The 140950-nt window shown below is 38.0% G+C and overlaps 15 protein-coding genes, 1 non-coding gene and 1 pseudogene across 31 annotated transcripts; 7 read left to right on the top strand and 10 right to left on the bottom strand.

Moving 5' to 3' along the window:
- The first annotated feature begins 25664 nt into the window (after positions 1-25664).
- On the top strand, positions 25665-30729 carry LOC105173089 (uncharacterized). Of its 12 annotated transcripts, none has more exons than XM_088875856.1 (11): positions 25669-25730; positions 26142-26228; positions 27073-27177; positions 27351-27478; positions 27950-28123; positions 28228-28333; positions 28456-28638; positions 28998-29163; positions 29597-29922; positions 30061-30150; positions 30360-30729. In XM_088875856.1, exons 4-11 carry the CDS (start codon positions 27464-27466, stop codon positions 30428-30430), a joined length of 1131 nt encoding a protein of 376 aa, XP_088731982.1. In that variant the 5' UTR covers positions 25669-25730; positions 26142-26228; positions 27073-27177; positions 27351-27463; the 3' UTR covers positions 30431-30729. The 12 variants fall into 12 exon arrangements, with proteins under 12 accessions (XP_088731978.1, XP_088731982.1, XP_088731986.1 ...); XM_088875854.1 differs by lacking the exon at positions 25669-25730 and adding an exon at positions 25755-26009; XM_088875852.1 differs by lacking the exon at positions 27073-27177 and having other exon boundaries at positions 25665-25730.
- Positions 30730-31310: 581 nt separating this feature from the next.
- LOC105173088 (cyclic nucleotide-gated ion channel 1) lies at positions 31311-34971 on the top strand. The gene is made up of 9 exons (XM_088875849.1): positions 31311-31724; positions 31874-31998; positions 32114-32678; positions 32770-32982; positions 33059-33351; positions 33491-33602; positions 33691-33927; positions 34006-34400; positions 34494-34971. The coding sequence occupies exons 2-9, from the start codon at positions 31970-31972 to the stop codon at positions 34801-34803; spliced, it is 2154 nt and encodes a 717-aa protein (XP_088731975.1). The 5' UTR covers positions 31311-31724; positions 31874-31969; the 3' UTR covers positions 34804-34971.
- Positions 34972-36262: 1291 nt separating this feature from the next.
- Positions 36263-39540, bottom strand: LOC105173087 (cyclic nucleotide-gated ion channel 1-like). Its single transcript, XM_011094737.3, has 7 exons — positions 39018-39540; positions 38680-38883; positions 37955-38247; positions 37731-37845; positions 37392-37628; positions 36910-37304; positions 36263-36815 (listed from the first exon to the last, which is right to left on the bottom strand). The coding sequence occupies exons 1-7, from the start codon at positions 39372-39374 to the stop codon at positions 36506-36508; spliced, it is 1911 nt and encodes a 636-aa protein (XP_011093039.3). The 5' UTR covers positions 39375-39540; the 3' UTR covers positions 36263-36505.
- A 9858-nt stretch (positions 39541-49398) lies between these two features.
- On the top strand, positions 49399-52777 carry LOC105173138 (cyclic nucleotide-gated ion channel 1). The gene is made up of 8 exons (XM_020697775.2): positions 49399-49619; positions 49737-50163; positions 50264-50464; positions 50895-51187; positions 51293-51407; positions 51510-51746; positions 51830-52224; positions 52319-52777. The coding sequence occupies exons 1-8, from the start codon at positions 49606-49608 to the stop codon at positions 52626-52628; spliced, it is 1992 nt and encodes a 663-aa protein (XP_020553434.1). The 5' UTR covers positions 49399-49605; the 3' UTR covers positions 52629-52777.
- Positions 52778-53669: 892 nt separating this feature from the next.
- Positions 53670-55837, top strand: LOC105173086 (Ubiquitin-like superfamily protein). Of its 2 annotated transcripts, XM_011094736.3 has the most exons (4): positions 53670-54600; positions 54866-55218; positions 55303-55409; positions 55545-55837. In XM_011094736.3, the coding sequence occupies exons 1-4, from the start codon at positions 53804-53806 to the stop codon at positions 55689-55691; spliced, it is 1404 nt and encodes a 467-aa protein (XP_011093038.1). In that variant the 5' UTR covers positions 53670-53803; the 3' UTR covers positions 55692-55837. The 2 variants fall into 2 exon arrangements, with proteins under 2 accessions (XP_011093038.1, XP_011093037.1); XM_011094735.3 differs by having other exon boundaries at positions 53671-54600; positions 54866-55409.
- A 2781-nt stretch (positions 55838-58618) lies between these two features.
- LOC105173137 (putative RING-H2 finger protein ATL21B) lies at positions 58619-59763 on the bottom strand. The gene is made up of 2 exons (XM_088875628.1): positions 59333-59763; positions 58619-59082 (listed from the first exon to the last, which is right to left on the bottom strand). Exons 1-2 carry the CDS (start codon positions 59688-59690, stop codon positions 58619-58621), a joined length of 822 nt encoding a protein of 273 aa, XP_088731754.1. The 5' UTR covers positions 59691-59763.
- A 919-nt stretch (positions 59764-60682) lies between these two features.
- Positions 60683-62734, bottom strand: LOC105173136 (putative RING-H2 finger protein ATL21A). The gene is made up of 2 exons (XM_020697726.2): positions 61578-62734; positions 60683-61443 (listed from the first exon to the last, which is right to left on the bottom strand). Exons 1-2 carry the CDS (start codon positions 62206-62208, stop codon positions 60962-60964), a joined length of 1113 nt encoding a protein of 370 aa, XP_020553385.1. The 5' UTR covers positions 62209-62734; the 3' UTR covers positions 60683-60961.
- Positions 62735-62880: 146 nt separating this feature from the next.
- On the bottom strand, positions 62881-72357 carry SDG14 (SET domain protein 14). Its single transcript, XM_011094734.3, has 23 exons — positions 70876-72357; positions 70475-70530; positions 70209-70401; positions 69675-69803; positions 69512-69580; positions 69318-69386; positions 69121-69212; positions 68943-69035; positions 68511-68646; positions 68069-68141; positions 67861-67960; positions 67646-67770; positions 67405-67550; positions 66966-67070; positions 65741-65805; positions 64936-65155; positions 64720-64809; positions 64544-64600; positions 64290-64379; positions 64068-64154; positions 63642-63716; positions 63277-63377; positions 62881-63170 (listed from the first exon to the last, which is right to left on the bottom strand). Exons 1-23 carry the CDS (start codon positions 71755-71757, stop codon positions 63080-63082), a joined length of 3144 nt encoding a protein of 1047 aa, XP_011093036.2. The 5' UTR covers positions 71758-72357; the 3' UTR covers positions 62881-63079.
- Positions 72358-77718: 5361 nt separating this feature from the next.
- Positions 77719-80717, bottom strand: LOC105173083 (Cytochrome b561/ferric reductase transmembrane with DOMON related domain-containing protein). 2 transcript variants are annotated; one of them, XM_088875539.1, is made up of 5 exons: positions 80638-80717; positions 79540-79687; positions 79055-79451; positions 78399-78694; positions 77719-78266 (listed from the first exon to the last, which is right to left on the bottom strand). In XM_088875539.1, exons 2-5 carry the CDS (start codon positions 79576-79578, stop codon positions 77973-77975), a joined length of 1026 nt encoding a protein of 341 aa, XP_088731665.1. In that variant the 5' UTR covers positions 79579-79687; positions 80638-80717; the 3' UTR covers positions 77719-77972. The 2 variants fall into 2 exon arrangements, with proteins under 2 accessions (XP_088731665.1, XP_011093035.3); XM_011094733.3 differs by lacking the exon at positions 80638-80717 and having other exon boundaries at positions 79540-80051.
- LOC105173135 (histone-lysine N-methyltransferase ATX3-like) lies at positions 80187-88790 on the bottom strand (annotated as a pseudogene). The gene is made up of 20 exons (XR_016062826.1): positions 87496-88790; positions 87106-87161; positions 86840-87032; positions 86295-86423; positions 86131-86199; positions 85953-86021; positions 85761-85852; positions 85565-85657; positions 85137-85272; positions 84696-84768; positions 84488-84587; positions 84276-84400; positions 84035-84180; positions 83598-83681; positions 82348-82412; positions 81543-81763; positions 81291-81380; positions 81098-81170; positions 80860-80949; positions 80187-80724 (listed from the first exon to the last, which is right to left on the bottom strand). The product of XR_016062826.1 is annotated as a histone-lysine N-methyltransferase ATX3-like (transcript).
- Positions 88791-89871: 1081 nt separating this feature from the next.
- Positions 89872-92774, bottom strand: LOC105173082 (uncharacterized). The gene is made up of 2 exons (XM_011094732.3): positions 92512-92774; positions 89872-91921 (listed from the first exon to the last, which is right to left on the bottom strand). The coding sequence occupies exons 1-2, from the start codon at positions 92563-92565 to the stop codon at positions 91241-91243; spliced, it is 735 nt and encodes a 244-aa protein (XP_011093034.1). The 5' UTR covers positions 92566-92774; the 3' UTR covers positions 89872-91240.
- A 1683-nt stretch (positions 92775-94457) lies between these two features.
- LOC105173081 (dynamin-related protein 5A) lies at positions 94458-101505 on the bottom strand. Its single transcript, XM_011094731.3, has 16 exons — positions 100755-101505; positions 99929-99992; positions 99706-99810; positions 99417-99518; positions 98849-98899; positions 98681-98742; positions 98366-98456; positions 98116-98180; positions 97269-97463; positions 96787-96906; positions 96473-96543; positions 96145-96370; positions 95690-95740; positions 95103-95331; positions 94880-95019; positions 94458-94803 (listed from the first exon to the last, which is right to left on the bottom strand). The coding sequence occupies exons 1-16, from the start codon at positions 100881-100883 to the stop codon at positions 94675-94677; spliced, it is 1830 nt and encodes a 609-aa protein (XP_011093033.1). The 5' UTR covers positions 100884-101505; the 3' UTR covers positions 94458-94674.
- Positions 101506-104668: 3163 nt separating this feature from the next.
- On the top strand, positions 104669-107430 carry LOC105173080 (Acid phosphatase/vanadium-dependent haloperoxidase-related protein). Its single transcript, XM_011094730.3, has 2 exons — positions 104669-105671; positions 107050-107430. Exons 1-2 carry the CDS (start codon positions 104988-104990, stop codon positions 107209-107211), a joined length of 846 nt encoding a protein of 281 aa, XP_011093032.1. The 5' UTR covers positions 104669-104987; the 3' UTR covers positions 107212-107430.
- A 136-nt stretch (positions 107431-107566) lies between these two features.
- LOC105173079 (phosphatidylinositol 4-kinase gamma 4) lies at positions 107567-110757 on the top strand. Its single transcript, XM_011094729.3, has 3 exons — positions 107567-108205; positions 108369-109789; positions 110082-110757. The coding sequence occupies exons 2-3, from the start codon at positions 108425-108427 to the stop codon at positions 110454-110456; spliced, it is 1740 nt and encodes a 579-aa protein (XP_011093031.2). The 5' UTR covers positions 107567-108205; positions 108369-108424; the 3' UTR covers positions 110457-110757.
- A 361-nt stretch (positions 110758-111118) lies between these two features.
- On the bottom strand, positions 111119-113783 carry LOC105173078 (E3 ubiquitin-protein ligase SINAT5). 2 transcript variants are annotated; one of them, XM_020697711.2, is made up of 4 exons: positions 113222-113783; positions 112038-112424; positions 111276-111637; positions 111119-111190 (listed from the first exon to the last, which is right to left on the bottom strand). In XM_020697711.2, the coding sequence occupies exons 1-3, from the start codon at positions 113438-113440 to the stop codon at positions 111278-111280; spliced, it is 966 nt and encodes a 321-aa protein (XP_020553370.1). In that variant the 5' UTR covers positions 113441-113783; the 3' UTR covers positions 111119-111190; positions 111276-111277. The 2 variants fall into 2 exon arrangements, with proteins under 2 accessions (XP_020553370.1, XP_011093030.1); XM_011094728.3 differs by having other exon boundaries at positions 111119-111637; positions 113222-113781.
- A 12672-nt stretch (positions 113784-126455) lies between these two features.
- LOC105173077 (aspartyl protease family protein 2) lies at positions 126456-128199 on the bottom strand. The gene has a single exon (XM_011094726.3). It carries the CDS (start codon positions 128146-128148, stop codon positions 126718-126720), a length of 1431 nt encoding a protein of 476 aa, XP_011093028.1. The 5' UTR covers positions 128149-128199; the 3' UTR covers positions 126456-126717.
- Positions 128200-137105: 8906 nt separating this feature from the next.
- TRNAQ-CUG (transfer RNA glutamine (anticodon CUG)) lies at positions 137106-137177 on the top strand. The gene has a single exon. It is a non-coding gene; the product is annotated as a tRNA-Gln (tRNA).
- Positions 137178-140950: the final 3773 nt, after the last annotated feature.

Here is a 140950-nt window from a genome sequence, read left to right as displayed (position 1 = left end):
CTTTCACACCACATATACCTTCAACCATTAACACTTTTTAGTTCATTGCATGTTATATTTGTTAACGTCGTCACCTATATTTTCGTTCTGTGTTCAGATTTCAAGAATCTTTTCCTTCATTATGCTATTTCGACTATGTTCATACACACCCAATTTCGTGGTGTACTGTATTTCCTAAAAAATTCCGATATTCAATATTAATTTTTTGGTATTTAGGATGAGGTCATTCGAAAGAGTTACGTTGGGTTTAATAATTGTACAAGAAATCATCGACGAGCTTGCCGTTGCTATGACTATATTCTCTTATGTTACCAAATACCTTGCCCGTCGAAACCCTAACCGACGTGTACGGGGTCCCACAAGATACGTGATGAGCACTCGGATACCGGACCAGAATCGCCATCTTCACAAGCTGGTTTCCGTTTCAGACGAATCATGTATTCGCAATCTTCGGATGGACTGAAACGCCTTCGGTCGCTTGTGCTACATGCTTCAGTACTCAGGTGGTGTGACCCCGACCAAACACCTATGCGTACCCGAGCAGGTAGCTATTTTCCTAAGCATTGTGTCCCTCACAAAAAGAATAGTGTGGTGAAGCATGATTTTATCCGTTCCGGCCGCACCATCCACAAACATTTTCACCGTGTGCTGAATTCAGTCATTAAGTTGTACAATGTACTTTTGGTTAGGCCAACTCCCATTACCGACGACTGCGTGGACCCCCGGTGGAAATGGTTCAAGGTACATGAGTTCTTGTTTGTTTGGTCCCCATTGCACACATCATTTTTTACTTCTCTATCCCGCCCCTTTTCTGACTGTTATATGCCTTTCCCCCTTGACGATTGAACTCCGTTGTATAGGGATGTCTGGGGGCCTTGGATGGGACTTTCATTGACGTTCGCGTACCTGAACATGAAACGAACCCGCAAGGGTCATGTTGCTCTGAACATTCTCGGTGTTTGCAATCCAAACATGCAATTTATTCATGTGCTTTCCGGTTGGGAGGGAAGTGCAGCGGATAGCCGTGTTCTACGTGATGCCGTACACAGACCGGGTGGCCTCAGAGTGTAATCAGGTCTGTATCAAGCCTCAACCACTTTCCTATGTCTTCTGTACATCGATCATACTACTCTTGGACGTTGAATTGCAATGAAATAGTACATACCCGCCTGTTGTGCCTTATGTAGGTCAATACTACTTGTGTGACAATGGATATGCAAATGCCGAAGGCTTCTTGACTCCGTACAGAGGTGTTTGGTACCATCTACGCGAGTGGGACACCGGTGTGAGAGGACCCCAGAACTATCGCGAGTTTTTCAACCTTAAGCACGTGTCTGCGTGTAACATGATTGAGCGTACGTTTGGGTTGCTTAAGATGCATTGGGGCATTCTGAGGAGTCAGTCATTCTACCCCATCAAAATCCAAAGCAGGATTATCTTGGCCTGCTGCTTACTACATAACCTTCTAAGACAAGAAATGCCTGATGACCCGCTGGAGCATGATTTACCTACCATCGGACTTGATGAGTGTGACAACGAGCATGAAAATATCTGGAACATAGAGACCAGCTCCATGTGGACCTGTTGGAGGGATACACTGGCCATGTCCATGTACGACGACTGGACAAGCCGCCGTTGATGATCTATTCTTACACAATAATAACGATGATGCTTTCGTTCGTTATAGTGTTTTTTCATAGTGTCTAACATTAAACTTGTTATTTGACATTTGAGCTGTAATCACTGGAGTGTAGTGGCATTGCGTGTAGCGACAGTGGAGACGACATCGTCCCAACGGGCTTTCCACTTCCACGTTGTTTTAAACTGTTTTTTTGTTTGTTTTTCTTTGATGCCTATTCGTTCACATTAAATTTTTGTCCCTTCGTTCCGCAGCCGTCCTATTGAATTTTCGTTGTTTTTTGGGTTTCATGTTTACAATGCATTTCACATTTTATGTTGAGTTGACGTCGTTGACATATATTCCACTGTGTTCATATCGTGTATCTGATTATGCATTGTTCGGTGCAGGTTTACGCACGGTTTGACACTTCATCTTTAATCAAAATATGGACCTTGGTTCTGATGAGGGTAGCAACATGCCGCGCCGTCGTGGTGTGAATAAAGAAAGGTCTGCAGACCGCCGCATGTGGACTATCCTGGAGGAGGAATGTCTCGTTACAGTACTGAGGAATTTGGTGGTTATAGGTTGGAAATGCGATAATGGATTCAGGACTGGGTATCTTGCCCAGTTGGAGTCTTACATCGCGAAGCATTTCCCACAAGCCAATATCAAGGCGGAACCACACATCACCTCAAAACTGCACGTATGGAAAAAATAATATTCGACGCTCACCACTATGCTTACAAAGTCTGGGTTTGGTTGGGACGAAAGCCGGAACATTGTAACCGTTGAAGAAGACGCAGTCTGGGATGATTATGTCAAGGTACGCACCTAAAATGATCGTTTCTTCCCTCCTATAACCAATATGCTACAGTCCGTTACAATTGTTGTTAATGTCCTTCATATTTCTGTTCCAGTTGGATCCATTTGCTAAGGGGATGAGACAAAGGGCATGGCCATTTTTTTCGGCCTGGCGCGAAATTTTTGGGAGAGACCGTGCAACTGGAGAAAGGAGCACGGATCCATTTAAGGAGGCCACCGATGTTAGGAACGAGGAGATTGCAGAGACGCAAGAGTGTAATGTGCGTGAGGATGATGGCATTGCGGAGCCATGTAATGTAGGCCTTGAAGATGAACCGGATTCCTCTTTCAATCCCAACGTTGATCGCACTCAGAGTTCATCCAATGCAGGCAAACGAATTGGAGGATCCTCGTTGAGAAAACGCAGAGCGAGCGATGTGGACGATGGTTTCCCAAGATTGGTTGAGATGGTTACAAATTTGTGAATCAGCCAACGCGCGCTTGGGAAAATTGACCAGGGTCCTAGAAAATGAGTTCGGAGATCCGAAACATCGTTCGCTGATCTTGTAACAAGTTAGAGAGCTAGAAGGCTTCGACGACAACGAACAATTGATTGTGAAAAATAGGTTAGTCAAAGACCCCAAGGAGATGGAGCTTTTTGAAGGCCTAACAAGGGATTCCAGAGTTAAGTTTGTTCATCTCATGCTGGCAGGCAAAATCTAGCGTCTTCTGGGCTGAATGGGTGTGCTAGCTGTAAATGTGACTCTGTTTTTGTACATACCCCATCTGTCGCTAAGCACAAACCAAGTACTGTTGTTTTATTTGCTTGCTAATCATATCTTCGGTTGGGTATGCATTTATATGCTGAACAATGCTTGTAGAATGTGGCACCCGATGTTTATGACTGCAGTCGCTTTTTTCCTACTGCGTTTGTTACGCAGATATGCATATCATTACAGAAACATTCATAATGTTTGGATTCGTTTTTTGAGTGTTTTGTTGTGTTTTGTGGAAATAGAGAGAGAAAAACAAAGATAAATAAGTGTGTGTTAGAGATAGTATGTATGTTTGGATTTGTTTTTGGAGATAATTTAAAATAAGTATTATATATTTAATGTTGTGTTTTGGGAGACAAAAATTACTATTCATTGTCAAATCATGTCTTTGGAGATAATTTAAAATAAGTATTATATGTTTAATGTTGTATTTTGGGAGACAAAAATTACTATTCATTGTCAAATCATGCCTTTTTTATATATATTTATGTATATATGTATGTATGTTTTTATGTTAAAACAGTTAAAAACACCTAAATAAGGTATTTTTGAATGATGGCAAGCAATGGGTATGTTTTGACTTGTCTCGGAAATAAGTTGGAAATGAAAACAAACATAGTGTTTGTTTTTTCTATTTATTCCCGGTTTTTTGCCTTTCCCATATTACAAACTAATATGCAATTTTCAAGCTGAAGTCGTCAAACGCAACATGTGCTACGAAAACAACATCAACTACAAGCGGGGATTAACAAAAACACAACTTCCATATTGTTCACCACGTGATTAACACACATACTTCCGTGTAGATTTTATGGGTTATGAAAGGTGCAGCCTTCGTAAACAATCTTGCATCCTCTTTCTTCCACCTTTGACCTGCCACCGTCATTCCTCCCCCGAACTAGTGACCAGATCAATTACCTCAATCTCCCCTTCATGCTGCAATCTGAACGAATCTGTCCTAGTTCCGCCATGCATACAGTCACCCCCGTCCTCATAGGTGGTTGCGTCAGATGCGGTGACGTCATCGCCGCAGAAAATCTCCTTCATCTCCCACCACCTACGTTCGCCCGCGTAGCGATACGCCCTAGCGAATGGTGTGGCCTTTTCTCGCCGCGATTTGGCATGACAACATCATATTTCACATAGTTATTGCTATGGTACTGAATCGACATACACAATATTAAAGCCTCAATTTTGAACACATACTCGGAATATTCTCCTCCATCCTCCTCATCGCCAATCATCTGATTCGTGTTCTCATCCCATGTTATACTCCGATCCGATAGAACTTTTCGGAAGGTGTCGTACCGCAACCGAATGAGGTGATGCTTCTTTTTTGTAAAAATTAATCGGCCACTGCCGTCCGACGAAATTGTCAACCTGGGTGGCAGCGAAATTCAAGGACGCCAAATTTGTCCGCCGTCTGTCTGACTGCGGCCTTCCCAGTAGAGCTTGGTACGCGAGTGCACCGACGAACACGTTGTCAACCTTCTGCGTCCATCGTGAATTGTAGAAGTGACGGGCCTGTCCCATTCGTTCGCGTCTTGGCATTGTGATTATGTGGATAGCTCTACAAACGGTGAATAATATTTTTCAAAGAGTCCATGAATAGGCGAGGATTAATATTAGAAGGTATGAAATTGCTTCAGTGTTTCAGTACACAATATGGGAGGGAATGCCGTATTTATTGGACGACCGCCCAACTTCCCTTTCTTCCACTCACCCCCGCGCAATTAATACTGTATACGCGCGTCTTCGTGAAAGGTGAATGCTATCATTACTTTTATTGGAAAGTAGCGGTTAATTATTCTTACTCTGCGTCCGCTCTGATTACCGCATTTCCTTACCATCGCCGGTGATTTGTATAGGGACGAGTATCATTAAGGACACAAAAAATATATATGCGATAATGCAATATACGGACATAAAACATAGCACGGTTGGTTGCATGCTATGCTATGAAAACTAGTTTTATTATAAAAGGCAAATACAAGTTAATGTTATCATTGCACTACATTTAAAAATAATAATTATATATGACAAATGTACACCCGTTCCACAAGTACGTGTGCTGCGTCTCAGCCGATCATTTATTATGTAGTGGCCCCGTTCCGCAAGTACGTTGGCTGCGCCTCCGCCGATCCTTTATTATGTACTGGCCCACCTTTTGATGTTCCACTATTTTACCCACATTGTGAACACTACCGTACCCACTTTTGCGATTACCAGTTTCATGACTATAATAACCTAAATTATTGAGTTGCGCGGGCACAAATAAGCTTACGAAATGGTGTCTCTAACTTACTCGTTATTGAGTACTCCCGTTGATGTTGTTGATCGTACCCGTCGAAGTATTTTACCGAAACTGAACTTGCAATGGAGTTTCGAGATGTTTGGGTGTATATGCTTCCATGGATGTACGATCACATAGCCGTAAGGCACCATATTGAATGAGATAGCGGTATATCCACAAAATGGTGCGTGAGATAGTGGTATATCCACTATGATTTGCATGAGATAGTGGGATATCCACCACAAATGTCTTCATTACGGCGGTCATATAACTTTCGAGAATATCATTCGACCTATGTTCGGATTGTGCAGGATATATATCTGTAGCATATGATGTACACACGGCGTGTGCCCATATGGAAACGGAAAATGAATAACTTAATCCCAATGCAAAATATGCCTACAAAATATGGGGATGAATGAAAAGTATTTGAAAGAAAGAAAAATACAATGCTCCGTTGTGAATGCGCACTGAATATGGAATCCCTGATGCCCTCAATTTATATATGGTGCCATGTGAGTAATTAATAATTTCTGTACATCATTCCACATTGATGGGTCACATTGAGTGACCCATCGCTACAGGATCACGAGAAAGAAGAAAAGGCTGTCCATGGTATCGGCCTCACGCAAAGCCTGCTGCATCCCACTTTACTTCTTGTTTGATTCCATTAAAGGCACGTTCTGTAGCAGACGGGCAGCCTTAACATTAAGGCTGGCCGCTGCAGTCTTTACAGTGTAACAGCGCTTTTCCTATGGAAAAAAAAAGCATAAACAAGAATGACTGAAGCTATGGGTTGAAATATGTTTTTGTTGTGTTGCGTCTCTTTCATAACAAACGATGTGTTCTTCTTCTTCTAATTCTATCCTGCGTCCATCGTCTGCAACAAGACCAACTCCAGAAACCCATTAATATGGAGTTGTAACTGCAGCAAGAGCAGGAAGTAAATGCATCGAAACGTCACTTACTGAAGAACCCATCTTCGTCATCAGCAAACCGGAACTAAAGTTGCAGATTGCTTGCTCAAAATCGATGAAGAAACGTGTTTTACCCATCCTACGTTTTCTCTATTTGTTTGCATCTGAGTTTTTTAGTAATTGTTGACTAAGCGTGACGTGGCGCCTAGTTGGAGGTGATGTGTACAGGTTGTTAGTTTGGTCAGGCCATACTCCTCTATAATCGGTGTGAGTGTGAGCATTGAATGAAAGTAGTTTCTATTCTTGCTGCAAAGATGAGTATTGTCTTGCATTTGTACTTGTTTCTTATCAGTGTTTCTTTAGATTAAAATTGTTTTTTCTTGATGAGCATTCGAGCAAATGGCACGCTACAAATGAATAACTTAAACAACAACAGATTAATTCAAAGAAGGTCAACAACGAGTATATTGGAACAAGCATTGGCACAAAAACAAACATGAAGCGAACATCCACTAAACTAATCAAGCGCATAACAGAAGAAAGCTTCTCCGTCCAATTAAGTGAAGACGAGATAAAAAAACAAAACGGTGACCATAACACATAAGACAAATATATCGTTGGCTAACACAGTACCATCCTTCATTTTTCGTCGTCGCTCGACACCAAATCAATCACCTTCGGATCCATACTTTGTTTCTTTCCCAAAAAGACAATATCTGGCTCTACATCGCTGGGCTCGTATTCATCAATGTCCCTGGAATTTCCCTGCAACGGGATCAGCATAATACCACCGAAAATTATCTCCAACTTATCCCACTTCGGCTCCCCGAAGTAGAAGTATGCCTTCACGAACGGATGCTCCTATAAACCAGCTTACTTTCAGTACACAGTATGATACGTATACCAACAACTAACCGAATAGACAACCATACCCGTATGAGCCTCTTCCTCTATGCCATGCCGCTGATCATCCGGTTGCTTTGTTTGTTCCATGTGATGCCCGATTCTTGGAGCACCTTGGTAAACGTCTCGTATCGGAGAAACAACAAGCGGAATTTGTCACGGAAGAAATCGAAATTCCATGAACGCCCAGTAAACTCCCGTACGGCTTGCGCCGCAGTGCACAACGAGCCGTAATCCGGGTTCGAAGGGTCGGAATGGTTCTTGCCCATTACCGAGTGATAATACAAATAGTTGCAGAATGTGTCGTCTATCTCCTTTGTCCACGTCGCAATGTAGAAATACTTGCTCTGACCCATCGAGATTCTCCGCTGCGGCATAGTGGGTTATGGAGATTTGGAATGATGCATTGGTTGTTGTTGTGTTGTAGCAGAAGGGTGAAGTGACTCGGGGGGAGCAATTAGGGATATAAGGGTGAGTAGAAGGATGCATTTAAAAAGAGATTTGTAGTTGACCGTTTGTGTACCGAATGGTGGATGCACAATGTCAGGTAATAATGACCAAGTATTATTCGTTCCGTCCTTTCGACTGCGCAAAAACTCATTGGAAACCGGGGATTAAATGCATATTTAGTGCTTTATATTGTGTATTTGCAGCAACGGGTTAATCTTTGCGTAAACATGCATTCGGTATTAATGCGTACGTGGGAGTTGTTTCCGTGTGTGTACGCAGTGGGAAGGTCACCACAATCGTATGCGAGGCATCGTCTTGAAGGAGTCCTAGTTACAGTGTTCTATGTTTTCATTAGAAACCCAATACGGCACCGTGAACAAGTGTGGCGCACAAACACCTGTAGCGAAGGAAAACCATTCTGGACAAACACCAACGTCGGTTACATGCAGTGGGAGCAGAACTTGTGATAGTTTTTTATGGAGTTATCCAGCGAATATTTTCAATTACAAGGACGTGAAATTAATAGATGGAAAATTAAAAGACGATGGTTGGCAGACACCAAGCTACATAAAATTGTAGAGTAAACCATCAAGTATATACAGTAACTGCAGTTGATATTCCCTCGGTGGAAAGCAGACAAACAGAAAAGTAAAAAATGTACAACCAGAAAATTATAACCAATAAAAGCAAAAGACAGACTAGCATCAAATATGCATGATACACAGATAAGATTTTTTCCATTAACGGCATCCGCAGCAACATGTGGAAAAAGCATCCATGGCAGGCAGCATGTGAGACATACTTCAGCCAAGTATCATCCTCGCTCGTACCTTTACCATTCACCTCCGACCCATCTGCGGGTTTCATCCCCAAGTAGACGACGTCAGATCCGGTGGACCTATCCGAACTGAACTCATCAATATCGTTAGTGGTCCCACGAAAACAGGCAAGCTCGCGTCCATAGAAGATCTCCCGTAGCTCATCCCAGTGCGGTTCACCAAAGTAGTAGTATGCTTTGGCGAAGGGGCATTCCTGCAGAATATAGTGTTTTCGAAGCAGAAAGTTAGAACTCAGAAAGAAAAGGATGGTCGGAATGCAGATGGTTGAAGTCATACCTGTATGATCCGGCGCCAGTCTTCTCTTGGTCCGGATATCCTATTCGCCCTCTGGTTCCAGCGAATGTTTGTTTCCTATAGCAATTTATCGAAAGTGTCAAATCTCAACCGCAGGAGGCTGAGTATCGAATAGAGGAAATCATAAGACCAGGAGCGCCCGGCATACTGGTTCACCGAAGCCGCAGAGTTTCTGAATGCGTAGTTATCGGGATTTAACGTGTTCAACTATGGACTACCCATGCGCGCATGGATGTGGAGGTAAGTGCAGAACGCGATGTCGACTTTTTTGCTCCATGTTGGGGTATAAAAATATCGCGATTGACCCATGGAGTACTTGCGACGCGGCATAGCGCGAAGTTAGCAGCGGACTGAGGTGGGGGAACAGAAAGAAAGGAGAAAGAAGGTGAGTAAGGTTTGTAAATAGATTGTTGCCCTCTTCGGGAAAAGGGAGGGGACATGGGTTTTAAAGGATGGGGTATTGTAGTCGGGTTAGAATAGAGAAGTGCAGATCACAGTGGCATAATTAGCCGCGTAAGTAAGGCGGAAAGTGTGAGGAAGACATAGTGCCGTCGTAGTGTGATTTGGATGCGTACTGTGATCATATTTAATTATAACGCAGTGAACTTGTAGACGAGGTACATGTTGTAATTTATAACACATACAGTTGACATTTGTACCACAGAGAGACAAAGGTAATACCCCCTACGCATAATTAGTAATAAGATGTTAGGTTCATTAATTTACGAATAAAGTATACAGGAGTTGACATTGCAAATGGCCTATTGGTAGAAGCATTAACGAAGAAAACAGGAGTCGAGCCTGCTAACGAGAGGTTATTTAAAGTTGGGTGAATACTGGTAATCATCTGTGTAGTCATTGCTTAGTATAACGAGTACGGTAGTACGGATAGTACGATTAACACGTGGAGGAGGTCCACAGAACAAATGGAACGCAGGGAATCTTATAATACCGAAAACGACCACCTGCAACAGTGGCGGGCAAACATTCACTGCTTTATACGACAGTTGGAATTAGTGGGCTACATGGTTATACAGAACGAAAACCAGTTGTAGGCATTGTACAAGTAAAACTTAAGTAACTTAGGGCGGAATGGGACAATGTTGGCAATAGACAATAGAAGTCCCAACAACAAGTCCGCAAAATGTCCTACCTACATTAATACATATGTATATGTATAGGTATATCTACAATACTTAATAATATTGCTCGCATGCATGCATGAACGACAGGAACATCCAAAAGAAACTTCCTCAAACCATTTCATAAGGCTGCCCCAACAGAACGCACTGAAAAATCTCCTTGCCTCATTCAACCTTCTTTACTGGAGTTCGATTCGACGCTGTAGAGCTTGCTTGGCGTTCAGTCTGTGCAGCGGGAGGGCTCAGACACTTTGTGGCTTCGAATTTCTGGCGAGGCATTGGAACACCTGGCAATGGCTGCAACGAGTCTGCATCATCATCGTACCGGTAGAAATCATCGCAGAAATTCCAGAGGGATGAGCTCGAAGTAGGGCTATCTAAGACATAGCCGTAAGGGCAAGGGTCCTTTTGGGCAACTCCGACAAGCTCGGAAGGGTGAAGACTGACAGTAGGATCAGAGGGTTCCTTCGAATCACCATCTGCCGTTTCATTAGTGGTATTGTCAAGAGAACCGGAGTCAAAGTCTACCGGTTGGGCAAAGAGCTTACAGAGATCGTCGCACCTATCCTCATAAGCATTGACATAGCATTTCGCGATACGCGATTCCTGCCAATACAAAGTGATACAGGACAAACAACTCAAGTGCACAAATGAAATGGTTGCCAGCAATATACTGAAAAAGAAACATGTATGTAATTTTTATATAAACTAAGATCACCTTGCAGAACTCCTTCCAGGTTGAGTCCAGTGCCGTAACGAACCGTAGCCTAGCGTTGCAGACTACATCCCGCTGAGCAATCAACCTGCGAAACACATCATGCCTCTCCCGTAGAAATTTTACGACGTATTTTCCCCACCCAATATCAATCTTAATACCGTGAACTTTATGGACAGCTTGCAACGCATCAGTTATCGCGAAGATGTTCTCATGGTCAGGGTGAAAACGGCCTCTATTCGCATGGTGCAAGAGTTTCGTAGTGAACGTTGACTCCATGTCCTTTGTCCATTTTGAACAATAGAACATGTAACGCTGGTAATAGAACCCATCTGGCCACATCATGCGGTATTTACATAAAAAGGCTGGTGAGGGATGTACATAAGTAGAAAAGGCAAGTTGCAAATCGGGAATGGAGGTTGTAGTCCCATTTATAGAGAATGCTGGGGAATAATGCATTCATGTTTTGGCCAATGGATGGAGAGGACTGTGCAGACATCGGTGTGGCCAAAGGGAGAAACCCCCCACTGATTATTCCGTCATGTCGCATTACATTAAGTTAGATGTTAGTAATTAATCGCACAGTGTGGTAGTGGTGTAGGGCCTAACAAGCATTAGTGGTAAATGCAGTTGCAATTGGTATCTAACCAAGTGCAACACGCTGGCATTTTGAACATTTCTCATGAAATTTATTCACACCTGCAGCTACATAGTTAATCCTAAAAGTGACTGTACCATAAATGAAGTAGTTGGTGGATGGGTAGTTGGAAGCTTTGAATGCAGTACAAAAGTTAGATGAGAGAAGTTGGAATATTCGGCATGTATAGAGAAAATAGAAGTTAACATGTTTTAATAAAAAACATGATAAGTGTTGCACACTTCACCATACAATGGAATACCCGAATCGAAGTCCCAAAGTGAAGTGTTAGTAATATGCAGTGTACACATGAAGCCGAAGCTATATATACGAACGATGTCAAACATAATAGTCGTCAGAGCATGTGGAATTTCATGCATATATAGTGGGGAAGGCAAAGTTTAAAATTGACTAAACCGTATGATTGGCGAGAACTTACTTGTGCACGGCAGGGCATGGTTTCAGATAAATAGCAAAAAGTAAAGGGTGGATGAACTGCCTCGGCTATGAGAAAGTGATACAGAAAAGGAGTGAATAAGAAAGGTTAGATGTTGAACGCAATAAACACAAACAATAGCCAAACAATGTTTGAGATGATCACATAATTCATTAATCTACGACGGCGAGTCTCCTCCATTTGTAGGCGAGCATTCAGACGTTTCATCCGGATTTCGTACTCGGAGATACAATTCAAGAGTCTTGGGATTATCTCTTTTGACCTGCGGCACATGGGGGGATCCACCCATTGGAAAGTGCGGTAGTACTGATCCTGATTAGAAAGACTTGAACGTGAGGCATATATGTAGAGGTATTACATTACAGATGGGCACCAATGCAGGAATCCTCTATTGATGTTGATTATAGTATTAACGGGATGTCAAGTGATCATTGTATGCGCATGAGTAACTTTGTATTGAAAGAACATACCTCGTGACCAGGGCAACCGCGAAATCGGCGTCCCGGATTTAGTGTAGTCCACGAGGTGCGTAAGATAACATCCCTACCACAACGGCAAAAACGAACAACAGGTTCGGTTGACGCGTAAGAACGGTACCCACTGTAGGTCCCACCTTCGGAGTCGCTAGTGCCGAATTTGTTTTTCGAACGAGGGATATCCATCATCGATGGCCTACATAGTAACAGTTCAGGTATGAACCGTCAGGACATTAGGAACCACCTGGTAAGCTAAACATCGTATATGTGTAATATGTAATGACAAGTAATGTGTTTAGCAACATCGACGTACAGGACTATCGAACAGTAGCCGTGTTATTTAGAGATACAGTACGATGTAAGTGGAATAGCGCCTCTCACAAATAACAGGGCGGGTAGCAGGTGTATGACAAATGTTTGACATAGAGCAAAGCTATTAAGCACAAATGAAATATAGCTGCGACTGGCTAAAAAGTATTTTTGGCGCTCTGTGAAGTAGTAAGTGAGGTATAACAGAAAATGTACAACAAATTTGAAATCCGAACTGCAGACTTGAATGTGGGTAAACGTAATAAATAAAGAGTTGCAATTACCTCTTCGGATATGTTCGGCAAAGGTTGGGAAGCTACGGAAGTGCCTGCCTGGGAAGGGAGAATACGGAAGTTCGGAAACCCTAAAACTCGAGATAATGATCAGCTAAAGATTATAAGTGGTGCACATATCATGTTGATGAATGAGGGAAAGGTTTCGATAACGCCTAACTCCGAGATTAGGGCGGACGAAATCGTCGACTCCAACGGTGGGGATTAACGAAAGCAGGTCGCGGCCGAACGATGTTGGAGCAGAAATTGAGGAAAGAGGAGGAAGGCCGAAGACGAAGTTGGGCGGAGGGGGCTTTGGGGGAAATCTGAGGCCGTTAATTTTGTAAAATGGAGGGGGCAAAAACGTAAAATTGAAAGTTATGTGTGGAAGTAATACATGATCGTAAACGGGATTGCAAGGATACAACCCGCATTTTATCCCAACATAGAAACGGATTGCAGTCCATCCCATACGTCACAATCCAACATACAATCCCAAGTTAATCCCGAGGGGGGCTAAATAGTGCAAAAAAGTAAACATGGCCTAAGGATTTAGGGGGCATCCTTCCTCCTTAGAGTGGGAGGACTGAAAGATGGGTATGACCTAATAGGGATTGGTCCAAGAAAAAATGCTAGGTCCAAACATCATTTGATACTCTTACACATAGTTCATGTGAGAAAATCTTTGCAACGATATCATTCTTGGCATAATCTTTTCTTGCAAAATTTTGCATTACAACATTCTCGTTCGCCACAAATCAGAAGAGAGTTGTCCAAGTTTAGTTAGTGAATGCCAATTTTCATTTTATGCTCAAGTACTCAAGTTATTTGATATAAATATATGACTATAACTACAGGATATTTTGCATCCTTATTGTGACTATAACCATGGCTTCAAGCTACAAGGCTCCTCAGGCTATAATTTTTCTTTTTGATCTAGCCTCATGCTGTATTAATTAAACAGACAATTCTATATCGAAATTATTTTTTATAGACATTATAAAAAAATAATAATAATTTGAAATACACAGTTCAACCAGACGTACTTTCAGAACTGTCAGATTTTAAGGTCTGACAGACAAAATCCAAAACTAAATAAATTTCAGAAAATTCTAGAATTTTCTACGTAGTTAGAACAGACAAAAAAAAAACAACTATAATATATATATATATGTATATATTTGAAGAAAAAAGGAAAAAGAAGTGAAGAATGGTGAATAGAAACAAGAGAAATTTTTTAAAATAAACCTCGGAAATACCTTTTGTTCTGGAATACGGTTATTGTGCCAGTTACTGCCGCAGTCTCAGTATGTGTGATAATATATTGTGTGATGTGTGTTTGCAAGCACCAAGGGTCGTCGGCACTTCGCACTTAGACAATAGGAGAAAGTCAGCTGGCCTAGGTCGCCAGGTTTAACACAAGAAAGGGGCACCCTACAATCTGATCTGGCCCAGGGGGCCCACTAGGCTAGCCCAAGAGAGAGCCCCCCACATTAGAGCTTGTCCAAAGAGGAAGTATACCTTATCAAGCTTGGCCTAAAGGGGAAACCCAGTCCGAAGGCTCTCAAAGATAGCTCGAAGGAAGGAAGGTGCCTGATGAGAGAAAGTTAGAAAAAGACAGATGTATCCTCCAGCAAAGAGGCAAAAGCGACTTTGTGCACCTAGGGGATTTGACCGAGTGTTAGTTCTTTGGTGATTAGATATTTAATGGCATAATTAATGCCCATAATACCGGAATTTTAGTGCATTATACATAATCATGGGGCATAAGGGGAGATCGTGGGGAGACACGTCAGCATATGGCTACGTGCAGTATAAGAAGAAGAAAATCTCAGGGAATAAGGTAATTTTGGAGCTTGACATTTACAGAGAATAATTTATACATTTCTACAACTGATACTTTTACCTATTGTCTATACTGACTTGAGCGTCGGAGTATCTTCGTCGGGTCTTTACCCGACTAGATAACGTTTTCTTTCATTTTCAAAATACTAGAGATCGAGAGCGGAATGTAGGCAACGACTCAGGAGTGCGATCCGCGATTTCGAGCCTGATCATTTTGGCGCCGTCTGTGGGAACGCAAGTAGATTATGGAAGGACGCTCTAAGGAGAACATGCCTGAAATGGAGACTCCGTTGGATGACCGAGAACCAACCGTACACTTAAGACGTCAGGAGTTGCAACAGATGATGGAAGAAGCCGGAAGAAACGACATTGTTGCATATGAAAGGAGAACAACTACTCCACTGGAAAGGGAGTTAGCAGGAAAAAGGTTGTTCCAGGTAAGAGATGTGGGGCGAGATTCCGAGGAGACGAGTAAAAGGGAGGCGAGTAAGAAGTATCACTCCCCTTTGGAGGTCGGGTCCAGCAGTAAAGGTCGAAGTCTTCCAAGGGGACCAGCTATATCGCGAGCTAAGGTAGACAACGTAAGCAAACAAATAGCTTTGCTGGGAAAGCAAATAGATGAGCTCAAGAAACGAGGGGAAATGGTGGCACACAATCGCAACTCGCCTTTCTGTAACAAGATACTTATCGAAACTGTTAATCCGAGCTTTAGGATGCCAGATCTCCTAAAATACAATGGAACACGTGACCCCAAGAGCATTTGGCTGCCTTCGACATGGTAATGAATCTCTATGGACAATCAAGCTCCATTATCGCTAAATTGTTTGTTACTACTCTGACAGGAAAAGCTCAAAAGTGGTTCAGGAATCTGCTCCTGGGCAGCATAGAATTGCACGAACAGCTGGTGCAAAAATTCGCATTCCATTTTGCGAGTAAGAGAAAGCAAAAACGCTCAGCCACGCATTTATTCACCATTCGGCAGGGAGAGAATGAAAGTTTGAGAAGTTTTATGGGGCGTTTCAACAATGAAACATTAGAAGTGCAGGATCTCAGGATAGATATGATGACTAGTATCATCATCCATGGGTTGAAGAAAGGGGTTTTTGCCTCTGCTTTGGCAAGAGACCCACCGGCTGATGTGGAGCAATTGATGGCTGTAGCACAAAAATACATCGATGAAGAGGAGATGAATGCAATGAAAGACGAGGAATGGAGGGTTGCATCGGAGTAGGCAAGAGAGGGAGGTCATTCTGGTAAAGAATGAGATATACGATCTAAGAGGGAGAAGGAAAGAGAACCACCTTACCAGTCAAAATACAGCAAGTATACGCCTTAAATATGACAAGAGCCAAAGCTCTCATATTGGTGGAAAAAGATAATATATTGAGATGGCCAAAGCATACAAGGGTTACCCCAGCAAAAAGGTATTCGAACAAATATTATCGGTTTCACAGAGAGAGAGGACATGATACAGAGGAATGCTACCAGTTGAAAGATGAAATCGAGCGGTTGGTTTGGCAAGAGTATTTTCAGGAGGCAGAACCTTCATAATTTTGATGAAAAAACAGGTGATCGACGAGGCAGGTCGAGGAGCAGGGACAGAAGGTTGAGTTGGGCAACGGAAAGGGAGGATCAGAAAGTAGGGGAGAATGCGCCTGTGAAAGGCATCATCCATACGATAGCTGGGGATCAGAAGGATGGTCGAGGAGAGCCAGAAGGAGGTTTGAAAGAGAAAGTAGGTTGGAACGACGTAAACAAATGGTGAACGTGGCAGTCAACCCCGAGATCGTGTTCGGAGATCGAGATGCAGGAGAGAGAATCGGGACAGATAACGACCCTATGGTAATAAAGATGGACATTGCGAATTTCACAGTCCATAAGGTGTTGATAGATAATGGGAGCTCAGCGGATATAATATTCAAAGACGTGCTAAGTAAGATAGGGCTTGAGAACATAAAGATGGAACCAGCGGGTACCCCGTTGGTCGGTTTTGGAAGAGGCAAGGTCGCGTCACTGGGGACAGTAGACTTACCCGCATCCCTTGGAGAAGAGCCTAAACGTAAAACATTGATGGTAAAATTTCTTGTTGTTGACATGTCTTTTTCTTATAATATTATCCTAGGGAGGCCCAGGCTTAATTCTTTCAGGGCAGTAGTGTCAACGTACCATCTCAAGATGAAGTTCCCCACTCAACACGGGATAGGGGAGGTCGTGTGCGACCAGATCGAAGCGAAGAGATGTTACAACTTGTCCCTGGGAAAGGGCGAGAAGAAAGAAAAAAGGAAACTTCAAGAAGCAAATAAGGAAGAATGGCAGACACTGAAGACAGGGAGACTAGAACCTATTGGACACAAAGAGGTTGAGTTGATACAAGGAGATCCTTCGAAGACAACAAAGATAGGATCCAACCTGGAACAATTCGAGGGTGTCATGATCGCGTTCTTGAGGAGTAATGTTGATATGTTCGCTTGGGACCCATCGGATTTTAGAGGTATAAACCCTGAAGTGATAGTACATAGGTTGAATGTCGACCCCTCGATTCAACCTGTTCAACAGAAGAAACGAACCTTTGGAGGTGAGAAAAATACCATCATCGAGGGAGAAGTAAATAAGCTACTGAGAGCGGGCTATGTGTCCGAGGTTCAATACACTGACTGGTTAGCCAATGTGGTATTGGTACCAAAACCAGCTGGCAAATGGAGAATGTGTACTGTTTTTACAGATCTAAATAAGGCGTGCCCGAAAGATCCTTACCCATTACCGAGGATTGATGTTCTAGTGGATTTAACGACGGGATACGAAGTTTTCTCTATGATGGACGCGTATCAAGGATACCATCAAATTTATATGGCATCGGAAGATCGCATAAAAACCTCTTTTGTGACTGATCGGGGTATTTTTTGTTATAATGTTATGCCTTTTGGATTGAAAAATGCAGGGGCAACTTACCAGAGGTTGGTGAACAAGATGTTTGCTCAGCAAATTGGGAAGACCATGGAGGTGTGTGTGGACGACATGCTCGTTAAGAGTCATAATCCAGACGAACACTTGGAGCATTTGAAGATAACTTTTGCTATCATGAGGGAACATGGGATGAAACTCAATCCAAATAAATGTACGTTCGGTGTTGCTGGAGGAAAATTTCTTGGCTACATGGTCAGCGAGAGGGGAATAGAAGCGAACCCCGAGAAGATAGAGGCCATACTGAATTTGAAGTCACCCACATCCCTCAAAGAGGTCCAGAAACTAACAGGTAGGATTGCCTCTCTTAATCGTTTTATTTCTAGATCTGCTGATCGCAATTTACATTTCTTTAAGATATTGAGGAAAGTAAAAGGGTTTGATTGGACCGATGAATGAGAGCAAACCTTCCAGGAATTAAAAAATTATTTGAAGTCGCCACCTCTTTTGGCGAATCCGAAAGAAGGGGATATATTGTACCTTTATTTAGCTGTTTCAGATAACGCTGTTAGTTCGCTACTTATAAAAGAAGAGAATAAAATCCAGAATCCAATTATGTGAGTAGAATGTTGAGATGAGATATGCTGAGATCGAAAAATTGGCATTAGCTGTTGTGGTGACCGCCAGGAAATTGAGACCGTATTTTCAGTCGCATAAGATAGTGGTAGGTACGAATCATCCCCTCAGAAATATCCTTTCGCGGCCAGAGGCCTCGGGTAGAATGATAAAGTGGACGGTCGAATTGGGGGAGTTCGACATTACTTACCAAGGCAGAACAGCAGAGAGAGCTCAGATCTTAGCTGACTTTATGATAGAGGTATCCGGCGCGTCAGAGGACCCAGGGACTTGGATGTTACATGTTGATGGATCCTCCAACGCTAACAATGGAGGCGCGGGGATACTGATCGAGGGACCAGGAGGTATTGAGATCGAGGTCGTTGTGCGATTATCTTTCTTTACAACGAATAATGAAGCCGAGTATGAGGCCTTAGTCCTAGGTCTGGAGTTAGCGTTCGAAGCTGGAGCGCAAGTCCTTGAAGTCTTTACAGATTCACAATTGGTCGCTATGCAGATCGAAGGGACGTATGAGACCAGAAAAGTCGATGATGGAATACCTAAAGAAATCAAGGGAATGGATGCAGAAATTCTCCAAGTGTTCTATCCAACAAATCCCGAGGAGTGAAAATGAAAGGGCTGACGCTTTGTCGAAATTTGGGGCTATGTTGGCAGGAATCAAGGATAGGAAAATCACAGTGATGATAAAAGAGCGATCAACGATCTCAGAGCGGTCGGAAACTAATATTGTGAGTTCGAAATGTCCATGGATAGAAGAAATCACAGCATACCTTAAGGATGGGACCTTACCTATCGACCTTGCGCACGCTCGACGAATAAAGTTTAAAGCCCCTAGATTCGCGTTAATAGGTACGCAATTATATAAAAGGACAGTAGAAGGACCTCTCCTTAAATGTTTGGATGATTCACAAGCAAGGTATGTGCAACGGGAAATTCATGATGGTAGTTGTGGAAATCACTCTGGGGCCAGATCGTTAGCTCAGAAAGTGGCCCGACAAGGGTATTTTTGGCCGACGTTAGTGAAAGATTCTAAGTAATTTGTACGAAGGTGTGAGAAATGTCAGAAATACGCTTCTCAGATCCACACGCCTGCAGTGCCTGTGACCCCCATCTTGGTTACATGCCCATTCGACCAATGGGGCATAGATATACTGGGACCATTCCCTCTTGCTCGAGCTCAAAAGAAGTTTGTTATAGTAGTAGTAGAGTACTTCTCTAAATGGGTTGAGGCAGAGGCAGTATCAAAAATCACGGAAAGGGAAGCCATAAATTTTATATGGAAAAATATAGTATGCAGGTTTGGAATTCCAAGAGTGTTGATATCTGATAATGGGACACAATTCCAAGGGAGACAGATAACTTCATGGCTCCAGGAGTTGAAGATACAACAGAATTTCACGGCTGTGGGGCACCCCCAAGCGAACGGTCAAACAGAGGTGACTAATAGGACCATACTGCAGCATTTGAAGGCCAGGTTGAGTTCGAAGAAAGATTGGAGCAACGAGCTTCCTGGAGTACTATGGGCTTACAGAACGACCCCGAGGTCTTCAACAGGTGAAACTCCCTTTTCTTTAGTTTATGGTTCTGAAACTGTGATTCTTGCAGAAATAGGAGAAGAATCGCAGAGGATTATGGGCTTCGACCTGGATATGTTGGAAGAAAGAAGAGATGCGGCACGAGTGAAGATGCTGCACCATAAAAGTTTGATGTTGAGAGGTCATAACAAGAATCTGAGACCCAGATCGCTGCAAGTTGGAGATTTGGTATTAAGAAGAGTAGAGGTTTCAAAGCACGTAGGGAAGCTCGACCCCAATTGGGAAGGACCATTTAAAGTCATCGATCGTGGGTAAAGGAATGTACAAGCTACAAGATATTCAAGGCAAGGAATTACCACGACCTTGGAACATACGAAATCTTAAGAGAGTCTATGTTTAGATCGTTGCCTGAGAAAGGCTAGTTGAAAGATATTCGTTACTGATCAAAATTAGCTATGGGAAAGAATAATCTGTGAAATATTATGAATGTAAAGTTTGAAGAAGATTGGTATAAGTTGTAACCTGTGAAAGGCTGAATTGTGGCCTGAAAAAGGCGAATAAAATTATAATCTGTGAAAGATTATTTATGCTCCAGGTTCTTTGGAATTTCAGCGAATAGTTCTATTATGTTTTATATAAGCAAATTATATCAGCTGAAATAGATTGAATCTATGAAAGATCATTCATCACGATCGCAACGTTACCAGATAGTTAGTTCCAAGGAAAGTTGAACAAATTACAGGATTCTAAAAATAAAGATAAAATTGAAGAAAGGCTACATATTCTCAATTTCTTCAAGGAGGACAGCAAACTCATCATCAGCTGCAGGGGGAGTATCGTCATCCAGAAAGGGTTGAAGATTGGCATCGAGGCTAGGGTTGAGGTGGGAAACGTCAAAATCAGAGGCAAATTTAAGGAGAATAACCTGGGACTTGCAGCGATCAAAGCCTTGCATCAGGTAGTCTGCCGCCTTAATCTCAACGGCCGAGTCGAAGGTAGTGGCTTTTAGAAAATCCCCGACACCTTTAAGGCGGATTTCACGAACTTGATGCGCGAATTCCTCTGACCTTAAGAAGGCCTCACATCCTTCAATGGCTCCTGCAATTTTTTCCGCTGCGTGGCCTCCTTCAAAACCTCTCTTTTCCCCAGCAGCAGCGGCTTTAGATACTTCGGAGTCCATTTAGGTTTCTAGCTCCTTGATACGAGCCTCCATCGACGACCTTGACGTCGACCACTCTTCCTCCTTAGCAGAAAATGCATTAAGCTTGGCCCTCAACTCTCGGTTTGCACGATCGGCCATGAGATGGTTTTGCCGAAAGCTAGCACATTTTAAAGTTAAACCCCGAACAAAGTTGGCCGCCTAAAAAGAAAAAGTTGGCGTCAGTAAGGTTTAAGTAAAAAGAGGGGAGTGAAAGAAGAGGTACCTGAACTAGAGAATGAGCACAATGCTCTTCCATTCGAGTAAATGAGGTCTGCAAAAGGGCAGCTTGATCACAAGGAAGGCAACTTGCATCGTATAGCTCCCAGGAGTCTTGACCCGATCGGGTCTTGAAAATGGAACTTTGGGGGGAGATTTACCAATCCGGAATCCACTTATCACCCTCTAAGCGAGCTATGGGATGATCTGGACTTCGGAGGTCTAATCTAGCAGTTCTCCAGCATTCAGTAACACCTCGCAACACATCCATGTTCCTCTCTTCCTCTAACCTAGCCTCCTCGGAGTGTAGTTCCTCCTCACCAGATTGAGATCGCGCCCTAATCTGGTTAGGTAGAAGAGGGGACTTGCCGCGAGATTTTCACTTCCTCGAGGATTCAGCAAGGTCTCCTTCGTTCAAAGGGCGATCTCGCGACCTCACGCTACTTGAAGGAATTACGGGTTGATGCTAGCGAGGGGGGCCAAGTGATCGGGTTTCTTCGCTACCAACCTCGATAGTAATAGGGCCTAGAGGAAGATTGGCCTCAGGGGTCGAGGAAGCAGCAGGAGTTGGTTGAGTAGAACCGGTTGAAGGTTGAGCAAGCTGGGCCGCAGCTCGAGCCTGGGCCGCCCTGACGCGCTGGTTTATGCGAGCCTGGCTCACCATAGTCACTGCAGGAAGAAAAAGATTTTAGTTAAAGTGCTGTTATAAAAGAAGGAAGTGGGTAAAAGAAATTATACCACCTAAAGTACCCTCCACCTGGAGGGGAGCAGGAGTTAGGTGGGCGAGCCAGAGAATCTCTTCTACTAAAATCTTCTTCGGATTATACCGATAGCAGGTAATGCTGTTTATTTGTAACCTTACAGTACTGACTATTCCCATCCAAGGGTTACGTTGCAACATAAATTGGGAATTCTCAGAGGTACGAGCCTCATTGGAGTTAGACCTATTTACTTGATTATTGGGACGAGACCTACGCCTAGGGGGTATTAAATCTCTAAGAAGTATATTGGAAGGAGCGGAGGAAGAAACAGCAGCGGAGTTAGACCCTATATTAGAAGTATCAGGAGAAGACATGGTACCTGGGAATAAGCTTGATGATCGGGGAGTTGAAGGAGAGCAGCTTGGGATCAAACTCTTCAGAGCAGTGACTTCGATTGATATGTGTGGAACTATGGGGATATTTTGAAATGGACTTGTATATATATATTGGGGAAGGCGGTTTTAAATTTGACCGTTGCCCAATCCCTAGGCGACACCTGTCCTTTTGAGGGGCATGGATCGAGGTACGAGGCGATGAGCAACACGTGGAAGCTCGTAAAAACTCCAAGATCATCAGCTCAACAGTCGGATGGGGCTTTTCGACTTCTTAAATGATGTCACTCAAGAAGTGGGGGAGTAATGATGAGAGAAAGTTAGAAAAAGACAGATGTATCCTCCAGCAAAGGGGCAAAAGCGACTTTGTGCACCTAGGGGATTTGACCGAGTGTTAGTTCTCTGGTGATTAGATATTTAATGGCATAATTAATGCCCATAATATCGGATTTTTAGCTCATTATACATAATCATGGGGCATAAGTGGAGATCGTGGGGAGACATGTCAGCATATGGGTGCGTTCAGTATAAGAAGAAGAAAACTCAGGGAATAAGGTAATTTTGGAGCTTGGCATTTACAGAGAATAATTTTTACATTTCTACAACTGATACTTTTCACTATTGTCTATACTGACTTGAGCGTCGGAGTATCTTCGTCGGAGTATCTTCGTCGGGTCTTTACCCGACTAGATAACGTTTTCTTTCATTTTCAGAATACTAGAGATTGGGAGCGGAACGTAGGCAACGACTCAGGAGTGCGATCTGCGATTTCGAGCCTGATCAGTGCCCTTAAGGGATTGGACTCTTTAGCCTGAAAGGACTCCTCACCAGGTAGGAATTTGTAGGTCCTCTTTTTCAAGAGTTTTTACTCAATTAGCCCAAATATGATATCAAGATTCAAAGACTATGAACCCATTCTAAAATCACATGCATCAAAGTTTATTATATAGTCTTAACTATTTTTTTTTTTTGTGATTTGATTTTATTCTTTATATGATTTCATAATACAACCATAAATTTAAGTAATTATTTAAAAGAATACCTCAATTTCATAAATAATAATAATAATAAAAAAAAATAGACATATTCGGACCTGATCCCAACCTGGTCTGAGCCTCAATTGGGCCAACTTATGGACCAGGCCTGAACTTAAATGCATTTAATTGAGACTTATTTAAAGACTTAAAACCACTTCAAATCAATTATGAACACTAATGAGTAGATCATGAATTGAACTTTTTTAATTTGGTCAATATCGATTTTGAGCCAGCCCAATTTATTGTAAACCTTTCCCAGGATGCATCAAGCCCATTAATCAGAATATCAATCCGATGGGTAAGGAGATCTAGGATGTGGGCCCCCATCAAGTGAACACAAAAGTAGATAAAACAAACAGGGAACAAGTCGATATTGCATTTCGCAGTCTACAAATGGGTGTCATTTTCTTAGACCCCTCAAATAATTGAAATACTCCAAATATGCATTTGTTAAGTTTATTCATTTAATTTTTTTTTCACTTTTATAAAATATTAAATTTTATTTTAAAAATAAATTCTTAAAGTTTTTAATAAAAAAATTAAAAAATTGCAAGATGTTAATGATAACGATTTTATTATTAATATGATCAAAATTAAAAGAATATTTTTCCTTTAAAAAACCTTATCTCTTAATATCTTATTTTTTTAATATCATAAACTCATTTTTTAAAACTTTTACGGAACACCTTTTAACATTTTATAATCTTTCAAAACAATTATATGTGGGTATTAGTTCACTAGAAAAGAATTAGTATTGGCTATAATATTAATAATTATGATTAAAAATCATGGTAAAATAATTATTATTAATCATTGTTAAATAAAATCAATGTCGAAAATCATATTTCATCATGAAAAAATTATTTGCCATAAATAAGAGTCGTGATAAAAATATTTATCATGGTTTTTAACCACCCTCGCAAAAATCATGGCCAACAGCCATTGCATGGTCGTAGTCAATAACTATTTGCTACGACTATTTATTATAAATCATAATTAAATATTATATTTTTTTAATAGTTTAATTCAATAGTATTTACAAATTAATTCTAAATATTATTAAATTATGGTAATTGACATAGTGGTTAATAACGAAAATTTATAATATAATTATAATCGATATTCTAAAAACAAAAAAGAACTGAGAAACTCTTTAACAAACATATTCTCCCCTTAGAGTGGAAAAAAAGGGAAATCCTATATTTCTCCCTTTTATTTAGGAAAAATGCAATTTAGTCCTCAATCATATTGTAAATGTGCAAATTATCCTTTATAAAAAAATAATTAATAATTTATCTTTCTGTATTTTTAAATTAATATTTTTTTTCCATAAAAAGATAATTTGCTCATTTACAATCACAAAGGGTAAATTGCATTAAACCATGTACAAATATTAATATTGAACAATTTTCTTTCTTGACAGCTTAACTTTTTAAATAAAGTAATTGTTTAATGTAATATCAAAATCCCACGAAATATGATATAATGAGTTCGAATTTCATTACCATTAATTATTAAAAAAAGGACTTTTTTTATTGGACATGATAAATTATTAAAAATTTCAGCCCCTTTTCATACTTATTTAATTTTTAATACTTTTTTTTTTTGTGAATTGTAAGTTTTCATTCATCCAATAATATTTACAGAGTATTTCGGACATACCCGGAGGGATACAAAAGGATCCACACTATAGTTTAAAGAACAATTAAACCGTGCGGGAAATGTATCAAGAGGAGCCTATAGACAGTGATCTTCACAAAAATAATGAGGCCCTCGGGATTGGGTAATGTACCCTCAAATATAATTTAATTTTTAATACTTGTTTTTAAGGTACATGGATTTGTTAATTTATCATTCCAAAAGGTCATCGTACATAATTTGACTCCCAAACTTTTCACTTCAATCAAATCTTGAACAAAAGACAAATGGAATAATTATGTTATTTTCATCATGAAGCAGTCAATATACAGTAATTATTATTTTTATTTAAATTTCAAGAGCAACCTAACTTATCTTAATTTACAAAGGGATAATTGCATATATATTTCCTAACATGTCGTCTATTTATATAATTGTCATTGTGTTTTAAAAAATAGCATATACACTCGTTAGAAACATCGACGATATTTACATAAATGATCCCATTTTTTGAACAAATTACACATGCACCCACTTTCTAAAATATCGACATTATTACACCAATTCCTATCATTTTACAGTCAGAGATAATTTTTATAAATATATAAAAGATATGAATATTTTGTATAAAAATTATTAATATGGAATATTTATATGATTATTAATAGTAGATTTTGATGGGATTTGAAGTGATTAGCGGATGGCAGTAAGTTTGTGTGAATTAAGGTAAGCGAGATTGAGAGCTTCTATTTGGTTGTAGTTAGATTAGATTTTGTCTTTGGTTGATTACATGGTTGGATTTTTCTTTCTTCTCTCCACTCTGCCAAACAGCTAAACCACATTAAAACCCCTCACAGTTGCAAGACTCAACAAAATTCACCATTTTTGCGCAAGGCAAATCCTCCGCCCCATCATAACTACTGAAATTTCTCCCCAGATTTTCAGCTAATGCTGCTATTTTCTTCTCCGTACTGATCTTGCATACACTTTCTTGGATTCTGCAATGTGAGCTTAGCTAGATTCTGGGCAGAGTTTGGGAACTGTTGCCTCTCATTTTGCATATTCAAGATTCAGTCTTTTTCCCTGTTTCAGTGATTTTGGTGTAGCTTTAGTGAATTTGTGAGCTTAATTCTGCAGTTTGCTTATCTGGGCATGTGAATTTGTCGATATAATCTTAAAGCTGGGACCTTTCTGACTATTTTAAGTTGGAAAGCTGTCGAGGAGGTACTTTTAATTTTTCTGAATATTTGTGTATGTGGGTCTGCTATGATTGTTTCAGTTTTTTCTGTTTTTTTTTTTTAAAATGGTTGTACTGTTTCACTTTTCTATGAGTTCATAATGGAAATGGATAGCTAGTCAGATTGGCTATTTTATATTATAGGGATAAAGTTGAAAAATGAGGGTGGATTTAAACTTGATTACGAACATATGTAAAAAGACTGAAAGATTTGTTGTGTTTATTTCCGTAAATATAAATGGATTGAAGTTTTGATGGAGTGATGAGCTTTTCTTATTTCAAGTACAAATTTTGGTTTGGAATGTGCAAATTCTTTGGTTTAAGGTGTATCCAGAATACAATTGAAGTTTGCAGATGTATGTTCTTCTATATGAATGAGAATGTTTCTGTATTATAGGAATATGCCTGAAGGTTTGGGGCTAACTGATATTCTCTTGGCCCTCAGTATTTTAGATGTGTATAAAAATAAGTTTTTGTGGGTGTCGAGTGATTCGCATGGATCGGGCTTGATGAGGAAGGCTGAAAATAGATGTGTTGGTCCAAAAGGTACCAGCAAATGGGGTTTACAGGATTATTCCTTCATGCCTTTTACGCATGTTTTACAAAGTCCTATGCAATTTCTTGAGTGTGAGATAGTCAGGCATAGATTCAAATAGATCCGGGGCTACAAATTGATGTACTCTTAATAATCATGATAAGATGTTGTATGTGAAGAAATGTGGTAACTGTTGTCCTGTGAGTTATAAAACAGTACTAATGTTCCTTAATTACTGTATCTGTTGGTTCAGGCCATTTTCTTTTTTCCAACTCATTTTCTGATTATTATTGAAGCCACACAGGATGGAAGATACATTCTTTGAGTTTGATGCTGCCAATGCAATACTTATGAGATAATGCAGACCACTATTTAGTAAAGGCAGAGTATAAATTTTTCTGGTATCAGCCAATCTTAGCATCTTAACTTGACAATTAGATCACTACAGTGCATGGCTTACTTGTTAATTCTTTTTGTTGAGATCTGCAGTTATCTGGTTCTGTTGCTTATTCCTTTGTATTCGGTATCTGAATCTTGACAGTAAAATTATCTAACCGTGGTTTTTCCTTCCCAGGTGGAAAAGTGCTTAATTCTGTTGTGGCTCACCTACTTAAAACTTCGAGATTCCTGTTAAGCTATACGGTGCTGAGCTAATGGAGGACCACCATCAGCATTCTTTCAGCTAAAATGAAGAACGTGCAGGTTGAACGCTTACATCTTACAGCTTCTTTTAGCTTTCCCATAGACAACATTCCCTTGTGAAAGATGTTTGTGTCTGACTTTTTCTATTTTTAACTGGAGAAAAATGTCATTGTTGGTTTAAGTTACAATTATGTCAAATAATGCTGAAACGTTGTAGAAAATCTTGCATAAGAGTTGAAACGTTGTCAAATACTGCTGAAACGATCAGCAACTTGGTATTCATGCTACAATTAAATCGTCCTACATGTGAGGAAACGGGAAAGGGTCAAGGAAAAGGAGGAAGTTTCATTTGCTTCTGTTTCTCCTCATGTCAAAATCAATCATGAATATGGACAAAGAAATGAATAATGCTGGCAGTTTCTTTCATAAATCCATGGCCATTCCCATTGTCTCTATATAATCTTTTGTTAGATTTAAAAAATTATATATTTGCTTGAATTCCTCACTGAGCCTCCTTATAACTGTCTGAAGAACTATTTACAGGATCAGCAAAACTCAGAGGACATAAAGCCTTCTAATCTTGTTTCACATGATTCCAGAACTGTACAACCAAATAATGGCACAGACACTCCCATACCAGACTCAGGTTCAGTTTCAGCGTCAAGTAATGACCACAGAAAAGTTTCCCGAGAGGATATTGAACTTGTATGGATGCTATTTCTTTATGCTTTCTCTGATTCTTTTGGACTTTCACTACAAAATTTAAGCTGCAACTCTCTGTATTGCTTTATTATTGTAATGTGCTGTAGGTTCAGAATTTGATTGAACGCTGTCTACAATTGTATATGAATAAAGATGAGGTTGTAAAGACCCTTCTCAATCGCGCTACGATAGATCCTGGTTTCACAACATTAGGTAGGTAACATCAAGTTATCAAAGAGACATTCCATCCCTATAGCTTGGTTAGCGCATGTACAGCTGTAATGGTGATTCTTTTATTTTCATGATTTACCTCGTACTGTTCGTCCTGACTGCAGTGTGGCAGAAGTTAGAAGAAGAAAATGCCGAGTTCTTCCGATCCTACTACATAAGGCTTAAATTGAAGAAACAAATTATCTTATTCAACCACTTGCTTGACCATCAGTATCATGTAATGAAGTATCCAGTGCCTCCAAAGGTTCCTTTGGCTCCGATGCACAATGGTGTTCATTCAATGCCTGGTATATCTTACCTTGTATTGTTTATTTCGGCTGTACCTATATTTTATTCTTTCAGTTCATAAGAGGAGCAAGATAGATCAAGTCCTTATACCAGATATATTCAATGTGAAAGAGTTAATTTTTGAAAGCTATTGAAAGAATCATTATTCATGATAAATTCTTTACTGTCAATTGCGATCAGATGCGTATATTGACTTTATTTATTCCTATCTTTATATTAGATATTCCTGCCTGTTAATAATAGATTGAAACTCCCATATCACCTAATACTTGAATTAAAATTTCATATTTGCATGTAGAGTTGCATTAGTCTAAATTACATTGCCTTCTTTATTCAATGACGCTTGTCTGCAGTGCAGTCAACAACTTACCCATGGGATACCCAATCATGCAGCAGCCTCCAATTCCTGCTATAGGGCAACCTCATGTGGGTCCTGTGAGATACTCAACTTCTGGCTGTCACGTTGTCAATGGAGTTCCTGCTCCAGGGAATTTTCTTCCAATGCACATGAATTCTGGAAATGAGTGAGGAATCCTTAATATACACTTGCATCATGAACTTATTTTTCTATTTAAAGTTCTAAACATTGTGCATAAGATATTTTTTTAGACAACCAATCGTTGTGGTAAAGGTTGAATGTTGCCACACATTTGATGTGGGTTTGAATACTTGCCAAGGTGTTTGGTACTAAGGCTAGATATATGTCTTGATCTGTGGTTATCTGTCAAAAGCTTAGGACTTTGGTTCTTGGTAGGCTCCTGCTGTAGTGTCTCTATGGGTATGCTATAGGGATCAAGGCTGCTGCACAAGCTCAGGGCTCAATCCTCCCGGAGTGGACTGTAGAGGTGCCACTCCTGAGGTCAAACAAAACAAAAATTTTCAAGAATGGGTGTATTTTCCTGGATTATTTGGCGTACAACATCTTCTGCTGATATTTTGTCATTCTTTTCTCTGCAGTACGGCAATCAACACCAATGCAGCTGATTTATCACCCGTTATGCCACCAAATAATGCAGTATCATCTATCTCAGATATGCCTGTAAGCCCGACATCAGTGGCATCGAGTGGCCATTTTCCCTTTAGTGCATCAGAAATATCTGGCATGGGAGTTGAATCTTCGGTCCTTGACTCAGCTTTTACGTCTGAAGCGGCAAGTTCAGTTGGGCTACAGCTTCCGCCGGATAATGGAGCAGGGAATTCTAGAGATTCCCTAAGATCCTGGACTCAGATTCCATGGGACTTTAGCCTTCCAGATCTGACAGCGGATTTATCGAACTTAGGAGGTAATTTAGTAAAGTGACAAAGGTTCCTTCTAACAAAAACCCTGTTTGGAGCATTTATGTTATGTCAACATAAGAAAACTAGGAAAGCTGGCTTTTTATTTTAATCGATGCTGCCTGTTGCTGACAATAAATTTGCAGATTTAGGAGCCCTCGAAAACTATCCTACTTCTCCATTCTTGCCTTCAGATTCAGATATTCTACTTGATTCTCCAGAGCAAGAGGATATAGGTAAGAACACAGGGAAAGATTTCCCTTGCAACTTTCTACATGTGGTATAAACTTATGAATATGAAGACATACAAGTGGCAGACACGATACCATTTCGAGTAATCTTAATTGTATTCTTGTCTGAAATGAACCGTTGGCATGCAGCAAACGGTGTCTGGTTCTTATTTCTAGGTATAGTTTTCTCTTACTTGTGGCTGGCTATGTTTCAGTGGAGGAGTTCTTTGTTGATTCTGATTCTGTTCCGGGGCAGTGTCCACCGCCCGATGAAGAGAAGTCGTAGCTTGAGGTCAGAAAACACGCGACATGATGAAGGTTGCCAATTTTAGTCTAGATTGAGGTGATGTACAATAATTATTGAAAGAAGAACACTTAGATGTCTATATTAGGCATGTAAGGGCATAGTCAACAGCACAGGTAGATGGTTGGAGCTTTCAGACAAAATATATATGTGTGTATGCACGCGTGAGCGAGTGTATACCTCCATTTGGTGTAGAAGCAGGTATTATTAGTTCCAACTACTTCAATCCTGGTCAATGTTGTATTTTCTTGATCTCGAATAAGACAATTATACTTCGGACAGTTATGGGCTTTCATCAATTCTCGTCTTCTTTTCTAACATTAGAAATGATTAATAAATATTTAGAGGAATAAGCATCTGCCCTATCTTTTTTGATATAGTTTACAAATGCCTCCAAGGAAATTGTTTTCATTGACCTCATGTAATGAGAAAGTACTAGCAAGAAAACAAACACTTGACACCCACAAATTTCTACACTTCTTATCTTTAAAAATATCACCAATAGCTGCAAGAAATGTGTAATTGATGTACAAAATTTCTTGTCGGAATCAAATTTGGACGAATCAAATCAATTAGACAGTAAATGTAATACATTTGACATGTGATTGGTCATTTTTTCTTAACTGTACACTAATTATACAACAAACGCATTACACTTATAATATAAATGGTTCAGGTTCGACCACACCTGATTTGAGTTAAAATTTTGCAATTGGTGTATATAAATAGTTTCTATCTCTCCGTACTCAATTGGAAATTGTACCTAAAAGATGAGTTTGAATTATACCCTATATTAACTGCATTATAACTGAGCGTGGAAATTTAGAGCTGAATTTACTACTTATAGATTCATGGGATAGTGGCAAATAATGTTCTTTCCATTATTCGAATGATGTTTTCTTCTTGTAATAATAATGTAGCAATTTATTCCTCATGCAAGGATGAATTGAAGACTATGATATTGGAGCTCAGGGAACGAGAAACTCTCTTTCAGTAGACTATTCCGATCCCGCCAAGTCTTCTCTCAAGTCTGAGGAGACGACCAAGTCGTCCCTGGGAAGTTTCTTACATCAAAGCTGCCTTTTCTTGACACTTGACATTTAAACCTTTCAGTTATGTAACTATCCTATAATAATAATCACAGTGAACTGCTGTCTGTCTTAACATATAATTCTCCACGCAAGCTCCACTCATCTCTTCTCGATTCTTGAAATTTTGTGGTCTTCTTCTCTTCCGTTGCTTAATGAAGTGATTATCATGAAGAGATAAGAAAAAGGTATATAGTTTGAAGAATTGAACGATGAGGAATTAAGGGACTGATAGTACTGTTTCTTGCTGATAATTTTCGATGCAGATGTCTGAAAATCTGAAATTATGTTTTATTTTTCTTGTTTGATTATAGTTATAAGGTTGATCTTTTTGCAGGGCCATGAAATTTACAGTTTGTGGCTATAAATAAGGAAGAGCGGAGTTTTAAGGCTATTTTTCATCTTGGAAATCTTGAACGACATCAGCTGAACTATGAATATCAGTGGAAAGAAATATGTAAGGTTAGTTCAAGTAACATGTAGTTTTTCTGACAGTCGTGCCTCTGCCTTTCAACTTGGTCTGTAATAGATTTCTCTGTCCTGATGCTTATAGTGTTATGTACTCAATCCCGTTCAGGTTCAAGGACTGCAATTCCGAGAGTTCTTTCAGTTCTGAAGGGCAGTCGAATCGCGGGCTATTTCCATTAAGGAAACCAAATTTCAGACCAATAGTCGGTGGAATAAGGAGAGCGTTTGACAGAAGTTCTGAAAGGATAAAAAACTTGAGAATACGGTCCATAGATTGGGGCCACACCCGAAGCAATAGGCCAAAATCAAGCCCGAGGAAGAAAGTACTTGATCCTCAAGGGCCTTTTCTTCAGAGGTGGAACAAAATATTTGTTATTTCTTGTTTGATTGCAGTATCCCTGGATCCGCTGTTCTTCTACACACCAGTCGTAGATGCCAAGAAATTCTGTCTATCTCTGGACGAGAATTTGGAGATCACTGCTTGTGTTCTCCGGTCATTCATCGACATTTTCTACATATTTCACATTGTTTTGCAGTTTCATACTGGATTCATTGCCCCTTGTACTCGAGTATTTGGAAGGGGTGAGCTGATCGAGGATCGTAGAGCTATAGCCAAACGGTATCTCTCGTCCTACTTCATTGTAGACATTTTGTCAATTCTTCCTCTACCTCAGGTATTACTACATTCTGTTTAGTATCAAATAAAACTATTAAAGTAAAACTAGTTACATCGTACTTAACTCCTTTCATTGTTTCGTCTGTCAGCTGGTCATTCTGATTGTGATCCCCAGTGTAAATGCTCCAATTTCTCTGGCCACCAAAGACCTCCTGAAGATCGTTATTTTCGCACAATACATCCCAAGATGTCTTCGGATTTATCCCTTATTCAAGGAGGTCAATAGAACTTCAGGCCTATTTACTGAAACGGCCTGGGCTGGAGCTGCTTTCAATCTCTTACTCTACATGCTTGCCAGTCATGTAAGTTTCTTCTCACTGAGGACACTCGTAGAAGTTACACTTAAATGCATTGCTTACCGGAAATCTTGTTCGTCAGGTCTTTGGATCATTCTGGTATCTGATCGCAATAGAACGCAAGGACAGATGTTGGCGGAATGCATGCCGTGATCATAATGGTTGTAACTTAAACGATCTTTATTGTGGAGAGGACCGTGGAGACACTTCATTTCTGAATTCTTCATGTCCGCTTCTCGAGCCTAATGAGATAAAGAGCCCTGCAGACTTTGACTTCGGCATCTTTCTTGATGTTCTTCAGTCACATGTGGCTGAACACAGAGACTTCTCTAAGAAGATCTCCTATTGCTTTTGGTGGGGATTGCGAAATTTGAGGTTGATTGTCTAAATATTTGCCTCATTATCTTAAACTCATTTCCTAGTATAAAACAGCAAGCTTCCTAAACCAAGAATTTCATCACCTTGCTAGATTGATGTTCAAACTAAAATGCCTTTTCTGGTTTGTTCACTGCAGTTCATTGGGTCAGAACCTCAAAACAAGCACTTTTGTAGGAGAGATTCTTTTCGCCGTTTTCATCTCCATTGTTGGGCTGGTTCTGTTTTCGTTGCTCATAGGCAACATGCAGGTAACACATCTAAAACGTTGACAAAATTGATAGAAATGTCACTTATTTACCTAAACCTTGCTTGTTTGCTTTGTCTTTCCTGTTGCAGAAATATTTACAGTCCATCACTGTTAGGATAGAAGAGATGAGAATGAAACGTCGGGATGCAGAACAGTGGATGTCGCATCGTATGCTTCCTGAGAACTTGAGGGCTCGTATAAGACGATACGAGCAGTACAAATGGCAAGAAAACAGAGGCGTTGAGGAAGAATCCTTGATCCGTAATCTTCCCAAGGATTTAAGGAGGGACATCAAGCGCCATCTCTGCTGGACTTTACTAACAAGAGTTAGCACACTTCTCAATTTCTACTTATTTCCATTTCTATTGTATCAGCATGTTGAAGTTGTCAGCTAATCACTATAGGTGCCGATGTTTGAGAAAATGGACGAACAGTTGCTGGATGCAATGTGTTCTCGTCTAAAGCCCGTTCTCTACACGGAGAACAGCTTTATTGTTCGTGAGGGAGATCCCGTCGACGAGATGCTATTCATAATGAGGGGTAACATACTTACTATGACCACAAACGGTGGGAGAACTGGTTTCTTCAACTCGGTATATCTCATGGCTGGAGACTTCTGTGGGGAAGAACTTCTGACATGGGCTCTGGACCCCAACTCTTCGTCCAGCCTTCCTATTTCAACCAGAACCGTGCAGGCTGTCAAAGACGTTGAGGCTTTCTGTTTAATGCCGGATGACTTGAAAAGTGTGACGTCCCAGTTTAGACGTCTCCACAGCAAGCAACTTCAGCACACTTTTAGGCAAGTCCTGAGATCAAGTTTCCGTAGCTTAACAAGAGACTACTCTCATAACTATTCATAATTTAGTCTTTCTCCAAAAAAAACTTGCTTCAGGTTCTATTCCCAGCAGTGGAGGACATGGGGTGCCTGTTTTATACAAGCAGCATGGCGTCGGCATTACAGGAGGAAGATCGAAAAGATGCTGCGAGAAGCAGAAGACAGACTGCAGAATGCATTGGCCAAGGAAGGATCAGGGAGTTTGCCAAGCCTTGCTGCAACCGTTTATGCATCAAGATTCGCCACCAATATGCTAGGAAACTTGCGACGTAATCATCCACATAACAATATTTCATCACCAAAATTACCACCTCTACTGCTTCAGAAGCCAGCTGAGCCTGATTTTAGTGCAGAAAATCCTTCATAGAAACTCAGTGAATGTTAGAATAGTTACGGGAGACTGCTAAAATAAGAGTTCTCTAATATGGCTATTTTCTTATGTCTCCCATTTGTTATTACCATACCGTTATTTACCTCTTTGTACATATACAATTGAGTTTGTTCCTGCCTATGTAATGTTTGAGAATTTGAGTCGTGGGGAACAGAGTACATCCATGGCAGTGAAATTAGAGAATGAAAAATTATGCTTCATTCATAAAAAACTGAAGAGAGGAGGTTACTGACACGTAAACTATATACAACAACAGAGTGTTGGTACAAGAAGAAACTAACCACCTCTAACTAACGTGCCTACTTGGACTCCAGCTGGCAACTGATTCAACAAAATAGAACGTTGTATTACTAATAAAAATGCTGAGTACAAAAAACACGACTTTAGCTGAAAATGATAAATAAATAGATGCTGTACATCGTCTTCAAAAGTGCTGCTACTTGGTTGTTCAAGGTGTGCTGCTGCTTGCTGCAGAACTTGCTACAGCCCCCCTCAAGATGGAGCCGAGGAAGAGAGACCCAGCTTAGATAGAAACTGGGCAAAATTAGCAACAGGAAGAGATTTGGTGAAGAGATCTGCAAATTTGATCAGACCCAAAAATGTGAGCTGGTGAGATGAGGCCAAGCTTGAACTGATCGTGAACCAAATGGCAATCAATGTCAAGATGTTTGGTGCGCTCGTGGAACACGGGATTTGTGGTGATGTGCAAAGCGGCTTTGTTGTCGCACCAAAAAGGAATTGAGAGAGTGACAAGAATGCCAAGATCATGCAAAACAAAGGAGAGCTAGAGCAATTCACGAACGGTGGAGGCCGTGCTGCGATATTCCGCCTCAACCGAAGAGCGCAAAACCGTGGAAGACTAAGAGAGAAAAAGAGAGAGAGAGAGAGAGAGAGAGAGAGAGAGAAGACTAAGAGAAACGATGTGTCGGGAAAGGGATTAGGGTTATGACAGAGAGAGGAAGAGACAGACCCAAATAAAAGGGGGCGAAGCGGGTTATCCTAGTGGATTGGGTCAGGGAATGGGCCAGAACTGGAGCAATGGACCAAGCATCATGAGGCGGATCAGACCCAACGATCCAGTCAGACGGGCTGGGCTAAAGGAATTTGTGCCATAAATATTAACAATAAGAGTTTAAAAAAAAATCTTTATAAAATAAACTAAATTATTAATTGTGTTACAAACACATGTATGATAGGTGTGTATTGTAAAACAACAAATGCACAAACTAGAGAATAAAAAGTAAATTTTGTTCTAAAATATACTTTCTTATACTTAGCAGATGAACCTTTTCACATGCTAAAAACATTAATCACTACACATGTAAATACTATTAAATAGAACATAAAATAAAATCAAAATATGAGATTTAATTTAAGTGAATGGTATAAGAATTTAAGTTTATTAAAAAAATATTTATTTATATTACATTTAAAGTATTAGAATGAATTATTAGACTTTATCATCAAAAGAGTAAAAAAGTCAAATTAGTGTAAAGGACCAAATTTACACAAAATTGATAGATAAAAACACTAAATCTAATATTACGAAAGATGAAGGACCAATGTGAATTCAAACCAAAGTTATAGGACGAGAATGTTTCTTTTCCGGGCATAAAATCAAGATTTAGAGAACTCAATTTTTTCTTCCTCCCGTAACTATTCTGACAATCACCGAGCTTTATGAAGGATTTTCTGCACTAAAATCAGGCTCAGCTGGCTTGTGAAGCAGTAGAGGTGGTAATTTTGGAGATGGAATTGTGTTACGTGGATGATTACGTCGCAAGTTTCCTAGCATATTGGTGGCGAATCTTGATGCATAAACGGTTGCAGCAAGGCTCGGCAAACTCCCTGATCCTTCCTTGGCCAATGCATTCTGCAGTCTGTCTTCTGCTTCTCGCAGCGTCTTTTCGATCTTCCTCCTGTAATGCCGACGCCATGCTGCTTGTATAAAACAGGCACCCCATGTCCTCCACTGCTGGGAATAATACCTGAAGCAAGTTTTTTTTTGGAGAAAGACTAAATTATGAATAGTTATGAGAGTAGTCTCTTGTTAAGCTATGGAAACTTGATCTCTGAACTTGCCTATAAGTGTGCTGCAGCTGCTTGCCGTGAACACGTTTAAATTGGGACATGACATATTTCAAGTCATCCGGCGTTAAACAGAAACAGTCAACATCTCTGTAGGCCCGCACGGTTCTGGTTGAGACAGGAAGGCTGGAAGAAGAGTTGTCCTCTAGAGCCCATGTCAGAAGTTCTTCTCCACAGAAGTCTCCGGCGGTTAGATGAAACGAGTTGAAGAAACCAGTTGTGCCACCGTTTGTGGACATTGACAATATGCTACCTTTCATTATGAATAGCATCTCATCGACAGGATCTCCCTGGCGAAAAATATAGCTGTTCTCCACATAGAGAACAGGCTTTAGACGAGAATACATTACATCCAGCAGCTGCTCATCCACTCTCTCAAACAGCGGCACCTATAATTAATGATTAGATAACAACTTTAACATGCCGATAAGATACAGGTTGGAAACAAGTAGAAATTGATTGTGAAGTGTGCGAACTCTTGTTAATAAATTCCAGCAGAGATGGCGCTTGATGTCCCTCCTTAAATCCTTAGGAAAATTACTGATCAAGGATTCTTCCTCAACGCCTCTTTTTTGTTGCCATTTGTATTGCTCGTATTGTCGTATACGAGCCCTCAAGCCCTCTGGAAGCATGCGCTGGGACATCCATTGTTCAATATCCTGACGCTTCATTCTCACCTCTTCTAACCTACCAGTGATGGACTGTACAAATTGCTGCAACAAGAAAGACTCATAAGCGTAGGTAGGAAATAATTAGTAGTAACATATCTTATAATTTTGTCAGTCAAGGTTTTAGATGCGTCAGGGTCGTGTCACCTGTATGCTGCTGCTGATGACTGACGCAACCAGAACCAGCCCAGTGACGGACATGAGCAGGGCAAAAATAATCTCTCCTACAGAATTGCTTGTATTCAGATTCTGACCCAATGAACTGCACTCAACAAACCAGAATTTTGAAAAAAAAAAGAAGCATATTTTAGTTTGAACCTCAATCCAGACTTCACTAGGAAATAAGTTATAAGATTGAAGCAGTGGAAAACCTCAAATTTCGCCAGCCCCACCAAAAGCAATTGAAGAATTTCCTAGTGAAGTCTGTTTGTTCAACCACATGAGACTTAAGAGCATGAAGAAACATGCCGAAGTCAAAGTCTGCAGGGCTCATTATCTGGTCAGGCTCAAGAAGCGGACATGAAGAATTCAGAAATGAAGTGTCTCCACGGCCCACTCCGCAATAAAGATCCTCTAACTTACAACCGTTATGATCACCACATGCCATCCGCCAACATCTCTCCTTGCGTTCTATCGCGATCACGTACCACAGTGCTCCAAACACCTGAAAACGAGATTTGCAGACACCCGCTGGATCAGATGTTGCAAACGAGATATGCAGACACCTGTAAATTGGATTCTTCCCTAGACTAGGAGAGAGAAGTAATCAAATCCCTATTATCATTCCTAACATACATATATTATACAATTGCGTTCTCTTCAACTCTCCCCCCCGAACTAAAGCATGGATATTAATTGAGCAAACTTGTTGTAGAGAATAATCCACTCGAGTCCCAATTATATATAGTCTTTCTTTGTAATAAAAGCATCTCCTAGTTGATCTCCTGTCTCCATGTGATTATACCTATATCTATTTTGTACATAGAAAGAGAGCATAAACTAGAAACTAGATAATCATATCCTAATTATACAATCTCCTAGCTAGTATATACTTACATGAACAACCTCCATAGTAAGAAGGAAGAAATTAACTTACATGACTGGCAAGGATGCATTGAAGGAGATTGTAAACGGCTGCAGGCCAGGCCGTTCGACTAAATCTGCGTGAACTTCTATTGACCGCCTTGTATAAGGGATAAATCCGAAGAATTCTTGTGAAGAATTGCGCGAAAATAAGCATCTTAAGGAGGTCTTTTGTGGCCAGGGAAATTGGGGCATTTACAATGGTCATCACGGTTACCTGACACACGATAGAAACAATTAAGGAAAGGAGGAGGAGGAGTTGATCAGTACGAGGTATACAGTGACGCTGTTTGGTGCTCGAAACGTACGTACAGAATGTATAGTAATGTATAATAATTAATGAATATGTACCTGAGGTAGAGGAAGAATTGATAAAATGTCTAGGATGAAGTAGGAATAGAGATAACGTAAGCATATTGCTCTACCATTATCGATTATCTCGCTCCTCCCAAACACTCGAGAAGAAGGGGCAACGAATCCAGTAAGAAACTCCAAAACAATATGAAGCACATAGAAAATGTCAAAGAATGTACGAAGAACACAAACAGAGATCTCCAGTTTCTTGTCCAGGGATAGACACAGGTTCTTGGCATCAACCACTGGTGCGTAGAAGAAAAGCGGATCCAGGAATAAGGAAATCACACAACAAACTATAAATATTTTGTTCCACTTATGAAGAAGAGGGTCTTGAGGATCAAGAACTTTCATCTTTCGCCGCCTATTGCTTCGTGTTCGGCTGCCATCTATGGACCGTACGTATATTCTCAACCCTTTTCTTATTCTACCCACTGTCGGGATGAACTAAAGCATGGCATGTACGCCTGGAGAATTAACATATTTTAAGACATATGAAACTATTTATCCTGTGATTATTATCATGGGATACTTTAAGGCAGCTTTTAGGTAAGAGAGCGAGAAACTTCCCAGAGACGACCGAGGCCGTCTCCTTGGACTTGAGAGAAGACTTGGCGGGGTCACAATAGTCTACTCAAAGACAGGAGTAAGTCATATAAATATTATACAAAAATGGGGCATCACAGAAGAGATAGTTATACGTGAATTTTTTGTGATTTTGAAAAATTAAATGTAATATCGTTAATATTTATTTTTGTTTAATAAATAAATTCATTCGTTATTAAAATTGTAAAGACGATATTGTAATTATCTCTTACAAAAAATATGATTTGAATAATGAAACAATCATGTCTTCTTTCGGGACAATTTATAGTTGGAAAAGATACAAGCAACCGTTATGTGATATAGGGAATGTGCAAAACACCCTCTATGAAAAAAAAAAAAAAAAGTACCTCCCTGTATTTTTTAAAATAAAGCAATTTACCTCTTTAAACATGAAGGAAAATTGTTCTATTTTAAAAAAGACAAAGACATAAATTATTATTATTCTTATAAAAAGATAATTTATTCATTTTCAATATCATAGAAAAGGTAAATTACATGAAAGAAGTTTGTACTTTTATTATTCGAGATAGATAGACTATTGGTGATATATATATATATATATATTTAAAAAAAAAGAAGTGTAGGATTTGTGGGTGTATTTTTTGTTTTGTTGCCACTATTTTGATTTTTCCCCAAATACGTTAAAGGGTCATGAGTTGCATGAGGTAAAAAAGACAATAATTCCCTTGGACACAATTCTAAACCATATACGTAAGTTTGTTCATAAATAGGTTAAGACAAGAAGAGAAAGTGTGGAAAGTGAGGGAATCTGTGGTCATGGCTGCAGGAGTTTTGGCGTTGAAATATGCTTTGGATAGCACAAAGATTGATAAAGCCATTTTGGAGAGTGATTCTGTGTTAGCTGCTGTATGGATCCAAAATCATTTGCTCAATGTGACCTGCCAAGCTTGGACTCAAGTTACAAGAACAGTGGCCACGCTGGAGAATCAAGAAAATTCATACAAGTCCTCATACACTCATACCCTGCCCTACTACATCTAATTCTTGTTGCTTTTTATTCCACCCCCAACAACCTTTTTCTCACATTCAATCTATCTATTTTGAATTTTTCAAATGAAGTCTCAATTCATCAAAAACAAACAAAAAAAATTTGTTTCCCTTATACATAATCCAGAAATTAATTGATAATTACGGACAGAGAGTATTTAGAGATTACGCTCATGTTACCCTAAATATTTAGAGGTGATGACCGCATAGTATGGAGATTCCCTAGGAGCAGTCTTACGACCCAGGACATTTATCATCTTATGATGCCGCCTGAACCGAAAGTAGGTTGAACTTCGCTACTTCTGGGTTCTTTGAAGATCCCTCGACATATGTTATGGCTAGCGATCTTGGAAAAGTTGGCCACTACAGACAAGCCGTGGTTGTCCCATCTTGGGAACTGTGTACTTTGTAATGAGGATATGGTGGAATCACATACCTACTTATTCTTCCGATGCAGATGTAGCAGACGTTGCATTAGCTCTGTCAGATAGCTTACCAGGTTCCCTTGGCCCAATAGGGATTGGGCAAGTGATATTGATTGGGGGACGAAAAAATGGAGAGGGAAGCACATCATCAATGTCTCCTACCGTGCATTACTTGCCTCGTGCGTTTATCATATATGGAAGGAGCGCAATATGAGAAGATTCGAGCATGAGGAGAGACTGCCTTCTACATTGGCTAGGTTAAATGTAGAGGATATTCGGCACCGAATAATTAGCATTGAGTTAGCTAGTTCTGTGAGTACACGTGCATTATACACAAAATGACATCATTGGCCTATTGAGGATAGTGCCTAGATGAGAGCGTGGTTGTACTATAATTTTACTCATTTATGAAGATTACATTTTTCCTAAAAAAAAAAGAAATTAATTGATTATTATTAAAAAAAAATATCACGAATAAGTTTGAATATATTAAAATTTAAAAAAAATAAAATAAAGTTTAATAAAATATTTAAGAGCAAATTGTATAAATAAGAAAATTAGAAATCATAATGGAATTATTAAAAAAATTAAAATTAAGAAATAAAATGGGGGCAGCAGCACGTGCTCCCACCCACCTCCTCACTCGCAGCCTATAGACATATACATTACTTAAGTATTCTAAAACAACACATAACATCCAACTTTGCTGCGCGCACACACACACTCGGAGGTGTGAACTGAACGGGTATGAAAAATCTTGATTTTCAATTATTATTAATTTATATAAATATATTATTTGATTACTTTAATTAATAAATGTAATTCATATTATCCAATATAATGTTTTAAATAAAAATTTTATGATTGGACTATTTGTAAATTGGCGATGGATTGGATAACCCATTTGCTTTAAGAATGCTATAGTGCGATAATTAAATTATCTAATTTATTACATTTAATTATTATCATAATTAATCTACTCAATTTCATCGGGTCTATTAATTAAATGCTTAATTATATAATAGTGAAAAATTGATAGAAAGTTATAGAAATATTAGGATATAATATTTGAAAAATATTATGGTTATTAAAGGGAATATGAAATCTTTATAATAATTTAATTCAGAAATATTATTTAGAATGACAGCTATAAAATTATGAGGGGTTCGATAAAATAAATTCTTATGAACTAATTAAAAATTAGTTATATACTTACGGTGTTAAAAATGTCTAGTTATTCAAAAGAAAATAAAATAGAAGTTTGAATTTTGATAGAAATAAAATATTAAATTTTTTTTGGAGCATATACAAATTTTATGTAATTTTTTGTTTTAAATTTGTGATATTTATAATATATTGATTATATGTATTATAACATATTATAGGACACAAGAATAAAGAAGAGGGTTGAGTTGCTCCGTCTATTAACGTAGCCATTTGAGATTTAAGGTAAGTATAGTAATTAAATATATATATATATATATGTACGGATAGTATATATTTGTTGTTTATATATCTCATCATGAATTGTTAATTATTTATCTGAATTACCTTGATATCTGTGAAATTGTTATTATGTGTTTATTTGTGGCGCCCGAAAGATTATAATACATATATAATTATAGGACTAATTGCTAATTATTAAAAAAATTTAGTTGAGAATTAAATTATGAGTTGAAATATGAATATATTAAAAGTCCTAGGCACTGAATTGAAACTTAATAAAATAATTGGGGTTAAATTATAAAACTTTAAAAAGTTAGGGGATCAAATTATAAATTAACAAAAGTTATTAAAAATTAAAATAAAAGAAAATTTAATAAAAAATTTTAAAGTGGCAGCACACATGGGCTGCTACTATTTCTTTTGGTGGCAAGTGGTGCCACTTTTGAGTATTATAATATATATATATATATATATATATACATATATAATAGTAATGTATATTATTATATATAAATGTGAAGAAACAGTACATCCACAACATTTTCGGACAAGTTTCAAACGAGCAGGTAAGAAATTATTATTTAATTAGTATTTTTGCTAAATATAATTTATACTATTTGGTTTAATATTTAATAAACAAATTTAATCAATTTGAGTAATTATAAAATTAATGATCAGTAAATGTTTCAATTGAATTAGAAATGCTATAATTATCGATTTAAATTACTTGATTTGTTAGATTTAATCATTATTATGATTAATTTACTCTATTTTATCGGATTTATTGATCAAATATTTAATAATATGCACTGGTGTTTAATTAAAATCTATAGTAGCAAAGAATTAATATACAGAAAATTTATAAAAATATTCGAAAAATATATTTAAGAAATATTAGAAAGTTTTATTTTAAAATATTATATTTATTAAAAGAAATGTGAGAGTTTTGAGATAATTTAATTTCATAAATGTTATTAAGAACGGTAGTGGAGTTTAATGAAATTTATTTTTATGAGGTAATAGATAAATTATATTTATCTTAGGAAGCCTATATTGTCTAGTTATTCAGAAGAAATGGTACGAAGATTTGTATTTGGATGAAATAAAATATTAAAAGATTGTTAGAAATTGTACGAGTAATATTTAATATCCTATTTAAAAATTACGATATTCTCGATATATTGATTAATATGCATTATAACTCATTATAGACAAGAGAATAGAGTGATTCTCCATTTTGCTGATTAAAACAAAGATCAAAGTAACTAAATAATTAGTATTATTTATTATATGTTTCCTTTTCCGTGATACTACTTTTATGTAAGTTTGTAATTCGTGTTGGAATTGATTCATATGGAATTGTATGAGTGGCAGATGATTTAATTTGAAAGATTATGTTGTGAAAGTGAAATTTGAAAATATATTAAAATGTTCTATTTGCTAAATAATGTGTTGTTAGTGTTTCCAAATGAACATATGTAGAGATGTGGTTTACGTTACTGGTTGCTTATAAGAACGGTGATATGTGAAAATGAGAAAATTATGAAAATTGAATATAACTATGATATGAATACCCTTTGATATTGTTGAATAGCCTGTGTGGCAAAATGAAATGGAAAGGGTTTTGATGCGAGCTAAAAAAGTTATGATGTTATATAAAAGAACTTTGATGCGATTGAAAGAATGGTGAGATTAAGTTGATGGAGAAAAACACCAATCACCTTCCAAAAAGCAAAACGTCACGGAGATTCATTTAAACATTATATAATAAATGGTGAGGTTGAGTTGATGGAGAAAAAACACTATATCACTTTCTAGTAAGTAAACTACGAAAATATGAGTTTAATTAATTGTTTGTTATGAGTTGATTATATTGGGACTAAATTGATTATATTCTACACATGTTGCTTATTTTGTCTTATCTGGACTATATTTGATGTACATATGTAGATGGTGCCGGTTATTTACTTACTGAGTTGCAGGCTCATTCCTCTACTCATATTTTTCAGGAGTAAATCTTGTGCAGCCTACCCAACGAGAGCTAGGTCCAAACCTTATATTCAGTCAGGCCGGCTCAGTATGCGATTTCTCCTTATTCATCAATAAAATACAAATCACATTTTAGGATGTATAGAGAGGAATTAAAAATATGGATGGTGTGAGAACTACTAATAATGGTTTTACCGTGATGTGTTTGATATGTACATATATATATGTATATATATATAATCTTGGGCTTAAATGCATAAAAAATCCCTGTATTTTGAAAATTCAGCTAAAAACCCCTTGTGCTGTAAAAATAGGCTAACCCCCCCTCCTCAATTTTATTAAATGTAGCTTAATCATTCATTTCTGTTAAATATAATTAATGGCGTTTTCACTTTTTTGACAAAGGACTGTTATGTCCTTACTTATATTATATTATTTCTTATTTAATGACAGTTGAATCTTTATAGACTATATGAAAATCGTCAAATTTAATCAATTAATTTTAACCGTTGGATCTTAAATTTATAAAAAATAAAAAAAATTAGATATAACTAACTTAAATATATATTATAAAAAATAAAATTATTATTTAATAAAATTAACCCTTCCTCCCCCGTCGTCCTCTTCCCACCACCCGTCGCCCAGACTTGTGCCCTTCTAACGTCGCCCCCAATCGCACAGATTTGGGCTACGTCTCCGTCGTGTGGAACAACACAGATCTAGGCAGCGACGCCAGACCGTCATTGATTTTTTTTTCTTTTTTTATTTTTGAATTTTAATTTTAAAAAGACTAAAAATTTAAATTAATTAAATTTACAATATTTGTTTAAATAATTTTAAATTTAAAATAATATAACAGATTTTTAAGTTTTAGTTTTAATATTTATTTTTAAATACATAGAATGCACCATAATATTATTTAAATACATAGATAATTTATTTAAATATTTTAAATAGGTATAATTTAAATTTGTTAATAATATATAATTTTTATAATTATTTTATATTTATATTTGTTAAGATATTTTAAATTTGAATTAAATTAAATTATAAGACTTTTTTTATATACTTTTGTCATATTTTAAGTAAATATATTTTTAAAAAATTATTTAATTTTTAAGATAGATGAAAATATATGAAAAAGAAACAAACAAAACAAGTCAAATGTCCAACTCAAATATATAGGGACTATAAGGGCGTTTTAGTCCAAAATGCCCAAAATTAAGGTCAAAAGCAAGTGAAAAACACCCCAAAAAGCACAAGAAATGCGTGTAAAGCACCTTATGTTCATTATTAATAGAAGTGGTATTTTGTGTTGAGTTTTACAAAATACATGAGGATTTTTAGCCTATTTTTAAAATATAGAGGGGTTTTTATTTATTTCAACAAAATATAGGGGGTAAAATGAATTTTAGCCATAATCTTGTGGGTTGATTGTGTTTGTTGTGACGTTGAGATTATGTGTATATATTACCCCTGAATTATATGCATATTTATGTATACATAAATAGGGTTTGCTTTAAGTATGATATTTAGGGGAGATATAGTTGTACCTATATTCTTGGATTATGTATCATTAGAGGGTGCTACATTTGGTGGTATTGATTGTCCAACTAAGCGATAGTATTTATAGTATTTTGGATCATCTATTTGTCTAGCTTCTTCAGGATGCTTCATTTCAGGCAATTCAATGAAATTAACCTCTAGTAAGTCATCAAATATCCCTGCCACATCGGAGTCAAGGAATGGATATTGCTTTGCTTGCATTTCCTTCATAGTTAATTTTCTTCGTCGATTCTCTTTAGGGCTTATTCTTTGGAATGCATTTGCCTTGCTCCGGAGTTTGAAGGATGCCACATTTACTGCCATTAACTCCTTCTTTTGAGCCTCCGAATAAAGTTTGCCCCCTCTTTACTTCTTATTTTTCCTTGGTTCTACAGGATTCTTGAATTGGAGGTCTGTTAACTCCACTCTTTGTCATACTTAACTCCATGTCATGTTCTCGAGTGGTTAACTCTTTAAAAGATTTAGGTAAGATTCCTTGAAGAATGTAAAGAAAGCCCTAATGCATCCCTTGAATGCACATCTCAATGGCAGAAGTTTTATATAATCGATCTTTACAATTAAGGCTTAAATTCCTCTACCTATTGATGTAGTCTATGACTGGTTCTTCTTTCCATTGGCGAGAATTCGTAAGCTCTATCATGCTGACAGTTCGTTGAGTGCTATAGAAGCAATTTAGAATTTCTTGCTCTAGTTGTTCCTATCCATCGATTGAGTCAGCTTCTAAGTCACTATATAGTCGCATTACCTTTCAGTGATCGGACAAACTACTTGACTAGATGATTGCCATATGTTCCCGTGTTGTTGCACGTTTCAACGAAGTGAGCCACGTGTTGCTTATGATTGCATTTGCCATTAAATTACTGGAACTTTGGTGGTTAAAAACCCTTCGGCATATTCAAGTTGTCAATCTTTTGAAGTAAGATTTGGAGTAAGTAAGGGATGGCTTTGAGCTCCCCTCGATCTTGCTTCTGATGGTTCCCTCAATGAATTCTTTCAGTTGGTCCATGGGAATCAGTCCATCGAATGAAACTTGAAATTCTTTTGCAAATTTATCCTTCTCAGTATAATGCTGCTTTGTGGATGGCTCTGCTTCATCATGAGCTTCTACTTGTTTCCCCATGATATGATTTGTGTCGTCATTATCTGTCTTGTTGATCAACCTAGCAATTTGAGCATCTTGCTCTTCCACATGCTTTGTAAGTCCTTCACAATGGCTCTTGTCAGGCTTGCAAGCTGCTCTTACATAGTTATAGCATTTGTCACCATGAATAAAGCCACATTTGTTGTGAATGAGTAGCTAGACACGGAGCGAGAAGATGATGAAGGAGATTTATTTCCATCATCTTTGCTTGCGTGGCTAGGTAAGTCTGAGTCCTTCTGGACATACTCAGTGAGAGGAATCATCTAGGACAATTCTTTAAGTTTCTTCGATATGTTCCTCATAGTAACACCAATACTCTTGGTACTAGAGTTTGAAGACTTTAATATGGCGAGTTTGGAACTCACCGTCTTGGAAGATTTTCCTTGAGTGTCCATATAAGTGCTTTCACTCTTTGCTGAAGGGAAAAGAGGAAGGGTAGAATGTCCTAGGAGGCGTGCCAAAATTTGTGAGCACTAATTTTATTTTGTATGAAAAATTAAAAATAAATAAATTATCACAAATAAAAATATTTGAATTAAAATATCAAAGTGAGTGCAATCTCTATTATATCCCTTGATTCTTCTCTTTAAAATTAGTATTTTTAAAACTTGACAAGTTCAAAGGGTAATTTCCACATAGATCTCCTTTGAACTTGAATTTGAATTTCTATAACGTTAATTCAAGGGCTCACGCTTGTAATCCCGAATTAAAGACTATAGTGCTGACCTAAAATTTGAGGATTTGGAAGTGAATTTTTCATTTGGATCTTCTTGACAATATGTGGAGATATTTATAATATAATTCAGTGGCTTAGCCCCAGTAATCCCGAACTAAATACTATAATTTGTGGCATACCTTTGAAGAAAGAATCGATCACCACCTTGAACGTCTTTTAATATTCTTAAACTCAAAAAACTTTGTAAAAAGAATTATTTGGCCTTCTTCCCTTGCTTTGCTCTTCGTTCTCTATCTTTATGTGGTGAATGAGGTTTAATGTCCCCTTTATATAGGTGTGAAAATGGTAGAGTTGTGATGTACCTCAACACCTTTTGTATTATCTCTTTATAATTTAATTTAAAGAGATCAATACATTGAATATTTGAAATGATATGATTGGTAAACTCGACATTATCTCTTTAATATTTATATCTTTTAAAGAGATAAATATCATAAATATTTGTCTTGATTTGATTATATCGTACAAGTACTTGCTCTACGTGAAGCGCTCTGATTGGCTTGATTTTTTTACTACGAGGCATGATTTGATTGGTAGAAAAATTTTATTTTGACAGTTGTCGGCCGTTGATTTGATGTCAAAATATATATTAAAAATCATCAATTAAATTAACTATTTATATTTGGAATTAATTTAGTAAATTCTAAAATATAAATAAAAAATACTATAATTTGATAATTAATATATTATTTGATACTTGTCATTATTTAATCTAGTGTAAAATTAATTTGTCTACAACGGCATTGTAATTATCCCTTACAAAAAATATCATCTGAATAATGGAAACAACCACGCCTTCTTAATTTTGGGACATACTGTAGTTGGAAAAAATGCTATTTTTGTTTACAAAGACATCATAATTGTTTTATTTTTAAAAAGGCAGGCGATAAATTGCTATTTATTTTTATAAGGAGATAATTTGTTCATTTTCAATATTATAGGAAGATAAATTACATTAAACTCTTTTATAGTTTTATTATTCGAGAACAGGTTAAGATTGGACCTTGTCTGCAACCAGTATCAGAGGATAAATTTGCGGCTGAATTTCACAACTAAGCTAGGCGCACACTTAACGTGACATTCATATGATTTTATATATTATTGAGAGACTAATTGATAATCATTAAAAAAATTTAGATTTAATTATAAATAAATTATAAGTTGGAATTGAAATATATTAAAATTTGAATGGAGTAAATTATAGCTCATTATAATATTTGGGAGAAAATTATATTAATTAATAAATTAGGTAGGACGTAATATTTTTTTTTAAATAAATAATAAAAAAAATACACTAAATTTTAAATGAGAAAATGCACTAAATAATGAAAATACATATCATGTATACTTGGGGAAAATACCCTCACGAGTCTACGGCTTAGGATACCATTTTGGTCAAAGAGCAAATATTATATATATATGTATATTATTTTAACCAATAAGCCGCTGCCAATCCTCCTCTCAGTCCGACTAAGTCACTTCTGGGAAGTTTCTTACCTCAAAGCTGCGTTTTCAAGACACTAAACATATATTTGGTACAATGATCTCTTCTCGATGATTGGAATTTTGTGATTTTCGTGTCTTTTGTGCTTAATGAAGTGATGATCATAAGAGATTCACAGTTCACAGAAGAGGAGAGTAATAAAGCTGTTTCCTCAACTGGGAACTATGGAAAGAAATATGTAAGGATAGTTCAAGTATAACTACAGTGTCACTTGTGTCTCTGTCTTACAACTACGTACAGCACTAAGTTCACTGTGTCCTGATGCTTATGTTGTTATGTACTGCAACATTTTCAGGTTGGAGGAGGTAAAGAGTTTGAGAGATGGCGACCACACACGAAGCAATAGACCAAAATCAAGCCCCAAGAAGAATGTTGTTGATCCTCAAGGGCCTTTTCTTCTAATGTGGAACAAAATGTTTGTTATTTCTTGTACGATTTCCTTATTCCTGGATCCGCTTTTCTTCTACGCACCAGTGGTTGATGCCAAGAACCTATGTCTATCCATGGACGAGAAACTGAAGATCACTGCCTGTGTTCTTCGCTCATTCCTTGACATTTTCTACGTATTTCATATTGTTTTGCAGTTTCGTACTGGATTCATTGCCCCTTCTTCTCGAGTATTTGGAAGGGGCGAGCTGATCGAGGATCGTAGAGCGATAGCCAAACGATATCTCTCGTCCTACTTCATCGTAGACATTTTGTCAATTCTTCCTCTACCTCAGGTATTACTACATTCTGTTTGAGTATCAAATAAAACTATTAACTAAAACTTGTTGCGTTATGTCGTACTTAACTCCTTTGGTTGTTTGTTTCGTCTGTCAGGTAGTCATTCTGATTGTAAATGCTCCAATTTCTCTACCCACAAATGACCTCCTGAAGATGGTTATTTTGGCGCAATACATCCCAAGATCTCTTCGGATTTATCCCTTATCCAAGGAGGTCACAGCTTCAGGCGCAGTATTTGCTGACACGGCCTGGCCTGCAGCCGCTTACAATCTCCTTCAATGCATCCTTGCCAGTCATGTAAGTTAATTTCTTCCTTCTCAGTATGGAGGTTGTTTATGTAAGTATATACTAGCTAGGAGATTGTATAATTAGGATTTGATTATCTATTTTCTAGTTTATGTTCTCTTTCTATGTACAAAATAGATATAGGTATAATCACATGGAGACAGGAGATCAACTAGGAGATGTTTTATTACAAAGAAAGACTATATATAATTGGGACTTGAGTGGATTATTCTCTACAACAAGTTGGCTCAATTAATATCTATGCTCTAGTTTGGGGGGAGAGTTGAAGAAAACGAAGTTGTATAATATATGTTTGTTAGGAATGATAGTAGGGATTTGATTACTTCTCTCTCCTAGTCTAGGGAAGAAACCAATTTACAGGTGTCTGCAAATCTCGTTTGCAACATCTGATCCAGCGGGTGTCTGCAAATCTCGTTTTCAGGTGTTTGGAGCACTGTGGTACGTGATCGCGATAGAACGCAAGGAGAGATGTTGGCGGATGGCATGTAGTGATCATAATGGTTGTAAGTTAGAGGATCTTTATTGCGGGGTGGGCCGTGGAGACACTTCATTTCTGAATTCTTCATGTCCGCTTCTTGAGCCTGACCAGATAATGAGCCCTGCAGACTTTGACTTCGGCATGTTTCTTTATGCTCTTAAGTCTCATGTGGTTGAACAAACAGACTTCACTAGGAAATTCTTCAATTGCTTTTGGTGGGGCTGGCGAAATTTGAGGTTTTCCACTGCTTCAATCTTATAACTTATTTCCTAGTGAAGTCTCGATTGAGGTTCAAACTAAAATATGTTTTTTTTTTCAAAATTCTGGTTTGTTGAGTGTAGTTCATTGGGTCAGAATCTGAATACAAGCAATTCTGTAGGAGAAATTATTTTTGCCCTCTTCATCTCCATCACTGGGCTGGTTCTGGTTGCGTCTGTCATCAGCAGCAGCATACAGGTGACGGGACGCATCTAAAACCTTGACAAAATTATGAGATATGTTACTTATTACCTACCTAAACTTTGCCTTTGTGCATGCTTATGAGTTTTCTTGTTGCAGAAATTTGTACAGTCCGTCGCTGGTAGGCTAGAAGAGGCGAGAATGAGACGTCAGGATATTGAGCAATGGATGTCCCACCGCATGCTTCCTCAGGACTTGAGGGCTCGTATAAGACGATACGAACAGTACAAATGGCAAGAGAAAAGAGGCGTCGAGGAACAATCCTTGATCAGTAACTTTCCTAAGGATTTGAGGAGGGACATCAAGCGCCATCTCTGCTGGACTTTATTAACAAGAGTTAGCACACTTCAATCAATTTCTACTTATTTCCATTTCTATTGTATGATCGCCATGTTAAAGTTGTTAGCTAATCATTCTAGGTGCCGGTTTTTGAGAGAATGGACGAACAGTTGTTGGATGCAATGTGTTCTTGTCTAAAGCCCGTTCTCTACACGGAGAACAGCTTTATTTTTCACGAGGGAGATCATGTTGATGAGATGCTATTCATAATGAAAGGTAACATATTGACTATGACAACAAATCGTGGCGGAACCAGTTTCTTCAACTCGGTATATCTCACAGCTGGAGACTTCTGTGGGGAAGAACTTGTGACATGGGCTCTCGACCCCAACTCTTGTTCCAGCCTTCCTATCTCGACCAGAACCGTGCAGGCTGTCAAAGACGTTGAGGCTTTCTGTTTAACGCCGGATGACTTGAAATCTGTCATGTCCCAGTTTAAACATCTACACAGCAAGCAGCTTCAGCACACTTATAGGCAAGTTCAGAGATCAAGTTTCCATAGGTTAACAAGAGCTTACCCTCACAATTATTGATAATTTAGTCTTTCTCCAAAAAAAAACTTGCTTCAGGTTCTATTCCCAGCAGTGGAGGACATGGGGTGCCTGCTTTATACAAGCAGCATGGCGTCAGCATTACAAAAGGAAGATTGCAAAGTTGCTGCAAGAAGCAGAAGATACACTGCAGAATCCGTTGTCCAAGGAAGGATCGGGTAGTTTGCCAAGCCTTGCTGCAACCGTTTACGCATCAAGATTTGCCACCAATATGCTAGGAAACTTGCGATGTAATCATCCACGTAACATAATTTCATCTCCAAGATTACCACCTCTACTGTTTCAGAAGCCAGCTGAGCCTGATTTTAGTGCAGGAAATCCTTCATAGAAATCGGTGATTGTTAGAATAGTTACTGGAGGCCGCTAAAATAAGAGTAGTCTACCTCTTGATTTTATGCCTCCCATTTATAATTACCATGCTTGTGTTTACCTCTTCGTACATAAAAATCCAATCGAGTTTATTCCCACCTTCGTAAATTTACTCTGACTAGGCAAGTCTTATGTTGTCCTATCCACAGACAGATACAACTTCCACATGTACACTTTTGGTACAGGCGCAAGACAAGCAAGTTCATTCCAAAGTTTTGTTAATTTTGTAAGATAGGCAGTGAGTGATAGATCCTTTTGCAAAACTGAACAAATATATCTCTGTATTTTGAAACACCATAGGGCCATTACTACAGCCATATCTGGTCTGTATTGCAAGCCACAACTCTTGTGAAGACGCACAGCACATAAAGGCTTCTACGATATCTTTTGAGATGGAATTCCAGATCCATGATGTCACCATTAAGTCTACACATCTCCATTCCTCAAATTCGGTGAACCACCGGCAGGTCGTGGAGAAGTTCCATCTATGAAGCCGAGCTTCATCTTCGTGCCAAGAGATACATAGACAACACGACTCTATTGCCAAATGAGGGAGAAGTCATCAATGCACAACAAATTAATGTTTAATGATTTGATCATGTGTGTCTTGTTTGAGCTTCGATTTCAGGCAGCATTAAGCCCCAGTTTAATTATTACCATAGGATCATAGTGTTGCTGCTGCTCCTCCATCAGTTTCATTTGGATATTTTGAATCATTCATTTAGGACACTTTATAACATCTTATCAAAATATTTTTAAAAACTTATGCAATTGCCCGAACATTTGAATATCGTATTATTATTCAATTTTATTTTACAAGGGTACTAAAGTTTGAATACTACCATTAAATTTTTATAATATCGTATTATTATTCAATTTTATTTAAAAACTAAATAATCAAATTTTTGCCAATGACAGGAGACATGGGTTGGGCCTTACCTGGTGGAGTTGGTCCATTAATATATAACTCTCCAGCCCAAAACCCACCTGACGGCGGCTTCAGACATAGAAGTGGAGACCCAGTTCACATATAACTGGCAAAGGATCTTCGTTTCATTCTTAATCTCCTACCTTGTATCGGTTGAAGAGAGAAGAGGAACCTGCCCAGCGTTTCTGGATTGGTCAAAGCTGCCGATGGAGGTGTTTGAATCTGATATCCACCAGGTGTTTGTGAAATTGCTTAATGGAAGGCACAGGATCATAAATTTTACTACCCCTTCCATCTCCGTCTCCACCCTGAAACACCGCATTCAGACACTGACCTCCATCCCCTCTCACTTCCAGCTCCTCCTACTCAATGATTCGCGTATCCTCCATGACCACCAAACCCTGAATATAGCTAAATCCCTCGGAAACTTTTTGTTCGATGAAACCCTAGGTGGTTCCACTTGTAAGACCCGATTTTCTCAAAATCAAAATTTTAGTGGATTGTCCTCCTCGGATTTGTCCGGAAATGCGGTGGGTTTTGATGGGTCGCAGGATTTTGCCAAGTTTCCGGTGGTGGTGCATTTGTTGCTGAGGCTTAGGGGTGGAAAGGGAGGGTTTGGATCATTGCTGAGAGGGGCGGCGACCAAGGCCGGGCAGAAGAAAACGAATAATTTCGATGCTTGTAGGGATATGAGTGGCCGGAGGCTGAGGCACGTCAACGCGGAGAAGAAGCTGGAAGAGTGGAGGGCAGAGGCGGAGGAGAGGAAGTTGGAGAAGATGGCCGAGGAGTATATCAAAAAGAAGGCAAAGGAGGTGGTGAAGAAGGGGAAGAGCAATGGGGGTGATAGTGCTGAGAAGTATGTGGCTAAGTATAGGGAGGATTCAGCCAAGTGTATGGAGGAGGTGGAGAGGTCAGTCAGGGAGTCAATTAAGGGGTTGGTGAGCTCGAAGAGGAAGAGTAGCGCGGTGGGAGGTGAATCTGATTCCAAGCGCTTGAAGATATGGTAGGAAATTCTTAAAACCCTTTGAGTATTGGTTTGTCTTTTTACAATATCGTGGGGCGTTTGAAATTTATCCCCTGACATATAGATCCTGGCAAAGTTGGTGGATTATTAACAAAGTTACTTTTCTTGATATATTACAGGTTTATCACTTTTATGATATAACAGTAATCATATTGCTATGTGCTAGAGATTTGGAAAATAATTAATGTTGCTATGTCCAGGATTCACCTTTTGATGGCATTTTTTTTTTTTTTGGTCTTTTCAGGATGGGAAAGAGAAAATTTGGTGATAGTGACAGTGAGGATGATAGTGATGAAGATGAAGAAGGGGCGGACAATAAATCTGTTATTATAGATAGTGGGAGTCATTCAGATTCAAGCAAAGAAGCAGAAGGAAGTTCAAGTTCATTTACTGGTGGAAAACATGATGATGGACATCTTGATCAAGGTTCCTCTGGGAGTGGCTCTGAGGAAGAAGGCAATGTTAGTGAAGAATCTTTTAGACCAGGTAGAGGTCCGGATGTATGTGGTGATGATGGCACAAGGAAAAGAAATAATAATGCTTTAGAGAGTCTTGCGGAAAATATGGAGCATCATGGAGTTGATGTAAATGTGCCTGGTACATCTCACTCTTCCAATGTAGAAAAAATAACCCAGGTACCTGGTGTCTCTTGTTTAAAGGAAGTAGTTCCTTCTGCTGCAGAAGTGCCAGAGCCAGTTCAGGAAGAATCATTGTCTGCGAGTGCAGTAGTTCAAGACTCAGACAAGCCCCTCAACTTTGATGAATATCATTCAGCAGGGGAATTAGAGGTATGTCGGTAATGATGTGGTCTCTTTAATTAGTGCATAAAACTTATCGTCGTGGTCTTGCCTAGGTTATAATTTGTGTTATTTTAAACACTGGGTGTTGGCCATTGATTTTGTATAACTATGATTGATACACAGGCTCTTGGCATGGAGCGATTAAAATCAGAACTTCAAGTCCGGGGTTTGAAATGTGGGGGTACCCTGCAAGAACGTGCAGCCAGGCTCTTCCTGCTCAAGACCACACCATTGGAAATGCTTCCAAAGAAGCTGTTTGCCAAGAAATGAAATATCTTGTGTGCCTCAACTGACTTGGTTCATCATTTTGCTCTAGTTCAACCATATGTGATATAGGCTGAAGGTTTATGTCAGATGCTATAGAAGTCTGTAAATCATTGTGCTCTTCTTCTTGTTATAGAGACTGTATTTCTTCATTTCGATTTAAGCTACGCACGCATGTACGGGGTTCAAATTGGATCCCAGGCTTTCAGTAAAATCATGGTCCAAATAAATGAATTTACTTAAATCAGGAAGTTCTGGGTTATGAGTACCATTTGTAACTCAAACTTCGGTAAGATCACCAAAATTTCATGAATTATCATATGAACATGATGATGAAATTGGGATCCTGATGAACTGCGATCCGAGCTTTTCAAGAATCGAGATACTTCTAATGTGTAATTGTTACATGGAAAGGTCTCTAATGTAGAAGTCAACAAGTCCAATAATATAAGCTGATGTAACATGGCAACAATGCTCACAGTTGGCAATGCTTCAGGATCTCTTTGGGATGAAAGCTCTCTAAGCATATGGAGCTGGTAATAGAATCAGGCCCTGAATGTGATATGCTTTCACTAAGAACCACCAAGTCTTTGCAATAATTGATTCTGAACTCGTTCAGCCCTCTAGTTGAGGATGGTGCTGCTGCAGTTGGCTCTAGTAGATACTGGCAGTACATTGGCCGTGGGTGAGCTGGAGTTGGTCTTGTTTCTCCCAGCTAGCGAGTGCACGTGGCACAACAAACAGATTATGAATATTGTGCCCATTGTTACAAAGGATGGGTTGCAAAAGGGTGATTTAGCTGAAATGGTCCACAACTTACCCTTGAGTTCACCTGCAAGTTAATTATGTTCCTGATGTTCATGTGTAAGATAATTGCTAAGATATATAGTATGAGGGAATAACAGATGACGAAACATAGAACAGAGAGACATAACAGGGTTTGGCCTTAAGGTCTTTAATGGGGTAAAACAAGCCAGAAATCAAGATTTGGAATGATATTGACCTGTAGATACAATTTGATCTTCACGAGCTAGGCAATTTATGGAGTTCCACGTCAAGTAAAGATCACTGTGAACTCCATCCAATTCAAACTGACCTGGCCAAAAACCGGAGCAGCCAACTGTCAATAACCTGCCAACCATATGCTAATATGCAATCTGGTGGTAGCAACTGTGGCATTCGTGGAGTTGCTAGGGCAATCAATTGGAAAAACACAACGGCCTATCATTTCAGAGTCTGAAGAGGCATGTGAAAAAACATGGAGTTTTGGTAAGTGATGGCCTTAAATGAAGATGATGAGAGGTTCAAATTCTTCATCAGCCGTCCCATACGGCAGTCTCCAGGATTATGGGTGGGTGTATGTATCGACTATAATGCCCTATGTAACATACATAAAGTCTCCAGTATGCTTTGAGATGGAGTTGCAAAGAAAATTGGTCAATTTTCTCCAAGAATTACAGGTAATACTGATGATAAGGAACAAAATAAGTGTTTATTTCCATTAAGAAATATTCATAGAAACACAAGGAAACCAAGAAAATCACAAAGAACAAAAGAGATCAGATGTATGCACAGAACAGCATATGCAAATAGCAGATAGAGAACATGATCATCATAACAGCAACTTTCATATGTACAAGAGGCTTTGGACAAATACTAATATTTCAGTAAGATCACGAAAAATTGAAGAATAATCATATCAAGATATGAAGGAACTGTGATCTTCCTAGATTTTCAAAATACTGTAATGTTTAGTTAATATTTGAAGGCCTTTTAAAGAATAGAATGGAAAGTTTGTCCCAAGCCTTCTTGATAGACAATTTCCTCGATCTGTGGAGTTGTTTTCTAGGCCATCTAGTAGATATAACTTATATAAAAGTCTCTAGAAGAAACAAGATTTACTATGACTTGGCCCTGGTTACTGCATTGCAGATTCCTATAATCTTAATAATTTGTGTGGGGTTGATCAGCTTCTAATTTGAAAGGGTAGCTAATAGGAAGGAAAATGTTTCCACAAGGAGAAGTTCCTTTCAAATGAAAAAAGAAAGAGTGCTATGGAGGAAGCTGTCATAGTTGGCTATATAGAGGAATATAAGACAGGCTGGCCTAAGTCTATGCGATAAGAAAGTGATTTGCAAGAAGTTCACTTGTAACATAGGCCAGTTGAATGATGTTGAGGAAATGAAACTGGTTCCTGTGGTTGTATGTAGAACAAGGAACATGAACTAAAAGCCCTTGACTCAAAACAATCCTCAAGTAATTTTTTATGCTGGATTAAACAAAAGGAAAAGTCCCATTGAGGTTGTAAGTTCTGATCAGTTATTCGTGAAGGAGAAACTCAAAAGAAAGCTTAATTTTGGTTGTGCCAGCTGAAGGGCATATAGTTGCTGCTATGTAGAAAAGTAGAAATCATCAGACCATAATACTCAGAGGCTTCTGTTTTTGTTGGCTTTATTTTGAATCTCTGCATAACTGTGAGAGCATCAGGAAGGTGATCAGTTTCTTGAAAATAGACTGACTTAGCTACTGTTGAAGGGTTCAGAACAAAGATTACGGCTTTCACTTCACTATATGTTGCAGGATGTGGTGTTTGTTGACGATAATATTTTTCTTTCAGTCATTTCCATACAGAATTATCCCAAACTTGAATGAATATGCAGCTTTGTGAGGGCTGAAAGCTAAAATTGTTTTTATATAAGTGAAAGATTCATGAATCATTTGCAGTGTTCTACACTTCAATTCTAGTTTGTTGGATTCTTCAAATAATTATGTAAACAAGTATTGCAATATAACAGATAGTAGAAGGTATCTAAACCAAAAAGAGAAGTAATGAATTGGAGTTTTCTTGGATATTTTTCATCATGCTTAGGTATGCTTGTAGCTGGCACAAAAGAAACAATGTAAAAGATAAAAAATCCGGTCGTGAAACATTGTTATAAGTCGCTGTCAGAAAGGATTGTTCTGCAAACCGGACAGGTTCTGCTATTTCTTAACCACAGTTCAATACACTCTGCATGGAAGCAATGATCACATTTCGCAATGCATCTTATCATCTCTTTTGGATAATAGCTATCTAAGCATATAGGACAGGTATTAGAATCAGGTTCTGAATTTGTTCTGCTTTCACCAAGAGCCACCAACTCTGTGCAAGCACTGATTTTGAATTCATCCATTCCTCCATTCGTGGCGCGTGGTGGTGCTGCTGCTGCAGTGTCTGTGGCAGATACCGGAAGTACATCTGCCGTGGGCGAGCTGGAATTGGTCTCATTTGTCCCAGCTAGCGAGTGTGTGAGGCTCAACAAACAGATTACAAATATTATGGCCATTGTCACAAAGGATGGAACGCAATAGGGTGAATTAACAAACTGGGTCCACAAGTTACCCTTGTGTTTTTTATCTGCAAGTTAAACATGCTTATGTTTAAGATAACAGCAATACCTGAAGTATGAGAAAAGAAGAAATTGAAGAACAGATATTCAACATAGAACAGAAAGTTTCTCCAGAGATAAATGATCCAGAGGCCTAATAGACATTTTACGTATTCATTCTCTTTTCTTATGCACTGTTTCAGTAATGAAATAGAAAGTGATATTGATGATGATGATGTGCTGGTCAATGATTGGAAGAAAGTGTAGTAAAAAGCAAGCCAGAAATCATGAACTGGAATGTTTTACCTTTATGTACCGGGGGATCATTTTGATCTTCACAAGCTAAGCAACTAATGGAGTTCCACGTCAAGTAAAGATCACCATAAATTCCTTCGAATTCAAACTGACCTGGCAATAAAACGGGGAGCAGCCAACTGCCAATAAGCTGGCAACCATAATCTAACATGTCTTCCGATGAAACAAAAGCAGTAGCAACTGTGACATTCGTGGCGTTGCTAAGGCAATCAATTGGGTAAACAAATAAGTTTATTATGTCCGAGTCGAAAGGACATGTGTAAAACTTGTAGGTCTCATGAGCAATGGCAGTAAATGGAGACGACGAGAGGTTCAACTTCATCAGCCGTCCTATAAGGCACTTTCCAGGATCATAGAGTTGTATGTACTTACTATAGTACGCTATGAAACGTACATAGAAATCTCCAGCATAAGGAAGAGTTGCAAGGGCTGTCCCAATAGGATCTAGAGTTGCATTGCAAGTGAGATTGATATAGTTACAGCCATCTTGGGTCTGTTCGGTTTTTACTTTGAAAGGAAACTTTATGGGGAGGCTGTCACAGTATGAAGTAGGACAAATATTCTCATTACCAGCATGGACAGTGGAGAAGATTGTGATAAGAAGGAAAAGAATTTCAATAACTCCCATGTTTCTGAAGTAGGGGAATGTAGAGGGACTTCAATTAGAAGGATACATGTATAAATAAGGTTGTGAAATAACTGTTCTTCCACTTATTCCTTGTGCATATCATCAGGAACAAGAAACTACTGAGAAAATTTGTTTGCATTCTTTGAGCTTGTGTTGTCAAGAACAGTGATTTGTGGTTATTCCCTTGAGTTGTCCAAAGATATAACTATTTGAGAGGGTTTTATCTAATACTCCAGGAGAGTGCTTAGCATAGATCTTTTCATTCCATCGATTTTAACAATGTGTTGGCTGTTGAAGCAAGAGTAACCAACGTGCTGCATTTTCTATGCATGGAAGTTTTTTATAATTTCTCTTTGTCCTTTTCACTTTATGGTACGTGTAGAATGCACCGTGAATGCATGGAAGTAATATCAATTGCACCAAGGCAACAAATTAAAGAAAAACTTATAGTTTATGTGACGAACTTCTGTATTCTTATTCAGTAGGTAATTTAATGTGATTTGCTGTCGAGTCATGTACTCGTATGGCTGCTAAATGATGGAAACGATGATAACAGCACAGCTTGTAATGTTCATGGAAAGCTGCTTATAACGTTCTCATGGGGGCTCCCATAAAGCTCTAATTCTTGAATGAAAACTGAGTCTGATAGCCTGACCTTAAGAATCTATAGTGTATGATTAAGTAGCCAAACTTCTTATTTGTTTGCAAGAGTTACAAGAACGAAAGAATTAAGAAATCTCTATGAGTTGCAGATCTACATTCATGGTACTCTTATACTAGAAAAGTGAAACATTTTTCTTGTGTCTTATTTGGTCGAACCACGTAATTATTTCACCTTCAAATTGTATGGTTACGTTTTTGCACACGAGTACTTTCAAACGACCAACTTGCACAAAAGTGGATAAGTCATTAGTATAACTCTTTCTGAAAAATTACACCAGGAGTTACTGAAAATTTGAATTGTGTTACAAGACAACATCAGAAAGAGAAGTCCTGCAGACAGGACAAGTGCTGTTCTTTCCTAACCATTGCTGAATGCAGGTAGCATGAAAGCAATGGCCACATTTACTTATGATCCGTATTGTCTCTTTCTCACAGTAGTTTTCTAAGCATATCGAGCATGTGTTGTTATTACCACTTGGGATGGTTTCACCACTGTCACTAAGAACAATTATTTCTGTACATGCCATAATTTTGGACTCGTCGAGACCGGTGTTACTAGTGGTGGATGGGAGTGGCATAATGGTGACCATGGTGGTTTGAGGAGTTGGCGTGGTGGTCGAAGTTGCTGCTGCTGCTGAAGCTGAATCAGCTTCGTATTTTTCTCTGATCATCCTCAATAAATGCAAGCAAAAAACTGAGAAGCAGCTAAAGGCAGTAATAATAAGAACTGGCAAACTTGAGGCCATTGCAACTATTTTGGTTAGTGACTTAGCTCCCGATTCATCTGCAGAAAAAGTTCGAAGGTTAGGTAAAACGATGATTACATCCCTTTTCAGATTAGACACGGAATAGTTATAGGCCTGCATTTCTGAAAAACATGATATTTAGACACCATGAAGACTCAAGAGAATTCCTTACCTGATTTTTGATCACCACTTCCTTCACACTCTTTGCACGCAACAACATCCCATGTCAAGAACAAGAAAACTTCATCATAGTATCCATCATAATCAAGCTGGTCAGGAGTAACTGGAATTTGCCAAGTGCCAATATGCCTGCAGCCATAAGTGCCTTCCAGGAATTCTCTTGGCAGTTGACGAGTGGCTATCGTTATATTAGTGGTGTTGCTCAAGCAGCCGATAGGGTAAACATGATGACTCAAAACCTGGGGATCCAAAGGACAGATGTAAAAGGCGTAATTATTGACGTTTTCCGCCTTGAAAGGAGAAGATGCAAGGCTGAAGTTCATAAGCCTTCTGGTGAGGCAATTGCCAGGGTCAGAGAGTTGTATGTATCTTTCAATATAGTCGATATTTTGCACGTAGAAATCACCTGAATTCTCAAGGTTAACAATGGTTGTGCTCTGAGTCATGTTGCAAGTCAGATTGACATAGGCGCAATCAGTTGTGGAGATTTGGTTGTCTAATCTGAATGGATAGTGTATGCTTAATGTGCTCTTTCCACAGTAAGAAGATGGACAATGAGCCCCCCCATGGATAACAGAAATACTCAAGAAAGTTAACAGCAGCAATTTTGAACAAAGTCCCATGTCAATTGGGTGCAAGATTAGTGCAGTGGAGATGTATGTTTGTCTTGTAGACTCCCCTAAGGAACAAGAAACTACAATTAGTGTCGTGTTGGCATCATTCCAGTTTACTAAAGTTAAGGACTAGTTGTAAGAAATAATTACCTTGATTTATCAGCACCGATGTTGTTTGTTTCTGATGATTCGTCATGTTTGGTTTGTCGGAGGGATGAACACAAATTCTCAACCACCATTTCATACGAAAAGAGTTGTCCATGCAATTATTACCTTCATTTCTCTTGCAAATTGGTGGTAAATGCAACTGGCGAATCATGTTTCCCATAAAAAATTTAAGACTCAAATGTAACTTAAAAGTAAAAAAAAATTGAGAAAATATAACCCGGGTGAAATTTTTGGGACATAATATACTAAATAATAAATACATCTTGCATATTATAAAAATAAATAAATAGATTCTTGTACAAACATATATATGAGCCGTGAGTCAATACAGCATATCACATGACCTCACGTAATAAAGAAGGAAAAAGAAAACCACCAATCCTTCTCAATGAAGGTCTCTGTAAATTCTCACTGGTAAATAAACCAATTGGTTAGTCTGTTAGTTCACTTCTAGGGGCAGATGAAAAAGCAACACTCACAGTTATGTCTATAACTAAATAAGGAAAGAAAAAATTGGCAGACGGCACATAGCTCATGAATTGATCATTTATTTGTTAATGCATTACAATTGCAAAATAATGGACATTATATGGCAATTACAACTTTGGAAAATGGAAACTATAAAAACAACTACTGCTGTAAAGTCACCAATACTCTTCTATGAGAAAAGGGTCAGTCCTGTCAGTCTCAGCAGCTATACAAAAGTTGATTTTTAGTTCAAAAATTTCCTGCAGTTGGGAGAATTACACAAGCAAGGGACTTTAACCTCCTCACGCTCATCAGGATCAAACAAGTAGTCGTACCTGTTAGACAATGCAGGAAAGAGTTAGTAATATTAGATTAAATATCATATTCCTGCCTTGGAAGGGGATCAGTGGCATGGTTAAGGACAAAGAGAAGTATTCATACGTTAGCTCATCGCCAGCTGAAACATTGGTTTTAGCTATAAGAACTATCCGGCTCTCTTCTTCACCCATACTCATAATCCTCGCATAACAGTTAGGCATGCACTGCATCACGTCCACGAGTTTATAAATTGTCACAAGAGTATCATACAAGGAAGAATTCCAAAAGAAAACCATTCTCATGTTTCCACATTTCATCCAACATTAGGCAGATAAGTAGTGAAGTGTGTCATAAGATCAAGATAATGCTGAGCACTATAATTCCCCAGGCGTGCTGAGAAAATGCAGTATTAATACAATTGTGATCCAAGATAAATATGAATATAACCATAAAAGAAATCTCAAATAGAACATAGAAGAAGAGCATACCGAATGATTAATGAGGCGAGCTATGTTCCCCTTATTTGTCGCATCAATGACCACTTCCTCACTGATCTTAAAAAGCTGGATAATGCATTACATCAGACATTTATAACATGCTCAGAGGCACATACAGAATAGTTGAGTGAAATCAATGTAAAGCTAGCACAACATGATAGCAGCATCTGGAATCAGAACAATTAACTTTATTTTGCATCCTTTTACTTCATAAAGACTGATTATTGTGGTCCATATACAGGAAAAGAATCTTATGTCCCCAACATCCACTTTAGATGAATGAACCCAGGAAGACAAAAACAAGAATAGACATATGAATCTCTAGCTCTTCAAAAATTAACAAGTCAGCTCATACATATGCACCAGATGTCCAGACATATTTGCATATAACTAGAGAGCGATGAAGAATAGACTCACATAGCAATCTTTGCCCTCCGATCTATAACGTGCCTCCCTTAGGTCAGCGACGCTACGTCTCACCTGCTCACCACGATATTCAACAACCTGGAGAAGAGCAGAAATTGACTAGTGAGGTGAGGAAGGTAGCATGGCAGCATCATAAACAAGAAGTATGGGAACGCGGTTGCGCCCATGTATTCTATATTGTTAATAGAAAAACAAGAGGATTTAAAATACTACCATTTCTCCTTCTTGAATGCTTTGCCTAGCAAAGAGGCCCCATCCATGTATCCTTGATTTACCAAAACAAACCCGATATATTTCGGTCCTCTGAAGCATAAAAAAAGTACACTTGTCAATAAATATATGAGAAATTACAGAATATTTCTACAGGGGTTGGGGGTGGGGCTGGCCGGGTTGGGAGACAGGACAGATGAGCGATAAAACCAAAATGCATAAATGATATATGAGACATGCAGAAAAGAGTTATTCACCTTTAAATGCTCTAGCCGTTCTCTGAATGTTGAAAATGCTTTTGCCTCATCAAGAGCCTTAACAATGACAGAAGAGGAGCAAGCAAATAAGTTAAATAAGTCTTGACAAAAAAGAAATTACTCAAAGCCAGAAAATTATTTTTGTTACAGAACACAATATGAAGGAAACAAATTACTTTGTCATGTGAAGTTAAACGATCTATATCATGTAGAGAGTGGTGACTAGGCCCCATCACGCGGTGAAATACTGACTCTTGTCCAATTTTCTATTGAGAGCAAATAAGCATGGTGAGACAAGAAAAAGTGATACATATAACCTTGAGTAAACATAAATATTCTCCTAACGGTCCAGGGCAAATATTTTGCACAGGACAGGTGCATGATCACACTACCTTCACTTTTGAAGGCTTATAAATGCGGCACCTCGCAGCAGACATTGCTTCAAATTCATCTGTATCAGCAGGAGATGAATCAGAGCATTCAGCAGTCCTTGATGAGATGAGCCTTGAACCTCTCAAGCATTGTTCTTGATACTGGCTTTGGAGCAAACTTCTGTTAGAGAAAACGCCATGTGGTGTCTGAATCACGAGTACATTCTCTGAGCTAGGTATCCTGAGACAACATTGTATATTTAGAAAACCGGCCACATAACAAGTATAAGCTCTTGATCTAAAAGGAACGTCAAAACAATGAAAAGGAGACAGTAGTCTTTTCTCTAGAAAATTGGCTATCATTTACAACTGTAGTTGATGCAAGCAACAACCTCTGACTAACTTTCATGAAGTTTGAAGTTGACAAATCGATCCCTAGCATGCATTAGATTTGTCCTAAAAACAAAAATCACAATAATTCATGTCCTTAATCATTCATGGTGCGTATATTAGATCCTCCTGCCTAATCTAGGTTTACTAATAATACAAACTGATCACTTTTCTTCTAACTGAATCTTACTTGCAAAAACACATATGGAACACACGTCACATGCATCAACATAATGTACGCGCATGTGTGTATTTGTTACACATATATGGTGTGTCTTTCCAATATACACACACAAGAGGTGCATACAATTGACAGCACATATTTCTACATGAAATTGTGTAAATTCATATTGAACACATGAACACACGATTATAAAGATGCATGAGGATGTGTGCGGATAGGTCCGAACAAAAACAGTGTGGCACTTAACCATACCTGTGAACAGCACAGTACGATATCCATTTGGTTATCTGCATCCCATTCTTCTCCAAGCAATGCAACTGGATTTAAGGTAAATTACTCAAAAAGCAATCACCCAAGAAAAAAAGACAAAGAAAGAACTAAAACAGCAACCATCTGTCTGACAGTGTGCTTTTATATACAGAATAGAGAATTATAAAAAAGGACCCCAGAGGAAAAGCATATTACTAAAAGTTGATTTCTTTCTTTTCTAGCATAACAAAACAAAATTACCCCGACCAATTAAGAAGCTAAGTCTGCTGAAATCAACCATATTTTACATTCATACACAAGAAATTATCTCACTTGTCTCACATTACCATCAATAGGAACCAAACTTCAATCGCATTTGTTTTTCTATTGATATACATGATACGAAAAGAAATTTTCATTAATTACTTATTCATTTCCAACATTGGAATAAATGAATAATAATGCTTTCTGTTCGACTTACTTCCATACATTACTCCAAGATACAATTTTCCTCAAGATAACTCTAGCAAATGACCTTTTCCAAGCTTTCTTCAGTCTTTTATCTATCGATACACATGATACTGAAAGAAAATGTCGTTAATTCTTGGTTCACTCCCAACATTGGAATGAATAATGCTTTCTGTTCAACTCACTTCCATATACTGCAAGATATTATTTTCCTCAAAATCACTCAGTAACCAAATGACCTTCCCCAAGCTTTCTTCAATTCTCTGAAAAATAATCAAATTTATGGACCAGTCACAGTGGAGCTGTTACGTACAGTTCATTTTAGATCTTCGATTCAGTTTTTGAGCAAGAAATCCACTAATGCCTTTTATCCTAGAACATCACAGGAAGGAGATTCTAAATCTTTTTTACCCTTTCTACATGGAGCTATCTCTGCCATCCAGAAAATCAATTTCCTTCAATATGCGAAGGAGTGAAACACGATGTAGCAGAGTTATCAAAATGTATCCTCCCAGCACCCTGATCAATTAAATTACATTATAGATCAAACCTATAACTTGGGCTCAAGATTGTCTTTTCAGGTCAGTTCCACTTACTGATCAAGGTGGAAATAATCCAAAAATTACACAAGAGATCCACAAAGCAACTCTAGGAAGATCCCTAAAGTAGCTACAAGGACTTAAAGATGTATATGGGTAGATATACATGGTCAAGAGGATGTCAGTGTTAACAAATAGTGGAAAGAAAAAAATCAACTTACTTCCATGCAATATCCGGCACGAGATGCACACGTAGCATGGAAATAGGTGGCACACTTGCAACATTGCATGCAAGAACCATGAATCTGCTTGCAAATAACGCATGCCTGCATATTTACAATCAAAACAATTTAAGAAAAAAATACAGCAAAAGACCATTTCAGATGAAAACAATGAAATATTTAACTAATGGCAAGAAAACGAAACACACTTCAGTTATATGGATGAGAAGTAAATTTGCAGCAGATGCAGAGTTACTAAAAAGAAAGCATGATGAAAATATAATTCTTAAGTGTTCTTCTATAAATTATACAATTCTGAATACTACCCTAATACTAGTCATTTAATCAGTTCCACACATTTTCAAGAGGGCCTTCCGAAAGAGCAACGAAAAGATTCTAGAGCTAATCAACAATATGTCGATCCTCTGAAAGATTCTACCTTAGTGAATGAGCTTGGTGGAATTCTAAAAAGTCCAACAGCAGGCTCCATTTTCTCTGCATTTGAGAAAGCAATTTCTGGCCGGAACCACGCACACGTAACATGAACCCATAGAGATTCTACATCAGTTGGCTTTAATGCACCTCCTGAAAATGCAGTTTTCAGTTAGAAGAATCAAGGAAAACAATAAACCATATATCATCTTAACTCAGGAAAAATCAAGCTATGTCAAGTGACATGCCTTTGACAGGACACAGACAACATTCCCTCTCAACTTCTGGGGTTTCACATGCCCGGCAAACCCACGAAGCAAAATCCTGTGTGTTCCTTACTCCATAGCATTCTTGATGTACTGCTATTTGACATCTGAACCACAAAGTAACATCTTAGAATAACAGGAAAGATCATCCCCGAGGAGTCTATGAGCTACACAAATGTGACTGCAGAATTTCACACCTGTTGCATATTATTATTTTGTTGTAGTCCCAGTCTTCAACCCATCTACAAATAGCACATCGTTCTGTGGTCCACTTCGCATGAACAGGTTTGTAGTTTTCTGTCAAAGTTAGACTAGTAAGATATTGTATCTCATGTACTTTACAAATGGCAAATGTTTCATAAAGAAAAAATAAATGTGGTGCACTAAAGCAGCCCAAGCTACAACCTTTCAGAAAAGCAAAAAGCTGCTTCTTATCCAACCGCATAGGATTGAAGCAGTGCACGTTGTACTCTGTCATCTGCACCACACTGTTTTTAGTAGACAGAATTAAGAACTTAAATTCCATGAATTATGAATATACTTCAGCCATTTGACGTTGGATATACAAGAGCCTTTTACAATTTCTGTTAAGAGAATGGCCAGGAATACCAAGAATGTTAAACTCAGGCAACAATGGAGCAGTAGAAAAAGGTGGAAGACCCCAGGCATTATATAAGGGGATATACCTAAATTTTCATACTTGTTGATCTTTCATTTTTTCAGCATTGTCTGACCACCAATGGTAATTGACAAAAGCTTTATGGATAACAAAAGACCAACTAAACATACGATAAATGACACAGCAGAGAAGTGACAAAATTTGGAATATGGGGGTACAGTAACAAACCCATTTTTCAAGTGGCATATTAGACCCCTTCACTTTTACGCTATGTTTCCATTTCTTCGCTCTGCATCCTGTATGTCGTTCCCACTCACTGAGCCCATATTTCCTTGTGCCACATGAACCACAAACACACTGAACCCTGAGAGTGAGAAGAGGAAAAGACTAAATAAATAGATCAATTGCAGTAGTCTAACAATTCATCCAGGGTGTATGATGAGCTTTAACCGTATACAAGGACTAAAGTACAACTGACATGACATGAGTCTTTTAAGATCATAATAAAAGATGAACATGAAATTTCATAAAGGGAAGCCACGGGATGTGGATGCTTTAGGCTACCATGTCATGAACAGTTATTAATTAATGCAGAGAAACTGTGATGGCCAGCTCACTAAATTAAAAATAAAAACCTTTTTTATGGAACTTAGAACTTACAAATGAAGACTTGGATAATAAATCCCTTCCACACCGTTGCAGACAACTGTTATGTTGTCAGGCAGCATTTTGCTTGCAAGTTTTTCAGCTGGCCTGGTGCATACCAGCATGAACACAAGTCAGCAAGTCCTTTCAACAAACATAACTAGATAAATGACAGGTGCAGCAAAATGGGTACCTGAGATAAAGCTGTCGTTTATCCAAAGGAAATGATTCAGATGCCGGCTTTCCTTTGCATTCAGGGCAGAAGTAATCAACATTTTTCAGATCCTACAAACATTAACATGTCAAATGTTACACATCATATCTTGGTCGCAAGCCAAGACTTCAGAATAGCATGAAATCCATCTTAATATATTAGATTTGTAGGCAGACCTTCAAAAGGTTGGTAGAAATTTCGGCACATTCAGCATGGACCCAAACATCACAACTGTCGCAACATACCTAACAAAAATAGTTTGCACAAAGTGAAAAGGGAATAAGTCAATTAATAGTAAGTAGACAAGAACATGCCACATGCACACACATAGACATACAAAAAGAAAGATCAGAAATACAGATAATCTCACCCAACTGCCACCATCAGAATGATGCCAAATTTTCTTGCAAACACCACAGTATTGTTTTGATTTCCTTAACTGCAACCATAGCACTTTCCAAATAAAAATATATTCAAAAATAACTATAAGGAATCTGTAGCTAGATAGCAACCAATATACGCTATTGACTAACCTTAATACAATGTTCACACAAAAAATAAGCCTTGGCTGTTGTATCCTTCATTCTCTTCACCATTCTGCAAGGAAATATCAAGCCACAGCTGCCACATCTTCGGGTGTCTTTTCTTGTATCAAAAATATCCTGCAACACAGTCCACAACGAACTTGACAAACCACTCAGAATATTTTCAGACCGGGACATCTTGGAATTTGCAAAGCAGCAGGAGATTTTACAAGGTAAGAAAAGGTAAGGCATGATTTGAAAAATATACTGCTACCTGTCTACTTCAGTAAACTATGCTCAATCTATTAATCACCCAATACCTTGGAACCTTAAAAAGCATTTTTAACATTAGATATTTAATGTAAATGTACAATGAGTAACCCTAGCGGTGACACTTCACCACAAAAATTTGACGTAGAAAATCTTGATAACTGATTTCTAATGGAAACTGTAAGAATTTAAATGTACCATCTATCACCAAGCAAGATTCAGATATTTTCTGTTCTTACAACAATAGAATAGTCAAGAGCAATTGAGACTTGCCTGCTGAATGGTACATTCTGACTCCTGATTTGAACCAGTGGCTTCAGCACTGCCATGATTTGTGACAGGCAATGTTTCCTGGCCAGTCTCCATGGTTGAATCGGCGTAGCCATTTTCTGCTAAAATTGCCTCCTCTATAGCCAGGTGGAAATCACTGGGCTTGCTACCATACAACTTAGTCTGCCCCTGAAACCTAAACCAAACAAATTTACATACCTGCTTTCCTCACTTACCATAGTTAAAACAAAATTCAACACTATATTCACCTGCCCATGTATTCATGAAAAGGAAAAACCATTCCCGCTTTTATCCAAGCATAATCCTGCTTAAAGTAACAAGATCAGATACGGATACCTTTACAGGCCAGAAAAAAGGGCAAGCTCCTGTATATCATTGCTTATGAAAAGAATCACAGTATTGAATGACATCATGATAAACATGTCTCTGTGCATGAACTAAACCCCCCGCCCCCCAAAAAAAAAAAAAAAAACCGACCAAGACCTTCAGTAATCCTTGGCAAGTGCAAAAACTTGAGCTGTTGCACCAGCTGCAGTTGCTCATAGCATTTCTCAGATATCCCTATGTATGTACAAAATGTTCACCACATAGTGTAACTTTCTAAGTAAAACAATCATGCATAACCCCCAGTGTCATGAGAGGAAATTACCCTTTGTCCATTTCTGGAGTACCCGTAGAACATAACACAAAGAGTGCCAGGAACACAAGCTCGCAGTACTGCCTCAGGAGCTTGCCAGAGGGGGTCAATTACAATAGCAGGCCAAGCAGGGAAATTCTTCCCACATTTAGCCCAAACTATATCTCCCATCACAAAATCACCAGGCTCATAAAAATCGGCCTTCTTTTCAACCACTTTCTCCTTCACTGATTTTTTGGATCCTGCATGTCCATTTATGTTACCACCACTTTCCACCATGGGAGAAACACAAGAATTCCCTTCATTAACTGACATCACTGAACTCTGCGAACTAGGATAGGGCTCTAAAATTATATTTTTCAACCGGAAGTCCAATGGCCTCTCAATTCGAGGTTTCTTGACTAAATATATGTCATCATAAGATGCAGACGACTCTTCCCTTTTTAACTTCTTATTACGAGGCACATTCTGAGCATATTCATTATTATCTGCTAAACAGCTCTTCAAATCATCAGAACACTCTGACTTTTCTTTCTTCCACGAGTGCAAAACCGAGTCGCTAAATTTCATAGGAAGAACCTGCCTACGCCCTCTGGAAGACTTCAACAATGGAGGCTTATTCTTAGAAACCCTCTGAGCCACGGAAATAGCTTTGCCGTTGCATGATGATGACACCCCAGTCGGTGGGCAATAGCTTGAGCGATCAATGTTCTCGCTTTCTAATTGAACTACAGGAACTGTAAAACACTGAGTCGCTTGCTTCTTCATCGTCTTACAATCAACAGCAGTGGAGCATGATTCTTCAACGTCGTCGCCACCAATGATTTCTTCTTTCTCCGCTGAGCAACGCTTAAGTTTCGGCATTCCAACTTTCCTCGGCCGTTTCCCGATCATCTCCTCGTCACCAATCAGATTCACCCATCGCAAAAAAACCCAAAACCGAGACAAACCCTAATTCCCGATCCCCACCGGAAATATCAAAATAGATATCTATCCAAATGCCCTTCAAATAAATCCCGATTATTACTCACTGAGATTTAACAACAAACTACGACCTAGAACTATCTATACAGCCCTAATTAAGAATTAAGAACTCAAACCGAAAAAATCTAAAGACCAGAGAAAACAATTCACCCTCGAACTCGATTTTCCGAAACGAATTTTACATGCAGATCAAAATCTTCACACGGGAAGGAAAATTAAAAACCAAAAAAAAAAATACATGAAAGGAGGAAGAACGAATGAGAAATTCTGACGAATCACAGAAATAATCGAAAATTTGCTCTAAATTCAGACCAAATCCCAAAAGAGAATTGTATGAGTAGGTTGTTTGTGTGTATATGAATGGAGGCATAAAGGGATTTTCTTTTTTATTTAATTTTCAAACCAAATAATCCAAAATATTTGGATGGGCAGATTCAATTGAAATTTTGGGGGAAGCTTTGGCTCCAAGATTTTGCAGCAAGGATCGCGCCAAGGCCCAAAATGTTGGAGCCGAAGCTAGGTAGCACAGAAGTTTTGTGTTACCGGGAAGCGTTGACATACGTGTCCGATTTTTATTGGCGGCACTGAGGGCTTCTCTGTGTTACGGATGAAGTAAGCAACTGCCATGTCTGGGTTTTCGGCTTGAATGGTTTGGGCTGAATTGTTTGAATTTTCTACGATTGGGCCAAATTTTGTTTAGGAAATTAGAATTATGATTAGGGATTATTCTTTGGCCCATTAGTTATTTTTCGTGTTGCAGGCCTCTTTATGAGGTCTGGCAACTAAATTTGCTATGCCAATTTCTTGCTTGTTCCCCAGTTCAATTGGGAAAAAATTACGACGGGTCTTTTTAGATTTATTATAATTATAAATGAGTAAAAATTATTTTAGCACTTGAGTTTTTGCATTATTATCATCGATACCCCTTAAAATTATTGGGTCAAGCCTACCAGTTAAGCATACTTGCCCAACCGGCTAAGAACCCAATCTCAGCTAATACTTAACCAAATCACCAACGGTTTGTTTCGTATGACATCCAACTCAAATAGCTTTCTAGTGGAGTGTGGAACTCAGTATTTGACTTTGTATCCAACTTTGTACAAGCCTATAAATAGAGGTTCTGTGCAAATTTCTGTTAACATCAAACAACATTACATTCATCCTCCAACTTTCTCTTTTCTTGCACCATTCTCTCTCGGTTTTTTAGCATATTTCAACCCTATAGTTTGCAATCCATGAATATTTATCACTCTCACATCATATTTCATCATTATTCTCACTTTATTTCAAGTTTTTTCTTTTATTTCTTCGTAAATAGTTACCGACTTAAGCATTAGAGTGTTAACCTCTGTTTTCCAGAGCTAATGCTTCGATAATCTTAGAATTTTTTTAAAGATCCTTGGACCCTTGTCCTGTGGCTAAATTTCTAGTATGTATCATTAGCACCGTCTGTGGGAGCACTTAAGCTTTAGCGTGAGAAATGGTAAATTCCAACAATGGACGTGGCCATGAATCCTACGAGGGAAGCTCTTCCCTCCCTGCTATGTTTGAGCTTGTTATTTTACTTACAAATCCTGTTGTGGGAGATGTCAACATCCTTGGACCAGACACAACACCAGAAGCTAATGTTCCAGTCCCAACTCCCACTCCTGAGCAAGCAGTTGGACCTATTGTTCTAAACTTGCTCTTCTGTAAGCAGCTTTGTCAGTTCATCATGGAGACCATAAACTCAACCCTCCATGGCTCTTAGGCCAGCGGAGTAGGACCCTCTTCCCAGCAGGAAAGAGGAGGAACACCAGAAAGTCAATGTATCTACGAACAGGTTCCTACTAGGCTCTAGGAGAATCGATCCATCCCTATTGGTTTTGCAGGCAAGGAGGCAGCAGGACACTAGCCCCCTAGTATCTGGCAATCCCTAAAGAAGGAGACGGTGGAACTTCGCCAGCAGGTGGCCAAGGAGACCATGCCTACTGAGCGGGGCATTCCTTTCGGCGAACACATTATGGCTAAAGAACTTTCTGCTCACTTTCGAGCACCTTCCCACGTACCTGTTTATGACGGTACCACCGATCCAGCTGAACATATCCGTAAGTTAAAAAATGCAGCCTCACTGCATAGGTAAACTAATGTCATTAAATGTCGTGATTTCCTTACTACACTAACGAATTCTGCCCAACAATTGTTCGACCAATTTCTTGCTAAATCTGTTAGATCTTTTGTAGAATTTAGCTCCCTCTTCCAACATAAATTCGCCAGCAGCAAGAAGTATCAAAAATCAGTTAACAGCCTTTTCGGGATCAAGCAGGAAGAGAACGAGACTTTAAGGGCCTATGTTCAGCACTTCAAGACAACCATCCTTGAGGTCCCAACAGCTCACCAGGAGGTGCTAGTCAGTGCATTCACCCAAGGACTCTGTGAAGGCTGCTTTTTTGAGTCTCTAGCTAAGAAGCCAGCCATTGACTACCTAGATGTGTTAGCTCAGGCTAAAAAGTATATGAACCTAGAATACACCTGGCTGGTGAGAAGGAGCAGTCGCGATAGGCAGAGGGAGAACGAGTTATTCTCCTCCAGCAGGAGCAGGGGAGAGCCTAGAGGATACCTCAACTTTTGTGACCCATAGGACAAGCACTACACCCCGCTCATCACCAGCCCAACTAGAATACTCATTGTAATTGATTAGTATCCCGCCTTACAATGGTCTAAAGGCTCAAAGAAAGGTCCCCAACTCCAGAAATCTAAGTAATTTTGCAAGTATCACAACGAGTATGGCATGACACCAACCGTGTCGCCAGTTGAGGCAAGAATAGAAAGCTTATCCAATTCAGCTACTTGAAGGATTACGTAGAAAAAGAAAAGAGGCACAAGCATAAAGAAGAACGCTCCCGCTATCACAGCTCTTGCAAGAGCAAGGAGCAAGCAGAAGATCTCTATGAGGCTTTTCAACCATGGAATGCTTATAACCTTAGGAAGTTTTATTCCTCAAATTCCTCCTCTTTATTTACAACTTGCTATCCTTGTAATCAAGCATTATCTGACATGAATAAAGACAATTCTTGCTTCCTATCTTGTTTTACTTGCAGGCTCAATTTTCAGCTTCTAGCTGACTCCAAATAAGCCGTCGCCACCAACTGTCGCATATTTTTACATAAGTCGTTCCTAGCTGGCACATGCACTTTTGTAAGCTGCCACCAGCTAGCACACGCTCCTAATAAGTCGCCACCAGCTAGTGCACACTTCTACATAAGTAGTTGGTGCACACACTTACATAAGTTGCCACCAGTTGGTAAACGTAGTGACATGAGTCGCCACTAGTTGGCACACGCATCCAACTCAATCATCACCAGCTGGCATATTCGCATTGCAAACAGCTACCAACTAACGCACTTACTTCAGTTCCTATCTACCTTCTGTTGGTACATTTTTTTTCAGCATAATGCTAATAAAACTTGTTTATCCTACTTAGTATTGCTCTAACACCTAAAGGGTATATTATTACAGAGCAAATAAATTGGGTATTTTTCAGTTCAATATTTATACTAACCTGCGGAAATACAAAACATAGCATAAATGACTCTCCAGCTAGAGTCATTCAATCGGTCAACATTATTCAAGAAGCTCAGCGGGAGTCGTCCTACTGACGAGTAGTAAGGAAGAAAGACCCTCAGGCACGATGGGTAAGAGCCCACCAGCAGGACGGATAAAACCCATCAGTAGGGAAGAAAAACTCTCAGGCTTACCTGCTACTTTACTGAGCTGGCGGACCCAAGAAATAAGCCCGTTTCAACCGGACACGTCATCATACAGTTGGGAGGAAACGTCATATAGCTTGCTAATGCATTTGTACACGTCATCCTAAAATATCTCCAAGTGGTTCCAAATAAATCGGTTATAAACGAGCTAGATTATCTACAAATAACTAATTTCCAGAATTGTAAGCAGATCTGCCAGGGTTTACTCCAGCTCACGTATCTCAGCCAATACTTATCCAAATCACCAACGGTTTGTTGTGTATGACAACCAACTCGAATAGCTTTCTAATTGCATATGAAACTCAGTATTTGACTCCATATCACTGTACAAACCTATAAATAGAGGTCTTGTACAGATTTCTGGTAATATCAAACAACTTCACATTCATCCTCCAACTTTCTCTTTTCTTGCACCATTCTCTCTCAGTTTTTTAGCATAGTTCAAGCCTATAGCTTGTAATCCACGAATATTTATCACTCTCACATCATATTTCACATTATTCTCATTTTATTTTAAGTTTTTCCTTTTATTTTTCATAAATAATTACTGACTTAAGCATCAGAGTGCTAACCTCTATTTTGCAGGGCTAGTCCTTCGATAATCTAAGGATTTTCTTGAAGATCATTCCACCTTTGTAGTGTTGCCAAATTTCTGGAACACATTAATACATGAGTTTCTCCCTAAATATTAAATTGATATCTTAGTTTTTTCCATAAATATTAAATTGATACATGAATTTTTATAAATGTCCTAATTGGTGCTTGAGTTTTTATATAAAAATCAATTAGATGCATATCTTTATTTAGAATATTTTATAATAACAAAATTATCCTTTTAATATAACTTAAGTTTTATATATATCCATTTATTTATAACACACTGTAGTCCTGTGATCAATAGATTATATTATTATAACAATTTTGAATGATAACAATGAACGATAGTAAATTAGTTTAGTATATATGAATATTCATTCAATAATTAAAATTAACATTTAATAGATTGGATAGAAAGCGATGGTTTCAAAATAAAAGTTAATGACATTTTAATCAAAAGTATTTTTTCTGGATTTAATTTCTAAATATTATAATTTAAGAAAAAAAATATTTTAAGACAAACAAAAAATAATAATAAAGAAATAATTTCACCAATCTTTTCCTTATGTTCTAAGTTTTACAAATTAAATACAAAATTTCATCTTCTATAACTATTTTTTTTTTAAATAATTATCTACCTTATGAAGGTGACTTTATTTTTATTTATATTTTAAATTGTGAACTTTAATTACACTTCTTAGACTAATTGTTTATTATCGTGTAATTTTTATGTTATTTTTATATATTAATAAAATCATATTTTTCTACTATTTCTCTTGAATATTGCAACTTTAAAGTAATTAAAATTTTATTTTATTTTTTATTTTAAAATCCGGTAGCCTCTTTATTTATAAAATTAGTGGATAATTTTTTGAGTCAGTAAAGGACAAAATATTTATATATTAAATCATGTTAATAGAATGTACTATAATAAATAAATACTTAACAATAATTTTGATTCAAATGGAGAAAAAAGAGAAACTAACTTTAGAGTAAAGGATATTTTTATCTTTACAAAATATTTTAAAATAGACATAGGTATCAATTCGAAATTATGGATAAACTCAAATATTAATCCAAAAATTTGCAAAAACTCATGTAAAAAAAAATTAATATTTATGAAGTAATTCGGGCATCAATTCGATCATTTACAAGAACTCATGTATCAATTTGATAATAATACTAAAATTTTGACACATTATAAATACCCTTCGTTATTTAAAAAAATAGAAAGTGATGTGGCCAGTGTCCAATAAGTCCCTCATTGAACCTCTAATTTCAGGTTTGTTGGTCCACTCGCAATTAATCGAATTGGACTTTAAACAATTGTGTACATGTGAAGTTGAATATAAGATGCAACTGAAAATGCAATAGAAAATCCAATCCGCTCTAAGCTAATAATGTATTCCTAAAGCAACCAACACATTGAGCAACTACGGCTTTAAACAATACCAGAAGATTGTTAATGATCTTCCTCTGATTTAGCTAAGGAAAAGGAATGCATCAAGCAATTTTCTGGCAGATGTTGAAAAAAACAAACCACTCTGAGTAGCTTTTCTCACACAAACAATGTTTTACAATCACACCACACTAAATATACAGAGCAATTCCTAACACTTCTCAGCTATACAAAACTTTATAGGAAAGATTCATTCATTTACTTCTGTTTTCTACAGACGTTTCTTCAGGGAGCCTCTACCATTTATACCAATGGAGCTAGTTGATGAACAGTCTCCGGAAAGCTTGCACCAAAATCAACTGAAATCCAAAAGCTTTATACTACAGTGATATCTCTTGCTCCATTGAACTCATTGAAAAGGGAGGGTGGTTATCGTGCTCCCGCGACCTTTGAAGTCTCAACAATGCCTCCAGAATGACAACGGCAACCAAGATTGAACCGAGCAGAAAACCGTAGCCTACTCTCCATGCTTGGCCGGCACTAGCTATGTGCATCCCCAAGACTATATTCACTGCTGCAAAGAAAAGGCAAATCCTGCCAGCCCAGTTGTGGTACCAGTTCCAATATCTACGGTACTTGCTGTCCTGACTAGGCCGCAAGAAGAAAGCAAGAACCTGACACAAGATTCAACACCTTGTCATCTTTCATGCGGTCTTTTCTTTTGTTCGCGAGAATGTTAAACCAGATGTCGTAAAGATTGAAGATGAAAGGTGTTTGATACATGTGTATCGATCATGCAGACAAACCTGGAGAATGGTGAGAACAAGGACAAAAATTCCAATGCCTTTGTGTGCAGAAATGAAAGAATGGAATGTGTTATTGAGGGATAGTCCAACAACAACTGCAGAAACTCCTAGTAAGAATCCAATGAACTGAAAGGCTATGTGAAGGTAATACCACCGACGATCTTTGTGCTTAAGGTATCTTGCCAAAATTGCTCCAACAGGGAGAAACAGACCCCATGCCAGTAGAGCCAATGTCCCATGGGTTCTCCTGTCTTTGAGAATGCTACGAGATAAATCAACACTGGAATCTGTGTTGCCTGTCAGGAGAAGTTTTGGAAAACAATGTCATGATTTGTAATACATTGGTTCAGTTCTAATTGTGCAGAGCAATCTTTGTTGCCCCTGCTGATTGGAAAAGGATAAAAGAAATCTTATGTATATGCAAGAAACATGTATGGAGATATTTTGCATGATCGAAATACTTGTAATAGCTAAAGTTCTGATCATCTGCAGATATATATTGTGTCTAGGATTCTTTGTGTATAACTAACCTACTATTTCTCCGATTTCCAACCGCTCATCCTAATAACTTAACAAGAGACATTCAGGAGATAAATTACTAAATCCCTTAAATAACTGCCTGGATTTATTAAACCAACTGACATAAACAAACCAACCTGATGAGAAATCAAAGTAGATAGTCGTCTTGTCATCATGAACAGCGAGGTGGTGGTGGTGCGGGGTTTTGGTGCTGAAAGCTAATAGAATAGGCTGAGTTTTAAGAGTTTTATTATACTTCAACTGGAATGCCAAGTATATAGTGGCTCCCTGTAGCGACACCAATGGTGGAACATTAGTTAGTGGCAGTTCACCTTCATCTGGTTTGATTTCTGATGCGGTGAAGCCCTTTACATAGTACTGTTTTATTCTTCCCCGGCCTTCTAAATTCACCCATCCCACCATGCAGCTGGAGTTCAGCATCATTCCATCCCTAGAAAAGCCGATTCCCACCCATCCACTGGTATATATGGTTGATAACACAATGGTGATCTCATTGTTCTTGGAATGGGAATACTGCAATGGGAAATCAATTATTTAAAAGATTGAAATGCAACTTTGTAACGTTCTTTTCTTTTTTCCTTTGGGATTAATAAGAACTTACCCTTAACAAATATGAGTTCCAAAGTGGTCTGCAAACCATGTCAGGTAAAGTACTATATGGAAACGGAAGAAATGAGGTGAGATCCGTTTCACATAGAGCAGCATTACTGCCATCAGAGTCCAGGTTATCTCCTTCTACCAGAAGAGAACTAATGAAAACCACAAAAAGAAAGCTCAATCTCAATAGGCCGAATGTCGAAAACTCCTCCATCATTGGAGCCAGAAAAAATCAAATTTGGTGATACTGTGAAGAGAATGAGATGAAGGGTGGGGAGAAGAAGATAATAAACAAGAATCTTGGGAAGGGCTGTTTGGTGGAAGGAGTTCTTGATGAGCAGTTGTCTTGATTTCCAAGCCTGATGAGTGATGGGTGGTGTTGTGTGGGGCTGAGTATGGTGGTTGAAGGTGGTGGGTGATCATCATTCCCTCCAAATACTTCATCTGATGATGATAATAAAAACACCCTCCAGCTGATCTGTTTCTATCATGACCAACTTTTGATTGAAAAACATAATAGTTCCCAAACATATGTAAGAAGAACTGTGAATTTGTACAAGGGCTTGCTTAAAATTTGGTAAAAAATTAGAGGTTTTGGTTTAACTGTCGTTATTATGAAAATGAGTAAACAACTTGCATGAATCTGTCAACTTTGCTACTAAATAAATTTGAACTACTTATTGATTGAGAAACATTTTCTGCTTCACTGATTCAAACATTCTATAAATTGGATAATGCATTACATCAGACAATTATAACATGCTCAGAGGCATATACAGAATAGTTGAGTGGAATCAATGTAAAGCTAGCACAACATGATAAGCTCGTGGCAGCAGCATCCGGAATCAGAGCAATTAACTTTATGTTGCATCCAAACCCGGGCATCTTTTTTACTTCATAAAGACTGATTATTGTGGTCCATATACTGGAAACGATTCTTATGTCCCCAACATCCACTTCAGATGAATGAACCCAGGAAGACAAAAACAAGGACATATGAATCTCTAGCTCTTCAAACATTAACAAGTCAGCTCATATATAAATTGCACCAGATATCAGACATATTTGCATATAACCAGAGGGTCATGAAGAATAGACTCACATAGCAATCTTTGCCCTCCGATCGATAACGTGCCTCCCTTAGGTCAGCAACGCTACGTCTCACCTGCTCACCATGATATTCAACAACCTGGAGAAGAGCAGCAATTCACTAGTGAGGTGAGGAAGGAAGCATGGCAGCATCATAAACAAGAAGTATGGGAATGCGGTTGCGCCCGTGTATTCTATATTGTTAATAGAAAAACAAGAGGATTTAAAATACTACCATTTCTCCTTCTTGAATGCTTTGCCTAGCAAAGAGGCCCCATCCATGTATCCTTGATTTACCAAAACAAATCCGATATATTTCGGTCCTCTGAAGCATAAAAAAAAGTACACTAGTCAAAAAATATGTGAGAAATTACAGAATTTTTCTACAGGGGTAGGGGGTGGGGCTGGCTGGGTCGGGAGACAAGACAGATGAGCGATAAAACCAAAACACATAAACTATACATGAGACATACAGAAAAGATTGTTCGCCTTTAAATGCTCTAGCCGTTCTCTGAATGTTGAAAAAGCTTTTGCCTCATCAATATCCTTAACAATGACAGAAGAGGAGCAACCAAATAAGTTAAATAAGTCTCGACAAAAAAGAAATTACTCAAAGCCAGAAAAATTATTTTTGTTTCAGAACACAATATGAAGGAAACAAATTACTTTGTCATGTGAAGTTAAACGATCTATATCATGTAGAGAGTGGTGACTAGGCCCCATCACGCGGTGAAATACTGACTCTTGTCCAATTTTCTATTGAGAGCAAATAAGCCATGGTGAGACAAGAAAAAGTATAAGTGAACTATATCACAAACAAACATGTGAATAGATACATATAACCTTGAGTAAACATAAATATTCTCCTAATGGTCCAGGGCAAATATTTTGCACAGCACAGGTGCATGATCACACTACCTTCACTTTCGAAGGCTTATAAATGCGGCACCTTGCAGCAGACATTGCTTCAAATTCATTTGTATCAGCAGGAGATGAATCAGAGCATTCAGCAGTCCTTGATGAGATGAGCCTCGAACCTCTCAAGCATTGTTCTTGATACTGGCTTTGGAGCAAACTTGTGTTAGAGAAAACGCCATGCGGGTGTCTGAATCACGAGTACATTCTCTGAGCTAGGTATCCTAAGACAACATTCTATATTTAAAACACCGGCCACATAACAAGTACAAGCTCTGATCCAAAAGGAATGTCAAAACAATGAAAAGGCGACAGTAGTCTTTTCTCTTGAATATTAGCTATCATTTACAACAGCAGTTGATGCAAGCAACAACCTCTGACTAACTTTCATGAAGTTTGAAGTTGACAAATCGATCCCTAACATGCGTTAGATTTGTCTTGAAAACAAAAATCACAACGATTCATGTCCTTAATCATTCATAGTGTGTATATTAGATCCTCCTGCCTAATCTAGGTTTACTAATAATACAAACTGATCACTTTTCTTCTAACTGAATCTTACTTGCAAAAACACATATGGAACACACGTCACATGCATCAACATAATGTACGAGCATGTGTGTATGTGTTACACATATATGGTGTGTCTTTCCGTTCTACACACACAAGAGGTGCATACAATTGACAGCACATATTTCTACATGAAATTGTATAAATTCATATTAAACACATGAACACACGATTATAAATATGCATGAGGATGTGTGCGGCTAGGTCCGAACAAAAACAGTGTGGCACTTAACCATACCTGTGAACAGCACAGTACGATATCCATTTGGTTATCTGCATCCCATTCTTCTCCAAGCAATGCAACTGGATTTAAGGTAAATTACTCAAAAAGCAATCACCCAAGAAAAAAAGACAAAAACAAAGAACTAGAACAGCAACCATCTGTCTGACAGTGTGCTTTTATATACAGAATAGAGAATTATAGAAAAGGACCCCAGAAGAAAAGCATATTACTAAAAGTTGAATTCTTTCTTTTCTAGCACAACAAAACAAAAATACCTCGACCAATTAAGAAGCTAATTCTGCTGAATTCAATCATATTTTACATTCAAACACAAGAAATTATCTCACTTGTCTCACACTACCATCAATAGGAACCACAAACTTCAATCACATTTGTTTTTCTATTGATATACATGATATGAAAAGAAAATGTCGGTAATTATTTATTTATTTCCAACATTGGAATAAATGAATAATAATGCTTTCTGTTCGAGTTACTTCCATATATTACTCCAAGATACTATTTTCCTCAACATCACTCTAGCAAATGACCTCTTCCAAGCTTTCTTCAGTCTTTTTTATCTATTGATACACATGATACTGAAAGAAAATGTCGTTAATTCTTGGTTCACTCCCAACATTGGAATGAATAATGCTTTCTGTTCAACTTACGTCCATATATTACTCCAAGATATTATTTTCCTCAACATCACTCAGTAACCAAATGACCTTCCCAAAGCTTTCTTCAATTCTCTGAAAAATAATCAAACTTATTTTCCCAAAATTTATGGACCAGTCACAGTGGAGCTGTTACGTGCACTTCATTTTAAATGTTCAATTCAGCTTTTGAGCAATCCACTGATGCCGTTTATCCTAGAACATCAATGGAAGGAGATTCTAAATCTTTTTTTTACCCTTTCTACTTGGAGCTATCTCTGCCATCCAGAAAATCAATTTCATTCAATATGAGAAAAAGTGAAACATGATGTAGCACAGTTACCAACAAGAATGTATCCTCCCAGCATCCTGATAAATTAAATTACATTATGATCAAATCTATAACTTGGGCTCAAGATTGTCTTTTCAGGTCAGTTCTACTTACTGATCAAGGTGGAAATAATCCAAAAATTACACAAGAGATCCCAAAAGCAACTCTAGGAAGATCCTTAAAGTAGCTACAAGGACTTAAAGATGTATATGGGTAGATATACATGGTCAAGAGGATGTCAGTGTTAACAAAAAGTGGAAAAAAAAACATCAACTTACTTCCATGCAATATCCGGCACGAGATGCACACGTAGCATGGAAATAGGTGGCACACTTGCAACATTGAATGCAAGAACCATGAATCTGCTTGCAAATAACGCATGTCAATTTACAATAAAAACAATTTAAGAAAAAAAATACAGCAAAAGACCATTTTAGATGAAAACAATGAAATATTTCATTCACGGCAAGAAAACGAAACACACTTCAATTATATGGATGAGAAGTAAATTTGCAGCAGACGCAGAGTTACTAAAAAGAAAGCTTGATGAAAATATAATTCTTAAAAAGTTCTTTAATAAATTATACAATTCTGAATACTACCCTAATACTAGTCATTTAGTCAGTTCCACACATTTTCCAGAGGGCCTTCCGAAAGAGCAACGAAAAGATTCTAGAGCTAATAAACAATATGTCGATCCTCTAAACAATTCTACCTTAGTGAATGAGCTTGGTGGAATTCTAAAAAGTCCAACAGCAGGCTCCATTTTCTCTGCATTTGAGAAAGCAATTTCTGGCCGGAACCACGCACACGTAACATGAACCCATAGAGATTCTACATCAGTTGGCTTTAATGCACCTCCTGAAAATGCAGTTTTCAGTTAGAAGAATTAAGGAAAACAATAAACCATATATCATCTTAACTCAGGAAAAACCAAGCTACGTCAAGTAGCATGCCTTTGACAGGACACAGATAACATTCCCTCTCAACTTCTGGGGTTTCACATGCCCGGCAAACCCACGAAGCAAAATCTTGTGTGTTCCTTACTCCATAGCATTCTTGATGTACTGCTATTTGACATCTGAACCATAGTAACTTCTTAGAATAACAGGAAAGAGCATCCCTAGGAGCCTATGAGCAACACAAATGTGACTGCAGAATTTCACACCTGTTGCATATTATTATTTTCTTATAGTCCCAGTCTTCAACCCATCTACAAATAGCACATCGTTCCATGGTCCACTTTGCATGAACAGGTTTGTAGTTTTCTGTCAAAGTCAGACTAGTATGACATTGTATCTAACGTAATTTACAAAAGGCAAATGCTTCATAAAGAAAAAATAAATGTGGAGTACTAAAGCAGCCCAAGCTACAACCTTTCAGAAAAGCAAAATGCTGCTTCTTATCTAACCGCATAGGATTGAAGCAGTGCACATTGTACTCTGTCATCTGCACCACACTGTTTTTAGTAGGCAGAATTAAGAACTTAAATTCCATGAATTATGAATATACTTCAGCCATTTGAGGTTGGATATACAAGAGCCTTTTACAATTTCTGTTAAGAGAATGGCCAGGAATACCAAGAATGTTAAACTCAGGCAACAATGGAGAAGTAAAAAAAGGTGGAAGACCCCAGGCATTATATCAGGGGATATATCTAAATTTTCATTCTTGTTGATCTTTCAATTTTCAGCACTGTCTGACCACCAATGGTAATTGACAAAAGCTTTATGGATAAAAAAAGACCAACTAAACATATGATAAATGACACAGCAGAGAAGTGACAAAATTTGGAACATGGGGGTACAGTAACAAACCCATTTTTCAAGTGGCATATTAGACCCCTTCACTTTTACGCTATGTTTCCATTTCTTCGCTCTACATCCTGTATGTCGTTCCCACTCACTGAGCCCATATTTCCTTGTGCCACATGAACCACAAACACACTGAACCCTGAGAGTGAGAAGAGGAGAAGAATAAATAAGTTGATCATTTGCATTAGTCTAACAATTCATCCAGGGTGTATGATGAGCTTTAACCGGATACAAGGACTAAAGTACAACTGACATGACATGAGTCTTTTAAGATTAAAAGATGAACATGAAATTTCATAAAGGGATACCACGGGATGTGGAAGCTTAAGGCTACCATGTCATGAACAGATATTAATTAATGCAAAGAAACTGTGATGGCTAGCTCAGTAAATTAAAAATAAAAACCTTTTTTTATGGAACTTAGAACTTACAAATGAAGACTTGGATAATAAGTCTCTTCCACACCGTTGCACACAACTGTTATGTTGTCAGGCAGCATTTTGCTTGCAAGCTTTTCAGCTGGCCTGGTGGATACCAGCATGAACACAAGTCATCAAGTTCACCTAAACTTAATTATCCTTTCAACAAACATAACTAGATAAACGACAGGTGGAGCAAGATGGATACCTGAGATAAAGCTGTCATTTATCCAAAGGAAATGATTCAGATGCCGGCTTTCCTTTGCATTCAGGGCAGAAGTAATCAACATTTTTCAGATCCTACAAACATTAACTTGTCAAATGTTACACATATCTTGGTCGCAAGCCAAGACTTCAGAATAGCATGAAATTCATCTTAATATATTAGATTTGGGCAGACCTTCAAAAGGTTGGTAGAAATTTCAGCACAATCAGCATGGACCCAAACATCACAACTGTCACAACATACCTAACAAAAATAGTTTGCACAAAGTGAAAAGGGAATAAGTCAATTAATAGTAAGTAGACAAGAACACGCCACATACAAAAAGAAAGATCAGAAATAAAGATAATCTCACCCAACTGCCACCATCAGAATGATGCCAAATTTTCTTGCATATGCCACAGTATTGTTTTGATTTCCTTAACTGCAACCATAGCACTTTCCAAATAAAAATATATTCGAAAATAACTATAAGAAATCTGTAGCTAGATAGCAACCAAATATAAGCTATTGATTAACCTTAACACAATGTTCACACAAAAAATAAGCCTTGGCTGTTGTATCCTTCATTCTCTTCACCATTCTGCATGGAAATATCAGGCCACAGTTGCCACATTTTCGGGTGTCTTTTCTTGTATCAAAAGTATCCTGCAACACAGTCCACAATGAACTTGACAAACCACTCAAAGAATATTTTGAGACCGGGACATCTTGGAATTGCAAAGCAACAGGAGATTTTACAAGGTAAGAAAAGGTAAGACATGATTTAAAAAATATACTTCTACCTGTCTACTTCAGTAAACTATGCTCAATCTATTATTCACCTAATACCTTGGAACCTCAAAAAGCATTTTTAACATTAGATCATTAAAGCAAATGTACAATGAGTAACCCGAGCGGTGACACTTTACTACAAGTCTCCAACTAAATTTGACGTAAAAAATCTTGATAACTGATTTCTCATGGAAACTGTAAGAATTTAAATGTACCATTCATCACCAAGCAAGATTCAGATATTTTCTGTTCTTACAACAATAGAATAGTCAAGCACAATTGAGACTTGCCTGCTGAATGGTACATTCTGACTCCTGATTTGAACCAGTGGCTTCAGCACTGCCATGATTTGTGACACGCAATGTTTCCTGGCCAGCCTCCATGGCGGAATCGGCATAGCCATTTTCTGCTAAAATTGCCTTCTCTATAGCCAGGTGGAAATCACTTGGCTTGCTACCATACAACTTAGTCTGCCCCTGAAACCTAAAAGGAACAAATTTACACACCTGCTTTCCTCACTTACCACAGTTAAAACAAAATTCAACACTATATTCACCTGCTCATATATTCATGAAAAGGAAAAACCATTCCCGCTTTTATCCATGCATAATCCTGCTTAAAGTAACAAGATCAGATACTGATACCTTTACAGGCCAGAAAAAAGGGCAAGCTCCTGCACATCGTTGCTTATGAAAAGAATAAACATGTCTCTGTGCATGAACTAAACACCCCTCCCCCCCCCCCCCCCCAAAAAAAAGAAAAAAAAAAAACCAACCAAGACCTTCAGTAATCATTGGCAAGTGCAAAAACTTGAGCTGTTGCACCAGCTGCAGTTGCTCATTGCATTTCTCAGATATTCCCATGTATGCACAAAATGTTCAGCACATAGTGTAACTTTCTAAGTAAACAATCATGCATGACCCTGAGTGTCATGAGAGGAAATTACCCTTTGTCCACTTCTGGAGTACCCGTAGAACATCACACAAAGAGTGCCAGGAACACAAGCTCGCAGTACTGCTTCAGGAGCTTGCCAGAGGGGGTCAATTACAATAGCAGGCCAAGCAGGGAAGTTCTTCCCACATTTAGCCCAAACTATATCTCCCATCACAAAATCACCAGGCTCATAAAGATCGGCCTTTTTTTCAACCACTTTCTCCTTCACTGATTTTTTCGATCCTGCATGTCCATTCATGTTACAACCACTTTCCACCATGGGAGAAACACAAGAGTTCTCTTCATTAACTGACATCCCTGAACTCTGCGAACTAGGATAGGGCTCTAAAATTATATTTTTCAACCGGAAGTCCAATGGCCTCTCAATTCGAGGTTTCTTGACTAAATATATGTCATCATAACAAGCAGACGACTCTTCCCTTTTTAACTTCTTATTACGAGGCACATTCTGAGCATATTCATCATTATTTGCTAAACAGCTCTTCAAATCATCAGAACACTCTGACTTTTCTTTCTTCCACGAGTGCAAAACCGAGTCGCTAAATTTCATCGGAAGAACCTGCCTACGCCCTCTGGAAGACTTCAACAATGGAGGCTTATTCTTAGAAACCCTCTGAGCCACGGAAATAGCTTTGCCGTTGCATGATGATGACACCCCAGTCGGTGGGCAATAGCTTGAGCGATCAATGTTCTCGCTTTCTAATTGAACTACGGGAACTGTAAAACATTGAGTCGCTTCTTCATCGTCTTACAATTAACAGCAGTGGAGCATGATTCTTCAACGTCGTCGCCACCAATGATTTCTTCTTTCTCCGCTGAGCAACGCTTAAGTTTCGGCACACCAACTTTCCTCGGCCGTTTCCCGATCATCTCCTCGTCACCAATCAGATTCACCCATCGCAAAAAAACCCAAAACCGAGACAAACCCTAATTCCCGATCCCCACCGGAAAAATCAAAATAGATATCTGTCCAAATGCCCTTCAAATAAATCCCGATTAAGAATTAAGAACTCAAACCGAAAAAATCTAAAGACCAGAGAAAACAATTCACCCTCGAACTCGATTTTCCTAAACGAATTTTACATGCAGATCAAAATCTTCCCACGGGAAGGAAAATTAAAAAACCAAAAAAAAAATACTAGAAAGGAGGTTTCTTTTTAACTGTCATTATTACGAAAATGAGTTGACAACTTGCATGAATCTGTCTACTTTGCTACTCATAAATAAATTTGAACTAATTTTTGATTGAGAAATATTTTCTGCTTCACTGATTCAAACATTCTATAAATTGGATAATGCATTACATCAGACAATTATAACATACAGAATAGTTGAGTGGAATCAATGTAAAGCTAGCACAACATGATAAGCTCGTGGCAGCAGCATCCGGAATCAGAGCAATTAACTTTATGTTGCATCCAAACCCGGGCATCTTTTTTACTTCATAAAGACTGATTATTGTGGTCCATATACTGGAAACGATTCTTACGTCCCCAACATCCACTTTAGATGAATGAACCCAGGAAGACAAAAACAAGAATGGATATATGAATCTCTTGCTCTTCAAACATTAACAAGTCAGCTCACGCATATAAACTGCACCAGATGTCCAGACATATTTGCCTATAACTAGAGGGCCATGAAGAGTCGACTCACGTAGCAATCTTTGCCCTCCTATTGATAACGTGCCTCCCTTAGGTCCGCAACGCTATGTCTCACCTGCTCACCACGATATTCAACAACTTGGAGAAGAGCCGGAATTGACAAGTGAGGTGTGGAAGGAAGCATGGCAGCATCATAAACGAGAAGTCTGGAACGCGGTTGTGCCCATGTATTCTATATTGTTAATAGAAAAACAAAAGGATTTAAATACTACCATTTCTCCTCCTTGAATGTTTTGCCTAGCAAACAGGACCCATCCATGTATCCTTGATTTGCCGAAACAAACCTGATATATTTCTGCCCTCTGAAGCATCAGATTCTTGATAAAAAGATGAATGCGGTCATTGCTAATATTGAGATGAAAAATAAAATATTTCCTCTCATGAGAGTTGTGCATTTAAAGTAGAGAATTCAGATTTGTCACATCTGTGGCATTTGCGATATGGTCATCTAAATGATGGCGGTCTTCACTTACTGAAAAAGAAGAATATGGTGATTTGACTTCCTAATATCCAGAAATCTAGCCAAGTGTGTGAAGAGTGCATACATGAAAAAATGCACAGGCTTCCATTTCCCAAAACTTCTTGGCGAGCCAAAGCACAACTGGAGCTTGTTCATTCCGACATATGTGGTCCAATGCAAACTCCCACTCCTGGGAACATGAAATATTTCATTCTCTTCATTGACGATTTCACAAAAATGACATGGATTTATTTCCTTAGTCAAAAGTCGGAGGCATTTTCTGCCTTCCTCAAATTCAAAGCACTTGTTGAGAGACAAAGTGGTTTTTTAATAAAAACTTTGAGAAACAGACCGTGGAGGAGAATTTATCTATCATCCCTTCATTGCATATTGCAAAGTAAATGAGATTCAAATACAGCCGACAGTGAGCATGATACCGCAACATAACGGGGTCGCCAAGAGAAAAAATCGAACAATTAATGTTGAAATGGCCAGGAACATGATGAAAGGTAAAGGTCTTTCAAATTTATATTGGGCAGAAGCTGTTTACACAACCGTTTATATTCTCAATTGATCTCCAACAAAAGCTGTTCGAAATAAAACTCCATATGAGGCCTGACAAAATCAAAAGCCAAGAGTCGACCATTTGAGGGTCTTTGGCAGCATTGCATATGCTCATACTCCATCTCAAAGTTGTGAAAATTTTGATGAAAAAGGCCAGAAGCTTCTCTTTATTGGCTACAATGATGAGTCTAAAGGATATCGTTTGCTGGACCCAGTAACACATAAAATTTCAGTTTCACGAGACGTTGTCTTCCATGAAAATGCGATTTGGGATTGGAAAGAAAAAAGGAAGATTCAATCTCTTATCATGAGCCATCTTCATTTCAAGGATCTTCGCGGGACCAGAATATCAAGCAAAACGCTGCTCCTTCCACAAGACTTGAAGAGGAATATGAAAACCACCCCCGACGAATGCGTTCACTAAGAGAAATTTATGAATCAAGTGAACCTGTTTTTATTTTCGAATGAACCTCAAACATTTGAAGAAGCATCAATGATGAGTGCTGGAAAAAAGCGATGAATGAAGAAATTTCCACCATTGAGAAAAATAGAGCTTGGGAGCTCGTTGATTTGCCAATAGGAAACAAAACTACTGGGCTGAAGTGGACATATGCCTCGACTGGAATGAGAAACATTTTCTGTTTCACTAAGTCAAACCTTGTATAATTTGGATTTAGCTGTATGACAACATAACAAGTAGACAACAACAAGAATTGAGAGTTTTTGTTCTTTCAATCATATAATTCTTGATATATCTGTTTGTACAAGAAAACCAAAGCTTTTGCCACAGCAGTTACATATAGGATACACATAACATCCTTCACCAGCCAACCTCCCATCCTCCTTGAAGTCTACATAAGATGTTTACTTTTACTAACTCTTGCTGAGAGGAACCCTTTCTATACTCCCCCGGTCTCTCCCTTGCGCGTAATCTCCACATTGAACGACAATATCTTCGCCATAGATCAAACCAGATGATCAAAGAATGGCATAGTTTTCAACACGAATTCACACCTCAATTCTTGCACCTCTGCCGTAAAAATTCTCATCTACTCTGATCTAGGCATCCTGAAAATATGCTCCTCCCCACTCTTTTCATCCACTTGAAAAATCCACCTACTCTTGTCCGTCTTCTTGATGATGCCCCCCTTTCTCTCCGGTCTGATGCAATAGCTTCCTGATTTACTTTTCTCCCTCCTTCCAAAATCATTACTCCTCCCAATCATTGTAATCTCCATACCTTGACCAATAGGATGTTTCATGGACCTAACCTTAGTCTTGTTTCCAACTCCTTTAACATGTCCTCCCAACCCTTTGTCCCCTTCCAACAAATTATTAGCCACCACCACTGATCTTTTCGGGTTCACATCCAACTTTTTAAGCAATCTTTCATAGTCATTGGATTTGCAATCTACTAGGGAGAAGTCGATGTTTTCATAATTACGTAATGCCTCAGCAGGGTCCCCTGTCTTAAACTCTACCATGTCACTTAAGCCTGAATCATCGATGGCTTTCTGGGATTTGCCGAGCTTTGGTTCTGGAAGAATGCAGACTAGTTTTCCTCCCGTTTGCCTAGCAGCTGCTGCTAAGGCTACTGTGGACGGAGAAACCTCGGATGTAACCTCGACTATAAGTTTTGCACTCATGCCTGCTGCTAAGGCTGATATGAGTTCATTGCTTTCGGGCATCCGTGTTTCACATGAACTGCATTCTTTCTTGCATTTATTGCACTGTTAAGGCACAAAGGTGGATAGGATCAGACAAAGTTGGCAAAATTTATGTACTAAAATATAATTTACCCATCATCTGTCATTTTTCGCAAGAAGTGATCCTAGTTTTTGCAACTGATGTTGGTTGTATTTTATACAATTATCTTAAAAAAATTAAAAAAAAAAAAAAAACCTTGAGCTATGCCCATATAAATCATGTCTCAATCTTCATCTCAATCCAAAGAAACAAATTAATTAGTCTTTTCAGGCAACGGTTGATTACAGTATTCATGTCTGATCTAAATTCTATTCGGACATGCAAGTTATGTTCCTAATCTTTGCATCAATCACATAATTATTTATCCTCTGGAAGATGATGCACATCCAAATTAATGTATATATCTTAAGATTACATGTAATAAATGAGGGAAAAACATACCAAATCATTATGTACAAAAAATGCATTAAAAGATAATATGACGTATATAACAACAACAAAACATAACTAGGTGAAATAATTCAAGCAAAAAAACCAACCAACATTCATGCATGCAAATCAAATTATACATTAGGAAGGAAATTGAAAAAATTGAATCATAATTCATACATACCAATTTGAGGGTATCAAGATATGCATTTGTAGCAGATGAGGGAGACCACTCCATTTATTTATGAATTCTTGAATTTCCGGCAACGTGCCAAGACATGTAGAAGCCTTTTTCTGACAAAGGAAAGTTGGATTTGTCTAGGGTTTTTGCTTTTCTGAATTTTTTGTGCCCCCCCTCCTTTCTTCCCACCCTAATATTAGGCTTCTATATATATTGGGAGCTGAGACGAATAAGGGCATTCAACAACTACTAATGGTATATATATATTTCTAGAGTTATAATTATTCACAAACAGATGGATGCACTATAATGTTGTTATACAACAACTACTAATTGTATGTATATATTTCGAGTTATAATTCACAAGACGAGTAAGTCCACGCGGTATAATATTCCGATAATATTGGGATATTGATATATTAAATGATAATTTTTTTAAGATCGTTGAAAAAGTAACACGGTTGGTGCTACTATTAATTTTTGTAAATTGGAATAAATTATTTGATAACGCGTGTAATGTATATTTTCAAATTAAATTACTATATTTATCTTTTGCCACGGTTAATGTGCAATATCTCGACAAACGTAATATCGTTAGTTAAAATCTTATTAGATTGAGAAAATTATTTAACTAATGGATCTTCTGGTTTTATTTCAATTATTTTATTTTTATTTTGTACATAATGGTAATATTTGGATAAAGGAACAATTAGCGTCTTCAATTAAACATAGTTTCAAGGCCTTGCCAATGAGGGGGTGTAGCTCAAATGGGCACGGGGTTTTGATCACCCGCACCTCAATTTTGCACCTTGTCCGGTTGATTCATTTAATTGTGCAAATGCGATCAATAATTATTATCTTTTTTCATCATTTATTCAATTTGTGATTAATTGAATAAAAATATTTTGATCTTGTAATTTAGATTACTTGATATTTTTCTTTTCAGAATAACATTTCGGTCCTGTATCTTTTTAATTTTTGTGATTCCAGTCATTTTTTGTCGAAATTCACGCTTCTCTCCAGACAAAATGCAAAGAGTACTCTTTCTTAATAATAAAAAATTAATAAAATTAAAAAACCACTTGTTTGATGTCTTTTGCTCTGCTGTAATTATATATTTATAAGTTTATTTATTTATTTCTCCCCCATTTTCATGTTACTCTGGATAATTTGCAACAACCTCCCCTGAGGTTTAATATAAGTATAAATACTTTTTGTTGTTTGGAAAATTATAATACTCCTCCTGATTTTAACGATAGTCTAACAATTAGCCCAATTCGTTAATTTTTGCTATATTTTCATCCATTTTTGTGGTGAACGGACTAAAGTGCCCTTATGGACTAAGAACTATAATTTTGTTTATTTTTTAAATTTTTTAAATTTTTTATGGACTAAGTGGATAATTTTATTACAACTTTTCAAAATTTTTCTTCCACCCCGTTTGATTTTTTACAAAATTAAAAGAAAAAAAATTAAGGACAAGATTGATAATTTTATACCTCCATCAAAATATTTCACAATTCCATCTAACATCAGGGGTTATTTGTAATTTTTCAAACAATGATAGAATATGCATAATTATGCTAAATTTCAAAAGAAATTATTGTAATTTACTCTATTTCTTTTGCTCTTTCATTCATTGTTCCTCTTTCCAGTTTCTACGCGTGTGTTTCTTTTGAAATATTCATTTTTCCTCTCAATTCTTATTTCAAATAATATATGGTCATGTGTTCTTCATTTATAAAAAGGAAAATTCACGTAAATAAAAATGAATACCTAGACAAATGCATCTCCAATTCAGAATTATTAACATTTGCTGGCATTGAAAATTGAAATTCAGCATAGCCATTTCAAGAAACAAATTACGATAGTGAATCATTTCAGTGGATCCCATAACTAAACTTGCTTCATAATCCTCAAATCTACTATATTATGGTTTCTAGCCAAAAGACGCCTGAAAATTTTAGTGCATGTAGGCAAATGTGAATGTTGAACATAGAGAGGTTGGCACATAAGCTTAGCTAATAGCCTAACCTTCACAAAGAATAATGTCACACAAAAGAATTGGAGCTATCACTCACTTATAAATAATTGTTGGAGAGAAGTATTAGAACTCTCTCAAATAAAAAAGAACTATTATAAAGAGGGGAGTGATTAATCAGTTCTCTATTTAGCCCAGGCTACAGAATCAATTTCTGCTTGAGCAGATCTGTACAATTCTAGTCTTTTTGCAAGAGAAGCACGACGTTGCATGACTGCTGGATCCTCGTCTAGCAGTTTTCCCAAATGTTTCCCCTGAAAGGCCATATAAAGAGTTTATTATAGCATAAGATACAGGTTTCTTCATGTATGTCACCAAATTCGGCTATACCTCTCTTTTGCCTAATTCGGCAAAGAACTGATCGAGCAAGCTTCGCTTTGCCTCACGGACTTGACAATAAACAACAGACTTTGGAATAGAGTTTCTTAGATTTGCACAAACCATATTGACATAATTCAAGACAGTTGATCCTGTTAAAAGAGTATGCCGCTTATTAGGCAAATTCATTTATAGTTAGCAATCTTTAAGCGAAGAGAACAACTATCACACTCACCAATTCGTCGAAGATAGGAATCATTATATCGATCAAAAATTGAATGCGTTGGATTGCCACCCTTCTCAACATCCTGAGGAAGCTTCCTGAAGAAATCTACTGTTAGGTAACTACATTCCATTTCTACTAGCTGTAGAGTTGCCCTTTTGCTTTCTTCCTTCATCCTATCTAATGATTCAACAGCAGCATTCCCGAGCTCCACCCTGAGAGAAGGATACTGTTTCAGCTCCTGCAGACATAGAGGCGACTGTAATTGGCCTATGGAAACTTATATGTTCAGGCATTTTCTGTGATTCGATTATCCATGAAGAATTTTCATTTCTAGCCTGTAGTCTAGAAAGTTGTACTACCTGAGGGGTCCCTAACCCAATTCAAGTTATCATCTTTCATTTCAACAGGAAAAGGAGAAGAAGGTGGAAGAGCAATCAGGGAAGACATAGCATGCAAATGATTCAACAGACTAAAAGCAAGTAAACAACCTTCATGGAAACAAATGAACTTAGACGGAAGACAAACTTAGTCCAAGAATTAATTACACCAATTCAAGAATAGCGCATTGCGAATTTGTAACAAACTTAGAAACTTACCACAGTCTCTTTAATCGACTTATGAACTAGTTCCTTCAGAATTCCATGAACCTGAAAATAGGAAGAGCAACAAATTCACAAGCAGATAAGTTTCCTAGAAGAAACATGTATTGAACATTAGCTAAAACAAGTTTGTTTGTCTTCTTTCCTGTAATGGCATCAGCTTTTCCACCAAAGCACATCGTTTTCTAAGGTAGTAAACAAGCTTCAGATGTTATGTTAAAGAAAGCAGTCTAGAATACCCTAGGATGTCTGATGAAAGACATACAGACCCATTCTCAAGTGAACCCAAGATCATCAAGCACTCAGAGTTATGTAAGAGCTTAAGCCCTCTCAGTTACTCCAATACAAAGAACATAGCAATAGAATGACTTCTTGATAAGTTTTTCAAGGCAAGGCTAAAAAAATCCATATCAAAATAATTCATATGGCAGAGCAACTTAATGAATATATACCGCATCAACAGCTGCCTCAGCAGGACCTTTGATGGTAATCAAGGCAGTTTCAATGAGACGGCGGTAACCCTGTTCAGGTGCTATAAGATGAGGCTGATATCCATCAGCCTCGGTAATTAATTTTCGAACATTTTCCATTGCAAGATGCTTGTCAAACTGCAAGCGCTTCAATGCAGCAGGCAACTGGTTATCAAAGACACCGTAAATTTTATCACCACCAGGTCGACTGCAGAATCAAATGGCAAGAAAGATGATCATTCAAAATAGATTATAACATGAAAAATTGTTGCAAGCTATAAAGGAATCAAGAAAAACCACAGATGCATACACTCCATCAAGATGCTCTTTGAATATTCCATCAAATATGCGGCAGATCTCCATAATCATGTACAATTTTCCCTGCATTAACAATCAGGGGTGGAAAACATAAAGATGCTTCATGCTACAGGCACCAGTTACTTAGGAGTGAATAGGGCTTACTTACTTCCAAATAAACAAGGTGAAGCACATTAAGAGGATATTAAAATAGAAGAGAAACTACAGCTCGACAAGATGTAAAGGAATCATAGTTTCAAACTGATGCAATTAAAATGGCCACTGAATCAGATATTTAATAGGCAATAAAAGTAAAAGCTTACTTACTCCGGCATCAGTTGCAATGGGCTTTCCCAAACGACTCAACTCAGATTCCAGATCAATAATAGTTTTGTTGATAAGTGATTGAAGGCCTGGAATTCGAGATTTGATGACGGTTTCCAAATGCTAAAACATGAACAACACAAGTTAAAATATAAGGAGAAATTATACTATACCAACTTAATTTTGAGACAAAAAATAAATCACTCAACAAAGACGAGCAAATGACAATGTAGTGCTTGATTTAAACAATTCGATTGAGCATGTTTTTGGATAACACAGAAAAGCATCTTTCAGCATTCCCAGCCACAAATAAAAGCCAAAACCCCAGCAGGAAATTTCAGTTCACACAAATTTTTCTTTGAAAAGAATTTTCAACTCAGTTTTCAGAGTAACTTTATTGAAACCAATAAGGTTTCAGCTCACTTATGACAAGCCTTACCTAAAACAAAATAAGTAGTAACCTTTACTGGATAATATTTGCTTACTTTGGACATAACTTTTCCTAGATGTTCAGAACCCATCCTTTGAGCAAGATGTTTGTACTCTGGGGTTTGAGCAAAATACTCCCGTTCTCTACGCCTAGCAGCGATCATGTCAACATTTTTGTTAATGTCAGCTTGAGAGCGATTAACAACACCTATCCATGGGAATTGCAGCTTATATGCTCTGCCTTCCAGGATCTAAACTCAAGAAAAGTAATAAAAACAGTCACGATTTATACTTTTATCCTTCTAAAACAATAAAAAGAAGTTTTGTACCATAAAATTCTCAGTTCAACAGAATGAATATCATTATAGAACCAATAATGAAACTAAAATATGGGAAGAAATTTATAAACAATGCCACAACTAGTATCCAAATCAGGAACAAAAAAGTTCAGCAACTCAATTGAGAAAGAAAGAAGAATCCTTCACATTAACATCTGGGAGGCACCAAAATAATTTGTAGAATGTACATTAAGCAGCAAACATAATTACAAATAGTTTCTGCATGGTGTATGGAAAATGAGATTATCAACCAAGGAATGTTTAGCCTAGATTGGAAGTTCAGAATGCATGATGTTGATTAATAAAGATGCTGGCCAAATATTAATGCAGAATCAAGCAGGTATATTTACAAGGAAAAGAAGAGATCCAATAGTTTTCTGATAAGGCAAGACAATATTAAGAGTCAGCAAGCAACTGCAAGTTTGAGTAATTCATAGTTGAACAACAATCTTCATACAAACAACTCATTCAACTGATTTGCAAACTTTTACTAAAATACAACATTTCCTTTTCAATGTTTTACAGAAAGTATCAGCAGATTAGTGGTCTACAGTTGTCAACTTACATCTACAGCGTCTGTGCCCTGGTCCATAAGATCAATCTTTGTTAGAACACCAAATGTTCTTTCTCCTGAAATAAGATAACACACTGTCACAGACAATATGGGGAATAAAAAACACAAACCATGAGTAGAGTAATGATTACGATGAAGTAGTAACACACAAGCAGCTTAAGAAGAAGCGGCAGGTAAACTCACAATACATTCACAAGTAAGACCATAACCGCAGATGGTGTAGACTATCAATAAGCCATACCTTTGGGATCTACTTCACGAGATATCTTAATAGCATCGGATGTTGCAAGATCTTGGTTGGCGGGAGAAACTGCTAAAATAATACAGTTGGGCTGCAATTTATATTTTAGCGAGAGTAAATGACTAATCACAACCACCTTGAACTATAAACTGTACAAAAAGAATATTCTTATAATAATTCTGAACATCTTCAATATAAACATTGAACTCAATACTGCAATGAACCATTAAACTTCTACCAGAAATCGAAGCATGTACTGAACAACTTTAGAGTCTAAAATTAATAGCAAGTTAAAGCACAAGAAAGTTGTAATACCTTTTCAATATAAGACCGCACCATGTTCTCAATGTCCGCCACAATGGAATCTGACTGACCGTCTATATAAACCCGTGGAACAAACCATTTATTTCCAACAAAAATGTGATGAAAGGGAAAATAGTTAGTAAAAGCTACAACATAAAATTAATGGGATAATTGACTCACCAACAGCAACTTTCGTAAGGCCAGGAAGATCAATCAATGTCAGATTCACAACTGCAATTATGAGAAGTATGGGAATTACTTCATACTAAAATAATCACCAAAGAAAGGAAAAGACTATTTCCTTCATTGCTTCATAAGCCGAAAACTAAAGTAGCAAACACTGTGCACCAACCAAATATTTCATGCATATAGTGTCACACATGGCAAGTAATTGATTCTACTTGCCACTTTGTTCATCTTACTTGAACCGTGACATAAAATACATTCCTAAACTGGGTCTTTATTCTTTTTTTCTTTTCGTCATTGCGGGTGAGGATTTGGGTGATGCAGGACAGAGGGGTTATGTGTAATACCTTTAATGCTATGAGAGAGATGATTATGCATGCATATTCATACTCTAGGTTCAGAGCATTTCAATGTGATTCGAGAACAACTTCAGTCCGTTTCTCAGTCCTTCGAATTCATTGTTCACTAACAGTGCCAACATCTGCTAAATTTGTTATAAGACACTATACCAATTTAATTCAATTTCCGAAATAGAAAATGAAAACAACCATGTCAGACTTACCATTGGGGGAGTAAATGCTAAGATAAATTGGAACAGTAGATATTTGTTTAGAGCGTCCTGTCTCTCTATCGGTCTCATCAGAGATCTCCTTTCTCACAGCAGCTGCGGAAAAGCAGTTGGCATAAAAATTATAGTCACAATTTGTAAACAAATTTACAAGAACTGGAAAATGTATGCCAGCAATATGTGGTGGAGACAAAAAATAAAGTGTCAATGCACAAAAGGGCATGTTTGGAATATTGAAATTCAAAGCAAATGATATTGAGAACAAAAACTTCTCAAAACTTACCAAAATCTGTGAATTTCTTTCTAGGAAGATGTCCAAATTCCGCGTATTCTCTACCTTCTTCAATCCGATGAAGCTGCAGAACAAGTGGACGTCGAGTGACAATACCTATGTCATACCAAAGAAATCAATCCAATATTTTTGGACATCCATACATCATAACAGAAGGTAATTTCTAAGTAACGAGGGTGGTTATGCTGCAATAAATACAAATGACTTTAGTTACCAGATCCACGAGGCAAAAAGTCCTTTCCGACAACACTCTCCAGCACTGAGGACTTTCCAGAACTCTAGAAACAATAAAATGCCAAGTCACGTACAACAAATGCTAATTATAAACTAAGACAAAGTGTGAAGAGAAAGTACACATGATGGATAGAGGAGCAATATTACCACAGTAATAACAAGTCAAGGCTGCAAAAAATACCAGCTGCCTTAATTGTTTTTAATGCATGAAGTGCATGCGGCAAAAATACAACATGGCGCCAACCATACCACTTATTCAGAGCCAAAAACAATACCATGTAATTGATATAAATTTTAAAAGATAGACATGTTTGAAGAAATTTATTCCAAATCCTAGGTAATCCTCTAAATTTTTTTTTGGGGGGGGGGGGGGGGCATCTGTAAATTTAGTCCTAGCTTGTCTTGATAGATAAAAGCTGGAAAAGAAAGGAAAAAGATTATGGTTAGAGAACGTAGCGAATGCAGGATACAACTACAATGTAAGATGAATGACACGCTGCGGAATTCACAAGCATGAATCTCTACAAATGACAAAATTGAATTAGTGGGGAAATAAATTTTGAATTAACAACAACTTAACATATTGAAATGCAAATCAATTTACAGGGAAGACTTTAATTCACATGTGAAGCAAATGGAATTAAGACTTGATAAACACTGACGAAGATCCTGAGACACCGGATATAAGAAGAAAGAACAGAGGACCATGTCACTCCTCTAATCAAATGTATCAGCATCACAAACTAACCATACAAAAAACACTCAGTACCACAATATTAAGTAAAGAACGTGCAAAGTTCTCAGACCTGACCACCTACGACGGCAATTGAAGGCAGCGCATCCCATAGAGTGGGCAATGCGCTCTCCTCTCCGTGATCGCCAAGAGCGGTGCACGCTCTCTGCAGCCTGTTGACCAATGATATCAGATTCTCCATTTGTAGCTCAGATTCGTAACTTGACAGTGAAACAACAGAATGCAGTGCGAACAAATATATATTCAAAAGGTTCACCGTCCGCTGTTTGATCTCAATTTATTTTGGAAAAAAGCTTTTGTATATCGAAGAATGGAGGGAGCTAAAGATCGTAGAGGATGAGATAGTGAATTGAAATATTGTAAATGAACAAAATTAGAGGACTTTAAACGCGTTGGCGGTTGAGGGGTGGCTGGTGGGCTTCGTTATACGGGGAATGACCTTTTCTCTGCATTTGAATTCGAATACTTGGACCCATAGTGACGACAAAAACACTTGGGCCCCGATCCACTTTGAGAGAAAACCGGAAGGTTTTATAACCAACTCAGCCAAAGGCAAAAGGTTCTTACACATGAAAATCGGCCAACGAAACAAAAGCAAAACACAGCCTTTACTCTGGAGACTGCACACCACTAAACCGAAAAGCTTGAAAAACAAGGGACAATGCATCCGTTCCCCCACACTCAAAGAGGCATCTATTATGGTTGGACGAAAGCAACCAACCCACAGTGAGAAAGATAGCAAAATCCGATCGCAACAGGTTCCTATGTACCTGATGCAACCACTCTTTCACTTCCAGGCCGTTACGTAGAACACAATTCCAAGGAAGCCCAGACAATTAATGTCCATACTAACCTTGCAAATGTGCACTCCACTAGAACGTGTTCCAGGCCATCCTCCACGGACCGAACACACTCCACCCACTGCCACTCGTCGACATCTAAGATTACACTGAGTGTGAGGGCAGTATGGTAGCATTTCCATGTGAAGAGAAGAATTTTAGGAGCAGCCTTTGTCTGCCAGATAAAGCCCCAGGCATCTTGAGACACCGACTCGAGGCCATTGTGCGTTCCGTGTGTGTGGCAAGCCAATATGTGGTACGAACTGAGAACCTCCCCTTCTTGTCATAGTGCCAGAGAAGATGATCAACCTCTCCTGTATGTATAGGCGTAAGGAGGATCCACTCAACATCTTAAGGGTCAAACTCGGCTCTCACCATCGTCATCCAACAACACATTCACCGTCACATCAGCACCGAGTGATTGGGTCGGCATCACAAGCTGAAAAGTCGTAGGCCATGATAACTGTGGAGTAGCCCATGCCTTAAATAATCTATGCACCAGACTATCTATTGTTACAATTTGATTTTAATTTGAAGTTTTAAAACTTCAAAATATTATTTCAATTTTAATTTTTAAATTAAAGTGTGTAACACTCTATTTAATTTTGTAACACCCCACTAATGACCATTATTTCTATTTTACTTTTTTGGGTGTTACATGTCCTATCCTAATACTATAAATAGAAGAGGTCCTAAGGGTCTATACACACACACAACTCACTCTTGCATCTCAATTCTTACATTCCTATTCTTCTTATTACATTGTTTTGGGCAACTTAATAAGGTCTAGTTCTCTAGTTTTCTTATGAACGTGATCACAATAGAAGACTCCGGTTGAGGCCTTCTTGAGTTTTATCTTGGGTGGTGGTGAGCCGATAGTACCTGCACGGAGGGAGGCCATCACGATCTTAGGACAACGTCAAGTAACGTGACTCCTACAGGCCAATAATTTTATTTTTATTTATATATATCACATGCATTATGATCCGGGTCGAATTATTCGATCTCCTGAGACGATCTCACTACAGACGGATTAACTCTTCCGAACCAGATTTTGGCTTCCCTGAGAATAAAACACGAACCGTGAGCTCGTCGGGCACGTCCCCGACAATGACCCTCTGACGCTCAAGTTAGGTTGATCGAGAGAAATATATGGATCTCAAAGTTCGAGCTCAATTAATGCACAATAGTTACATCATTTATGGCGCATCGGGGTCTATTTATAGAACACAGTTGTACGTCAAGTACTGGGCTACGTGACCTTATTTTATCGGTGTGTGTTCTGATCGAACGGTTGTCATCATCCGGGTCTTCGGTCAGTCTGTGCGATCCGGGTCGGGTCAACTGCAACCCGCCCGCTACAAAACACGCGGATCCTAATCGCGAAATGACTACAATACCCTTAATGAAAGGTGTTTTGGTCTTTTTACAGGGGTGGTATGTGTATACCCATCACATTATTTATCTTAATTTGTCAAAACTTTTTAACAATAAACTAACATTTTTGGAAACATCTGTAACTGACGAAATTCTCCATGCTCGTTTAAACAGCAAGGCAACATTGAACTCCTTGAGGCTGCGCATCCAGGCCACCTTCTAAAGACTAAAGTCTCAAACTGTATCAAACATAAACAAGACAAAAGAAAAAAAATATATATGCCTGGGACATAACTATGATTGAAAATATATATATATATATATATATATAATCTAAAAAGAAAAAGGGTTTCATACTAATAAATGCGATTAATAACACCATCATACTAATTTTTTATAAAGTAGAAAATATTGTTCAACTAATAAGATAACTAATTTATTCAACTTTTCAAATTATATATATTAACTAATAAATTTTTTTTTTATTTTTTTAATATAATCTATTGATTTGTATTTTTTATTCTTATTTATAATATGTTGTAAAGTATAAAACTTATTTATTATATACAAACAGTAACAGCGTGCCACAACGGTTAGTATCTTCAAAGGGGTGACAACCCACAAACTTTCTAAGGAAGATTGTGCCTGCGCCATGGGCCGTAGTGAAGCAAAAGATTTGGCTTAATTTTACCAAATAATTAAATTAATTAATTTATTGAATCAAATATTAAATTCATAAAACTCTTTATATGAAAAATAAATTAAGTGAAAATTTTAATATTATAACTAATTATATATAGTTAGTGATAATAATTTTAATTTTATCCTAATAATAAATTTTATGCAGTGAATTATTATTTTATAAATGTTGTTATTGAGAAGAATTAGTAACAAAAAATTTCATAAAGTTATCACTAAATATCATTGACACGCATATAGTAACGACTCAGCAATAATAAATAATTATTATCATTTAAGTTACTACTATTAATATCTCATTAATTATCTGTAGTGATAATTTTATACATAGTTATTCTTATTAATAATTATATAATGACAATATCAAAATTATTTTCACTTAATTATTTTTTAGTGAGAACTTTAAAATTAGTACTTGATATTTTGACGCTAATATTATATTTTATTGTAGTGAGTTTAAAATTAATAAAATAATTATTGTAAATTCTTTTTTTGCCCTAAACTAGCAACAAAACACAGGAAAAAAAGATTACAACTGAGATGAAAGTTTTGAATTTTTTTTCCTCTTTTTGTTGGGTAGAAATTATAGAAAATGCAACTTTTATTTAGTTATATTTTGGTAATATATATGAAATAGCTTTAATAAATACCAATACTCAATCTAAACTTTGTCGGCCACTACGACTTGACAGTACTTGCCATTGGCCATGATTGCCAACAGGATTTTTATAGGATGTATGTTTGGTTCCACCAAATAATTTGCTCGAGGTTGAGATTTACATCATGAATGTAGCTATATTTAACCTTAATTGCTAAATCACAATGATGACCGATAAACGATCCAAATATATACATTTGTCTATGTACATACATGACGCAAAAAAAAAAAGAAAATTGTAAAAGATGTTTCCATTTCAGAGTGGGCATAAACAAAGTCAAAACAAATTATTTATAATTTTATTGTGAATGGTAGGAGAGACCAAAAAGTGTGAAATTCTCTTGAAGTCTCTAGTCTGGGGTGACAAAGGCCCCTTTTTTAATAACTGGACATTGGAGACTTTGGTCTGTGCATAGACAAGACAACCAGAGTCACAATCTCAAATGTTCGAAGAAGTTGAGTTTGGTTAGGAGTAACCCAATTGAGTTGTAGAAAAAATATCATCGACTCCTCCTCGTATTCGCATATTCTTTACCTCAGGCGATGGATGCCTCAAATTGCTCATCTTTGAACCCAATAATATAAAAGCAAACTCTCATCTCCAAACACCTCACAATCTCTCGAACCTGCCTCTCTTTTCTTGGTTCTTCCTCTGTTTCGATGCAGAATGAAACTGGGCGTAGAGTTAGCAGCTTGTTGAATCACTGTTTTCATGGGCTCTCTTGTTCTGATCACTTCTTCCTTCAAAGGCTTAAGCTTTGCGAGTTTGTCTAAATCCAGTTCAGTGAGTTATTCTTGTTTTCCGCTTTTCAGATACAACAAGTCCAAAAGATTCAGGAAATCTTCACTCACTGTAAATTCTTTGAGCCCTCAGAACCCTAACTCAACATGGGGCGCTTACAGCTCCCCCGTCAAACCCTTTTCATATTTACTCCCGTTTTTTCAGAAAGTCAGGGACTTTGCCATAAAATCCTCGAAGCGAAAATGGGCCTCTGTTTTTCAAGATTTTAGTGTTCAAGAAACTAAGCTTATGCAAAATGGTGCATTTGGGACAGCTCTCATGAGCGTGACAGCAACAGCTAAGGTTAAGATAAGTCCCTTTGTGGCTACATTAGCTGCGAACCCGACTTTTGTATCGGCTTTGTGTGCGTGGGCTATTGCACAATCGACCAAAGTCTTCTTGAATTTCTGTGTGGAGAGGAAATGGGATTTCAGAATTATGTTTGCCTCTGGTGGAATGCCTTCTTCGCATTCTGCCTTGTGCACTGCATTGACTACTTCTGTGGCTATTTGCCATGGGGTTGCTGATTCTTTGTTTCCAGTTTGTTTGGGATTTAGTTTGATTGTTATGTATGATGCTATTGGCGTCAGACGGCATGCAGGGATGCAAGCTGAGGTAATTGTTTCTGCATTCTTTGCCTTCACTTTATTTTCTGTTTCATGTTACTTAATTGTGAAATTGACTATTATTCATCAATTTGTAAAAAGTTGTGTATTTCTTGAACTTCTAGGATCTTTGCGAATGCGCTCAAGTATATATCTTTATGATTGTTTCTGCGTTCGTTTAACATAGCATGTCTGAATGGTTTCAGAAAATTTGTTTATATTGCTCATTAATGACTGCTAAACTGAATAGTTGTGATTCAAGAGACACATGGCATGGAACGATGTGGAGATTGTTAATGCTTTTGAAATGTTGCAGCATGTTGGTTCTCTCATAAGGGAAATTCTGGCCGGAACTTGGTTTGGGTGAATCTAAACGAATGAGTGAGACTGAATTATGCTTGCTTTATAGTTCCCATTCAGTTCTCTTATAGACACATTACACAACAGATTCATAGAAAGTTTTCAAAATTAAGTATTCGGTGTATTGCATCTTTGGCAGTTCTACAGCTTCTGAATATTACATATAAACTTCCAGTGACAACTGTAAATACTTTGATAAACCAATGGTAAGCATATTCGAAAAGTTGATATAACTCAGATTTTTGGATGTTATCAAAAGGTTACACGCCTCTGTGATCTTTATTTTCACCTGACTAAGTTTGGAATATGTTGAGTGATTACAAAAAAGATTTCTAAGAGACAGGAACATTGTATGACAACCTTAGAAGTATTCCAAGTGTGGTCGGCTGTCATGAGGTCTACGTTTGTTGCTCTAATGTGTAAAGATATAGAGTTACTCCACAATGTCTCCTGTTAAATATCTGTTTCTTGGGTAAGTATTGGACTCTAGCTTTCTGCTTCACTGTTCTAAACTTGATGGTTAGAATACAGTTGGGCCCGGGGTTTTCAACAATCTCGTTTGAGACTTTGCACATGAGAGATAATGTTGGTTTACCTCGCTGTGCTTTCAAAAAGATGGTGTTAGATCCATTGTGGCTAATCCAACTAAGAGAACCTATGCTGGCATGGAATATTCTTTCCTAAGCTCATTAAAGACCTGGTTTAGCAGCTTTAGCTGATGTTTACACGTAAATAAGTAATATATCTCCAAATTAAACAGTATAAAACATGCAGTGGCTTGTCTAAAACACTCATGAAGGCTCTGTTTCAGAAACTTTGATTCACGACCCCGTGTTTCTCTACTTGGCAATTGTTAAATTTTCTCTTCGCTATAGTTTACCAGTCTTCTTTACTAGGAATTCTTTATGCTCTCTTTAATGGGTTATGTAATTGATGATTCCCTTTTCTGGTTGCAATATTTGATTGTGTCTGATAATGTTGTAAGACGCTATCCTGACCTAAAATTGAAATCTGTTCAATCTACATAGGTTCTCAATCTGATCGTTGAGGACTTGTTCCAAGGGCATCCAATAAGCCAAAGAAAACTCAAGGAACTTCTTGGCCACACACCATCCCAGGTTTTTGCTGGAGCTCTACTAGGAATCCTGGTAGCTTGGATGTGTTGTCAGGTTTGCCCGTTTCTCGTCTGATAGTGATACACTCCCTTCAGACATGCAACGGAGTGATACCAGTAATCTTTGTGGATGAAATACATTGAAAAAATCAAGTAGTTTTGGCTAGTATGTCGATGTCTGAGTATAGTGGGTAAATCCAGATTAGAGTACTTTGAACAAGATGACATTCTTGTCACTGTAATGGATGTTGTATCAGGTTTCGGACCTTAATAGGAATTATTGGTTTCTGCTCTATGACTATACCTGTGCAGTTGAGAATATGCCTAAAAGTATTATTATTATGGAGTGGAATTCAAATGTTACAATCAAGCTTTTTGGTCAGCATCTGCCTCCACCGTACATATTATGATTTTGTTGTATAGTTTACAAAAAGTAATGAACCCATACAGTGATATAATGTAATTAAACAAATTTTATAATCAAACAAGAATGTTTTCCCGTGGGAACGTTTCTACAACTTTCGAATATTTAGCAAAATTATATTCCGTAACAAAGGATTTTGTTGTGAGAAATTCCATAATTATTACAAGGTATTTAATAGTATGCAATGATGTTAATAATGTCTGAATATATTATGGGGAATTCTGTTATATGGATGTGGTACGGGCGGTAGATTGAAAGAATCCGATGGCAAGTGGCAACGACGTTGATCTTTCTTGTTCTCCAACCAAACCAAAAATTTCTTGGCTTGCTCTACAGAAAAATCGCACGGAAAAGGAAAAAGTCCTCGTTTGGTCTTTGCAATTTTACCTATTCAATCGCCGCAAAGACCGTACATTTTCAGTGCAATTCGTCACTTCTTTTAACCCCCTTCTCCATCCTCGCCTCTGCCGAGGCACCAGTTTTCCTTGGTTCTTGCTCTCTGGTGAGAAACCTGTTTCCCTGCTCAGTTCATCTCCTCTTTCACTCAGTCATTTCAGACTTGTGCTTTTAATCCAATCCCTCAAAGCTCCACTCTCAAAAAAGGAAGAATCTTCAATCTTTTTTCGTCCCCATTCGGGAGTTAGAGGTAACTCTTAACCAAATTTGATGATTGAAGGTGTTAATTTTGAATCTTTGGGTCTCGTGGGGGGGAATTTCTGGGAATGTGTTTGGGTTTTGATTTCCTTCACATGATTTTGCTAATCGTGATCATCAGGTACATGATAATTTACTCATTTGTATTTTCGCAGGGATTTGATTTAGCCTTCTAGGATTTGAGGTTTGTGTTGAGGGCAAAATTACAAAGATGTCTTCTGCTGGTTTGGTTTCCATTGTCCCGGTTGGTGAGGAGAGCGTGATTTTTTCGCCTCCTCCATCACTTGAAAATAGCCAAGAATCGATTTTGATATACGTGGCTATGTCAGGTTCAATGGTCCCAATGCAGGTTTTGAAGTCGGATTCAATTGAATCCGTGAAGCTCAGGATTCAGACCTGTAAAGGAATTTTTACTAGAAAACAAAAATTGGTTTGTGGAGGTAGGGAATTAGCACGGGGTAAGTCCCTTGTTCAGGACTATGGTGTGCATGATGGGAATGTTGTGCATTTAGTCCTCCGACTTGCAGATCTGCAAGTTATTAATGTGAGGACATGCTGTGGGAAAGAGTTCACCTTTCACGTGGAGGGGAGCCGGGATGTTGGCTATATCAAGCATCAGATAGCAAAGAAGAGAAATTTGGAGAGATTTGACGATGAAGAGATCTTGCTTAATGGCGAGCCTGTCAAGGATCAGAGGTTGATAAATGATCTCTCTAAGAATAATAGTGATGCTGTCATTCATTTGTTTGTGCGGAGGTCTGTGAAAATCAGAGCTGCACCAATTGGGAAGAACTTCGAGCTGTCTATCACTGCGCCACAGCAGAACAACGTGAAAGAATGTGATGTGGATAGGGAAAATGGTCATGGGGCTGATTCAGAGAGTGGGCATAATCTGTATGTGCCGGGGAAGCCTTCACGTAGGAAGACATTATTGGAGCCTGTGATTGTTAATCCAAAGATTGAATTGCCTAAGGAAATCAGTGATCTGATTAAATCTACTTTGGCTGGGTTAGATAGTGGGAATTATCCAATTAGGTCTTCAGAGGGTACTGGGGGAGCATATTTTATGCTGGATGCATCTGGGGGCAAGTACTTATCGGTTTTTAAGCCAGTTGATGAGGAGCCCATGGCTATAAATAACCCTCGAGGGCTGCCCTTGTCAGAAGATGGTGAAGGGTTGAAAAGGGGGACCACAGTTGGGGAGGGTGGAATCCGGGAATGTGCAGTCTACATACTGGATCATCCAAAGAGTGGTCACAGGTCATTTACTGGTGAACTTAGGGGTTTCGCTGGGGTTCCTCCAACGGTTTATGTCAGGTGCCTCCATGAAGGTTTTAATCATCCAGGAGGTGTGTGTGTCAAGACTGGGTCCTTGCAGATGTTCATGGAGAACAGTGGAAGTTGTGAGGATATGGGGCCTGGGGCTTTTCCAGTTAAGGAGGTACACAAGATTGCAGTACTAGATATGAGGTTGGCCAATGCTGATAGACATGCTGGGAATATATTAATCAGTAAAGGTGCAGATGGCCAAACTGTGCTAATTCCCATTGATCATGGCTATTGCTTGCCATTTAGTGTAAGTTTTGTTTCTACTGCTTTTGTTTGTTAAGAAACTTTCTGAGAAGTATCATAGAGTCTCCCCAAAGAAAGGTCGAAATTCCTTGACTCTAGTGTTTTCAGTTGTCATATGATTACTTATGTGCATCTGGAGGATGATATAGACTACTAATAAATACCTCTTTGTACATGCCATAGCCTAAATCAGTTTCACGATTTGCTGTTATTCTATCTAGATTGAGCTTTATTTGTATTTGTCCGAGACTTAATTATGTTCTTATAATAAGTTCATCTCATTTTCATCCGTGCAGTTCGAAGATTGTACCTTTGAGTGGCTTTATTGGCCACAAGCTCGCCAGCATTTTACTGTTGACACCATTGAATATATAAGGGCATTGGATGCCGAAGAAGACATTGCCTTGCTCAGGTTCTATGGATGGGACCTGCCACTTGAATGTGCTCGAGTGCTACGCATCTCCACCATGCTTCTGAAGAAAGGTGTGGAGAAAGGGCTCACTCCATTTGCGATCGGTAACATGATGTGCAGAGAGAACGTGAGAAAGGAATCTGTTATCGAGGAGATTGTCCGAGAAGCATGGGATTCTGTGCTTCCTGGCTCCAGTGAAGCTGCGTTTCTTGATTCTGTCTCCAGCATCATGGATCGTCGTCTTGAGGAGATCGTTTAACCACATACTTCTCAATAATCCGTACATAGGTTTGTCGTACATAATGCACATAGGGAGTTGGTTCTGGATAACTTAGTTGGCATTCTTCAGTCTCAGGGATAATTTCCTTCTGATTCTTTATTGTCCATAAGACATATCACAATGTACTTTTTGTAGAAATTTCAGTGTCCAGCTTTAGAAACAGAACTAGAGATATTGAGGTCTAGTGTTTCAGCTGTTATACTGTGTCGTTGCTTATCAGCCTCCAATATTTATCAAAGGAAGTTGAAAGGAGTAAGCAGAGAGTTATGATTTGAAGCAATTTTAAGACTCTATTGGATCTTCTATTACCATTTGCGTCTGAACAGCCATGCTGGATGCCCTAGTAGCAGTGGCAAGAACTTGAAAATTGTCAGATTTTCGCTTGAGAAGCCAGCATTAACCATGAAATAAATTTGCTACATAAAAGATTGTTATCATTTCTTTAAGTTAACATGCTCTGGCTGTTAAATTGGCAATGGGTTTAAGTAAGAGCTGGCAGTTGTCTGGAAAGAAGTCTCGTCCCTTCGGACATCTTTGTGAGAATTGAGGTTATTTACCGCTGAAATCTAGGACTGCATCACTTGTTAATCTGCTGTCTGGGATGCATGCTAGTGTATTCTACTATTCTTACAATGTCGGCCTGATCGAAGAGGAAGCTAATAGATTGACTTGAAACTGCACATACACTTTGCAAGAATGTTGGAGGATTGTCACTGACAATATCATTCAAAAGTTTCAGCTTTGATAAGTAAAAAAACCAAGAAAGAGATGCTGGGGGGTTGGCAGACAAGAAAGCACCTTTAACTACATAGATTGGGTATGCAAACTCCATCTGGGTTCTGCTGTTCTTTCCATATTCGCCCTGTTACACGGAGCTTGAGCTCTTTCCGATCACCTCCCGAAAAAAAAAGTGCCATGTTCCGCTGTATAATGAGGCCGTCATGGCTGTCACGCACCTTTCTGTGACTATCTCTGACGCTTCGAGGGGTGCCCTCCCATATAAGTTTCCTCCCATTTCCCCCAACCTCCAAACTGTAGCTATAGTTCCGAGCCTCCATCTCGTCCCCCATGAACCGAAGAAAAGCCATATAAACAGGGGCCATCCCAAGTTGGAAAGCTTCAAAATGAAGACAAAAATACTGACCAAAACAATGGAAAACCTGGACAAGGAAAGAATAGGTAAGTACTTACAGCATTTACATTTCACAAGGATTTTAGAAAACCACCTCATATTGCAATTGTTCTCACTTAGATGTTGTAAGAGATCAAGATGTTGAGACATTTTCACTAGCATCCTTCAGTTGTGATTTTTATGATAAGTACTTTGCAAAGGGTTACAAAGACAACAAGAACAATCATCTTTATTTTCAGAAGTGCAATACAAAATTAGATGCAATAAAATACAAGAATTGTTTTGGTGAACTACCAAATCCTGCTATTGAACTTATGAAGACCCAAAGACCGGCCTTATATTCTTTCACACACTTAGAATGCTGTATGTAATCATGTGAAAAGCAGGATTAATTTGACGTAAACATGTCACTAAAGAAAAATACTCACGGTTAGCATCCACGTGGCGTTCTCCACATCCCGAGGATTTGATTTAACATAGCGATGATTAAACGTGCATCCAGAATGCATGTCCACCTTGTGATCATCTCTCAGATGAGCAACTAGGTACGGGATATCCCCAACAACTGGGCATTCTGATCCAGCATACGGGCAATTGTAAGGCCTAAAATTGCAAACCGCCTCATGTTTCAACTTACTATAGTAAGGGAAGATCTCAGGACACCCAAGGGAGCAGTACTTGCAAGGAAGTTCGAGAGATTCAGCCACCTTTTCCAGCGCCAAGCATCTTATATCACCAAGCTCCTGCCTACATGTGGGGCATCTGTTGTGAACCCTTGCTTTACAGGTAGAACACAGGGTATGCCCATTGTGGCACTGCAGTAATCAAGTTAATCTTACAACAATTTTGTATGTATTTGGGATGACACAATACATGTATATAAGAACAAGAGAAGTTTCATCTGAAGGAAAGTGATGAAAATAACAAGCTGCATTATCTAATTCTTTTGCTCACGGAACGATCAATTGTCATGCTATATTCCATGACACAAGACCAACGGTTCATCATATTTATCTCTAGATAGAGTTAAAATACTTATAATTTCTTCTACACTAGTGATACCTACAGCCCCAATTAGTGTTATCCATTAACAATTGATCTATCCTGCTTTCCCAGAATTTAAACCATAGTTTTCTATAAATGCTTGACCTAAAAAGGTGATCAGAACAAGAGATACCCAAGACTTGTATATGCCCAAGTTTCCAGAACATTCTCCCTTCAAGAATCAATCAAGCAACAGCAGAATAGCTTTGAGTGGAATTAAACGAGCTGAAGAAAAAGAGAAAAGAATAGTATGGTCTACCCTACAAATCAGAGCATACAGCTGCCCATGAAAATTCCTTAAAACAGCACCTAAAATTATTTCAACCATGGATAGAAACAAAGATCCCATTTCTTAAGTTTAAACAAGTAAAATGTAGCAAATTACAGCATAATTAAACAACTCCCACATAAGAAACACACTACTGAAGAACTAACCAAAAAAGATTGAGCCCTGCAATAAAAATCCCCATCAAGATGGAATCTTGCAAACCAAAATCAGCTCAAAATTTAACCCCAAAATGAAAAATGGACAAAAAAAAAAAGAAAGAAAGAAAACAAGATGACAAACCTGATGGATGGGAGGGTACATAGAATTTGTACAAACAGGGCACTCAAGAAGCTCATGAACACTAGTGGCTGGATTAATCACCCCACCATTGAGATTGCTGTTGTTAATAGTATTGTGAGATGACTTTGGAGATGAAAACTCAGAAAAGGGATGAGGGTGGGAGATCTCATCTTCATCTATCCCATCAATGGATGATATGCACTCGATGCTAGATTCCATTCTCAGAAAAACTTCTCTTAGTCTTTTCCCTTCCTTTCTATGAGTTTCTATATCAATTACTGGGCATTTCTGGAGGTTTGAGGTTAGTACTGTGGGATATTTTCTTGGTATGCTGATGAATTTGAATGTGTCTGCAGAGAATTTTTCTGAAAGTGGGAGATGAACAGATAGATAAAGCAGGAAATGGGGTTCCCCACTTCCCAAATGAAGGTGCTTTTCTTGATTGATGCCTCTGAGAATCTGTAGGGGGTAGTTGGATTGGAAAATTTTTGAGGCACTGTTCTTGAGAAAAAGCAAAAAAGATTATTAACCTTCTCCCACTTTCAATTTGTTTCTAGCCATATAATAATTGTTCTTTTTCTTTCTTGTTTGCCTTTTTTGGTGGATTAAATTGTAATGAAACAAACACAGAGTCATACTCATCATGACACTGAAATTTGAGGGTCAATGACACAAAAATTTATATAAAGATATAAGTAGTAAATTTTCAGAGCCTTGAATGATGGGATTAGGATATGAAGATAAGAGATCTTTGTGAGTTTTATTGCAGATGTTCAGCCGCAATGCCCGTAATCTTTATTAATGATTGGTGGATAGGAAATAGGATGTTAGAAGATGAGATTTCTCTTAATTTTATCTTCATACAATATCCATATATCTATTAGTAGTTGTTTAATTATATATTCCTAGTGGATAATCTTTATTATATATTTTTCTCTTTTACGTAATTAATATTCCCAATTATGAGTAGATTCAGTGTGATCGTAAGGGAACGAGCATGAAAATCGCTCGTCCCCCTACGAATCAATGTAGGACAACTAAACAAATATGTTGTAATGGGACAATCTGAAACTTTGATGTTCTTGTTGGATAAATAAAACTAAAAATAGGGATCATGAATACATGAATAAGTATGACTGTAAATATTTCGAATGGAGTCGAACATATCATAATTCAAACGTATTTGAATTATTATCAAATTTGAAAAATTATATTTGAATTTCGTTTTATTTTTTAAGTATATTTTATTATTTTGTATCAATCGAATTGAACTTAAGTCGAAGTTGAAAGCTCACCAAATAAAAAAGTTTGAATTTATTAAATTTAACAAATCGAATTCAAACTATGGAGTATATTTCAAAACTATGGACAAGTATGTCCCAATATGTAATTTTGTTGCTTGCTTGCAAGAGAAAAAAGGTAAATAGAGCCTTCTTCATTTAAAAATTGGTATGAGAAAGAAGTTGTATTTTATAACAAAAAAGGGAAAAAAACAAATAGTTAGATTATGATAGAGTGTAACAAGGGCCGACAAAAAGCACGACTTTGGTGGGAAGCTACTTATCAAAAGTATAATGGCCACTATGATATTATGACACCAAACAAACAATTCGAAGCGTCTTTCAGTACTTTGATGGGCTTTTATAAAGAAATCGTATTCCTCCCGTCACGATTTCACAAAAATCCAACGGAGTGTATATTTATTGTATTCTGATTTCATGTGAATTGGTAATTTGATCAGATGGTTGTGGCTGTTTCGCAGCCCATAAAATTTGGATTTGGTGGGTTTAGATTGATAGGGTTCAGATAGAGGGCACGTGGGGGGTTCATTTTTTATTAAATTATTTGAAATTCATTAAAATCTTGACGTATTAATAATATTAGAATATGAATAAAAGAAAAATGATGAAAACAATTGAGTACATGGCATTAAATCAGAACTACACATGCCCATGGCAATATTGCTTGTGGGTTTGGGGTTGGAACTTTGGGCCACATTTCCGCTTGGTAGTTGGGCTTTTCATGACGTTGGAAAAGGGTTCCAAAGAAGTTGGATTTGGATTTGAGGCAATGGTCCATTAAATTATTAAAAGGGATAATTATATCGTCTTCTCTAAAATTTGATATAATTATATATATAATTTTTATAATTCAAAAAATTGCATTTAATAGTCCTGATGTTTATTTTCATCTAACAAATAGATCTCTCGTTTAACCAAAATTCAAGAAATTTGCTAATATTAGAAAAAAAAAATGAATGAAAAATACATATTTAACCCTTGACGCGTATCGAATTTTAGCTGCACCACTTGGGTAGAAGGATCTATAGAGAAATCTTAAATCAACGAGGGACTAATCCTGTAAAATAAAGTTTAGCACTTCGATGCTTATATCAGGAACAATTTACTAAGAAAATTAAAAGGAAAACTTGAATCAAAGTGAGAATAGTGTAGTTGAAAATAATATGGAAGCGATGAAAATAATGTGGAATGCCAAAACTCTGCTGAAAATAGCTTAGAAAATAAGAAATAATGAGAGTTTGAATGTGATAACTTATATTACCAAAATGACTACACAATGCCTCAATTTATAATCATTCGTACAACAAGATCTGGGGGTTAGTTGGAGTGAATCTGGTGTCGTTGGATAGCTTCATGTGTTAGTTACAAACAAACAAAGAATCATAGGATTTGAACTTATCTAGACGAAAATATAATCGTTTGATCAAGTATTGCCCAATCTGTCCGGGTATATAGGGATGCAGTTACTTGCTAACTAAATAGTCAATTCCAGCCGGGCCTCTTGGAGTTATGTTGAGATTTTTTATTATAACATGTCTTAACGTATCAACCACCTATGTGATGTGTATGATGACTTAGCTTGTTGTATTGGACTTACTTCTTGGGCCTGTTAGGCTAGGAGAAAGAAATAGTTTTATGGGCCTATATGCCTTACTTTGGGCCTAGCAGGGCTTAGCCTGCTGGGTTGTTTGGCAAGCACCCACCTCCTTATCTTTGGGCTTTGAGAAAAAGTATTTGAGGGGGTATCAACCCCAATTTATTTGTTGCTAACTTATTGCAGATCAAACTAATATTTTTTGGACCAAATTTTCTTATAAGAGTGAAGATAAAACTCTTCACATGCATTAGGGGGAAAGATATATAAGGTTAGTGATGGGTACCGAGGTCCAATAGCACCACAAAAGTCGAAGGATCTTTATGAAAATCCTTCGATAAAGGGGGAACTAACCTGCAAAACAGAGGTTAGTATTTTTGATGCTTAAGTCAATAACATTTTTACTGAAAAAATAAACAAAAAATTTGAATCTAAGTGAGAATGATGGTTAAAAATAGTGTAAAAGTGATGAGAATCATATATAATAAGCTCAAAGTAGGCTAAAAATAGAAAGAGAGTGTGAGTAATAGTAGAACTTATGAGATGAAAAGATTATTTTTTTTAAATGACTGCAGAAAAGGTTATTTTATGGGCGAACGTGGAGCCTGCTTCGAAGGGTGGTTGTAGAGTGTTGTACGTCTGTTGGAAATCTACATGAGTTGTCTATCGTTTTAAAAAATAATTTGGGATTTGGATTGAAATTAACAGAGATATGACTGTTTTATCAAGTTTTGCCAAATCTGCCTATGTTTTCCGAAATCTGTTACTTGCTAATTAAAAATGGGATATAGCTGAATCTTTAGGAGTTTGTTGCAGATCTTTTATTATGATATGTCCCTATGTATCGGCAACCTGTGTGACATGGAGTCCTTGTTGTATGCTAACTAGGTTTGAAATGGGTTTCTTTTCAGGCCTGCTAGGTTAGTAAGGATATTGTGGTTTTATGGGCTAGAAGACCCTGTTGATGGGCCGATCGGGCTCTACTTGCTGGGCTGTTTGGATGGAAGCCCACCTCCTTGCTTTTGGGCTCTTAAGGTGAATTCTTGGGGGGCATCATCACTCTACCCCCGCTCCAAGAGTGCGAGACTTATTATCGGATTGCTGAAGTAGGAACAGATAGTCCTACAAAAAGATGAAGGTTTTTCTATTCATACTTATTAAGCAAGGAAAATCTTTCTAGGATGTTTGAGCCTCACCTTGCCTTGGCTTGCTTATGAGGAAGATGCCATGCAAATTTAGGGGGATTTGTGCATGGTACAAAGGATAAGTGATAATCATATCAAATAAAGAGATGGGACAGACCTGGTGGCGCAATGTAAAACCTGCTTATGGAGCAGTTCGAGGCACGATTTGTTGTGGGTCCAATATTTAGTGGGTCAGGTTGGAGCAAGTTCACAGACAGGAGCTCATCAGGGAAGACACAAACCAAATCTCATCAGCAGGGCTAGGGTCCATCAGCAAGAGCAGGGGTAGGAACCTATCAGCAGGGCCATAGGTCGGAGCAGGGCCGGAGGTCATCAGTAGGAGCATAGGCTGGAGCCTGTCAATAGGAGCAAAAGTTGGACCCTCTCAGCAAGGCTGGAGCCCATCAATTGGAGCACAGTAAGAGTCCGTCGGCAGTAACAAACTCACAGGCAGTAGCTGTTAGTAACTAAAAAAATCATCTTCAGGTTATAATAATAGTAATTAAATAAAATTTTCGGAGAAAATAACTATGCAATCCATTATAAAAGAAATACGAAATCATCCATCATAAGCTAGTCCTAAAACATAGTGTAACTGTGCTATTGTATCATGGAATTATGAAGAATCTTACTTAGTGGGGTGCTAGTTTTCCTAATCAATCAATAAGAATTCTTTTCAGTGCCCTGCTCAAATAACTTTTCTATTTCATTCTGCAACTGAAAAGCAATCATCGGTGTCATGACCGTACTCATTATGAAATTAGTAGAACTTATCATACTTGTGCTTGGTAGGTCTATCGCGAGCCTTTTTAGGCCACGTTAGTGGATCTTTCTTTTCAATGACTTTCAACACATGTGTTGAATTTGCATTTAGGGGGTGTGGTGCTCTTGATTGGGAAAAAAATGTTGGACCCCTTCATTCACCCCGGATCTAGGTCTCTTAAGCACATTACCATCATGTCTTATATCTTTCTTTTATTCGTAGTTCCATTGGCATTTCATTTGTGTTTCCTCTAGTTCCCATGCTTTCCAGCTTCGGCTAACAAGTTATCGAAGCTGGTAGCTTGTATTTTAGCTAATGACTTAAAGAAGGCTTTAACTCTCAGTCCCTGTGCGAAACCGCTAATCAATACCTCCTGGTGGGCAATGAGGACCTCAAGGACGGCGTTGTTGAACTACTGTATATATGCCCTTAGATTTTATTTTTCCTCTTGTTTCATTGCGAATAGGCTTATAGATATTTCATTTGATTTTTGTTGCTCTCAAACTAATGCACAAAAAGTGAAGTAAATTCTACAAAGAAGTGTATCGAACCAGGTGGTAGCTAGTCGAACCACTTTGCAAATTTAGTTAGTGTAGTAAGAAAGACTAACATTTACACCATCAGAGTACTTGTGTGGTGCCACAACATTTTCAAATTTACAGATGTGTTCAATAGGATCCGTTGCATTGTTATAAAATGGTAGATTTGTTGGTGTTCTGAAATGAGTAGGGAGTTCTTAAGCCATAACCCCTTCGTTGACCTTGCTTCAGTGGAGGAATTTCCTCCTTTACCTGTTGATGAAGTTCCATTTTCTCTTGTTGGAAGGTACACCAAGCCTCGAGGGATACCTTGCTCGTCCTTCCCTTGCTGGTGGGATCGATAGTGTGAGGCCCCCCGTGCTGGAGCAGAGCAGGGTTGTTCCGTTATTTCCTCCTTGGGCATCAAATACATCATGTTGCGGCGTATGCCTATTTCATTTTCGACATTAGGAGCAGGAGATCCTTGGAGGGCTGAGCTAGTTGTAGGGAAAATGAGCTTGCTGAGCTGCTCACATGAGAGCGAGTTTACAACAACAGGTAAAGGCGTATGACCTGCTTTTGTGCTTGCAGCTAGAGCAGGAAGGTTAGGAGGGTTTACTTGATGGTCACCCCACAATAAACTGTCGGAGCTACTCATAGAAGAACGGGTTGGCAGTAGTAGGTAGGGCTGCCAGGTTGAAAGCTGGAGCGAAAGTGTTGAGTCCCCCTAGTGGTTGGTCCTGAGGTGGAACAGTAGAACCTGTTGTAGTAGGGAGAGAAGTGTTTCCCTCAAAAGATCCATTGTTACCTCCATTATCTGAACTTGACATTTCTCATATCTTAAGCTCAAGTATTTCCACAGATTGTATCGATGATGCATACCCTGGTAAAACAGGACCACAAAAAGTCGAAGGATCTTCACAAAAATCCTTCGATGAAAGGAGATTAATCCGTAAAACAGAGGTTAACACTTTAATGCTTAAGCCAGTAATGCTCTTACTAAAAACATAAATGAAAAACTTGAACAAAATTGAGAATTATAGTTTAAAATGGTTTAAAAATGATGAGATTCGTGTATAATAAGCTCAAAGTAGCTTAAAAATAGAGAGAGAGTGAGTAGTAGTAGAACCTGTGAGATGATTTTTTTTTTTTTTTTTTAAATGGGGGTCATTTTATAGATGATCGTGGAGCCAGATTCGAAGGGTGGTTGTAGACTGTCGTACGCCGTTGAAAAGCTACATGAGTTAGCTATCTTCTCGAAAAATCCATTCATAATTTAGATTAATATTGATAGAGATATGACTATTTTACCAAGTCTTGCTACGTCTATCTATGTCTTTGAAAATTTGTTACTTGGTGATTAAAAATGGGATTACAACCACATCTTTAGGAGTTTGTTGGAGATCTTTTACTATGACGTGTCCCTATGTATCAACAACCTGCTGACATGAAATCCTTGTTGTATGCTGTCTGGGCTAGTTGAAATAAGCTTTTTCTCTATTAGGCTAATAAAGATATTGTGATTTTATTGGTTAAAAGGTCCTGCTCATGGGCCGATCGAGCTCTACCTACTAGGTTGTTTGGATGGAGGCCAACCTCCTTGCTCTTGGGCTCTTAGGGTGAATGCTTGAAGGGGCATCAGATAATTTGATTAGAAAAAAATTATTTGACCTGCAATAAGTCAATCAAGTTTAAATATGAATTTTCATTTAATCGTTTTAGTAATATTAGCAAATGTAAGAAGTACTAAACATAATAATTCCAACTAAAAAAGAATTTACATATAATTATATCATATCTTATCACATGACATGCAATTATCCTAATTTATTAAAATTATTACAGTAGAAGTTATAATGAAAGTCAAACAAACGAGTTTAATAATTGGGACAAGATATATTTGAGATGTAGTAATAAGTGTAAAATAATAGGTGGGTAGATCCGAAGTTGATGGGGATGTTAGTGAGATGCAGAATAGTAGTAGTGTGTTTTGTAAGTAAAAAATTGATGTATATTAAGGAGGGGATGATGGGCTTCGGAATGTCTTTCACACCTGTAATCAATGCACCATTTTTGCATTAAAGTGTTGAACACATAATTAAAAATAGTGTCAAAAGGAGAGCAATGTGTCATGTCATGTGGATCCAATTCCACATGCCTAATTTTTTTATTTATTTGAATTAATTATGTGTAAAATTATACCCACATCCCTTTTAAAAATTTATTATTTATAATTGATTTTATTTTATTATAATTTGAATGAAAAATAATAATTATAACAAAAAATTACATAATTTTTTAATTTTATCCCCATTTTATATATCAGATTTGGGTTTAGGATTCATAACATTTTTATTATAAATTATATTATTTATTTAATTCCAAACAAAAAAAAAGAATTTACAGTGAACGTGTAAAGTAAGAAGGATGAAGATGAGGAAATGAGTGGCGGAGATTGCGGTGGAGGGGAGGGGAAGCACATTGATTCTTCACATGGGAATGGGGGTGTAGAAAATTAGTGAAATCTTCTGCCCAACATTTTTGTCTTTTTCTTTGCTTTGGGTTTGGGCCCCACACTTGTCTACCTCTTTCCTCTCCTCTTACTTGTCTTCTTCTTTCTCTCCTCCCACCTTCTTCAATCTTGGTACATATCCAAGTAAGAATTAAATTAATTATAAAATAAGTGTATATATTATATTTATTATGTAATTATTTTTTTAAAATTATAAATCAATCACATTATAGGTATAGTATTTTTGTTATATGATTAGTTCAAATTTGATATATGAATATTATATATCAAAATTATGTAATTATAAATTTAAATATTTTTTAATTACAATCAATGTTAAAAATTTATTAATTAAAAAAATTACAACCAATTGTTATAAATATTATTTATGGTGTGTGACCTCGTACTAACATATTTGAAGGATCTTGGTGTTGCTGGTTTTCTTGCCTTTAACGCATTTATGGCCAGTCCATCTCGTTACGAATATGACCAAAGCGCGTAGAAGCATGAATTATAGTGTCATGAACCAATTCAAAGTTTGGGACATCCCAATAATCTTTCACCATCAAAGGTTCGAAGGAATAAGAATATGTTCATATGTAAGCTATGAAATCATAATAATCTTTAATAATTGATGACACGCTAATGCATATATGCAGCACATAACTTTTGAGTGTAAGAGCAAGGGATTCCAAATTGATTCCATTTGCGACATGAACATTCTCGAGTGGTAATTTTGACAACATGTGTATTTAATCCTTGTCATAGTGGCACTTTGTAACTATAGAGGCGAATTGTTCAATTGATGGTATTTCATGACCGCATACTCAACACTTTTTTCATACCAACATTTGAACAACTTGTAGGTATAGTCCGTCCAGAGTTCGTTGATCTTTAACATTACACTACTCCGTGCCATCCTCCCACATAGCACAGGTCAAAATTACTCCCGACACACCATTTGAAATTATATTTCAATATGCATGTGCAGTTGCGTTGCTCCAATAGGTGGGGTGATGTGTCTTGATTCTGAAAATCGAATGTCGTTACTATATCTTACAAAATTAGAGGATGTAGAAGAAGCCAGGAACTACAGTTGGGGCAGTGCTATCTTTGCATTCTTATACCGTGAATTATGTAATGTCAACACTAAAGACAAAAGTTGTAATTGGTAGCGCATTGCAGTTGTTACAGGTAACATTAAATTATTATTATATTATAGACAAATATTTTTAAAAAAATATTAAAATAATAGCACAAGTTTATATCGTTTTTAGCAGATTTGGGCTTGGTCACGTATCATTTTGCTTTGCCCCGATCTTGGTACGAAACGTCTATATATGGGTCAAGTCCAAATAAACAATAATCGTTTGCTCTCAGTAGTACCATATGGTACAATGTGGAACTGTAGCACCCCCTACTCACTACATTTACTTATCACTATTTCATCCTTCCTTAATTAGAACTCATTCTAAAAGTAATTCATTTTCAACCCTTAAAATAAATTCTATTTTATCAATATAATATATAAATACCATAAAAGATAATAGATATAGCCAAAAGTTTATATTTATCCTCACTAGATGTCCTCATGTATATAACCTCAAAAGAAAATAATACAAAATTTTAAATACAAACCTGACAAAAGACTAGAATAGTTAACAAGCAAACAACCAAAAATCCCGGCTTCAGATGTCACGGCTGACCCACCTAATAAGAACAACGACACGACTCAAAGTCCGATGTGGCTAGTCAGTGTGACCTATCTTCTAAAAAGTACGTGGTAAGGAATGAACTACCTACTTAGTAAGTATAGCTAACCAGTCTATATATGTACACATAAGGCGCGTGTCACGTGCAATACAATCACATCAACTAACAAATATTCGTCATATAGCAACAACAAATGTAAGGAACAATGCATACCCACGACTGTAAATCAATCCACGACTTAATATTTGAGTTATCGTTTATTAGCTAAGGGCCCTACTTACTCTAATTGGAGTACATCAGTCAATGGTTTGCTAGCCATCATCATCGCAATCAACGTCATATCATATACAACACAGGATACCCGTTATATGTGATATCACAACAAATATGAAATCCCCACAGCATTCTAGTGTGTGGCTAACAACACAGGATACTCCTTGCTACCAGGAATACCCCGGTACCCTACGTGCTATGGTACCTAGCTTAATTCATTTATTTTTCATATCACATCATCAACCATATCACCATCAGTCACATATCCATAAACCAGTGACTATGTCCCCAACCAGGTAAGCACCGTCTTTTATTTCAATTTAGAGCAGCAATATCACTAACTTCATTATTTTATTCTCTATAATAATTATTTTCTCAGTAATAACTTCCCAATTCGATTTCATGCAACAATCAATTATACGATCACATAATCATACCTCTCACGTCCATACATTACCATTATACATAATACATAGTAACAATTTCACGGATTTTAAGGTAATCCAACAAATAGTCCACGGCTAAATATATAAACAATCAATATACAAAATCCACGTATATAAATATAAATCCAAGTTCACGATCAAATCTAAGAAACCAATATATATTACATATACAATACTACACACACACACACACACACACATATATATATATATATAAATCCAATTAGCTATAATTACCTCAAATCCCAAACTGCTTCAATTAACACAAAGGACTACTCAATCCTCTATTTTGTCGTCACGTCCTATAGTAGAGTATTATACGTACAATCAATAAACTCTAAATAAAAAATTATACAATGTTCGTACATTTTCTACCAATATTTTAATATTTCATTTATATTAAAGTCCAAACTCTTGTTCCATTTTCTTTTAAATAACTAAACTTTCTAAGCTTTCCAAGTATATATTTAATTTATCAATTATTCATAAGATTCATTTAATCAAACCACTTACATATTTATTACTATCGTTTTTAAAAGCATCTCTAAATTATATTACCATAAAAAATCTCATTCCCTTTTTAATAACATAATATTTCTTAAATATAATTTTCAAAATATTTCTATGAATTTTCTATCAATATATCGTTACTATATAATTTAATTAAACAACAATACATAAAATTACGTATTTGGTAATTATTCTGATAGAATTGTGTAAATTAACTATAATAATTAAATCTAACAAATCTAATTATTTAATTAACCAACTATATCATTTTTATATTAAATGTGATATTTAATACGACACTAATTTAAATAGCTAAACTTGTAAAATATTTTAATGAAATGTACTATCGCTCAATATAAACAACATCTAATAAACATACTAATTAAATAATATAATTATCATAAGTTAATAAAAAATTAAAATCAAATTTCCGTACTTGTTCAGCCACACCTCAATTGCGTGAAATGTGTGTAATTTATGTTTTGTGTGTGTGTGTGTGTGTTGTGTGTGTGTGATTAAGAAAAAGAAAGAAAGAGGCGGTGGGTGAGGTGATGGCCCACCGCACTCTTTTCTCTCTGTAGTTTTTTTTATATATATTTAACATTATTGATAATTATCATTACGTCTTTCTTATTTTTTTATTTAATACAATTTATTTTCAAATATTATAATAAACTTCAATTTAGTCTATTCAAATTTTATTATATTTTATTTTTAATTTTTAATTCATTTATTAATTAAATTTTATAAAGATTTACCAATTAATCCCACAATAATACATTATAATCTTTGGGGCGTTGTAGGAACTGTGAGCCCAACTTCACCCGGACAGTACAAACAACTATCTGGATCATAAGAGATATATTGGTGAGATGCAGGCTGATCATGTATTAAAATATGTACATCTATACAAATATTAAATGCACATCAATTTATATTGTTTCATTGATTACATTTTATCTGACAACCGTATGACGTAAATTCAAACTGAATTATGACTTACGCAACTGATTTTGACCCCAACTGAGAACATCAACATGTCATTTGATATTTTATGCAATAGTGAAAATGCATAATCCCGAACAGGTCCTTGGCCAATGCGAGATGAAGCAAAATATTCCAGAATTGTCAGATACTCGGGACATGAGTCTGCATCAGATCTCCCGTAAAAATTGTACATGCACATAGCGAAACCTGCAACACAAACAATACGTTACTAGATGGCACATATAACATAACAAAATTGTGAAAAGACCAGCCATTTCCAACAGAAGAGATACAAAATGTAGATATTGGAAATGGTACAACAGCATAACACATCATTTCGTATCGTTATCTACTGATAGACGTGTGGTCAACAGTTATCAACCTTGCGATGCACCCACGTTGAAAATAGTGGTGTTATATAATAAAACATACTATATTTTTAAACACATTTATTTTTATGTTAAAATTCATTATTTTCTACATTATTCAGTTTGAACAATAGATGCCTTTCAATTACTTTGTCAACTTAAACCACTGGATATGGAAGGATACAACCAATTGGTAGATCGACTCGAGAACGCTACAACATCTCTGAGAATTCATCAATTAGCCACAACAAAATACAACAACATTCGAGAATGCCCCCACCACGTCCCACAGGCAAATGAGAAGTTGTAGCCGAATGTCTATTTGTTCAGTTGAACATGGTAATTTTAGGTTAGATATAATTAGTCCTTTTACAGTGTATACACCTCAAGATTACTTCAACCACCACAAGATGAATGTGTTCAATCAGCTCCATATGTGTCAAGCTATACTTAACCTTATTCTTCACATTTTGATCTTGACCTTGACATTAATCAACCATATGTACTAGAATATAATATTTCACTAATTTTATTTTCATCATTTAATGCATATCGTGATTATGTGGAGTCTAATTTTACAACATAATCAAGTCAGTTGCTCATTAATATCAATGATGATGATAATGATGAACAAAATGAACCAATACAATATGTGGGTGAGAAAATAAGAAGACCATAGCGTCAAAGCCACTGATGCAATTTTGGGACGAGAGGACATTTCTCAAATTATGAACATTGTCCACGATTTGTAATAAAAATTTTAAAAAATAAATTTTTTTGGGTTATATAAAAGTAACTAAGCCATCATATATATGTTATTTCAATATCAATATAAATACATGTATGAGAAATTTCTATTTGCTTTTTTCATAAAGAAATAAAATATTTGTTTTACTTGTGAAAATCACAGTAGCGAAGGATATGTCGTTTTGTATATGAATTCTCTGATGAACAAATCCATGCACCGCCTGACCTATAATTATTTCATATCCCATCATCCACGATAATATCTGTTTGTGTTCAATTCAAATCCTTTTTATTTTATTCAGACACAAAGCTCATGAGTTTGGGTACCAACGTCGTCGCTTTTGTGCTTTCCATTACCCATTACAATAATACTGCTCTCACTTCATAATTCAACCCACAGAAATTACTACTCCCTATTAATTTCATCTTTCATCCTAACTTCTATGTCGGGTTTTTCAATGAAAGCAAAAGTTTACAGCAGCATCTACTCAAACAAAGGAATAAACAAAAGACACGATGATGATTCAGAGGCAAAGGCAAAGGCAAAGCACTTCTTATTCCCTTTGCTTAAGCTTTTACCTTACGCACAGCCCCTTGCTGCGAACCCCACCCTGTTACTTGCCATGTCGAACACCACCCGGAAACCTTGCTGCTGTATGTTGCCGATGATCGACAGCCCGCTCATTGTACCCGCAAATGCAAAGCAAAACTTCCCTTCACTGTCCACTGGAATCAAGTAATTTGACGCCGGTAGCGAGACGTCCGCCCCTCCGAAATGCAGCACCACCGTCGGCACCTTCACCTCCGTCTTCCCCGACAGATCGAAGCATGTGTCGAAAAGAGAGAAATCTGGGGCCCGCTTCAAGTTCGAAGCCCCCGCCCGGAAAGCATCCCTCAACGCCACGTAAGCGGGTCGGGTCAGACGTGTGACGGACGTCCCTGAATCCACTATTACACCACCGCTGCCCATCTGGTCCATCTTGAAAAGCGACGGCGTAATGCCCGGGACCCGGACTCCGCCCACTGAAATGCCGTTTAATCCGACGTAGTAAAACGTGTCCAGCTTCGGATTCGTCAACAATGGGGTAAAAACCGCATTTCTCGAAACGGCTGATTCGCCGAACACCATGGAAGATGGCTTAGAGGAAGCCGACCGATCCACCAAACAGTAGGAAAACTTTCCCCCAAATCGACTGCCGGCTTGAGTAGGAAAGGACAATTTCCCGCGGCCGAGGCCTAATAAACCGGCGGCCCCGACGAACAAACCCTCATTATCATGTCCGCAGCCGAGGGCAACGTTACTCACTTTCGTCCTCCTAAACGTCAACGTCTCGGTTGAAAACTCTCCCACAGTAAACGAACCATCCCCGTAAGAGACCTGGTAAAGGCATTTCTGTCGGTTGTTGCATCCTGGCGAATCCAGACGGCGGCAGAGTGGGGATCCACAGGAAACACCTAGAAAAGACGTGGATGCTTTCGGGTCGAAAACCGGGTCGGTCTGGGAGTAGCATTTTCTGCAGGGTGAGCACTGGACCCAAACGACATCGCTTCCGGTGTCGAGCACCATGTAAACATACTTAGGCGGAGTGCCTATCCCGATGCGCGTGAAGTACTCGCCACTTCCCTGGGCAAGCCCGGAAATGACGGAGCTGCTGAAATCACCCGCAGCTCGAGGCTGGCCGGAGACGTTAGTTTGACTAACGGCGGAGATTGTGGAGAGGGCTTTGACCCTAATAGCGTCACGTCGGAGACGGAGTTTGAAGAGGGATTGAGGGGTGGAGTTGAAATCAGGAGAAAGATTGTCGACATGGTGCAAGTCGAGGGAGAGAGTGGTGTGAGAATGGGGTTGAACTTGGGTTTCAGAATCTTGCTGGGTGGGCCAAGAGAGGGATTGGGGGTTGGGGAGGGAGGTGAGAAGGAAGGTTTGATATTGGAGAGGAGCGGAGGAGGAAATGGTGAGGAAAAGGGAGAGGAGAAAGGGAAAGGAGAGGGAGATGGGCGTAGCGTCCATTTTAGAGAAGGAATGGAAATGGAGAAGCGAGTGAGTTTGCTTTGGGAGTATAAATAATGCGATGGAGGAGAGTAGTGTAGTATAGTCAGTAGTGTTGTGTTTGCCCCATTTATTTTTACGGTTGGACATTATTATTATACATTATAAAAACTTTGAATTTCTTCTCAATTCGTAAATTATTTAATTTAGATAAATATAGTATAATTAATTTAAATTCTATTTAAAAATTCAGTATAAATTACTGTATCATTTGAAATAAATAAACAAATTACAGTTCAAATAATATAATATATGATTCATCGTATCACCTAAATAATTTATATGGCAAAATAAACCAAAGAAGCGTTGAGTATGGAAATATTTTAGTGTTTCATAATTGATAGGGGGTGATGGAAGTCAAGTGGTTGATTTTTGTGGTGATATTTTGTTTTATTCATTGTGGGTGTGGGTAGATAAACTTGACCTTGTCATATATATATATATATATATATATATATTCTTTTCATAAAAAAGTATCTAAAAGATCATAAAATATTAAATTTGATTTTAAAAATAAATCCTTAAATATTAGGGGTGACAATTTTGTAATTAAGTAGTGTTAAAGATTACCCCGTTAAATTTTTTTGTTAAAATTACTATCAACCATTATTAAAACGTTCTGATTAGATTGGAATGAACTTCTAAGCGTTAGGAAAAAGGGAGAGGTAATAGATAACAATGTGATAATTGGTGTAGAGGTATGAATGTGAGAGGTATGGGTACTAGAAATTCCGGTAAATTATAACGAAGGTGTGGACTGAAGGTGTCTCTATTGAAAGATTGGAGATGTGACTGTTGGAGGATTGAAAGTGTCCGTGTTGAGGGGTGCTAAAATGAGAAATTAAAGTAAAAATAAGGACTTCGTGAGTAAAATATGACAAAAGCACGAATTGAGAGTTGCAGCGAAATAGCAAGACAGTTTTCAACTTTTGAAGGTGTGTCTGTTAGGGGTGTTGCCTGTATTTATAGAGAAGGAGTCCCTCTTCGCAGGGACTCTGTATGTGAGTTGCACTCACGATCCTATCTCTTTGAATTGAGTGACACGTCTTTGGTTGGAGGAGGACTCCTTTTACATGAGAACTCCTACTCTACAAAGAGTCCTTTTAGGTCAAGGAGTCTAGCTTCTTGGGGGTGCCTTCCTTCCTTCAGGTCTCACGAGGCGCCTTCCATAATGCGAGGAATGGGGCACCGTGTGGCTAGCAGTCTGTAACAAACGACTACTTCCGCCAATAGCAACACAACAGAGTCCCACCGACAGTCGCACAATGGGCTGACAGGAATAGCAACATAGTTTGGGACAACAACAACAGTAAGCAAGGTGTAGTAGGAAAGTAGTAAATTGGATGCGGAATTTAGAATGTGGATTTCATTGAATTGCAAATTGCATATACACTGTACAAACGATGCTAGGCAAGGGGATTGCCTTGAGCGGGACACTAGCACGCAACACCACACCAAGCTTCGAGGACTTATTCCCCACTATAATAGTCTTAAAAAGATTTTTTTTATTGACAGTAATAGATACAAAAAAGGTTGAACATCTCATTTCAGGAGGCATAACGTCCCCCTGAGCAAACAAAAGTATTTACAAGCGTACATGTACAAGACAAAAGACCTACACCTAAAATTCTAAGACTAAGTAAGTCCAACTTCTGTCGGCGAAGGTTGTTGATCGGACGGGTTGAGTAGTTGCATGGCCAAATATGCGTCAAAGGTGTCGAGTTCGCAGGTGGCCCTTGACATTCTCCACCACCTGAGATGGCGACATCCTCGGCGCATGGGAAGCATGGTAAACTTCAGCAAGAGGTAGGAACACCTTAAGGTTCGTCACCCGCTCCCAAGTATTTTCCTCACTGCTGCATCCCTTCCATTTCACCAAGTACTCCATGTGATTGCGCTTTGCAGTACTCGTAACTCGGTAATTGAGGATCGCTTCAGCCACCTTCTCTTTCGTCTTCGTCAATTCAATTTGCGGGCAGCTGGGCTGATTATGGGAGTCGTCCTCCTTGTCTGCTGAGTATTTCTTTAATTGGCTTACATGGAACATGTTATGAATTTTCCACCAGAAAGGCAACTCTACCTTGTAGGCCACCGTTCTAATATACTTGATGATAGGTAAAAGGTCGATATACTTTTATATCAACTGAGGATCTCTCCCCTTGATGACTTCGATAATCTCAGGTCTAGGACCTTCACCACCACAAGGTCTCCCATATTGAACTCGATGAAACGGCTGTTTTGATATGCATACTTCTTTATCCACTTCTGAGCTTTCTCCAGGCAAGTTTTGGCAATGTCAACGTTCTGCTTCCATTACTGAGAGAAACTTCGAGCGAGAGTAGATCTCACACCTAGTGGGGAGTCGGGGGTGTGAGGAAGGAGTGGCCGTTATCCAGTGACAATTTCAAAAGCGCTCTTGTTGGTGGAAGAGCTCTTTTAGGTATTAAAACACAACTGAGCGACATCCAAGAGCTTGACCCAATCCTTCATAGTACCTTGCACGAAGTGCCGAAGGTATTCCTCCAATATGGGATTGAAGCATTCAGTCTAGCAGTCAGATTGTGGGTGATAGCTCGAGCTCATAGAGAGTTTGGATTTGAGGAGTTTGAACAGCTCGGTCCAGAAGACGCCAGTGAAATGGGAATCCCGGTTACTAACGATGTCCTCGATAGACCCCAATATTTAACAATATGCTTGAATAAGAGATGAGTCGTCCCTTCCGTCGTAACATGTTTTGGGGCTGTGATAAAAGTGGCACATTTTTATAATCGATCTGCCACAACGATGATGGAGCCTAAGTCTCCCATCGTAGGCAATCCCGAAATGTAGTCCATGAGCATCTCCCAGGGTCTCTTTGGGATGGGAAGTGGTTGCAACAAACCAGCCTTTTTCTGATGGTCTTCCTTATCCTGCTGGCAAATCAAGCAGGTGTGGACATATGCCTCTACATCATTCAACATCTGTGGCCAATAGTAAGCCCTCTGCACCGACGCATAGGTGCGCTCTTGGGCACATATAAGCGATTTTTCTTGGTCATCAACAGTGCATCTTCAAGCCAAAATTGTCAAGCTTTACCTTGCTCGACGAGGTGGACCAAGCCCTGCACTATTGATCTTTTGGTATTAACTTGAGCGCCTGATCCCTTATGGAGGTGGCAACTACGGTAGAGGAGAGCGCTGCTACCACCCCAAAGGTCGCCAAATCCGCCCTATGGCTCAAAGCTTCTGCCGCATGGTTGTTGGAGCCGGCTCGATACTCCAGCACGAATTGAAACTCGGACAGCAATTCCTGCCAGCATGCCTGCCTACTGGTCAACTTCGGCTGCATCATGAAATGGCTTACTGCAGTGTTCTCCATCTTGACCATGAACGCAGAGCCCAATTAATAATACTGCCATAGCCTAAAGCAATGAACTACGACTAGCAATTCCGTCGTGCACTGTATAGCTGCTCGACATCTTTAAGCTTCCTGCTCTCAAAGGCTATTGGGTGACCGTCTTGCATTATGACCCCTCCTAACGCGAAGTTTGAAGCATCAGTCTCCACCACGAACTGTTTCGACATATCTGGTAAGGCCAACACAGGATCTGTCACCATTGCTCTCTTCAAGTTGTCGAAGGCAACTTGGCATTGGGGTGTCCAATTCCAAGTCTCCGTCTTTTTCAATAAGTCCATCAGGAGCCATGCTATCTCGAAGTAGCCTTTCACAAAACGCCGATAATAATTCGCCAAACCAAAAAATGAGCGTAAGTCATGAACATCACTCGGCAGCTGCCACTCCTCAATAGCGTGAACTTTCTTGGGTCCATTTGAATACGTCCTCTGTCCATAATGTATCCTAAGAAACTGATAACTCATGAGCAAACAAGCATTTCGACACCTTCGCATATAGCTCGTGCTTGCAGAGTCTCGTCAGAATTTGCTGTAGATGTTCTACTACTCGACCAACGTTTCGCTATAAATGAAAATATCGTCTGAGTACACCACCACAAATTCGTCAAGAAAACCATGGAGTACCTGGTTTATTAGAGTGCTGAAGGTTGCGGGAGCGTTCGTCAGGTCCAAAGGCATGAACAGAAACTTGAAAGCTCCATACCTTGTGACCACTATCGTCTTCGCCTCATTGCCCTCCTTGTATCTGACCTGCCAGTAGCCCGAACTCAAGTCTATCTTCGTAAAGTATTTCACCTGACTTAGACGGTCGAAGCAGTCCGCCACCAGTGGTATGGGGTACTTGTTCTTCACAGTGATTTTGTTGAGCGCCCGATGGTTACAGTATATATGTAGGGAGTCGTTAGCCTTCTTCTAGAATAGGACCGGCTCCCCATACGGGGACTTAGCGGGCTTAATGATGCCATTCTCCAACATGTCCTTCAGTTGCTTCTTAAGCTCCACAAGCTCAGGTTGTGATATTCTATACGGTGCCCTGGCAGGAGGCTTCGTGCCAGGCACCAACTTGATCTCATGATTCACTGTCCTCTTTGGCAGTAGCTTTCGAGTCAGCTCGTCTGGCATAACATCCTCGAACTCTCTCAAAAACTTCTTTACTTCGCCAGGAATGGGTCCTAACGCCTTCTCAATCTCCTCAAAACAAAGAGTGCACAAGTAGGATGACTCATTCCACTTGCGCTCATTCTCAAGCTGCATAGCCAATAGATTTTTCTCTCATGTTCGCTCGACTAACATGGGGATGGTACAAGGTGTGGCCCCCATCATCATCAGTGAATCAACATGCGAAAAAATTGCGGTGCGTGTGTCTCGCAAAAATTCAAGCTCGAGAATGAGCTTGAAGTAATCCATCACCACGGCAGAAAGATTGGTCTTGCCCTCAAAAGGACCAACCTTAATCAGCACAGATTTGGCCACACCAGCAATAGCTTGTGCGGTAGAGTTAATGCTCTTCACTCGCCCAACTCCTTTCTCCAACATGAGCCCAAATTTCTCTACTTCGGCATTCGCAAGGTAGTTTTGAGTAGCTCCAGTATCAATCATGGCACGGATGGACTTCCATGAATCTTCACATCAATGAACATCAACCCTTTCTTCCTAGAATTCGGGAATGTGCTTCTTTTTCAAGATGGCTCCTAGTAAGAGCCGGGGCAGTCTTCCCCGCTTGGGGAGGCATAGTCCTCTTTGCCGCCACTTGGGAAAACGTGTTGCACCATCGAGAGATGGTACCCAAATTGTCCTCGTCCTCCTTCGAATTATTCCCACCACTCGCAAATGTTTGTGCCTCTATAGGCTTTGCAGGCGACGCCTTATCGGTAAAGGTCACTAGTGCGTTCAACAATTATTTCTTTGGGCAGTCCCTATATCTATACGGGCCATCGTATATGGAGCATCCACTACTCTTCTGTGGCACCCCCTGCTTGTTCTCCTGGGGTTTGTTCCTGCTCAAAGTACCTTGCGAACTACTTTGAGCGTGGCGCTTTCGATCTCCCCCACCTATGTTGGAGTTACTTCTGAACAATCTCGCCCCACCCGACTTATTCTATACAGGGCTAGACGTCGTCTGTCTATCCCTTCGGTTCTTTGGGTTAAAATCTGTCAAGCATTCGACTGCTGCCATAGCTGACCCCAAATCAGACACTCGTTGGCGCTTCAGCTCAAGACGATCTCACGGTTTCAAGGCCTCCATGAATCTGAAGAGCTTATCCTTCTGCGACATGTCTCTGATATCCAGCATTAGCGCCAAGAAAGTTTTCACATAATCTCACATGGACCTGTATGCTCCAACTTCTGCAATGCCCGCCTGGCATTATACTTGGCGTTTTTTGGGAATAACTGCTCTCGAATCGATTCCCGAAGAAGGGCCTAGGTATCCAGTCACACCTGGGTGGCTTGGATTTCAGCATATTTGGTGCACCACCACAGCTTGGCATCACCTGTCAGATACATTGTCGCAGTCGACATCTTCCTTGCTTCATCCTCCACCTTTGCCACAAGGAAGTATTGCTCCATTGAAAAGAAAGTTCTCGACCTCCTTCACGTCACGAGCACCACCATAGGCCTTTGATTTGGGGATCCGAAGCTTAGCACCAGGATCATGAGCAGCAATAGGGGCATTACTTACTGCACGTTTGAGTAGACTAATTTGAATAGACATCTGCTCCATGTCACGCCGCATATCGGTGACACCACCATCTCCAAAGGTACTGGCCATCTCTTGGACCACCTGCCGACATTCATCCAGTTCGGAATTCAGCACCGTGATCTTAGTTTCTAGGGAAGAGACCTTCTCCTCCAAATTCATCACCAATTTAGTCAATCGGGAGTTTTCGTCCTCCGAGTTCGCGCCTCGCTCGCTAGGCGACGCCGCCCATCTCGGGCTCTCAGCATCTTAGCCTGCCATTCTCACAGTAGAATTTGCTTGGGTCACAGCAATCCGCCTAGGCCCCATGAATATACCGAGGCTCTGAAATCACTTCTCACAAGGCGCCAAAAGTATTGACAGGTGTACAACATGTACACGATAAAAGACCTCGCCTAAAACTCTAAGTCTGCGAAGTCCAGCATCTGTCAGCAAAGGTTGTTAGTCGGCCGGATTGAGTGGTTGCGTGGCCAAATGTCGTCAACGGTGCCGAGTGTGTGGGCAACCATTGACACTAGGACTGGGCTTGGAATGTAGGTTTGAGGTCCGGTATGACTCGTACCAGGCCTCCTTCTTGTGTCGAACTGGGCTTCCCTATTGGTTGAGCCTAGTGTACTGGGCTTTAGATCTCTTCATGGGTCAAATGAGAGGGAGGAATCCTTCAACTTCCTTTCTTTGTCAATCTGTTTTTTGCGGAGCACCCGCTAAGGCCACTCGCCTGTTTGCTTTCTAGGAGGCACCTGCCAAGGCTGCCCTTTTGTCTGTTTTCTGGGGGGCACCCGCCAAGGATGCTTGCCAGATCCTCTTGGGCCTATTAAGATGTTACGAGCTTCTTGTTTCTTTCTTATTTTTGGATCGCTTGAGCCTTTTTGGACCAGCCTATTTTTACGCACATCACCTTCTATGATATGATAAATAGCAAAAAATCCTCTATAAAAAATTATTAAATTATCTCCTATATTTTATAAAGTAAAGCAAATTATCCAATATATAAACCATTACTGGAGGATACTTTACAGTATTTCTTAAAATACAAAAGATAATTTACTAAAATATTTATAATTTTTTTTACTTATTTTATATATCAAAAAACTAAATTACATATGATTTAAGAAGAAATCATTATAATTTAAGTGAAAAAATAGCAGGAGAGAACTGACCAGATCAGCAGTGTAGATGGGGAGTTATTTAATTAAATATTATAAAGAAAATTGCGAATTTACTATAAAAACGGTAGAATTGCAAATTTCATGGAAGTCGTTAGCGTTACTAATAATTTTTTATCGCGGTGACTGAATAATTTTTTTTTTTTTAAAAATTTGTTGCACTTAAAATGTCAACAATTTGAAAATCACTCCATTTTGTTAATTAATTAATTTATTTTTTTGCATTTTTAAAATAATTTCACCTATTTCCTATCTCCTATCTGCCCTCCTCACATCTACCTATCCATCTTTACTGCGTACGGAATAAAGTCTTTTAAGTTAGTTGTCCCATCTTTCAACACAATTAATTTATTGCTCTACTACCAAAATGTTTATATATATAATAGATGAATCAAACCCCACCACCACCACCATCATCATCATCATCATCATCATGTACAGGTACGTACACACCTTATCTTTTGGAGGCTCTATTATTTATTCATCTATTTTAAATAATTGTTCAACACAATTCCAAAGATCTCACAAATTGTCCTGGGCCTAGCACTGAACCCGCAAACATCCTTCAACACTTTAATATTTAAGTCAATAATAATTTAATAAAATAAAAAAAAGAAAATTAAAGTAAAAAAAACCATAAGACGGAGTGCTGAAATATAAAGAATAATGTTGGAAATGTATTTACAAGTATTGAGGGAAAACGAGGAGTAGGCTTGTTGTGTGAGCGTAATTACCCGAATTCCTATTTATATAATACGTTTTTATGGTGTGTTTGAATGCGGTTGATGGAGCGACAACTAAGGTAGTTGGCATTCAACCTGCTTGCACTGGACATACACCCACCAGTGTGATGGAATCTGGACTGACTCCTTGCAGCCCTATCAATTGTACTCGGCCCTGTTGGGCTGAGCAAACGGAGGTGTCAATCATCGGCCTGAATCATTGGCCTGAATTTGGGCCAGATTTGTAATCATGTAACTGTCTCACCCCACCTCCCCCTACAAAACTCTCTCTGGACATGTGTTCAACTTTGTATGTATGTTAAAAGACAGACAAAATTTTCATCCTTTTTTTACATCAAAAAATTCTTAAGTTACATGAACTTGATTATTACAACAACTCATAAGTAATGGTTGTTACAAAAGCAAGCAAGCAAGCATATATTGTAGTAGAAAGAAGAAACACATGACATGAATTGATGGGGCTTCACAATATTGCAATAGCGCACAGCTGAGGTGAAAAGTCAAAAAGGTAGATGTCATGGATGGATGGAATGTGAAAATATTCAATAATATAAAAGGGTATATGTATATGGTAGGCGGAAATTAAAGTAGTTATTAATTAATGTTGGTGGTGGCGGTCACGACAACAAAGTTGGAATTGTTGGAAAAACAAGAGAAATACTCTACTTAATTAGTGTGTAAGTGGTGACAAAAGCTTCTCAAGGTACTGTTATTTCAACTTGAGTGTTACGAGACGTAAAGCATTATGAGCAGCTGCCTGTCCTTGACATGTTGGTGTTGGGACTTGGGAATAGCATCAACAAGTCCTTCCACTTTGGGCTATTTCGACATCAACAAGGCCCATATTCACATTTCCATGAAGCTCATAGCCCAACTTCAGATGTTTTGTGAGTAAACTATGTAAACAAGGAAACATTGTGGTTCCATGGTCTAGTGGTCAGGACATTGGACTCTGAATCCAGTAACCCGAGTTCAAATCTCGGTGGAACCTATCTGTCTATAATCTTTTTTGTCGATATATAATTCATTCATTAATTAATGCTCCACCAAACTCAACATTCATTTTTAACTAAATTTCTCCTTACAATGTATACATATGTTTCATTTTTGTGAAATCTATATCTCCAGCAAAAGAATATATGTATATATATATATAAAGGAGATGAGCCTCTCAATGTCTCACCATTTTTAGTTTGCTATTTTATTTTTTAATATTTTTTTCTAATTTATCTTTGAATGTTGGAAATAATAGTATTTGACGGCAGTATTCTAAAAAATTGAATATTTGAATACTAAAGATTTAATATTTCAAAATTTTAGTTCGGTCGAAAATAGATCGCAAACAAACAGTTAAGAACAAAAACAAAACATTCAGATATGCAGTATACACTGAAAAACCAAAGTAGTAAACTTTGATGGGTACGAGTTGTATAGTAACAAATCATATATATCAATTGAATCGTTGAATAATATGCTTGCCTTGAAGAAATTAGACATCCCGCTTCCCATTAACCTAAAATTAAACTAAAAACATTTAGTTTCTAACATTGTTTAAAATGTTTAGTAATTATGGAAAACATTTAACGTTCTAAAACTGTAAATTTAAAAATGAAAACATTTTAAAACTGTCAGGTTTAAATTTTGGATTATTTCAAAACTTTCTTCAGAAAAATAGATATTGAGAAATTCACCCTAAAGCCAATGGCCAATCCAATCCACTATAATCTCTTGTCTACACTTCAAATGGTGTTGAGTATTATACTTATTATAAGAAGATCCTTTCTTTAAAGAATTGCAAATGTGGGACAGGCTAAGAGTTGATTTAACTCTTACAACTCACCCCATCTCTTTATATACTTTCCAAAGCACAACACAATCCATAAATTTTCAATGTGGGATAACTACCCATTCTCATTCTCCTTTTCCATCTAATCTATGAATTAACCTTAATTCACATCCACTTTATTAGATTAAAATTGTATCAAGTTGACATCTAATTATGCCAATTACAACGGTAACTTCCTCCTCTTTGCTGCATTTGTGAACCTTCATACATGATGTCATACCGAATTTTAGCCACACCACAAGGGATCAGAGAAATCCTAAGATCAATGGAAGACTAACCTTGTAAAATAAGGATTAGCGCTTTAATGCTTAAATCAATAACGATTTACTAAGAAAGAGTAAAAGAAAACTTAATCAAAGTGAGAATAGTAGCGAAATATGATGTTAGAATATATATATATATATATCATATTGAGTGCAAAAAGAAAGCTTAAAACAGTCTAAAAAATGAGAGAGAGTTGAGAGAATAAGTGAGAGTTTGAGTATGAGGCTTGACATTATCAAATGACTGCACAATGCCTCTATTTATAGGCTTTAACATAGCAGAATACGGGAGTTTATTGTAGAGAGTCCTGTGCCATTTGAAAGCCCTTTGAATCAATTAAGTAATCCAAATATCCACATGTAATTTGGACTTGGATTGACTGAGATACAACTAGTACACTAGGTCTTGCCAAGTCAGCCTGAAAATTCAAAAGTCTATTATGTGTAGATTACTAGCTCATTTGTCATTAACCTACTAAGAGCCACCTGAAAATATTTTAGGATGATGTGTTTTAATGTATTGGTGAGCTATATGATGTGTCCATCTACTTGTATGATGATATGTTTGGCTAGAATGGGTTTGATTCCTTGGTTTGCCAGTTGAGCAAAGTTGAGAGAAAGGGCTTTGTGAACCTTCCTTATATGCTCGTGAACCAGTCGGTTTGCTACCAGTTGGGCCTTGTGGCCACTTCCTTAGCTTTGGACTCCTAAGAGAAAAAAATATTTGAGGGGCATCATCACTACCCCACTTTAGGAGTGCAAGACTTTATGTTGGACAACTAGAGTAGGAAGAAACAGTCCTGCAAAAGAAAAGAATTTTTTCGTTTGTGTTCCTCCAGCAGGGGAAGTCTTGCTGGGTTTTTTTGTTTTTTCGCCTTGTTGTGTTGCCGCAGGAGAGTCCTGTTTGCTAAAGTCAATTTGGACGTGCATGTGAATCGGGGTTGGGAGGGGATCTATGCCTATCTGCAAAACAACGTAAGTGATGATTGCAATAGAGAGATGAGATAGACCTATTGGTGCTTGAAAGACACGCGCTCAGTGATTGGAGGAGAGACGACATGTAGAAGAGGGAGTGCTGAGTCCTGCTAATGAGTTGGGCAAAGCATGGGCCGTTGTGGGCCACTTATTATAATATAGTCATCCTGTTAACAAAAGGAGAAGAATACATCCCACTGCAGACCACTTATTCATTAAAGTCAAGAGTGAATTATGAAATAAAAAATGAAAGACTAGCTGGCTGCGAGCAGGTTTATTTTTGTAAGGAAGGCGAGGGACACCTCACTGTTAATGTAGTGAAGACTAAGGCCTAGTTATGCGACCAATATTGGAGGAAGGTTGAGACCTACTGGTAATGACATGTACAACCTGCTGAAGGTTGACCATTCAACAGGGCAGGTAAATACCTGCTAATAAATTCAGAAAGGCTACCTTAATGCAAATTGGTGGTTCAGCAGAGTAGGATGACAAGATGGTGAGCATTATAAGATGCAACCGACTAGGATCTAATTACTCGATGGAGCAGGGTATGACTTGCTGATGGAGTAGCACACAACGCAACCTAATGTGGGTCAATTTGTTTAGCGGGGCAGGGCGTGAACTGCTGAGAGTAATACCATAAGATACAGGTCAAGTATTGGCGTGCGAAAGCTAGATGTACTAGGCGTGGCCTACCATAGGCTCATTATTTCGTAGATAAAGAACATGATGATAAATAGTGCAAGGTGTAGCCCGCTTGTAGGCAAAATACCCATTTGGGCAGGTCAAGACCTGCTAATGTAGTGACGAGAAGTATTTCTTGTTGTGAGACAATTACTCAGCGGAGTAGGGTGTAGACTGTTGATGAGTAGTGTAATATGCAACATGATAAGGGCAAGATTATGCAGTAGAACAAGCTATAACTTGCTGAGTGACGAGTGCTCTGGTGATCTTTCCTGATTAGTGAGCCTCCTAATTATTTGAGGAAAGTGAAACATGCTAACCACCAGATTGAGGTATGACACATTATTAGCCACTTACTTCATAAAACAGTTTAAGTCCTCAGATGAGCAATGTAAGGCGTAGCCTGCTAAAGGCCATTTATTAGTTCGGCAGCTTAAAACCTGCTGGCAGAATAATGCATAGTATCACTTGGCGTAAAGTAGGTTGTGACCTACTGATAAACATTGTAAGGAATAAATTGATACATGCCGCCTACTTAGTTAAATAAGGGTTAGAACCTGCTGGAAAATGACAAATATGAATAATATTTATACAAAGCAGGCCCAGTTAGTACTAGGGCATATCAGGGCACTTAGCCAGTGAAGAAGAAAAGGCAAGTCATGCTTTTAGGCCAACAAAATAACAAATGTGTGCTAGCTCAGAACAACTTACCAGGTTTTACAACTAATAAGAGTAAGTGTGCGCCAGCTAAGGGTGGCTTATCAAGACTTGTAGCCAATGAGAGAGTAAATTTGCGCAAGTTGAGGGTTGGTTATCAGGACTCCCAACTAATGAAAAAGTAAGTGTGCGCCAACTGAGGGTGGCTTATCAGGGCTCGTGACCAATAAAAAAGGTAAGTGTGCGCTAGTTGGGAGTAGCTTATCAAGGTTTGTGGCAAAAAATATGTGCTAGCTGGGAGCGGCTTACTAGGGCACGAAGCCAATAGGGTGAGGTTAT

This window comes from Sesamum indicum, linkage group LG11 (genome assembly GCF_026168435.1).
Source record: "Sesamum indicum cultivar Baizhima isolate 11 linkage group LG11, ASM2616843v1, whole genome shotgun sequence".
Classification (NCBI taxonomy): Eukaryota; Viridiplantae; Streptophyta; class Magnoliopsida; order Lamiales; family Pedaliaceae; genus Sesamum; species Sesamum indicum.
Note: the sequence above shows the minus strand (reverse complement) of the source record. Positions and strands in the feature narration are given on the sequence as shown.

Bases quoted from the DNA above. Each gene is read 5' to 3' on its own strand.
- LOC105173089 (XM_088875852.1), top strand. The intron at 28,639-28,997 runs GTATATCTTACC...TCTGCAGTGCAG, and splicing joins TGGTGTTCATTCAATGCCTG to TCAACAACTTACCCATGGGA. The intron at 30,151-30,359 runs GTAAGAACACAG...GCTATGTTTCAG, and splicing joins TCCAGAGCAAGAGGATATAG to TGGAGGAGTTCTTTGTTGAT.
- LOC105173088 (XM_088875849.1), top strand. From the start codon at position 31,970: ATGAATATCAGTGGAAAGAAATATGTAAG. The intron at 32,983-33,058 runs GTAAGTTTCTTC...CTTGTTCGTCAG, and splicing joins TCTACATGCTTGCCAGTCAT to GTCTTTGGATCATTCTGGTA. The intron at 33,352-33,490 runs GTTGATTGTCTA...TGTTCACTGCAG, and splicing joins TGGGGATTGCGAAATTTGAG to TTCATTGGGTCAGAACCTCA.
- LOC105173087 (XM_011094737.3), bottom strand. From the start codon at position 39,374: ATGAAAGTTCTTGATCCTCAAGACCCTCTTCTTCATAAGTGGAACAAA. The intron at 37,305-37,391 runs GTTCGCACACTT...CATTAATTATAG, and splicing joins GCTGGAATTTATTAACAAGA to GTGCCGCTGTTTGAGAGAGT. The intron at 36,816-36,909 runs GCAAGTTCAGAG...AACTTGCTTCAG, and splicing joins CAGCTGCAGCACACTTATAG to GTATTATTCCCAGCAGTGGA.
- LOC105173138 (XM_020697775.2), top strand. The intron at 50,465-50,894 runs GTAAGTTAATTT...TCTCGTTTTCAG, and splicing joins AATGCATCCTTGCCAGTCAT to GTGTTTGGAGCACTGTGGTA. The intron at 51,747-51,829 runs GTTAGCACACTT...TAATCATTCTAG, and splicing joins GCTGGACTTTATTAACAAGA to GTGCCGGTTTTTGAGAGAAT.
- LOC105173086 (XM_011094735.3), top strand. From the start codon at position 53,804: ATGGAGGTGTTTGAATCTGATATCCACCAGGTGTTTGTGAAATTGCTT. The intron at 54,601-54,865 runs GTAGGAAATTCT...TGGTCTTTTCAG, and splicing joins TCCAAGCGCTTGAAGATATG to GATGGGAAAGAGAAAATTTG. The intron at 55,410-55,544 runs GTATGTCGGTAA...ATTGATACACAG, and splicing joins ATTCAGCAGGGGAATTAGAG to GCTCTTGGCATGGAGCGATT.
- LOC105173137 (XM_088875628.1), bottom strand. From the start codon at position 59,690: ATGAAGTTGAACCTCTCGTCGTCTCCATTTACTGCCATTGCTCATGAG. The intron at 59,083-59,332 runs GCTTGCTTTTTA...TTTAACTTGCAG, and splicing joins ATTCCAGTTCATGATTTCTG to ATAAAAAACACAAGGGTAAC.
- LOC105173136 (XM_020697726.2), bottom strand. From the start codon at position 62,208: ATGGGACTTTGTTCAAAATTGCTGCTGTTAACTTTCTTGAGTATTTCT. The intron at 61,444-61,577 runs GTAAGGAATTCT...CTTTTTCTGCAG, and splicing joins AAGTGGTGATCAAAAATCAG to ATGAATCGGGAGCTAAGTCA.
- SDG14 (XM_011094734.3), bottom strand. From the start codon at position 71,757: ATGATCGGGAAACGGCCGAGGAAAGTTGGAATGCCGAAACTTAAGCGT. The intron at 64,380-64,543 runs GTGAATAACTCT...TTTATGCTTCAG, and splicing joins AACGGCTAGAGCATTTAAAG to AGGACCGAAATATATCGGGT. The intron at 63,717-64,067 runs GTGAGTCTATTC...TGCATTATCCAG, and splicing joins CGGAGGGCAAAGATTGCTAT to CTTTTTAAGATCAGTGAGGA.
- LOC105173083 (XM_011094733.3), bottom strand. From the start codon at position 79,752: ATGATGGAGGAGTTTTCGACATTCGGCCTATTGAGATTGAGCTTTCTT. The intron at 79,452-79,539 runs GTAAGTTCTTAT...TTCCCATTGCAG, and splicing joins GGAACTCATATTTGTTAAGG to TATTCCCATTCCAAGAACAA. The intron at 78,695-79,054 runs GTTGGTTTGTTT...TTCTCCTGACAG, and splicing joins CTACTTTGATTTCTCATCAG to GCAACACAGATTCCAGTGTT.
- LOC105173082 (XM_011094732.3), bottom strand. From the start codon at position 92,565: ATGGAGTGGTCTCCCTCATCTGCTACAAATGCATATCTTGATACCCTC. The intron at 91,922-92,511 runs GTATGTATGAAT...GTGCCTTAACAG, and splicing joins ATCTTGATACCCTCAAATTG to TGCAATAAATGCAAGAAAGA.
- LOC105173081 (XM_011094731.3), bottom strand. From the start codon at position 100,883: ATGGAGAATCTGATATCATTGGTCAACAGGCTGCAGAGAGCGTGCACC. The intron at 98,900-99,416 runs GTAAGTCTGACA...TCATAATTGCAG, and splicing joins TAGCATTTACTCCCCCAATG to TTGTGAATCTGACATTGATT. The intron at 94,804-94,879 runs GTATAGCCGAAT...ATGGCCTTTCAG, and splicing joins CCGAATTAGGCAAAAGAGAG to GGGAAACATTTGGGAAAACT.
- LOC105173080 (XM_011094730.3), top strand. From the start codon at position 104,988: ATGGGCTCTCTTGTTCTGATCACTTCTTCCTTCAAAGGCTTAAGCTTT. The intron at 105,672-107,049 runs GTAATTGTTTCT...CAATCTACATAG, and splicing joins ATGCAGGGATGCAAGCTGAG to GTTCTCAATCTGATCGTTGA.
- LOC105173079 (XM_011094729.3), top strand. From the start codon at position 108,425: ATGTCTTCTGCTGGTTTGGTTTCCATTGTCCCGGTTGGTGAGGAGAGC. The intron at 109,790-110,081 runs GTAAGTTTTGTT...TCATCCGTGCAG, and splicing joins GCTATTGCTTGCCATTTAGT to TTCGAAGATTGTACCTTTGA.
- LOC105173078 (XM_020697711.2), bottom strand. From the start codon at position 113,440: ATGGAATCTAGCATCGAGTGCATATCATCCATTGATGGGATAGATGAA. The intron at 112,425-113,221 runs GTTTGTCATCTT...TGATTACTGCAG, and splicing joins TGTACCCTCCCATCCATCAG to TGCCACAATGGGCATACCCT. The intron at 111,638-112,037 runs GTGAGTATTTTT...TTCCTTGTCCAG, and splicing joins ACGCCACGTGGATGCTAACC to GTTTTCCATTGTTTTGGTCA.
- LOC105173077 (XM_011094726.3), bottom strand. From the start codon at position 128,148: ATGGACGCTACGCCCATCTCCCTCTCCTTTCCCTTTCTCCTCTCCCTT.